The 104,283-nt window shown below is 37.2% G+C and overlaps 1 protein-coding gene and 2 pseudogenes across 6 annotated transcripts; 1 reads left to right on the forward strand and 2 right to left on the reverse strand.

The window, feature by feature from the left end:
- Nucleotides 1–876: 876 nt before the first annotated feature.
- On the reverse strand, nt 877–2,339 carry LOC150059996 (26S proteasome regulatory subunit 4 pseudogene; annotated as a pseudogene).
- Nucleotides 2,340–5,045: 2,706 nt separating this feature from the next.
- Nucleotides 5,046–70,639, reverse strand: Fam135a (family with sequence similarity 135 member A). Of its 6 annotated transcripts, none has more exons than XM_090338489.1 (23): nt 70,476–70,639; nt 68,746–68,834; nt 58,653–58,742; nt 56,856–56,958; nt 51,032–51,111; nt 44,694–44,833; nt 44,521–44,591; nt 41,774–41,947; nt 40,236–40,362; nt 39,431–39,584; nt 35,143–35,223; nt 33,543–33,592; nt 28,020–28,175; nt 24,771–24,844; nt 22,756–22,910; nt 20,191–21,949; nt 18,431–18,591; nt 16,981–17,072; nt 16,058–16,155; nt 15,140–15,291; nt 12,844–12,954; nt 9,930–10,043; nt 5,046–6,461 (listed from the first exon to the last, which is right to left on the reverse strand). In XM_090338489.1, the coding sequence occupies exons 4-23, from the start codon at nt 56,930–56,932 to the stop codon at nt 6,256–6,258; spliced, it is 4,032 nt and encodes a 1,343-aa protein (XP_090194615.1). In that variant the 5' UTR covers nt 56,933–56,958; nt 58,653–58,742; nt 68,746–68,834; nt 70,476–70,639; the 3' UTR covers nt 5,046–6,255. The 6 variants fall into 6 exon arrangements, with proteins under 6 accessions (XP_090194615.1, XP_090194612.1, XP_090194616.1 ...); XM_090338486.1 differs by having other exon boundaries at nt 20,191–22,537; XM_090338490.1 differs by lacking the exon at nt 35,143–35,223.
- On the forward strand, nt 59,577–59,965 carry LOC150059998 (histone H3-like; annotated as a pseudogene).
- Nucleotides 70,640–104,283: the final 33,644 nt, after the last annotated feature.

Here is a 104,283-nt window from a genome sequence, read left to right on the forward strand (position 1 = left end):
AAACAGGTACCCAAACCAAAACATGTACCCTAACACTAGCATGTACTCTAAACTTTACATGTAGCCTTGTATACATGCAAACATACCTACACATACACTAACATGTGCTCTAACCCTAAGACAAACTCTAACAATATCCTAACACATACTCTAACCCCAGTACTAAGACAAACCTTAACAAATACCCTAACACATACTGTAACCCCAACACATGTCTTAACCACTACCACATACTATAAACCTAGCATGCATCCTAGTAAGTGCCTCAATGTACCAAAACATACCAGGAGTGGCTAAACCCTAACCCATACCCTCACACATGTCCTAAGCCTAACATGTAACTTAACCTTACCACATATCCTGACTCTTTATATACATCCTAACATGTACCCCAACTACTAACACATATATTGACAAGTGCATTAGCATGTTCTCTAAGCCTTACATGCACTCTAACATGACCCGAAATGTACCCCAATGCATATACCCTAACACGTGCCCTAATCTTAACCCAAACTCTACCCTGTGTACCTTAACCCTAACACATTTTCTAACACATATTCTAACTCTTAACACATACCTGAATCCTAACACATATCTTAACAGATACTTTAATAAGTAATCTAATATATAAGGTAACAAAGTCACATATGCTCTAAACCATACAGGTACCCTTACATGTACCTTAACATGTACCCTAAACTTACCCTAACATGCACTCTATGACACATATATATCCTAACTCTAATACACACTCTAACCACTAATACACATGGTAACAAGTAGCCTAACACATAGTCTAAACCATACAGGTAATTGTAACCCACTTGAGAGCCAGGAGAACTCCCATCACTTTGCTGAAGGCAGCTGTGGTTACTAGAGATAGAGCCCCTCAGGCATGCCTTCTTGTTTCTTATAAAGAACCTTTTCATTCGTTACTTTCATTCTGCATTCTCTCAAGACCATCAAATCAGCTTCTGTACAGATTGCCTTGATGTCGGTCCCAAAGAGGTCATCCTTTGCCATGATTCAAGTCACCTAGAGTCACATCATTGGCCAGCATCATCCTGCTTGTGTGAATCTGGAAGATGCACTTCTTTGTTTTCTCATCCAGCAGGGAGAACTTGATCTTCCTGCCAATGTGGCTTGGTCTCATCAGTGCTGGATCCAAAGTTTCTATCCGGTTAGTGGCCATGATAACTTTCACGTCCCCCCTTGAATCAAAGCTATCCAACTGTTTCAACAGCTCTAACACAGTTTGCTGAATTTCCCTCTCACCTCTAGAGTTTGAATCGTACCTTTTGGTCCCAATGGCATCAATTTCATCAATAAACACAATGAATGGTGCGTGTTCTTCTGCAACTTGAAACAATTCCTGTACAAGTTTGGGCACATCGCCTAGATACTTTTGAATAAGTTCTGAGCCCACCACTCTCAAGAAAGTGGCCGATGTTTGATTTACTACTGCTTAGCCAACAGAGTTTTACCTGGGTCAGGTGGCCCATAGAGAATACCCTTAGGGGGTTTTATACCCATCTCTTCATAATATTTAGGATGGGTGAGAGGCAACCCCACAGATTCCTTAATTTCCTAGATTTGGTTGTCTAAGCTGCCAATATCTGCATGAGTCTTTTCCACCTTCATCACTGTGACCAGGGTGTCCATGTCATCCATCAGCACCCCATCCCCGCATGCACCTTGTGGTTGAGCAGGACTGAGCAGCCTGGTTCCAGCAGATCCTTGTCCAGGAAAGAAAAGGATGCTGACATAGTGCTCAGAGCCCACAGATGCAGACACCATGGCACGATTGTCATCAGTGATCTCTTCTAAGGTGCAACTGACAACAGGATCCCCCACATGTCATCCACCTCAATCTTTTCTCCTCTTGCTTTTCTTCTAATGTTTTCATTTGTTCCTGATTTCTAATAAATTCTTCCTCCATGAGAAGATAGTCCTTCTCTAACTTCAGTAATTTCAAGTGGCACTGAGTGTGAGGTGTCACCAGTGGCAGTTTGCTGGTAGCATCTGGTCCCTTGGTTTTCTTCTTTTTTCCTACTCTAATTGGTACAGGTGATTCATATTGAATTTTCTTGTCCCTGTCTTTTTCTTACTACCCTTGGGGCCATGACCACTGCTCTAACTTGGTTGCTGTAGGTGCTGTCACCAGTCCTTTATTTTTTGTGCACAGAGAAGCACGTCTTCGGGATATAATAACTTTTTTTTTTTCTAAATTGGAACTGGCTTCATTTCCTCTCATTTCCCTAGGTAAAGTTGGAAAACGGTATAGTGATGGCTTGAATAACAGATTTGTAGGTGGTTAAACTCAGGCTATTTAGACAATACTTCTCACAATATGATACATTAAAGCACGAGGTTCAGTTTTATAATCCATGAACACCATTATAACTACATGTGGGCAAGATAACTGATTCCTCAGATTCTTGGCTTAGCCACTAAGAAAAACTGATAAGCAGAAGTGTTGGTCAAACACACAAGGCAAAGATGCATTGGTGGGAAGTCCAGTGCAGGAGTGGATTACTAGCATACATTAAGGAAGCTTAAGGCATAGAATACATCGCTACTTACTCACCAGCCTCTGACTTTCTATTTTTAACAAGTAGCTTACATGATTCTCACCAAGGAATCTTGCTGCATGTGTGCTTACATAGTTACAGAGGTGATGTTGAGGTCTCAATTTTGTTCTTAAGAAACTCATTCTCACCAAGGAATCTTGACTCATGCGTGCTTACATAGTTGTTTTTTTTTTTTAATATTGTACAGAGGTGATGTTGAGGTCTCAGTTTCATTCATAAGGAAATCATTACAAGGGGGAGTGACTCCCTGGTGGAGTACCTCCCTAAAAAGGTCAAATCCTTATAATGTCAAAAACAAATAAACTGCAGAATCAGAGGAGATAATACTGACATCCTGGATCTCAGAGGTATCAGCAGAGGAGAAGTGTTTTAAATGCATGCACATGGGCAGAATACTATATGCAGATGTCTATCAGATATTTTATGTTTTTAGCAATATGGTAGATTGAGCCCAACTCCGCACACATGCTAGATAAGTACTCAACCTCCAAACAGCTACTAACTCCTCACCCTCACCTTTTAAAATGAACTTTGATTCAGGTTCTTAGTGGTCTAGACTGACCTCAAATTTGTGATGTTTCTGCTTCAGCCTCTCAAGAGTTGGGATTACAGATATGTACCACCATATCCAACTAATGTTTTTATGTCTTGTATTAGGTGCTATTACTAAACCAATTTTGTATGTCTTCTGAATCTTGGGGCCACCTGGAAGTTCAAGAAGGTTCTGGTTGTCTCCGATGTCTGATCCTTTGAGTACAGACAACGGTCAGCTGGAATTACCATCACATTCTGAATCTGGAGGTCGTGATGAAAATAAATATTTGAAATTCAGTTATTAGGAGTAAGGATGCCAGTAGCAGCATAAAGCACACAGCTTACCTTATGGTCAGAACTAGTTTAGTATTTTTTTTTTGCCAGTCCTGGGCCTCGAACTCAGGGCCTGAGCACTGTCCTTGGGCATTCTCAAGGCTAGAACTCTACCACTTGAGCCACAGCACCAGTTCTAGCTTTTTTTCCTGTATGTATATGGTACTGAGGAATTGAACTCGGATCTTCGTGCATGCTAGGCAAGCACTCTACCACTAAGCCAAACTCCCAGCCCTAGTTTAGTATTTTTGTTAACTAGTTTTCTTTGGCTTTTGTTTTTTTGGCCAGTCCTGGGCTTGAACTCAGGGCCTGAGCACTGTCCTTGGACTTTCTCAAGGCTAGAGCTCTACTACTTGAGCTTCAGCACCACTTCTAGCTTTTTTTTTTCTATGTATATGATAATGACGAATCGAACCTGGGTCTTCGTGCATGCTAGGCAAGCACTCTACCACTAGGCCAAACTCCCAGCCCCCGGCTTTTGTTTTATAAACCTGCCAATCAGGTTAACTCCACCAATTTTGGAAGCAACCTGCTATTCTTCACATAAATCCATTTTTTCCCCCTCCTGTTTCTAACCCAGAACTGGTATTTGCCACACTACAATGAATTTTACTCTCTAAGAGTCATTAGAGATAGCATGTCAGATACTTATTCTCCCTCTTCTTCAGCATGTCACCTGGTCTCCCACAATCTTAAATTAGAGGTCGGTAGTGTATGATGGTGTCCCAGAAAAATTAGAAATTAAAACTTAGATTTGCATACTATGATCACTGGCACGTTTTTTAAAACTTGTATCAGAACACCCAATGACTAACAAGATCCCATGAGCAGTTTACCTTTAAATTTTGTTTATATTGTTATCAATGACTGGAAGTTATTTAAACTTAGAGGGTCCAGGATGTTTCCAACTGAAAACCAAGTTATATGAAGATGAAAAATGTGTGCCAAAAATACTTGACAGTTTGCACATAAACTTCTGTTTTCTAATTATAATTCCTTTGGTACATAGTCAATCTGTGAAATTGTTGAGTATGTCTTAAAAATTAATCAAAACAATCAGCAAATTTATTTTAACTACTTGTTAATAAATATACATCTTGGCCCACAGAATAAATTTGGTATATCTAGTTATAAATAAAAACACATACAATTGGGGCCGGAAGTTTGGCCTAGTGGTAGAGTGCTTGCCTAGCATGCACGAAGACCTGGGTTCGATTCCTCGGTACCACATACATAGAAAAAAGCCAGAAATGGTGCTGAGGTTCAAGTGGTAGAGCTCTAACCTTGAGAAAGTCCAAGGACAGTGCTCAGGCTCTGAGCTCAAGCCCACGACTGGCAAAAAAATAAAACAAACAAAAAAAAAAACCACATACAATCATCCATTGCTTAACGATGGGGACGTATTCTGAAATGAGACTTCAGTGCTGTGTGAACATCACTGTATTTACACAAACCTAGATGGTACAGTCTACTACACAGGGATGCTAAATGTTTATGCATCTACTGCTGACTGAAACAGCATTATAGAGTGCATGACTATACCACTAACATTATAAGAATAAGTAAAGGAGTACACATTTTAGCTATTCTGCCAGACATACATTTGTTCATTTATTTACACCAGAAGCTGAAAATAAACATGCATCAGTTATATAATGCATACTTACAAAAACCTCCTGTCCATTACAACTGATGAATACAAACAGACCTTCCATTCACCCTTAGTGCATCTCAAGAAAAACAGGGAAGAAAAATTAGTGAATTTAATGTTATTCAGCACCTTTAGTAAAGTCAAAATTTAACATCTCCATATATCAAAAACATATGCATCTGTATCACTGTGTCACCCAACAAGTAAAGTTAGTTTTTTCCACTTTAACATGAAGTATTTTATTTACATTGCTCTTCAGATCAACAAATTTTAACAATAGTTAAAAAGTATCTAAATTCATAAAAGTATTACATAAATTTCAACATTTAATTATTATGTACATACAAGAAAGTCTATGAAAAAGTTAAAGAAATGGAGTCAAAAAGTTCAGGCAACATTACCAAATTTAGCAAAATTCCAACCAAATCAAGACAGAGGGAATTTGAGAATTTTTATATGCTGCTCATGTGAACACAAAAATTCCAGTAATAAAAGTCAATATGAGAAAGGATGTTTAAACCAACAGTAGAAAATATATTTTCATAGGCATGATACATGTGTAATAGCAATAGTAATGGTTTCATAAAAACAGTAACAACATTGTCATATATGAGCTACCTGGTTGAGCAGAGGATAAAGGGATGTTTTAGGAGTAAAGAAGTTGATTTCAAAAATATATTTTAGCAGCCATAATTGTATTTCCAGTTAAAACACAGTAAAATGTTAAAAGAAAACTTTATGGTTAGCTAAATAATACTCCAAAACTAGAAAATTAAAAATCACATGCTTTTCTAGCAATAACAGCCTTTAGTAAGATGTTGTCTGATATAAGAATCATGAAAGCCAATACTAATCAGATAGCCATGTGGGCTTAAAGTTCCACTGAAATACTTGGGTAGCAAAATATATGAAAAACTAATAAAAAAGTAAAAAGATAAAACTAAAAAAATATTGCACAGCCACATTACCTAGAAAATAAAGTTGATGTTTAGAAAGCTCTATGTATGGATGATATAAATTATCTTCCATATAAAAATGTATAAATATTTCTTAGAACTTATTAACATCTACATTTAACTATAATACATCATTTAAATTACTGTTGGATGAGGTAATTGTCAAGTCATTAACAAAGCTTTTATCCTACTGGAAATATTTGAGGGCAGCAACCAGAAAGAATTTCTCTAAAAATATTTCTGAATCAAGAACAGCTATATGAGCAGCTCTCCCAATGAGTGAATCAGCTGTATTGGGCAATGCATTGATTACATTGTATCGAACCAAATTGCAGCCTTTGCTTTGTAGAACTGGGCGAAGCAAGTTGTGGATCATTTCTGAATAGATTTGTCCTAGAGAGAACACAGAAAAAATATTACCATGAGTAACTGGAAAAAAAGAATCTATCAACTCTTCAGTAGTTCACAAAATTTAGTTACATTATTTCCACATAAATTAGAAAGATGCCTTTTGAAATTTAGGTTTTATTTCTCTTTAAGCTATCATTTTTTATTAGTTTGTAGGAATTATAATTATAGCTCCCAGACAAATAAAAGTAACAACTTTATTATACACTTGTCAATGTGTGTATTAAATAAAATATGTTTCCTAATGGTTAAATTATTTATAATTCATTAAATCATTATGAAAATAGCTAACCATAGTAAAATGTTTTGACAAAGTAAAATAATTGACTTATAGTCTTCAGCAAGTACTTTCATGCTTCTTTGACAGTTAATATTCAAAACTGTGTTAAGAAAGAACAGCAACTTCAAATAGTGAGAAGAACAGCACAAACTTGGCTCAGAGAACAACAGAATTCCTGTTTTTGGTTTGAACGTGTAATGGCTGTAATCCTAGCTACTCAGGAGGCTGAGATCTGAGTTTGAAGCCAGCACAGCAGAAACATCCATGACACTCTTTATCTTCAAAAGGCCAGAAGTAGAAGTGCTCAAGTAAGTAAAGCCATGGCCTTGAGCAAAAATCAAAACACAACAAAAATGCAAAAAAGAACAGTTAATCTAGAGCATGGCCGAATTCATGCCTGGTTAGTAATACAAAAATTGACAAAAAAAAAATCAAAGTTGTACTGTGTACTTCTAGCTTCTGGTATGAGAGATAACGATTAAATCTATATTTATACACATTATTATACAAGCTGACTAAGAGGCAACCATTGCTTATAGATCTTTTTCTTTTTTGGGCGAGTAGGGGGGATAGTGAGTGGTGCCACTACTGGGGCTTGAACTAGGGGACTCTTGCTCTCGGTTTGAGTATTTTGTTCAAGGCTGGCACTCTACCATTTGGATTTTTTGCTGAATGACTGCAGATAAAAGTCTCATGAACTTTTCTGCCCAGGTTACCTTTGACCCTCACTAGGATTATAGGCATCCAGGAAAACTAGTGGTGACTAACATATGATAACCAATATTTGCATGGAATCATTTTCAGAGAGGAAAATTTCCTTTAGTTGTTGGTGGAGGTGGTCATGGGGCTTGAACTCAGTGCCTGTATGCTGTCCCTGAGCTTTTTTACTCAAAGCTAGTGTTCTATCACTTTCAGTCATAGCTCCACTTCCAGTTTTCTGGTGCTTAACTGGAGATAAGAGTAGCATGGACTTTCCTGCCCTGGCTAGCCTCAAACCATGGTCCTCAGATCTCTCAGGCTCCTGAGGATTATAGGCATGAGCCACTGATCACTGGCCAGAGAGGTAGATTTCTTAGTGTAGCAACACGGGATGTAGTCCCAAGGAATGATGGGGGGACGGGGCAGGGGGCAGGGAGGAGTTCAATCACTCAAACAGCAGAGATGTTTTAGAGAAAAATTCATCTTTTTTTTTTAGTTCTCACTCTAAGTCATACCATGCACCATGCTAGCTTTAAACATGTTTGTACAGGAAGAAACCCATATTTTCCTCAATAGATGCCCTTGCATGCACTAATAGAACAGAGCCTCACTGTTAGAGAACATTTATCAGCCAGGTGCCAGTAGCTCAGGCACCTGAGCATGTCACCTTCCAGCTTCAAAGGGCTGTTGATAGAAATAACTTTTGTTATTAACCAGTACTTGTCATCTTTGTCTCTAAATGACACCCAGCAGAACAGGAGGCACAACTGAAGAGGAAAACAGGGCAGATCCTACCTACTCACGAGTCTGAGACCCGAGGTTCACAGTTCAAAGCCATCCCAGGCAGAAAAATTCCTGAGATTTTTATCTCCAATTAATTACCAAAAAACCAGAAGTGGAGCTGCAGCTCAAGTGGAAAGGTACTAGCTTTGGGCATAAAAGCTCAGGCCCTCAATTCAAGCCCCAGGACTAGCACAAAATAGAAATAAGAAAAATGACATTTATCTAGTTTCAAAACTCACAGGATTGTTTAAATTTTAAGACTGTTACATGTACAAAAAATAAATCTACTTTGAATTTTTCCCTTCACTAGAACAGAAGTTAAAAGGTTATTCTGATATTACCACTGTACAATAAATATGTGCTAAATAAAGGAGTACTTACTATGTGCGAGGGACCACCCTGGGCATTGCCAATACTAGTAGGTATAAAGACTCTGTAACTTAGAGTGTGTGTGTGTGGGGGGGGATATTGAAAAATGTTGTATGCAAATATGAAAATATCATAAGGAAATCCTATATAAAAATCTTGTAAAAAAAAAGTTGAAGAAGGGACAAGGGTTTGGTCTAGTGGTAGAGTGCTTGCCTAGCATGCATGAAGACCCAGATTTGATCTCTTGGTACCACATACATAGAAAAAAAGGCTGGAAGTGGTAGAGCTCTAGCCTTGAGAAAATCCAAGGACAGTGCTCAGGCCCTGACCTCAAGCCCAGGACTGGCAAAAAAAAAAAAAGTTTAAGAAAGGGGACTTATTGGGGGGAGGGGCATAAAAAGACGATGATCAAAGTATATTTCATGCATGTATAAAAGCAGTACAATGAACCCCTATCTAAATCTAAATATCTAAATATCAACGATAAGCTGGGCACTGGTGGCTCACGCCTGTAATCCTAGCTACTCAGGCAGCTGAGATCAGAGGATCACGGTTCAGAGCCAGACTGGGGAGGAAACTCAATGATTCTTATCTTCAATAAACTATTCAGAAATAGCCTTTAGTAGTGCTGTGGCTCAAGTGGTAGAGCACTAGCCTTAAACAAAAGGAGCCCAAGGACAGAGCCCAGGCACAGAGTTCAAGCCCCAGGACCAACAAAAATAAAACCAACTATAAAAACGTAATATAAAAACTGTGAATATAAGAAACTGTGAATTGTCACAATTTTGAAAAAGAAAAAGATCCTGAATTAAAAATCAACCATATTCCAGAAAAGGAAGTTGAAGGTGTGACATCAGCATCCTGCTCTAAGTGTACATATAACTAACAATGATTCCAGGTTAATATTTTGTATCTCTAGGGTTACTTATACAATGGAAAAATAGGACCCATGTCACCTTCTAGCTTCAAAGAGCTGTGATGTAAATATCTTTTGTTATTAACCAGTACTTATCATCTTTGCCTCTAAATGACACCCAGGAGAACAGGAGGCATGACTGAAGAGGAAAACAGGGAAGATTGGTTTTGAGCCAGAAAAATGGAGGATTCATTTGTCACTAGAGGAAAGTATTACTTCAAGATAAAGAGCTTTGATGATAGGAAAGAAAGAACTGAAGCTGAGACAAAGAGTTCTTAATTATAGTAGACAGAAAAGGAAGGGAAAGGAAGGAGAAAGGAGAAAAAAAGAGAGTAACTATAAAAATTGGGGAACAGCTCATTCATAGGAAACAACTCCTTGAAGTAATTTCCATTCATTCCATTACCTGACTGCTTGTCCTTCAAAGCTGTTTTACACATTTCAATGCGGGCAGAATGATAAGGAACATAGCGATCCTGTAGGGATCCAACCAGCACAACATTTTTGAAATAATGAAGTCCTAAGAAAAGGAATAATGTAATGATTAGTTGGATTTAAACCTATCATCACATAAGGTAACCCAAAATTAAATTTATTTCATAGGAACTATGACATTTTTTGTTGTTGCTGTTGTTGATCTTGGAGCCTGAACTCTGGGCTTGGGTATTGTCCCTGATGCTTTTGAGCTACTTTCAGTTTTGGGTGCTTAATCAGAGATCAGGGGCTTTCCTGCCTAGGCTAGTTTTGAACCATGATCCTCAGATCTCAACCACCTGTGAAGCTAGGAATGCAGGTGTAAGCCACCAGTGCCCACCTAATATGAAATTTTTGACTCTTCTTCAAATTATTATATATTTTCTACAAAAAGCCATTAAGGACTGAGACGTAGTAGGAAGCTAGTTATGTCTATGTAACTGGAAAATAGGGTCAGGTGTGGGACGATGAAGGAAAATAAGGAGTGACAATGACCAAGAAGAACTGTACCCACAGCCTGACTCACAGAAATATAACAACTTTGTATAAGTTCTTTAATAATAGCCAATTTCTTCCATTCTATTTTTTTGGCTCCCTTGTCAAAGATTAGGTGGTCATAGGTCTGTGGTTTAATATCTGGGTCCTCAGTTCTATTCCATTGTTCTTCAGGCCTGTTCTTGTGCCAGTACCAAGCTGTTATGATAATTATAGCTCTGTAATAGAGTCTAAAGTTTGGTATTGAAATTCCTCCTGTGCTGTTCTTTCTGCTAAGAAGTATTTTTGCTATACGGGGTCTTTTATTATTCCATATGAAATTTTGGATTGCCTCTTCTATTTCTTTAAAGAATGACATTGGGATATTGATGGGTAGCTCAACGGTTTCCCTCATTTGTCATAATCAGTAGAAATCTTGGGCTCTACTAGCAGAGATTTGCAATAGAGCAAAACCTTGATACATAAGGCCATATAGTATATGAAACTAATTGAAAGGACCTCTAGGATATAGAAACAAAAGCCATATAATGAATGACTGTTGTCCTTAAGGTACTATGTTATCTCTCAGCTCTTTTTCTGTCCCTTGGTTATCTCATATTGTTATAGTATCTCACTTTGTTATCTGATATAATTGTATTTGGTTATTTGAAATTGGATAGGGAAGCGGGGAAAACAAGATGGGGGGGTGGGGGGAGGGTAATGGGGACCAAGACATGTGAAAGGGTATCAATGTATGTGAATTAATACACCTTCTATCTGGCAAATATCATGTAACCCTTTTATTAATTACAATAAAAAATATAAAAATAATAACAAATTTCCTGATGTACTAAGCTTTACTGGGAATTATATGATGATATCCTTACTTTCCAAAGGGTAAGAATACCCTTTTTAATAGTTAAGGATACTTTCAAAGAAACAAAAGTACACTTTTCCTTAAAAAAAAGTTCAATGCCTAGTCATTTAAAGTCATACTATTTTGTTTTCAGTGATGATTGACTAGTACTATTTATATTTTCTGCAAATTTGAGAATGAAAACACATACTTCTCCAGTGATGATAATAAGTGATTTTTGTGATACAGCCACAAATTTTGTCAGGTCTTAAAAAACAAACAAACAACAAAAACTAAAACTAAACTAGGAAAATTTACAACTTTGAACCAGTCAGTGCATTGGTATGAATACCATACTAAGAAATAATTTTTCTTTTGTCTGTAATATTTTACAACATGAAAGAACTTTTATTTGTGAATTCTAACCCCTTTGTTCAACTATTTAATAATAACATTACTTTTAAAAGGGAAGAAAGGTTGGGTGCCAGTGGCTCACACTTGTAATCTTAGCAATTCAGGAGACTGAGATCTGAGGATCACAGTTCAAAGCCAGCCAAAGGCAGAAAAGTCCCTGTAAAATTCTTATCTCCAAGAAACCACTCAAAAACTGGAAGTGGCATTGTGGCTCAAGTGGTAGGATGCCAGCCTTGAACATAAACAGGTTCAGGGACAGAGCCCAAGCCCTGAGTTCAAGCCCTACAACCACCACTACCACCAACAAAAGTGAACAAGGTTGAACTGAAGGTGCAGTAAAAGGAAGAGAAATATTCACCCACTACTACTAAGAAAGCTGAAAGCTCTAGGGTTAGTCACTTAGTAGATATATAGAGATGGTTAGGAGAGGTGTCTAAAACAACTTCTAAGGTAAAATAATTTAAGAAACAATTTTCAGAAGTGCTTGAAAGCCCTGAAAAGTGAAGACAGGAAAATGTGTGGAAGTTGACCCACTAAGAGGGCCTAGGTATTGGGGTGGGGAACAGCTAGGTTTGGAAACATAGAAGAGTCATGAAACCAGACATTAATAAAACAGGCAATGATTTCAAATACAAACACTTCTAGAATACTTACAATCCATACCTTATACAATATAAAAACACAGAGAAAAAAGTGAAATACTTTATCAAGACGTTTAGTCCTAGAGTCTGTGATATCATTACTAAAAAGTAGAGGAGAATACTCTTTAACCACCAGAAAGAAATGCCAATAATTTGCTATGGGCTTTTTTTTTTATGTTGGTCAATCATGGGGCTTGAACTCGGGGCCTGGGCACTGTCCCTGTGCTCTTCAGCTCAAGGTTACTGCCCTACCATTTGAGCTAAGCACCACTTCTGGTTTTCTAGTGGTTAATCGGAGATCAGAGTCTCAAGGGTCTTTAGTGCCCGGGCTGGCTTTGAACCTCTATCCTCAGATCTCAGCCTCCTCTGTTGCTAGGATACAGGTATAAGCCACTGCTCCCTGTTGCTTAGTTTAAATTTTTTTCATGTGCATATTTTCCAAACTATTATTATATACTTACCTGCTTTATTACTGAGCTTATATAAAAAAGTTTGGCGAGGGTCAGAATGATCTCGACATGTCAGTTGCAAAAGAGAACCTGATTTTTTCCATTTTTGCATAAACCAGAGACCTAGAAGGTTGTTTATAATACATTAGTACAAATGGAAATATGTAGTAGTATGAGTTGTTAAATTTAATACGTATTTACCTCCATAAACTGACATCACGCAAATCGATAAAAAATGTATTTGTAGACTAGCTGCACCCCCTGATGACAAATATTAACCTATGTGCACAAGCACAAATTGTTTCTGATATCAACTGTAAAATATGTGCGCACACATATAGGTTAACCATAGGTGAATACTAGTTGAGGAAAGGCTTCCTATTTCTATTTCACAAGCAGTGAAATAAGTAATAAACATATAAAGGAAAATTTGGGGAAGCCAGAACTTTAGATATTAGGTTAAATTATAAAGAAGTAAAAGGGAGAGAAAACTTTGTAACACAGTTGTAGATTCACATGCCTAGGTACTGGGTTTCAGTCTATAGAGTTCCAGTTGACATATAGGATCAGCTCTTGGAATGTTTTCTAGTAACAGTTGGTATATAATTTCATATGCAATTGAACTTCTTTATATTATGGACTCTTATTCCATTGAATCAAATTTCAGTCATTCAAGACTAGAATATTCTCTTCCATGAACATTGTTGTAGAGTTCCATACAGGGGTAGGAAAAGGTTATTTAGCATAGAAAGAAATTCAAAGTATCACATCCTATTTATGTTGGGTTCTACTTCACGTGAATTAAGGATTTTACTTTACTTGTGTTCTCTCTTAGTGGCACTGGAGTTTGGATTCAGAGTCTTATGTAGTGTGATGCTGCTGAACTAGGCCTCTAACACGGTTTTGTTATCTTGAGGACAGGGCCTTGCTTCCTACTTGGATGCAAGCCAGAGCTACGGTCTGCTTACTTCTATGCCTCCAGTCACTGGGATCACAGGCACATGCCACCATGTCTAGCTTGCCTCCACAGTGATGTAGTCTCACAGACTTTTCTGTCCTATTTGGCCTGGCAGTAAAATCCTTCCAATCTCAGCTCCAATGTGGCTTGGGATGACAGGCATGCAGGCATGTACCACCATGATTTGGATTAAGAAGATCTCACAGATTTTTCTGCCTGGGTGGACAACAAATTTTAATCTTCCTATCTTCAGCTTACCAAGTGACTGAGATTACAGGCATGAGCCATTAGTGCCAACATGCCTTTTTTTTTTCTTTTTGAAAGGTCTAGCTATGTAACAAAAAATGGTGCTATACTTGAGATTTTCCTGCTTGTATCTTCTGTGCTAGGATAACAGATATGTATTACACCTGCTTTCATTTTACTCTGGCTGATATGCATATAAGATAGTAGCTTTTAATGAAAGAAAGTAAAAAAGAATATAGAAATAAAAATTTTGGAAATTAATTAAAAGTGAAAATGATATTTGATGTATTCTCAATGGTAATCAACCAACTAAAAAGTATTAATCATTTTTTAAAATCGAAATGGAAACCCAAGCCAATCAAATACCAGGTATTTCTCAATGAATGAAATATGGTCAATATGAATTTCTCAATTCATATTAACCAATGTTACTATGTTAACTTTCATTTTAATTTCTTTAGAAAATTTGAGTTAATCTTTTTTCTTGCTTTTTGCCAGACTTGGGGCTTGAACTCAAGACTTGGAAGCTGTTCTAGATTGGAAGCTGTTCTAGAGCGTCTTTGTGATTAAGGCTAGTGCTCTACTACTTGAGCCACAGCACTACTTCTGGTTTTTTTGGAGTAGTTTAGTGAAGAAATGAGTCTCATGCACTTTCTTGACTGGGCTGGCTTTGAACTGTGATCCTCATATCTCAGCTTGAGTAGTAGGAATTACTGGCATGAGCCACTGGTGTCCAGTTTGGATTAACTTCTGATTTTATCCTTTGCCACCAAACCAAAACCAAAGTAAACATTCTATGTAAAGTATTTAAAAACTTTAAATGTATTATTTATCTATTCAACTAGCAAAATGATCAAAAGGAACAAATTACTTTTGTGGTTGTTGAAAGAAATCATTATCTCAATGAGACTATTCAATATCTGAAATGACTTTTATGAACTTATTTCATGTACGCAGCAAGACAGACAACTGGCTATATCTTCTGTTTCACAAAATTTCAAGTATGAAACAAATTTAGTGTTTAATAAACATCAAAAAATACTCAATTTGTATAGAATTTTCTGCCTAGACCACTTTTCTTTAAAAACAAATAAAACTTTTTACCTGTATTAACTAGAGCACTGCTGTTGTAGAGTGTACCAAGGTGAGGTCCAGAAAGAGAGAGAAAAGTATGAAGTTTGCTGAGGTAATATTTAAATCTTGGCCTTGTAAGCACTGAACGAATTATTAAATTGCCCAATGAATGTCCAATAAAGCTTTAAGAGAAAAAAAGACATTTCTCCCTCAATATTCATTTTTTTAAAAAAAATCAAAGCTGATACACTATATATAAAAGATTCTACCATATATAAATTCTATTATATCTTAAATGTATATAGAAAATATCAGGAAATGTTCACCTATAATTAGTAACTATATAGGAATGCATTCTAAATATAGTAGTATAATCATTAGATTATATGTCTCTTAAAAGAACACACATTAAAAAGTCCTTTAAGAAAAACAACAAAATTGAACTAAAACAGGCAACTTAGGAAAACGGCAAACCTATCTGTACTATTGTCTAGACTACATCTTGAATGAAGATAATCTGATAAGAATAATATTTTTAAAATGTAATCGACTTAATTTTTATATCAATGGAATACAGTGTGATCATTCAAAATGTATATAATGGGTAATGAGCAAATTATGGTAATTAGTATTTCCATGTCCTCAAAAACCACTTCTGTCTGCTGGGAATTTCTGGACTCTTCTGGCTATTTTATACAAAAAACTGGACATCTTTTGAGTAGCAGAAGGCAACATATACACAACCACTAAACTACTTTCTGTCTCCAAAGACTTGCTTATTCTGAACATTTCATATGTATGAAATTATAAAATATAACCATTTCAAAGGTTTTGCTTTTTTCTTTAATCAGAGTTTTAGTTTCTTATATGTAAGATCAGGACAATAAGAAATTCATAGAAATGTAACATTCATGAAATTCACAGAAAAACTACAATTATATAAATTACCTTATTTTTGAGACTGTTAGACTATATATCTGAATATATTGTACTATTTCATCCAAAAGGCGATCAGTCATGCTATCAAAATCAGCAAAAGTATCATTCTAAATGAAATAAAAACAGACACATTACAAAATAACATATTACACGTTAACAGGGATATTACATATTAAAATATGTAGTCACATTGTGAAGATAAGCTTGAGTTTTTGTTGCTGTCATTTTGTTTTCTTTGAGAAAGAGACTCTCTCTCTCTCCCTCTCCCTCTTCCCCCCCCACCCGCCCCCACCCCGCTCTGTAGTCCAGAGTAACCTGGAACTCATTATTCTCAAGCCTTCACCTCCGAAGTTTTAATAATTAATTTAGGTAAAACCCAACATTTTTTTTAAAGAATAGTCACTGTGACAGTCATATTAAAATGAGTAAATAGTTCAATATCCTTAACACCTGATTAATAATTTGTTTGGTGAACTACTAGTAGTAGAACATAAAGCAATTTCTTTTTTTTCTTTTTTTTTTTTGCCAGTCCTGGCCTTGAGCTTTCTCAAGGCTAGTGTTCTACCACTTGAGACACAGCACCACTTTTGACTTTTTCTGTGTCTGTGGTACTAAAGAATTGAACCTAGGGCTTTATGTACACCAGGCAGGCACTCTACCACTAAGCCACACTCTTGGCACTGTAACTAATATTCGATGTGAATTTTGTCTTATTAATAAACATTGTGCCTTGTTTTATTAAATTTTGTTAAAATAGAGCTATATATTTGGAAAAATAACAGTATTTTGTTCTTAATGAATAAGAATTTACTCTTTAAAAAGTCTGAAAAGAAAAGTGTTTCTACTTCCAATGAAGCATGTTCCTACCTAATATTGAGGGTGAAACAGATACAAAAATGCTTACTTCCACCAAAAAGATGGTCACACTGTACCTGATTTCTCTCAGACATTAGAAAATCAATTCTTCCTCCAGGCAGTCCAAGTTCAATGTAAGTTTTTACCAGTCGGAGATCTGCACTGTTACCTATGGGGGGGGGGAGGGAATGATGTTTAAAGACTTAACAATGAGATTTCTCAAGTCATTTACTGAATTAGATAGGGGAATGACTATTTGGTTTCTCTTTTCCAGATAGGGCCAACATTGCACTCTCAGAAGAAAGAAGCTATTAAATGAACTATACAACTTTAAGGGAGGGAGAGTGGGGAAACTAGGAGAAAACAAGGGGAGAGGTGACATTGTTCAGAAAGAAACATCCTCATTACCCGACTTATGTAACTGTAACCCCTTTGCATACCACCTTTAAAAAAAAGGGGCTATAAAAGATGGATTGTAGCTTCTCTACACCCCTTCTAAGATTAAAAGGGACCAAAGTTATATAAGGGATGATGAGGCGAGGCTGAAAAGAGAACATGCTACTTTCTTTTTTTGCCAGTCCTGGGGCTTGAACTCAGGGCCTGCACACTTTCCTTGGACACTTTTTGCTCAAGGCTAGTATTCTGCCACCTGAGCCACAGCAACACTTCCAGATTTTTCTGTATATGTGGTTCTGAAAAATCGAACCCAGGGCTTCTTGCATGCTACCACTAGGCCACGTGGCCCAGACATGCTACTCTTAAACAAACATCAAAAGGAACAGATTCAAAAGTTATAACTAGGAAGTAAATAGAATAAGCTGACACCCTCCTCTCCCTCCCACCTTGCCCCTCTTTCAAGATTAAGAGAAGAAATAGGAGGGGCCACCTAAGTGTGCGTTCTCCAATGACACCAGGAATTTTCCAAGCATTCCTTTCCAAGCATTTCAATGTGAATGTATAATTCTTAGTGATATTCTGGCCCATCTGGTTTAAGAATCAAGCCCTCAAAGAACTAGGAGACAACTGAGGAAGACAAAACAACTGTTATGAGGTGATAAATGACAAGATTAAGAAAGAAGACAAAAATAAAAATTGAGGGGCCGGGAGTCTGGACTAGTGGTAGAGTGTTTGCAGAGCACACACGAAGACCTGGGTTTGGTTCCTCGGTACCACACACACATAGAAAAAAAGCCAGAAGTGGTGCTGAGGCTCAAGTGGTAGAGCTCTAGCCTTGAGTAAGTCCAAGGACAGTGCTCAGGCCCTGAGCTCAAGCTCAGGACTGGCAAAAAAATAAAATAAAATTAAATTTTAAGAAATTGAATCAAAATTATTGGCAAATGAACATCAGTTTCAAGGTAAATTTACTTTAAAATAAAATCTAGTGTGCCTAATAAAATGAAGCATTTTTCTGCTTCAGAGTATATTTAAAATCCAATTAATTTAAGCAATTGAATATACTTTAAAGTCGAATACTGAAGAAAAACAGACACTGAGTTGCTACAGGTTAAACCACTAGATGTGACGTACCATCTAAACCGTGTACACAGACAATGAGATGTACTCCATCTTCAGAACCACCCTCTTCTTCCATGCTAAAATAAGGTGCTGAGGATGCCAGCAGTGGGACATCACTGTACATGAACCCAGGGAGTTTAAGTTGCTTCAATTCTTCTTTTGCCTGAAGGAAGCTGAAAAAGTATTACAAAAGATATTTTAACAAAAGATCATCATTTTTTTTAGCTTTACAACCAAAGAAACCATCACCTAAAAATTAATAGACTTGTCACGGCCGGGAGTTCGGCCTAGTGGTATAGTGCTTGCCTAGCATGCACAAAGACCCGGGTTCGATTTCTTGGTATCACATACCTAGAAAAGCCAGAAATGGTGCTTTGGCTCAAGTGGTAGAGTGCTAGCCTTGAGGAAAAAGCCCAAGGACAGTACTCAGGTCCTGAGTTTAAGACCAGGGACTGGCAAAAAAAAAAAAAAAATGTATAGACTTGTAGAAGAGGAAATTCAGCAATTGTGTTTGTGTTTGGGTATGTGTGCACATGAGTGTGTGCCTATGCGTGTGCGTGTGTGTGATGAGGGATTATAGTCAGGGACTCAAGCAGAATGTTAGGCAAGTGCTCCAAAGGCCCATTTTGTTTTTTGTTTTTTTTTTTTTGGATAGGCCCTGCTAACTTTAGGTATCAAAACTTGTAATCCTCCTGTCTCTACCTACTAAATAGCAATATTTAGTTGTAACAATCATAAAAATATATGGGCTTCTGGGCACTCCTTAATAATATTCAGACTACTGAATTTTGATGACTCAGAGACACTGAGTGATATCCAGTTAGCATATCATAATTTTTCAAATTGCCAATTATTACTGCAATGATCTCATTTACTTTAGGTTCTAGAGATTTTATATGTAAATCAGAATGATCTATGAACTTTATTTATCTCCAGTGCACAGGCCCAGCCTTCTCTATGCAGACTTTGTAATTTGGTCTGAGGGGGAAGCAATAAGACACACTATGAATCAGTGTACAAAAGTCAATCTGCATTGTTCCCAATTTTTTCCAGATCTTTCACGGGTTCATGTGATATCAGTTCTGGAAATGACTGACAATGAGGTAATTAGGGTCCAGTAGATCTAAGAAGTTTCTACCTACTTAGTACTTGTGTAATGTTGTCTCTATTTCCCAGCCATAATCATCACACGCAACTTCTGTCTCCAAGTTAATGGGAGAGAAGATTCAGAAGAAAACAGGGTCTTAGCTCCAATAATTATGTTGCTTTAACATAAAATGACCAGTGGAAATTTGTATCAGGAATGTCTAGCCTACAGGAAAAGGTGATTTAGAAACTATGGGAATGTCCATATTGTGTCCAGTTATCCATTTGTGATCATCAAAGGAAAACTTGACATACAGAAAACACAAGTTATGGTGCTATATAAATATTTAATATTTTAATAGAATATTCTTTTTTTTTTGAGGGGGGTCATGAGGACTGACCTCGGCCTGGGAGCTGTCCTTGTGCTCTTCAGCTCAAGGCTACCGCCTTACCCCTGGGCCTGAGAGTTGTCTCTGAGCTCTTCAGCTGAAGGCTACGGCCCTACCCTTGAGCCAAGCCCCACTTCCCATTTTCTAGAGGTTAATTAGAGATGACAGTTTCAAGTACTTTTGTGCCCCATCTGGCTTTGAACCTTGATCCTTAGATCTAGGCCTCCTGAGTAGCTAGGATTACAGGTGTGAGCTATCATGCCTGGCTTTAATATTCTATTGAACTGCATTACTTACGCTTGTATTTGAGGTTTCGGTGAATTTTCATACCAAGAAATTGAAGATGTGAAGTTGTAAGGAATGCTGTGTGGCTGCTTTGTAATGGCATCAAATTTACTTTTAGAAGAATATTTAAGACTACAAGGAGACTCCCGTGGTGCAGATGGAAAAGACAAACACCCAGAAGTACAAACAGTAGGCAAATTTATCCCATCCCTTGGATAATCGCTGTTCACTTTTTCAGATTTTCTAAGTCCTTCTTCTGCTTCAGCAGCTCTGTCTGTATGGTGAGCATTTCCTCTCCCATCCAAAGTTGGATAAGGTGTTTCTTCATAATACCCATTTTGAATCATTTCTTGATTCTGTTCTTCCTCTTCATCCTCTTTGCCCTGTTCCTGCTGAAAATTACTATTTCCTTTTTCACAAGTATTCTTCTGAGAACTATCAGAATTGTAGAAGCTAACAGCACATGCATCAGAAATACATCTACTACTTTGACAGCCAAAATAATTTTCTACAAGCCCTTGTTTTACTACATCAGCACTGGCTGAAAAAGGCTCACTTATACTCATATGAGTTTCACTTTCAACAGGTGGGACGTCTGAATAAATTTTTTTGAGATCTAATAGATTGTTACTTTTTCTTTCCACAGTTCTACCATCACTAACTTCTCCACTAGTAGAAATGGAACCTGAAACAACACAAGCAGTGCCCATCGAAATCAGCTTTGAACTTAATGTAATTCTTGTTCCTGCAGAGTTATCAGGACTCTGGGAGTCTTTATAAATAGTGTCCAAGTTAGGTTTGGAGTTGCAACTACTTTTCATACTACTGGAACTATCTATATCTGAAAAAACAAGTTGTAAAGGGTCTTTAATGCTTGGATTTGAGGAATGTACTGTTGAGGTTTCACTGTCCAAATTACCTGAAAATACAAGACATTGCTGTTGCAAAATAATACTTGACTTGTTAGTATCACCACATTTTGGTAAATCAACTGTTCCTAGACTTAGTACAGTTTTGCTATCTGCTAGATGGCATTCAGGTACAACAGATTTCTTAGAATTTTCATCAGGTGACAGTTCATCATCAGAGGGTAGAGAATTTATAGATGTCAACGATGACTGTATCTCACTTAAAGCACTCATACTCTCAGTGCAATGACTTTCTAATGAAACTTTTACATTATAATCAGGTTTTACCAAAAGCTGAGGAAATAATCTGTCATTGAAAGGACCTTGCCCTTGCACAGTTTCGAAGCCTATATCAGGATTTGGATGGGTAGCAAAAGAACTTGGTTCACTTTCAACACCTGAATCTGAAAATCTAGAAGAGGCATATGTGGCATTCATATCTGGCAACTTAATTGTATCTCCACTTATTACAACATGATATTCTTTTGTAGAAGAAGCAGATGGATTACTTCTTAATTTAGCTAGTGGTTCTCCAACAAAATGGTTCCTTGCTTCCTGCAAAGCTTCCCTTTCAACTGTTACTTCTATATATTTGGATTTACCATTAGATTCTAATGACTCAAAGTTGGGTAGTAAATTATCCACTAATAATTCATCTTGTTGAAGCTCTGTCCATGGTCCTATTTTAACAGTTATTTTCTCCCCACTGAAAGGATCTTTATTACTGGACTTCACTTCAAGAGTTCTAACTTCTGAAGGTGAGGCACTTTGATGAACATGGCAATCATCTGATGAACTTCCCGATGCCAGGTTTTGTTCCATGGGTGTAGTTTCACTAGCATCCTGGCAGATGTCAAGTTTACCTGAAATGGACAAATTTGCACAAAGATTTAGGCTGCCAGAGTTCAAAGGACTGAACTGGTCTGCTTGCACATTTTCAGTATCTGGAGACTTTTGTTCGGTTCTCTCTGTGTTAGGTGGCAAATAACTAGCTTCCTCTTGGCTTGTCTGTCTGGCGTAGGTCTTTGGGTCAAAATTATATCCACATATTGTGGGATCCAGACCTTCCTTCTGACTATGTGAACAGTTGCCTTCATAGCATTTAGTTAGATCATTTGATGGTGTACTTTTCAAACATTTGTAGCCTACCAAAACCACAGAATCCTTACAGTTCTGTTTTGTTAATTTTTTTGTGTTTTCTGGTTTTATGGTTTTAATGAGCTTAGTGACCTTAACCTTGGATTTATTTGATTCTTCATTCTTTGCTTTTAGAGATTTTGTTAGCTGTTTTTCACCTTCTTTATACCAAACACTGGAGGCACCAGCAGTTCTGACCTTCAACTCTGGGCTAGAAAGTCCTGCTACAGAGCTTTCTTCAGTTTCATGTTTATCCATTTTACTGGACTCTGATCTCTGAAGATTCTGGATTCCCATCCAGGGTGCATCTAAGTCTTTTATCCAAAGAAAGAAAGATTCATGTTTACAACAAGTATGAGAACTCATATGATTAAAACTAGTTTGTCTAACTATAACTTTCTACTATCCTCAAAAATATATAAATCTGGAGGGAAAAAATAGTTTCATTGTAGGGAATGGCTTTATGTATATTTGAAAGAATATACTGAAAATTATATATGTGGCTTATATATTTTAGTTAGGTTATACTTACCTTCAAGAACTGAATCTAAATACCTATCTTCAAAGATTATAGGTAATGAATTGAGATCTCCATCTAATTCACTACATTCAATGGGCAGGGGTGGAAGAGAACTGCAGAAGGAAGTGGTTTTGATAGCGGTGCACATCTGTAGATGACTCTGAGCACTGAAAGATATTTCTTAAGTCAGACTGTAATAAAAAAAAAAAAGTATACCCAACTCCACTTTACAATCTACCCTGTTCTTTTCCCACACCATTCCTATTCATTTCCTTAAAATATAACCCCAATGGCCGGGAGTGTAGCCTAGTGGTAGAGTGCTTGTCTAGCATACACAAAGAACTGGGTTGGGTTTGATTCCTGGGTAACACACACATAGAAAAGGCCAAAGTGGTATGGTGGCTCAAGTGGTTGAGCTCTAGGCTTAAGAATGCCCAAGGACAATGCTTAGGAACTGAGTTCAAGCCCTGGGACTGCAAAAAAAAATAAAATACACACACACACACACACACACACACACACACACACACACACCCTTAGGAAACAGCTTCTTGGACAGTGATAAGACCGGGTTAAATGAAAATTATTGTTTGTTGACAATAATCTCATTTACCAATTATTACCAAATTATTTCTACTGTATTTTTCTATGATTTCATTTGTTATTTCAAGGTATCTATGATTATTGACTAAGCTTCACAATTTGCTGTGAATAGTACATAGAACAGTACCAGATGCTTGATGCCTACTGATTATTTGTTGCGAATATTAGGAAAATGTGATCTCCAAAAGTGCTTTCCCTACAAAAGGTATATGACTTTCTAACAAGAGATAAAGATCTTAAGTGATTGTTGTTCTTAATGGACTATGTTATTTCTTTTCTCCTTTGTTGCCCTTTGGTTAATCTCCTATTGTAACTATATCTGACTTTGTTACCTGGTATACTGTATATATGTTTATTTGAAATAGGAAAGGGAAGGGGGAAACACAAGATGATTGGGAGGGAGTGGGGAGAGGAAAATGGGGACAAAAACATAAGACAGGGTATCAATGTGTGAAAAGTAATGTACCTACTATCGGGTGAATGTAATTGTAACCCCTCTATACATTACCTCAATAATAAAAAATAAAATGAAAAAAAAAGATTATGGGAAATTTAAAACAAACAAAAATAAACAAAATAGAATACAAAATTTCATGGACCCATCACTCAGTCTAATGAACTAAATTTACCCTTCTCATTTATATGTATCTTAATATTTACTATCTATTCACATACTATGTCACTGTTTATGGTACTTTCAAGAGATATGGTTTGTTAGAACTGAAATATATAACTCTTAGCTATATAATTCTGACAAACAAATACACAAAACATTTCCATTCACTCAAAAGTTTCCTATTATCTTGTCTTTCTCAATTTCCTAATACAAGTCACTTGGAAAAAGACTACTGTTTTGATTTTTTTCACCTTAGTTTTGCTTGTTCCATATCTTCTTATATACAAAATCATACAGCATTCATTCTTTTATGTCTACCTTCTTTTATTTAGTATAATGTCCTCAAAATATTCCTTAAAGTCAAAGAAAATCAGATACTAAGGATGAAAGATAAAAGGGCATTTTTCCTGGACATTGTAACTGTAAATCAGTCACATAACAGAAGGAAATGTCAGTCAGGCTATCTACGGAAATCTGTAATAAAAACGATGCATGTAAGAGATTATGGCCTGTGAAAATAAAGACAGAACAAAATGGCTAAACGGAAAGCTGGGAAACGGATTGAATGAGACAGTTGAGGTTATAGTAAATCTGATAAAAAGGAGACAGGGAAAAATACATTGGGTTATTTATGTAAAGGATGGGGCTTTCATGAAGTAATTCATAAGATTAAATCCAAATAATTAATGAACAGGTTTCTAAATTTCTTTTATTTTTAAATACTATACATTCAGTCTCTAATAAATTTTAGTGTACAACTTATGCAAAAAGAAGTAAGTCATCTTAATTTTGGGTTTATGCTACTCACTGAAGTTCCTGGAATGCAATCGCAGCTTCTCTAGGATGTTCAAAGCAAAAGAAAGCCTCAGAAAATCTGCGAACCTAAAAATTCCCAAAATGGCATATTAATAACACTCAACAACAACACCATCAATCTGGCTTATAATAGTAGGGAGGAGATAGATGAGACCCTTCCCCCCACCCCCCAGGTCTGTGGCTTGGATCTTGGAAGGATTACCACTTGGCTTCTGGGTGGTTAAATGGAGGTAGGAGACTCACAAACTTTCCTGTTGGGCTGGCTTCGAACCATAATCTTAACATCTTAGCCTCTTAAGTAGCTATGATTACAAGCATCCAGTGACAAAAAAATATTTACAAAAGAATATTCATAGCATCTTCACTCAGGATAAACAAATAAGGAAAAACAAATCATTAAGGGACAAATAAATTCTGAAATAATATACAATAGAATACAAGTTAGAAATAAAAACAAATGATTGATATATAAAAGAGCTTGAATTAACTTCAAAAAAACAGAGTGCCGGGTGCTAACAGCTTATGCCTGTAATCCTAGCTACTCTGGAGGCTGAGATTTGAGGATTCTAGTTCAAAGCCAGAAAGCGTACTAAAGTCTGTGAGACTCTTATCTCCAGTTAACAACCAGAAAACAGGATGTGGTGCTGGAGCTCATGTGGTAGAGCAGTAGAGCCTTGAGCTGAAGAGCTCAGGGACAGCACCCAGGCCCAGAGTTCACGCTCCACTGCTGACAAAACAAAACAAACAAAAAGCCAAAAAGTAAAAAAATAAAAATTCTTATTTAGGTTTTAAAAATAGATAAGAGTAAGTTAGAAATCAGTATAGTGACTAATTATGGAGTGAGGAAATGGTTCAAGGTCATTTTCAAAACTAATATAAAGTTCCTACATAGTGGTGGGTTATCAAAATGGTATCAGTGGCATTTAGACTTCTGTAGACTTTTAGATTTAATAAATACAGTTTATGTCCTAAATCTGAGTACCAATATATATGGGCCAGGAGTTTGGCCTAGTGGTAGAGTGCTTGCTTAGCATGTATGAATACCTGGGTTTGATTCCTTGGTACCACATACATAGAAAAAGCCAGAAATGGTGCTGTGGCTCAAGTGGTAGGTTTCTAGCCTTGAGAAAACCCAAGGAGAGTGCTCAGGCCCTAAGTTCAAGCCCAGGACTGGCAAAAAAAAAGAAAAAGAAAAAAATATATAAAGTCTAATATATATATATATCAGGTATGAGAATGTACAGTAAAAAATATACAAAGTAAATTCAGGTTTAAAAGATTATTTTCTTTCTCCCATTGCAAGGCAAATTACATAAGTAGTAGTTTTAAGCACAATAATAAATAAAGGCTAAGTTATACCCTTTACAAATTTAATCATAAAAATAACTGCTGAGGGCCAGGAGGGTAGCCTATGTTAGAGTGCTTGCCTAGCATGCACAAAACCCTAGGTTTGATTCCTGTGGCTCAAATGGTAGAACACTAGCCTTAAGAAAGGACAGTACCCAGGCCCTGAGTTCAAGTCCCATGACTGGCAAAAAATAACAAATAAAAAAAGAACTGCTGAATGCATTTGTACCTTTACTGGATCCTTTTTTGGGAGGGAGGGGGGTATACATTTCAGTGCTTGCCTGCTATTCTATGCATGACAGGACACTATCAAGAAAGTGATAAGAAAGGCAGACCCCAATAACTAATGCCTGAGTTTCTAGCTACTCAAGAGGCTGAGATCTGAAGATAGTGGTTTGAGCCAGCTCAAGGCAGGAAAGACTGTAAGAATGTTATCCGCAATTAACCATTAAAAAGCCAGAAGTGAAGCTGTGCCTTAAGTGGTAGAGCACAAATTGGACCAAAAAGCCAAGGAACAGAAACCAGGTCCTGAGTTTAAGCCCCATTACCATCACATAAAATAAGTAAGTTAATAAGTTAAACAGTTAAAACAATCTACAGAAGGAAAATTATGTGTAAGTCATACAAATAATAAGAGCTTAATTTTCAGAATATATAAAGAAGTTCTAAAACTCAATGACTAAAAAATGAAGAATAGAATTAATGTGAGAAAACTTCAATATATTTATAGAAGGACTTGAATGTATTACATAAACTTCTCCAAAGAAGAGATACAAATGTCCACTAAGCACTTAGAGGATATTCAAAGTCATTAATTATTGGTGGAAATGCAAACCAAAAACCATAATTTAATACAAACTCTCACTTGTTAGGTTGACCATTTAAAAAATGAAGAAAATAACAAGTTTTGACCAGGATGTGGAGAAACTAGAATACCTTTTTCCATTGTTTTGGGAAAACAAAATGGCACCCAAGCTACGGAAAATAATTTTGAGGTTCCTCACAAAATTAAGCAATTAAGCAGTTAAATGACCTAGTAATTATATTCCTAGGTGGATAACCCAAATAAATGAACAAAGTATGTAAGCAAATAGTTTCAGATAAAGTTCAATAGTACCACTTTAAAACATGGAAACAACCCATATATTATTTTGTGAAGGCTCCCTTCTCTAAGAAAAGTCCTTTTTCTACAAAATGTTAGGCTGAGGGTACAAAAAGGTAGAGCAACTGTCTAGATGTGCAAAACCCTGAGTTCAAGCCCTAGTACCGCAAAACAAAAAACAATAGCAAAAACAAAAACCCAATATCCCAGACATGTTATAATTAACAATAAATTCATTACAATACTTCAAAGAATATCTTTGGAAGCACTAGAAATAAAAATTAGTAAAATTATCAGGGAGATATAAAACTACAGTGAAAACATGTTCACTCTAAGACACACAAGTAAGAGACAGAACAAACAATTCTCACCATTCTATTGCATTTCTCCATCACTTTTAATTACCTTAATAATACAAAGGGGTTTTGTTGGGTTATTTCCATATGTGAAAATAATGTACTTTAACCAAATTCACCCAGCATTGATCTTCTCTTACAGGCTATCTTTTCTAAGATGTTTATATTGGGACTACAATTCCTATTGTGAGCTCTAGGGGTTATCCTGTATCACTGACTTTCATATATTATGCACCTTTATAAGTGGCATGTTTCACTAACGAGGATTGTGACTAAGATGCACTATCTAGAGCTATCTTAACTTCAGAATTCAAACAGGAATAATGATATGTATTTATTCTAATTAACCAACATAGTAAAGAAAAATCAAGTTTACTATTTCTAAGAAAAATTTAAGGATAAATAATACTTATTAAAATGCATTTCTGTAGCTTACCCTCAAGGTATGATGTTCTTGTGCTAATAATATTCTTAGCTCTTCATGTAGTGTTATAACTTCTAGAAATTGTCCCCATAAAGCCATCAGAAGTGAGCACAGTTGTGCAAGATTCATATTTATAAGTTCTGCAAGTTCATCAGGATTTTCTAGTTTCTGAAATGACAAGAAAAAGAACTTCAGTGCTTTCCAAGACTTTCTGCAACATATCAAATACCTTACTGAGAATATTAACTTAAAGACAAGTCAACTATTCAAAAGACAAATACATGTATATATACATGATTTTCTATTTAACAATGACAATTTTCCAAATTTTACTTATTTATTGGGTAGTGCTGGAGTTTGAACTCAAGGCCTTGAGCATGCTAGGAAAGTGCTTTACCACTTGAGTCACACCCCAGATCTCATATATATAGTTGGTCAAGGGGCTTGAACTCTGGGCCTGGGCCTGGGCGCACTGTCCCTGAGCTCTTTAGCTCAAGGCTACTGCTCTACCCTTGAGCCACAGCCCCACTTCCTGTTTTCTAGTGGTTGATTGGAGATGAGTCTCGTGGACTTTAGTGCCCAGGCTGGCTCTGAACTACGATCCTCTGATCTCAGTCTCCTGAGTAGCTAGGATTACAGGCAAGAGCCACCAGGCCTGGCTATTTTTGTTATTTTATTTGAATAGGCTTTTACATTTATGCTTAGGCTGGCCTGGACCTTGATCTTATTTAGTTCCTGAATAAGCTAGGCTGATAGATGTTTACCACCTTGCTAAGATTTTTATTGGTCTTGTGAACTTTTTCCCCAGCCTAATTTTAACTATGATTCATCAGATTTCTGCCTCATGATAGGCTAATATTATAGATATAATGCACTATAATTCTCTAGAAGATTATCAATTGTTAAAACATGCCAAGATATTGGTAAAATTTTCCTCTCCAATAAAGTAAGTGAAGTATTTCAGACATCTTAAACTCCTCCTCAGAAAGGAAAAACTTTTGGAAATGCTTTCTTCCCCTCATTTCTATGTTATCAGGTTCACATCAATAGTGGACAATCCTTTTACAAAGTAATCAAGCACTTCTTTTTCTTTCTAAAGGGCATACATTTTACAAAGATTAATTTGAGAATCTCATAGATAAGAAAAGCTGGTAAAGAAAGCCATTTGTAACACTATTATGAGGGGTTAAATTATCCAAATTATTATGAGGGGTTACTTATGTTTGTATATATTGCCACTCCTGGAGCTTGAACTCAGTGCCTAGGCACTGTCCTTGAGCTTTCTCAAGTGGTAGGCTAGGGCTCTACCACTTGAGCCACAGCACCACTTCTGGATTTTTCTGTGTATGTGGTACCAAGGAATCAAACTCAGGGCTTCATGCATCCTAGGCAAGCACTCTACTACTAGGCCACACTCCTGGCCTCAGGGCTGGCCAAAAAAAATAAGTGCTAGAGACAGGTTCTGGTGTATGTCCTAGCCACTCAGGATATCGAGATCTGAGTATAGCATTTTGAAATCAGCCTGGACAGGAAAGTCTGTGAAACACTTTAAGCAACTAGCAAAAAAAAAAAGCTGGAATTGGAGCTGTGGCTCAACTGGTAGAATGGTAATTTTAAATAAAAAAAAAAGCTCATGGACAGCACCTAGACCTTGAATTCAAGCCCTGATAAAGGTACAAAATCAAAACAAGAATGGTGAGTATACTTTTCAAATCGATGTTTAATAGCTCTTTAGATATATTAGCTGTCAAAAATTTACCCAAGATGCTGATGGGAAATTTTATGACCATTCAGATACTGAAATTTAAATGTATACCTAAAACTTTTTTTTTTGTGGTCAGTTGTGGGGATTGAACTTTGGGCCTGGGCACTGTCCCTGATCTCTTTAGCTCAAGGCTACTGCTCTATCCCTGGGCCTGGGCATTGTCCCTGAGCTTTTCAGCTCAAGGCTACTACCCTACCCCTGGTGCCGCAGCACCACTTCCAGTTTTCTAGTAGTTAATTGGAGATGAGACTCATGGACTTAAGTGCCCAGGATGGCTTTGAACACAGCCTCCTGAATAGCTGGGATTATAGGTGTGAGTCACCGAGCCCTGTTAAAACTTTTTAAGCAAAAGATGCATATGGATTACCTAAGAAAATTAAATACACATGAAGAGCAAAATTCTATTTCACATTCTACCTTGTATTTTTCTGTTGTATGTCAGATACTAGGGAAATATATTCTTATTCTTTAAAATATTTCATATATTCACATAAGCATGAACAAATAAATGGCTTTTTAGATTTCTTTTATAATATAAAAATAACACCTTCTGCATTATTTTTTCAATTAATATTTTAAAGAGCTTTCAGAATAAAAGTAGCACTTGACATCAAAGATCAATAAATATCTAAGGATCTTGGATGTCGTTCAATGGTAGTTTGACTAGCATATAGGAAGCCACAGGCTCAGTCCACATCATGTCAAACAACCTGGGTTAAGTAATTTAAATCAATGTGGAGTGAACACCAACTTCTTTTGCTATAGAAGTTATAATAATGCCATCCTTTATACTCATTTTTGTGCATGTATGAATACTAGTATATTAAAATACTATTAAATTAAAATTTATGTGAGACAATGGAATTCTATGCTGCTGTCAGAAAAAACGACATCGCCCCATTTGTAAAGAAATGGAAAGACTTCGAAAAAATATTAAGTGAAGTAAGCCAGATTCAAAAGAACATAGGCTCAATGGTTTCCCTCATTTGTCATTAGCAGTAGAAACCTTAGGCTCTCCTAGCAAAGATTTACAATAGAGCAAAACCTAGATACATAAGGCTATATAGTGTGACACTAAATGAAAGGACCTCCAGGATATAGAAACAAAAGCCATATAATGAGTGATTGTTGTCCTTAAGGTACTATGTTAGCTCTCATCTTTTTCGCTATCCCTTGGTTATCTCATATTGCTACAGTATTTTACCTTGTTATCTAATATGTTTATGTGGTTATTTGAAATCGGATAGGGAAGGGGAGAAAACAAGATGAGAAGCGGGGGTAAGGGGAGGGAAATGGGGACCAAGACATGAGCAAGGGTATCAATATTAGTGAAGTAATGCGCCTTCTATCTGCTGAATATAATGTAACCCTTCTAGTAATTACAATAAAAATATATGAAAAAATATTTATGTGAGATAAAAGTGAGCATTTAATAAATGATTTTAAACCAGATTGATGAATTGACCTAAATAACAATGTAGTAACTTCTGTCACCTCCACTGCATGGATACTTGATTTCCCTCTGTCCTGCAAGAGAAATTTTCAAATACCATAGACAAAAAAACAGCCAACCAGGGCCGGGAGTTTGGCCTAGTGGTAGAGTGCTTGCCTACCATGCACGAAGACCCAGGTTCGATTCCTTAGTACCCCACATACATAGCAAAAAGCCAGAAGTGGTGCTGAGGCTCAAGTGGTAGAGTGCTAGCCTTGAGAAAGTCCAAGGACAGTGCTCAAGCCCTGAGCTCAAGCCCAGGACTGGCAAAACAAAACAAACAAACAAACAAAACAGCCAACCAATTCCCATTCAATAATCCTTTATGTAAATCTGCATTTTCCTGTTTTACTAAAGTAGTGATTAATTCCTATTCATACACTGCCACTTGGAAGCCTTTTTCACAAATGTCATTCTGAAACTGATACGTGGAAATTTCTTACACAATTTGAGCATCAATCATTTACCTGTTTTAAACATTACAAATGTTCTTCTACAATCTGTTTCTTTCTTTCAGCTTTATAATGTATTTCTTCGAAGGAAATTTCAAATCAGCATCTTAGTTCACTTTTTCTTTTACTATGCTTCCTAAGGAGTCATTTTATATTCCTATTTTGGACTGCTTATATTCCAATTTTTTTCTCTTCATATATTTTTTATTGTAATTAATAGAAGGGTTACATTATATTCACCAAATAGAAAGTACATTACTTTACAAATATTGATACCCTTTTTCATGTCATGGTCCCCATTTCCCTCCCTCCCTCCCACCGCTCATCTTAACTTCCCCCCTTCCCTATCCTATTTCAAATAACCAATTAAGCATATATAAAATATATCAGATAACAAGGTGAAATATTGTAACATATATTCCAATTTTTTTTAATTTTACTAAGTAGTTGTACAAAGCGATTACAATTCCATGTCAGGTTATGAGTACCATGCATCCCGATCAATGTCATCTCTTCTGTCATTCTCCTCCCATTTTCTTCCTCCCATCACTATCCTTAAGTAATATAGTTCAATTTTTATGGACTGTACATTGAATTGTAATGACTGCATTTGCTCATCCTTCCTCCCTTGTTCCATTTTTTAAAAATCTTTGCTCCATTTAGAATTGCTTCTGTAGTTTGGCATAAGGAGCAATGTTTACCACACTACTTAAAATCCAACTCTTAATATTTTATTCTATACTTATTTTTTTAAATACTGAGTGAAACACTAGATTTTATTCATATGAACTACACCTATCTTAATGTTATTTTTAAATGACTGCTAATCTTTTGGTTACCTATATCAAGAACACTGGACTTAAATCATTTGTATATTCTGCATATATACAGTTTTTAAGGAGAAGGCAAATATCTGCTTTAAAGAAATATAGTGTCTTCTAAATTTACAGCAAAAAATACACCAAACTAAATACGTTTTTTTCATTCATGCCTCTGATTTATTCCATTCAGGCAGCTGACAAAAGTCAAATGCTCAACTTAAAAAAGTAAAAAATTTTTGGTTTCTTGGTAAAAGGAAGAGAAGAAAGGGAGAGGTAAGGAAAGAAGGAAGAAGGTAACGAAAAAAGATCTGTTCAATTTGATTGTAAGAATAAACTAGGAACATGTAACCTGAGACACAGATTGATTAGTTGAATTAAAATGGTGCTTTTTACAGACAAGTTTAAGCTGTTTTACAAATGTTTCCAGAAATTATTTTATTAAAAGAAAATGTACATTTCTGTCAGTTAATTGTCATAACTAGCTCACTTATATGCAGAATATACTTTTACAATAGATAAATTAACATTATGGTGAAGTAAAATATATGTATATGTGTATACATATATATATATATATATATATATATTTGTTGGTGGTGGTGGTGGTATTGGTGGTGGTCATGGGGCTTGAACTCTGCGCCTGGGCTCTTTCCTTGAGCTCTTCAGCTCAAGGCTACTGCCCTACTTTTGAGTCACAGCCCACTTCTGGTTTTCTAGTGTTCAACTGGAGATAAGAGTCTCATGGACTTTAGTGCCTGGCTGGATTTGCACAGTGATCCTCACATGTCAGCCTTCTGAGCAGCTAAGATTACAAGCATGAGCCACCATGCGTGGCTTGAAGTCAAATATATTTTGATCAGCTAGTTGTGGTCTATTCCCTCCATGATCAACCATTTTATCTTTACAATTTCAGATAAATGTAAGTTTTCTTAAGCAAAATACTTAGAATGAGAAGCAGAAATTACTCAAATAGCTTAAAAATGTGAATTTTAAAAGTCCAAGTACCTTAACTTCTTCACATAGTTCAGTAAGTCGAGCTTCTACATCCATTTCCTCTGAAAGGAGTAAAGAGGAAATATTTCAGAGTTAGACCTGAAAATTAGCTTTGAACTTATATACATAAATTCTTTTTAGAAAACTCACAAAATCTAAATTTGCTATGCTATTTTCAAAAGTTCAAAGTAACATTTCTCCATTAATTAAATACATATTAATGAGATAAGACAATTGTGAAATTATTACACTCTGATAATTTAATGGTGTGCTTCAGTTCTCCTAAGAAGTCAATACTGACACTAAAATATTAACTCTATATAAGGTAACTTGAAAAATTGCCTTAACAAGACAAAACATATAAGCAGCTTTCACTATAATTAATATTTTGCAATATCATATTTAACATACTTGGGTTCTCTGCTTTTTATAAAATTTATTCCTAAAAAGTTAAATTAATTTTTATAACTAAACCTTTTTATTTTTGGCAGTTCTGAGGCTCAAACTTAAGTGTCTCAAGCTCTTGTTCAGGTTTCTTATTCATTGTTGGTGCTCTACCACTTGAGATACCCCAGTCTGGCTTTTTCCCTAGTTAATCAGAGATAGAATCTTACTGTCTTTTATTCTCTAAGTTTGTTTGCCTTGAAGAATGATCCTCTTGATCTCAGCCTAATAAATAGCTATATTACAGGCATAATCCACCGGTACCCAGCATAACTAAACCATCTTCAATACATACTGATTTATATGGCATATGCTATATCATCTAAAAAGAAGTAAATAATTTAAACAATAAAACCAAATACTAAAGAGACTTATTTCTGCAATGAATGAAAGTTTTAAGTTTTAAATCATGGTTCATAATCAGCAAACCTATGTAAATATAATTACTGTAAGCAAATTCAAGGCAATATTACTCAGCCAGCCAATCCCACCAATACACATATTTTTGAAATGGTGGTCTTTGGAGAAACTTAAAAAAACACAGAAAATGCTAAAGCAATCTTTTTTTTTTTTTTTTTGCCAGTCCTAGGCTTGAACTCATGGTCTGAGTCCTGTTCTTGGGCTTTTCCCTCAAGGCTAGCACTCTGCCACTTGAACTATATCACCACTTCTGGTTTTTCTATGTATGTGTTACTGAGGAACAGAATCTGAGTCTTTGTGCATGCTAGGCAGGCACTCTACTACTAGGCCAAACTCCTGGCCCCTAAAGAAATCTTTTTAATGACCATTTCCAGTTTGAAGAAAAAAATTCACTATTACAAATCAATTAAGAAATTAACCTGGGCTGGGAACATGCCCTAGGTTCGATTCCCCAGTACCACATACATAGAAAAAGCCCGATGTAGCACTGTGGCTCAAGTGGCAGTGTGCTAACCTTGAGCAAAAAGTATCCAAGGACAGTGCCCAGGCCCTGAGTTCAAGCCCCAGGATTATCAAAAAAAAAGGAAATTAACCTAAAATGACCTATAAGCCAAAATAATTTTACAATGTAAGTTTTAGGGGGAAAAGTGGTAAGGATACTTTAATAAATACATTTGTGAAATCTGACACTAAACAAATTTAATACTAATTAAAAGGGATTATTTAATTAGCCTATTTGTAAACATACCTACTGTACAGGTGTCTTTCTGGGTTCTTGACTGTTTTCTTCTGAGAAGGCGTTCATATAGGACCTGCATGTTGGCCTTGGCTAGTTGTAAGGATTGCACACAGCACTAGGTTACTATACTCTTCTGACAACAAAATTTACTAGAATTTCCAATTTGTTAATAATAGACTTAGTATTGATCGAATAGAGCAGTTAGTGAATTAGCTTATTTATCAGAATTACAAATGATGTACATTCATGTTTTTCTTTTTCTCCTTCCTTATCTTATAAAACTAGAGATTTAACCCAGGGCTTTTCACATGCTAGGCCAGTGTTCTACCACTAGAGGTGTTCCTCTAGCCCTTATGCTTTATTTTCATAGACTTAGATTTTCAGGGCTGGCAAAAACCTAAGAGCTCAGCAACGGCAGTTCTCTGCTTTTATAAATATAGAGGTTATGGCTTGCCAAAATCTAGATTCGAGAAGTCTTGACTCTCATTTTCAGTTGAGCTCAATGCCTCAAGCCAATATTTAACTATACATCATCAAAAAAAATGTACATCATTTATCTACAAAAAGAGAAAAAGGCAAAAAGCAGAAATGAATTAAAGATTTTAATTTAAAAAGAGGGAAAAGAATTTAGCTAAAAAATTTAAAGGATGGTATAGTACAAGAATTTTAATTTTTAATAGGACATATAATCTATTATCTAATCAAGAACTACGTTAGATTTCATTAGTAAATTGTGAAGAATATAATAATGTTTAAGAAACAATGAATCATTTTATTTTAAAAAGTTAATATTTTCAAATATTCTTCTAGGGATGGCATTCAAAAATATAGTAAAATTCATAACACAGAAAAAAATTATAAATAGTATAGAATAAGAGAATAGTTATTATAAATGAGTCATATTTTTTAAAAAATTCTTATGAAACTGTCCAGCTATGCCTTGATGGCTAAAGTTTTTTAAGAAATAGAAACTTTTTCATGTAATAAAAAGTGTACTATGCTATTCCAACTATTCATCCATTTATTCAAATATATTTTAAATAAATCTATGTTTATGGCACCAACAATCTTAAGTCTATGATTCTATAATTGGCTTATGTAAAACAGGAACCTGGGCTTGCTCTACAATTTTATTTTCTGATGAAATATTTTAAGTAATCTGTAGTATGATTTGTATTCATTTGGAAATTGATCTCTGAAATCATGTAAGGCCATTTTTATAATGTTTGTATTATATGTGTAAGTCCAAAGTTTTACAAATGAAAGTCATCCTCATCTGAGAAAAAAAAATAAAAGAATAATCATGCTGATATTAGATGAAATAGTAAAAAAAAAAGTGCTAAAATTTTCTAACTACTTGACATAAGGCTTTGACTTTGAAAAGAGAGACACTTTTGTTTAATTACTCATTATAAATTTTATGAGTAATTCTTATATAACAGCTTTTTTTGATCTCAGGGCTTAGTATTTATCTCAGGGCTTCACATTGGTTTAGCTTGCTTACTTCAACTGGCTTTTTACCACATGAGCCACATCCAGCCCTGATATTTGTTGGTTATTTTATTTATTTATTTTTGGCCAGTCCTAGGGCTTGAACTCAGGGCCTGAGCACTGTCTTTGGGCTTTTCCCTCAAGGCTAGGATTCTGCCACTTGAGCCACAGCACCATTTCTGGCTTTTTTCTATGTATATGGTACCAAGGAATCAAACCTGGGTCTGCGTGCATGCTAGGCAAGCACTCTACCACTAGGCCAAACTCCTGGCCCTTGTTAGTTATTTTAGAGATGGAGTTTCATGGGCTTTGCTGCCTGAGCTGACCCTGAACCACCATCCTTTAGACCTTAGCTTCATGTGAGGCTAGTATTACAGGAATGAGACACGGGCACTCAGAAATTTCCTGAATTTGGGGAAATATTTTTTCCTAGGTTAAATGTGGGTTATACGATTTTCACTTACAACTATAACAGGTAAATCTACTTGAATATGTTATGAAGATGGATATCTTCTTTACACAGGTATTTATTATCCTATCTCATATATTAAAACCACAGGAAGGCTTTTTTTACTGGATAAATTTTTACTCCTCACCCCCAAGCTGATTTGGTTTCTTATTATTGTTGATATAAGAGGAGAGGGATGAGAAGGCAAAGTTCTTTAAAGACAGAGGCAAAGAGCCAGGCATGGTGGCTCACACCTATAATCCTACCTACACAGGAGGATGAGAGCTGAGAATTGTGGTTCAAAACAAGCCTGGGCACTAATATTCATGAGACTCTTATCTCCAATTAACCACTAGAAAAACAGAAGTGGCACTGTGGCTCTAGGGGTAGGGTGGTAGTCTTGAGCTGACGATCTCAGCCCCTGAGGTCAAGCCCCATGACTGACCAAAAAAAAAAGGATAAAGGCATAATCTTTCCCCAGTATCCAGCACAGTACCTGCCTTAAGCAGGTGCTGATAAAAAGCCTAGGGAATGATGCAGTTCTTACATTTTTGACTCACCTTCCCCTGAGAAAGTAAGATACTCTGTGCTTAGATATAAAGTGAGCAAGTAACAGAATGTGTTCTAATGTACATGCTGATGCAGCAGACAGGGCCTTCTTGATTTCTACTATGGCATTCCATAATGAAACTATTTTTTCTTAAGATATCATCACTTGTGGTTTTTAAGTTTTACTTCACTGCCCTTCATAAGTGGTACTTTTCTGAAATATGATATTGTCCTTCTTTAATACTGTGGCCTGGTAATAGTAAACCCAACCAAAGTTTGTAATGTAATTTTACAAAAATTGTTTTTGAGTTCAAAATTACCAAATTAAAACTGAAATGTTATTTAGCCACTGAGGATAAGTGATAGTCTAAATTAGCTCTATAAATGATTCTTTTCTACACAAAACAATATTGCAAATAATTTACATCTAAGGTAACAATTTCCAAAAACATTATTCTGAGGGGACTAAATGGAGGGATTCTATACACAACGTAGAATACATGGCCATAAAAAAATCCAAACAAAACTCATGTTCCTATTGGTTGTATGTTTATTATGAACTTTAAGATTAATGCATCAAATAAACAGTTAATTACACTGACTAGTCAGGTGAAGAAAGTATGAGCTGGACTGGTTACATAATGAAATTAATCAAATTCACTAGAGTAGCCCCTGATAGGTAGGCAGTGAGGGTCAATATTATGCAACATCCAAAATTTTATCATAGCTGAATTGAAGTGGGGTGCAAATCTTTACAAATGCTTTGGTGGCTTTAAAACCAAACATAACACTTATAACTTAGTACGTTTCAAACCCAAGAACCACTTTCAATAAGTTATTATTTTACATAATACTGATACTGATACAATATTGGGATTCTTGAGATGAATATGCAAAGAATAACACTGAATTTAAATTTTAAAAGTTTTTTGAGTCAGGATCTCACTAAGTACCCCCAACTGACCTGGAACTCAAAATCATCCTGTTTCAGTCTCCCAAGTGTTAGAATTTAGGAACAAGCCACTACTCTCAGCCACTTTTAAGTAAAACTGCACAAGCAATTCCTGACTTACCTAAATATGTAAGGATAGAAGGAACTTATACTGAAAAGATAATTAAATATCCTTTTTTAAAGCTGCCATTAGCATATAAAAGATTATAAAACTACCTACTGTACAAAGTTTGGATCAAACAATTGCTATTTCCAATAATTACTCCTCTGTGAAATGTAATATGTAAAAGCATTTGCAAGCTACAAATAGTCACAAAATCAAGACAATATGATTCTTATTACATGCAATAACATATATGTAGATATTTCATTGTGGATTAAATCTGAAGTTTGATTTTTTTAAAAAAAAGATTTAATTTTGAAAATGTTAAAACACTGAGTAATGTTATTATTCCCTAATGTGGTATCAATGTATGGAAAAATGTTTCAGGTAATTATAATTTATTTTGACTGCTAATTATATATAATTTTGACTGCTAAATATTTGGAAGTATGTATCTGACATTTTTCCTATTCCATAAGTAACTATATTTATAGAAACATAGTATTTTCACATGTCCTTTTTTTTAAATGTAATCTAAAGACTGATTTCAAATTGGCCACCAAGATGTTACATCTCAACATTATAACAAATAATGCTAAATTTCAAAAAATGATTTTCAAGAGCTCACAAAAAGATGGAATGAAGAGAAAAAAATGAAGCATATATAAAGAGCAAAGTTTTAGTAGAGATAAACTGCAACAGAATAGTGGAAAGGACTTGAATTGCAATGTGGGTTTGGCCAATTTTCACATACCCAGTTCTAGTTTCTGACAAGAGGGAATCTCTTCTGTTACCGTAATGAAGTAGCTGTGCAATCCCTTGAAGGCCAGTAGTAAAGCAGAACAAAGCGTATAATGAAAATGATAAGCATGGTGTAGGAAAGAGTCTGCAATGAGGAAGTTACATCCCTAAAGAAGGAACAGAATGTCAAGTGTTAAAAACAATACTCTAGAAATATTATATTTGAAACTCAAAAAATATTAAGAAACATAAACTATATATTTGCCAATTTCTAAAACACGGAAAGTTCAGAAATATTCTGCAAAGTTGTTCATATGCATAATTTAAACATGCAGTAGAATGACAGTGACAGTAGAAATTTCAGCTACAATAGTTTTATAAACAAACAGATTTAATTATTTTTTGGTAACATGCAATGTATACTACATTTGAACTGAAGGACACTTTGCTTCTATATTTTACAGTACAAACTCCATTTTCTTTTATAGTAATAGCTACATTTATATGATTTTAAGTTGGAACTAGACTCTGGTCGTTTTTTTAAAGACTCCTTTGGAAACATTTCTACTTATTCTGTTAAGGGAACAAAAGATTATAAATAAAAGATTTTTATTCATTAAATTTGATAAGATTTAATGTTCACAATGGGCAACTAAAAATAATTATGGTCGTATTTAATTAGGTATGTAAGTTGCTAAACTCAAATAATTGATGAACGAAATATCATAACCACAGATAAAATAGTTTAAAATATTTCTCTGAAGTAAAATGGGTAAAAAATAAGACAAAAAGAAGACATAAATGTATCTCATTCTTACATCTGGTGACAACTGTCTAGTGTAGTTAATACCAAAAACCACACTTTCCAGAGTGGGAATCATCGAATCTTTGTTTTGTACTGGCGCATTTCTGTTTAACCAAGTAGTCTTCACAGGGCGAGGGAAGCTGAAGGAAAAGAAGTACATTATTATTGTCTCAATAGTTTATTTCAGGGTAAGATACTTACAAAAAAAATATGACAAAAATGTTTTGTAAGAGTGTGAGTCCTGTAGTAATTCTTCATATTTCTATTAATTTTTTCAGTTACTTAAAAAGACAAACAAATTAGGAATTTTTCTTGAAACTAGAAAAAAGAGATTCAGAAAGCTATAGTAATAAACTTTTAGCATTAAAACCTAATATGTAATTCACATTGTAATTACATTTCTAAAGTTAAATTTATAAAGTTCATACATTAACTTTATATAAAAAGTACACTCTCCAATTTATAAATGCTGTAGAAACTGAGTATAACTTCCCAAGACATAAGATAAAAGACAATGATGGCAAAAAAAATCAGTTATAGATCTTATTATAGAATAAGGAAGGCAAAGCAAGGATAGTCTTATTCCTGGCTCTGCATTCTAAAAGAACTTAGGTCAAAATGACCTAAACAAAAGAACAAGGAGCAACATAGTAGAAAATGTTCTCAATGAGCATTTTTAAAACAATATAATGAAAGGCCAGAGGCAATATAATGTAATATATAGTATAATATAAACAATATAATGAGTAGTCAGAGGATATTACTTGTGGTTACATGTTAACTTGCATCAAGGCTCTATAAATTCTCTGAGCAATTCTGCAAATTGGAGCTACTGACCTACTGAAGCTCTCTAATAAATCACCTTACCATCCTATCCTTTAAGTATCATTCCTATACTAATTGTAAGGGGCAAGGTAGTATTAAATCAGTTTGAGTGTTTTCATATAATTTACTTATGTGAAGTGTTCATCTACTGTCCATACTATCATACTATAAGGATGATGCTTTACTGTGTGAAAAGGCTTGACTTACGTTCTCACACTGATTAAAATCAAACTGTCTCCCCGTGGGAGGGGAAGAAAAAAATATCCCAATGCATTTATATGATTTAGAATACTATACATTTTTAAAACTACAACAGTACATGACATATAGGCATGTACAGTCTTAATAAAAATCTATTCAATTGGTTAGTTTCTTAGAAAGCAATTATGACATGGAGTTAAGGAGGTAAGTGAGCCTATCTAGAAAAGGTACAGATGAACCAATACTCCATGTCTATTCTAGACTATATTGCTTTTACTTGGTCAACCCATTTGAAATGACAAAGACTGCTTTATACTTTTGTAATAGAAAAAAAGCTACTGATCAAATGGTTCCATGCTCTTGTATTTCAGTACTATATTACATTTATATAACTTTTGTAAAAAATGAGAGCATCATGTAACAATTATGAATTTGTAAATTATTAGTAAGCAATTTTCAACCACCTTTATCAAAATATGTGTTCCCCAGAAAAATGAAAGGCATTCAATTACTGCTTCAATTTACCTTATTAGTGGCTGGTGTAGTGCAACCAGTGATGCATGAACTGTAACGGATACCACAGAAAGGTGGAAATAATCAAACATAACATTCACATGATGATGAAGGCCTCTATAGAGGCTAAAGTGCAGCTTCAAAGTTCGGTTACTTATTAGTTGTAAAGCATTCAGATCATCTGCCCTGTTAAAAAAAACAAATTTGCATGAAAGTATGAAATACTGAGCAAAGACTAAGGTTTCACAGATTACTTACAACTGACAAAAACACATTAGACTAATTTTCATAAATAGGAGAGTAAGTTTGTGTGTGTGTGTGTGTGTGTGTGTGTGTGTGTGTGTGTGTGTGTGAGAGAGAGAGAGAGAGAGAGAGAGAGTGTGTATATTCCAGCCCTAGAGTTTGAATTCAGTGCCCAAACTGTCCCTCAGCTTTTTTACTTTAAGGCTTCAGCTTTACCACTGAGCCACAGCTCCAGCTTTTTGGTGGTTAATTGGACACAGAAAGCTCACAGCTAAAAGTAAATTTTAATACATAAAGCACACTGTTCAAGCCAGGCACAGTAGCTCATGCCTGTAACCCTAGCTACTCAAGAGGCTGAGATCTGAGGATCACGGTTCAAAGCCAGCCTGGGCAATACAAAGCCGAGAAACTCTTATCTCCAATTAATCACTAGGAAAAAAAAAAACGGGAAGTGGGGCTGTGGCTCAAGGATAGGGAGGTAGCCTTCAGCTGAAGAGCTCAGGGACAGTGCCCAGGCCAGAGTTCAAGCCCTGTGACCCCCAAAAAAGTAAAAATTAAAAAATCAATAAAGCACACTGTTTATTACAAGACTGCAATATAACAGAAGTCAAATCCTCCTGCAATAAATCCCCAAAGAAAAGCAAATTATTTTTACTGCATTAAATTCTGTGAAAATAAATTTTTGCTTATTCATTAAAATGAAAGGCATTTTATTATATTTAGCTTGTCATCAACATGTACACATACAAAAAATTGAAACAATCTCATGAAAATTTTTTCCAAATATACCTTAAGATCCTAAGGAGTTACACATTCCTTCCAACAAACCCCATTTAAAGAAATATAATTGGCTTTAAAACAATTGTAATGAACAAGTACTAAACAGTAGTTAACTATAGAAAACATTTTTAATCATTCAGGATAGTAAACTGAGATTTGAGGTCAAAGTCTCACATCTACAGACTTCAAACCATATTTAAACTATGTTATCTTGTATTCTGGCTTGTTTGTTTTTGTGCCAGTCCTGGGGCTTGAACTCAGGTCCTGGGCACTGTCCCTGAGCTTCTTTTGCTCAAGGCTAGCACTCTACCACTTGAGCCACAGCGCCACTTGGTTTTTGTTTTTCTAGGCAAGATCTCAGTTCCTTCTCCAGGTGCACATCTGGATGGAGTTCCACCTATTTTAGGCTTCTCATTCATGCTGGCATGACAGGTGTGCCCACCTTCCTTTCGTTGTGATAGAGTCCTTAGACTTTTCTGCATGGGCTGACTTTCGAACTTTGATCTTTCCAATCTCAGCTTCCCATTTAGATAGGATGGTAGGCACATACTAGGCTATGCGTTGAGAAGATGTCTTGCAAACTTTTCTGTCTGGATTTGCTTCAAATTATAATTCTTTCATTCTTAGCCTCTCAAGTATAACTTACATACAAAATTTAAGAAGCATTTCTGAAACTCCCATATAAAATGGGAGGAAGGATTTGCTAAATGGATCACTGGTTCTTGTTTTGAGTGAGATCAGAGCAATTTGTACCTAAAATGATATGTGCTCAAATGTTCTGGTAAATTCAGAGTACCAAGCTCTAAATACTTGATAAGGACTCTAGAAATTAATGAATTACACCCAACTTCAAGTTGTCCGATTTTGCTCCCTGGAGCTTCCATGAAATCTTCATTGGCACAAAAAAAAAAATCTGGTTTAATTAGACTCTTTCACAAAACACAAATATTTCAAAATAGATAAAAAGCAGATAGGCTACATTCCAAAAACAAAATGGAAATCTAACCAATCTTAAGAACTAAAAAATGTATTCCCTCATTTGTAATAATTAGTACACATGTAGGACTCTCCTAACAGAGGATTACAATATTGCAAAACCTAGATACATAAGGTCATATAGGATGAGACTAAATGAAAGGATATCTAGGATATGGAAACAAGAGCTTTATCTTGTGTGATTGTTGTTCTTAGTGCACTATAGTTATTTCTCTTCTCTTTTGTTGCCTTTTGGTCAATCTCATATTGTTAATGTATCTGACTTTGTTACCTTGTATATTGTACATACATTTATTTGAAATAGGAAAGGGAAGGGGGGAAAACAAGATAATTGGGAGGGGGTGGGGGAGAGGAATGGGTAAAAAAACATGAGAAGGAGTATCAATGTATGAGAAGTAATGCACCTACTATCTGGCGAATGTAACTGTAACTCCTCCATACATTACCCTGACAATAAAAAGTTAAAAAATTTTTAAAAAGAAAAGAAAAAAGACTGTATCAACTCAACACAGTGTTTAGTGTCATGAAAATAGGACAATGTGGTGGTAATTAGACCTAAATAGTAATGGTGACTTAAAAGTCAATGACTAAGAGTCAAGAATGAATAGTGTCGGCAAAACACACATATTCTCTCCCACTCACAGTTCTGTTGATAAACCAATTGCCTGCACAATAAATGCCCATAGTTAGTAATCAAAAAAAACTAAAAAATTTAAAGATTATTTTAATAGCCTACTTACGAATAATCTCCATCTGTGAAGTGTAGATCCAAAGATAATAGAAAATTAATTTCCTCAAGGGTTTCTTCAATCTAAAGAAGAAATTATAGTATGAGATTTTTAATAATTATAAGAAGTTAGATATGCCTTGAAGCTTTACAAAAATATGAATGAATATACAATGAGAGATTTACCTTTCTTTCATCCAACAACATTTTAACTTTGAAGATCATTACATCATTTAAAATCACCTCTTCATTTTTGTATAGAATTTGAAATGTTTTACTGCAAATCAAAGAATCATGAACTGAAGCTGGAAAGGCTAAAGACATACCTAAAACAGATAAGATACATACTTTGCATGTAAAAGACAGAATACAATAATTACTAAATATTTTTATGTAAAGAAATAATTTATTATATTCTACTCTGCTTCCATTACTGTTTTATATTGATTATAACATTTCTGAATATTTAATTCTTATGATGAAAACTGAACAAATAAGTTTTAAGTTTTTTATTTTTTTCATATATTTTTTATTGTAATTAATAGAAGGGTTACATGATATTTGCCAGATAGAAGGTGCATTAATTCACATACATTGATTCCCTTCCACCTGTCTTGGTCCCCATTTCCCTCCCCCCCTCAACCTCCACCCCTCATCTTATTTTTCCCCCTTCCCTATCCAATTTCAAATAACCAAATACAAATATATCTGATATATCAGGTAACAAAGTGAGATACTGTAACAATATGAGATAACCAAGGGACAACAAAAGAGATGAGAGATAACATTAAAACTTTTTTTAACCTGAAAGGTGAAAGAGGAAATCTGGTGGTAGATATTTAAAGCAATTGATTTGTATGTCACAGAAAAAAAGTAAATAAAACTGCAACAGTAAGTACAGCGTTCTCCTGAGTTTGTGAAGCTGCTGCAGTGAATTGTTAACCATAAATAATGAGATCCCATAAATCTGAGGCCTGCTCATCATAAATAAGAGTAGTTTACAAACCTTCAAACTCAAGGTTGAATATGATACAAGGCCAATCTTATCAAGGACATTTTCCTTTACCTGTGAAGTATGCTTGGCTTCTGTGTCATTCATACCAGGCTACTCAATCTGCTTTCACATTATGGAACACAGTATTATGGAATATAATAGGATATTATATGCTAATAGAATATGAGACAAAGAGTCCAAAGGAGACAAGAAAAACTGCCATGTGGGACTGGGGTAAGGAAGTGGGGGCAATAGCAACCTAGTGTGTTCTGCTGCTGTCTGAGTAAAATGGAGTGAATATTCTTGATAAATGACCTCTTGAGAAGGGGAGAGGAAGGTGTTACTATGAGGAAGTGAAGTCTATACTATACAGAACACCTGTAAGGAAAAAGAACTTATGGCAGGAGTCTGGCACATAAAAGTGATTAAAGAGAAAATATGCCAGGCACAAGTAACTGAAAGCTGTAATCCTAGCTACTCTGGAAGCTGAGAGCTGAATACTGAAATTTGAAGCCAGTATAGACAAGAAAATCAGTGAGACTCTTATTTCCAATTAACCACCAGAAAACTGGAATTGGAGCTGTAACAAGTTGTAGAGTACCGGCTTTGAATGTAAAAACTATAGGATAATACCCAGTCCTGGAGAAAAAGCAGTAGAAATAATTCTCAGAATGATACAGAAAGGTGATCAAATTAATGAATTAAAAAGGTTTCTGATATGCTTAAGGAAAGGTGTTAGTCATAGATGTTTATCTATGCAAAACATAGGGCAAACTCATAAGCAATGACCTGTACACGGTGTGCATACTCCATTCATGGACCAGGTAGCCTTATTAAATGTCTGAATGATAGCATCTAGGGTTATACACAGCCTGTCCCAGGATACATGGCAAAAGAATGACACCCACAAAGCTAATGAACGAACTCCAAGGTACTCAGTATTGGCTAGAACATGTTAACAAATCAACCCTACTGTAGCTAGGTGGTCTTAAATATGACCCTGAAAATAAGCCATAAAAATTTCATCTGGAGATGCTTAAGTCAGAGCTTGGTTCTTGGTTCTTCATGGACTCCAACCTTCCAATTTCAGCCTCATGGGCTATTTCCCACCTCTCCTACTAGTCTCCCTCCCCACAGCAATGTACTCCCTTTGGTGAGTGCACAACTTCTAGGGTTCTAGTCTCACCACTGTTATTGCATATGTCTACTTGATGTGTGAGTGGCTACTACTTGTTGGAATGTTATTTTGAATTGTTTGAGTCATTTTTTTCTTGGCCATTACTGGGACTTGAACTCAGGGCCTGGCACTGTCACTGGGCTTCTTTTGCTCAAGGCTAGCACTCTACCACTTAAGCCACAGTTCCACTTCTGGCTTTTTCTATTTATGTGGAACTGAGGAATTGAACCCAGTGCTAGGCAAGCACTCCACCACATGCCTTCACCATAGCCATCACCTAATGATTTGAAACCAAGAGTGAGAAAGTTTCAGTTGTAGCCACCATGAAGCTCAAGTGGCAGAACACTTATCTAGCAAAATCAAGGTCCCAAGTCAAACAATAACAAAAAAACCATACCAAAACAAGAAAAAGTTACAGATGTAATACTTTTCCAATCTCTAAAATATGATAGCTATTCATCCAAGAGTTAATAATGAAAGGACAAAGCAAAAATCACACCTAACATTAAGGAGGAAATATTAGAGTATGACACATATAAGACTGAATAGTAACCAAATCAGAAAATAAAGCATTGTTTTTCTTGTTACATTTCTTTCTTTCTTTCTTTTTTTGCCAGTCCTGTGCTTGAGCTCAGGGCTTGGGCACTGTCCTTGGACTTTCTCAAGGCTAGAGCTCTACCACTTGAGCCTCAGCAACATTTCCGACTTTTTTCTATGTATATGGTACCAAGGAATCGAACCCGGGTCTTTGTGTATGCTAGGCAAGCACTTTAACCACTAGGCCAAACTCCCGGCCCTTCTTTCTGACTTTTAATCAATCTCATTTGCTAAGAATTTACAATCTATCTGTTTTTGCCTATGTTCACTTCCCCAGTTCTCTTTTTGGAATTCTAATCTTCCTTTTCCCCTTTGATTAGACTTCTCTGGGCTAAATGACCTCACTACTAAACATTTTTAAAGTGATGTTATTTCATTAAAAATTAAACTGAACCAAAATATAAACATTTACACTAGGCCAGATTCTTAATTAACTCTTGAAAAAAACCTCCCAGATGCATAGAGCCCCTTTTCACTTTCACAACAGGAATTTAAAACTTGGGAGCCCATTTATTGCCTATACCAATGTATCTCATTTTAAAGTTGAAACGAATAGGATTTTTATACCCAAAACTCTCTTCATGCTAACAGCTGGAAAGCAGGGGGAATGGAATGAAGATATGATCTTTACATGGATCTGTGAGTGGCTATCTGTGTTCTGTAGAAAGCATTTCTACGCAGTGTGCTAAGCTTAGAGTAGAGGTACTCACCACTGTTCTAGACAGTGCTATCGGTGGGCCTTTAAACAAACTTTACTTCATGAGTACATTTGCTATCACCTTTGTTGTTATATTACAAGTTTCATTCCAGAAAACAAGTTTGCCTTGCTTTGGTTGAAAAATACTTCTGCTCAGTACCCACAAGATAAAACTGACATATTGTTAAAAGAATACTTTTTTGTACATTATATTCATTCTTGAATAAAGTGAGTTCAATATTGGCTTGTAGATATTAAAAGAAAGTATTGATTTTGATTCAGTAAATATTTTCTCTCTCAAAAAAAAAACACTCTCAGGTCATCGTATGAGGAAAACCTCAGCTATCAAGAATTAATGTAGGTGATTTTGTATCTCTCCAAACTTTTTAACAAAGAAGTAGCTGATACTATCCCTTAAAAGTACTTATTTTTGTTGTTGTTGTTATTGTTGTTTTGGTTGGTCACAGGGCTTGAACTCTGGGCCTGGGTGCTGTCCCTGAGCTCTTCAGCTTAAGGCAAATGCTCTACCACCTTGAGCCACAGCACCATTTCCAGTTTTCTGGTGGTTAATTGGAGATAAGAGTCTCAGGCACTTTCCTTCCCCACTTGCTTTGAACCACATCTTCAGATCTCAGTCTCCTGAGTAGCTAGGATTGCCCCAGAGCCCAGCTATTTAACATTTTGAACTTATATCAAACACCCTGTCACCTTGGAACATATCTCACAACTCAAGACTGAGTTGCTTTGTTTTGTTGTTTAAACTGAGAACTCAAATTACAAAACCCAGGAAAAGATTTAGTCTACTGGATTTAAGAATGTTGACAGAGAAGTACCAAGTCCATTTTGCAACATCAGATGCTTAACTTAAGGCTTATTCTGACAATAACTATATACATTAAAATACACACCAGGCCAAAGAGAAGACTGTTTTTTTTTCCTTTTTAAGAGAACAAATTATTCTTTACACTCAGAAGCAACAAGCTTTCCTGAGCATTCTGATAATCTTTTAAATAAATATTTTTAGATAAATTCTTGACTATGTATAATTTCTTAAAATGTAACATAAGCTAGCAGTGTTTACCATCCATAGTATGCTTTTTGAAAGGAAATCCTAGCCAATTCAAATTCTCAGCAAATTTCTTTAAAAGTGACTACTCAATCATGCTTGGTAGAGCTTGGTAGAGCTAGCTCAATATAGCTACACACATACACACACGTGTAATAATAAGATTATCCTGGGAAAATTATCCAACTCTGAACATAAAAATCTTTTATAATATATACAACACATATAATGTCCCTGTGTATATTCAGAGAGTAATTCTATGTATTATTTCAGTACACTATCATTTTAACTGCAAATTATCACATAACCCCACTCTGCCACAGATAAAGCCCAGAACTTCAGGAATACTAGGCAAGGGTTCCACATTGAACTACATGCCTAGCACAGGATTTTCTGTACTACCAAGTTGGTAATCAAGGTTCCTGATTTTCAAATTTCAGTTTTGGGTCAGGGATGCAAAACCTGCATGCTATAGTGGGAACACTGAAAAATGATTAATTATTTCAAGGACACCAGTTTTAGCATAAGTCTTTGATCCTGGTATGTATCCAAAGAATGTACAATATAGCTACTATATAGTATATTTTATTTGTATGTTCCCACGTTGTCTTCTTATTCCTTGTTTTCTAATTAGAATATCCAAGAAAAAAAATTGCTCTCAAAATGATGCTCTCAAAATGAATTATTGCTAGTATGGAGGCACACATCTGAAATCCTAGCACTCAGGAGGCTGAGGGCAAGGAAGTCTGAGAGTTCAAAGCCTGGGCTAAAAAGAAAGAGATTGGTCTCAAAATAAAAAAAAAGATGGAGAAAAAAAAGCATACTTAAAAAACCTTATAATGAAATACTTTTAAATTGTAGATCATTATAATCCTAGCTACTCAGGAGACTGACATCTGAGGATCAAGATTCAAAGACAGCCCAGGCACTAAAGTCCATGAGATTCTTATCTCCAATTAACCACTAGAAAATCTGAAGTGGCACTGTGGCTCAAGGGGTAGGGCAGTAGCCTTGAGCTCAAGAGCTCAGAGACAATTCCTAGGTCCAGGGATAGGGCAGTAGCCTTGAGCTCAAGAGTTCAGGGACAGTGCCCAGGGACAGAGTTCAAACCCCATGACCAAGACACACACAAGCATGCCCCCACACGTGTGTGTGTGTGTGTGTGTGTGTGTGTGTGTGTGTGTGTGTGTGTGTATGAGAGACTTCTGAGGCTTGAACTCAGGGCCTAGGTCCTGTTCCTCAGATTTTTCTCAAGTCTGGGGCTTTACCACTTGGGCCACAGCTCTATACTTACAGCTTTTTAGTGATTAATTGGAGACATTACTGCACAGGCTGGTTTTGATCTATGATCCTCAGATACCAAAGCCTAGCTACTGAGTACTTTTTAAAATTCCAACTTTATCATGACAGTTATCTTTTGCTACTTATGTCTATCAACTTGCTGACATGACTGCTGCCACTATCTCTGTTGCTTCCGCAGAACTTCTCTTGTTCTTACAAGAAACACAACCAAGACTATTTTATTGAAAGTTCAAGTCTATTTCTTACAAGAGATGACTTCTTTTTCTTTTTCTGGCAGTACTAGAATTTGAATTCAAGGCTTTGTACTTGCAAAACACTCTACCACTTGTACCACAAACTTAGCCCTTTTGTGCTTTAGTTATGTTTCAGATATGATCTCAAGATTTTGATCTGCGGAAAGAATTAGATGCTGATCCTCTGCCAATGCTTCTTTATACCTGGGATCATAGGAACATATCACTATGCTTGGCTTATTAGTTGAGAGAGAATCTTACTAACTTTTTGACAAGGGTGGCCTCTAGCCAAGATCCTTCTGAATAACTGCGATTACAAGTGTGAGCTACTACAACTAACATATAAAATATAATAATGATACTGTTTTAAATCATATTCGTAATAGAAAAAAATTATGAAAACATATTGTTATGTTACATCAGAATTTTTTTAAGTTGAAAAATATTCTTTGGCTCACCTGTCACATGTAATAAACTGGCTTCGACTCTGTGGGGAATCCTTGGTGGAATTCTCATAGATGCACGAATCTGATAAAAACTAAAGCAAAAAATAATGAAGTAATTTCAAAACATATTTAAAAGTAGATTGTGCTCAGACTTTTACATATCATATGTGTTAAATTAAGAAAGTTGACCTATTCATATCAGTCAACCTAATATTTACTCTCAGTGGAAAAAAACCTATCATCAGACCTACGTGTCTATTAGTATGACAGAAGGCCAGCAAGCACAAAGGAAAGTGAAGAAAATAAGGTATTATATGAAGGGGAGTTAAAAGCATGGAATTAGAAAGGCATACAAGAGTTTTATTTAACTTGGTCTGTTAACTTTTTTCTTTTACAGGATAATAAAATTGACCTAAAACATAATGTGGATAAAAGGTACAATGTTTCCATTAGAAAGAGTAAGCCTAAATAATGCATTTCTCTGTGGTCCACAGTTAATGTAATGAATTTCCTACTTGACTATTGTAGTCACAAAATAATAAATCTGTGAGGTGTTAATTAGCTTGATTAAATCATACCACAACTTATATGTACAATGAAACATTACAATATAGACTAAAATTATGCAATTATTTATAGTAATTATTATTAAACTTTTCACATCAAAATAAGGTCACCTGTGTTGAAAAACTATTTGAAACTATTTGCTTTTTATTTTAGGGAAACCTATGTTTTTTATTTTTGATCAAGGAGGAAAATGTATGTATGTAGGTATATATGTATGTACGTACATATTTTGCCAGTCCTGGGTCTTGAGTTCTAGACTTGGAAAATGTCCCTTGGCTCCTTTTGCTCAAAGTTAGCTCTCTAACCACTTCTGGCTTTTTCTGTGATTAGAATTCTGTAGATAAGAATATCATGGACTTATGGGCCGGGAGTTGGCCTTGTGATAGAGTGCTGGCCTAGCATGCACAAAGACACGGGTTCGATTCCTCAGAACCACATACATAGAAAAAAAAAAGCCAGAAGTGGTGCTGAAGCTCAAGTGGTAGAGCTCTAGCCTTGAGAAAGTCCAAGGGCAGTGCCCAAGCCCTGAGCTCAAGCCCAGGACTGGCAAAAAAAAAAAAATCATGGAAATTCATGCCCAGTCTGGTTTGGAATTATAATACTCAGTTCTTGCCCTACTGAGTAGCTAGGATTACAGGTGTGAGCCACTAGCACCCGGCTAGGTAATTCTATTTAAATAATGTGTATTAAGAATCACTAAGCTGGGGCTAGGCAGTGGTTGCTCATATATGTAACTCTTGCTAAGATCTGAGAATTGAAGTTTGAAGCCAGCCAGCCAGGAAATTCCATGGGACTCTTATCTCAACCACCAAAAAACCTGGAAGTACAGCTGAAGCTCAAAGTGACAGCACTAGTCTTGAGCACAAAAAGCTCAAGACGGGGAAAAAAAAGGAAGAGGGGTGTGAATCACCAAGATGGGCTCTAGTAGCTCATGCTTGTAATCCTAGCTACTGGAGGCCATTTGAAGATTTGAGAATAACAGTTGCTTCTTCCTTGCTGAGTGATAGACATTGTTTCCAGCAGGGCCCCCTCCCCGCCACCAAGTATTGAGAGAAAAAAAAAAGCTGTGTGCACATGTCACTAAAGTAATTACAATTTACCTTTAAAATAAACACATACAAAAGCCTGCTTTTGGAAGGGGTGGTAAATGAGACATTCAGAGCCATAGGAGTTATTATGATTTAGCATTTAGATGGCACATTACAATTGCAAAATGTGTCATGGTATGTATCTCTTTGGTGGTTTGTAATATTCTGCTCTCAAAGCCAATTCAAAAATCTGTTGGAATGTGAGGATTTTTCATACCACCATTGGGACAGAGTTTATAGAAATTCTATATCCCATTTAGTAATGCTCTGAGAAGTATAGCACATAGGATATGATTTTGGAAACAGCAAAACCTGCAGATACAGACTACTGATGCCTTTAAAATTTGTGCAATGTCCTTTAGCTTTGTGGGCCTCAATTTTCTCTGTCTCCTGAGACAATTTTTTAAACAAATATTAAAGACTATACAGCAATTTTTTTAAAAAAGCAATTTTTTTAAAAAAAGCAATTGAACTAATCTCCAAAGTAACAACCATCCCATTAAAAAATGGGCCAAAGACTTAAAAAGAGTCTTCTCTGAAGAAGAAACAAAAATGGCCTATAGACACATGAAGAAATGCTCAACATCTCTGGTCATAAAAGAAATGCAAATCAAAACAATGCTAAGATTCCACCTCACTCCAGTTAGAATGGCCAGGATCAGGAAAACTAAAAACAACAGATGCTGGAGGGGATGTGGCCAGGAGGGATCACTACTACACTGTTGGTGGGAGTGCAAACCACTATGGAAAGTAGTGTGGCAGTGCCTCAAAAGGCTAAACATAGAACTCCCCTATGACCCAGCAATTCCACTACTTGGCATTTACCCAACTACCCAGAAACAAGGACATACTAAACCCACTAGCACAACAATGTTCATTGCAGCACTATTCACCATAGCAAAGATATGGAACCAACCTAGATGTCCCTCAGTCGGTGAGTGGATCAACAAGTTGTGGTATTTGTACACAATGGAATTCTATGCTGCTGTCAGAAATAATGACATCGCCCCATTTGTTAGGAAATGGAAAGACTTAGAAAAAATCATATTAAGTGAAGTAAGCCAGACTCAAAGGAACTTAGGCTCAATAGTTTCCCTCATTCATCATAATCAGTAGAAACCTTGGGCTCTACTAGCAGAGATTTGCAATAGAGCAAAACCTTGATACATAAGGCCATATAGTATGAAGCTAATTGAATGGACCTCTAGGATATTGAAACAAAAGCCATATAACGAATGATTGTTGTCCTTAATGTACTATGTTATCGCTCATCTCTTTTGCTGTCCCTTGGTTATCTCACATTGTTACAGTATCTCACTTTGTTATCTGATATATTGGATATATTTGTATTTGGTTACTTGAAATTGGATAGGGAAGGGGGGGAAACCAAGATGGGGAAGTGGGGGGGAGGGTAATGGGGACCAAGACATGTGAAAGGGTATCAATGTATGTGAATTAATGCACCTTCTATCTGGCAAATATCATGTAACCCTTTTATTAATTACAATAAAAATATTTTTTAAAAAAGCAACTGAATTCAAGGAGAGAGGTTAAAAGCAATTGAATTCAAAGAGAGAGCAAGGAGAATCAACAAAAGCAAAAATTTCCAAATTTAAGCAACTGAATTCAAAGAGAAAGCAAGGAGAATCAACAAAAACAAAATTTCTCTTTGAAAATGAGAAAGGAAGCCATGCTTCTGCCGTGAGTCATAAGGTGGAGGATTTGACACACATTCTTCCCCTTCAGAGAGAAAAAAAACTATGAAAGGGGTGACACTGATCAAGATACATTGTGCTCATACACTGACATGCTGCACTGAAGCCTCCTTTACAACTACTTAAAGATAATTTTTTAAACATTATTTATTTTTTGGCCATTTCTGGGGCTTGAACTCAGGGCCTGGATATTGTCCCTGAGCTTCTCTTGCTCGAGCTAGCACTCTTCCACTTGAGCCACAGTGCCACTTCTGGCTTTTTCTGTTGATGTGGTACTGAGGAATTGAACCCAGGGTTTCATGCATGCTAGGCAAGCACTCTATCATTAAACCACATTCAAAGTCCCTAAAAATAAAAAATTTAAAGCAATGATTTCATTGGGTGCTGATGGCCTCACGTATAATCCTAGCTATTCAGGAGACTGGGATGTGAGGATCGAAGCCAACCTGGGCAGACAAATTCTAGAGAATCTTATTTCCAATTAATCATCAAAAAGCCTGAAGTGAAGCATGGCTCAAGTGATAGAGTATCAGTTTTAAGTGATGATAAAGGTAAGGGACAACACTCAAGCCATGAGTTCAAGACACAATATCACTACAAGAAAAAAAAAACTGTAGTGTTGTTCTCCATGGTCAACCTAACTTATAACTTGTCCTGGCCAACACACCATAGGAAAGGTGATAGAACAACACTTTCAACTGGAGGTGCTAGATGTCTCCTTGCATAGTTTCCTTCTCTCTTTGGACTGCTGCACCTTCTATGAGAACAAGCCACAGAAGTGTGTTTGTTGTAAGACTGTAATGTAATGGCTGCATTATTATTGGCAATAAGTAACAAAAACAAAAACTGATACATAGAACTGATGTGTACCACACAAAATTAACTTAAAATTAAATAGTAAAATTCTTTTAAAAAGGAAAAATGAGGGCTGGGAGTTTGGCCTAGTGGTAAGAGTGCTTGCCTAGCATGCATGAATACCCAGGTTTGGTTCCTCGGTACCACATACACAGAAAAAGCTGGAAGTGGTGCCGAGTCTCAAGTGTTAGAGCTCTAGCCTTGAGAAAGTCCAAGGACAGTGCTCAGGTCCTGAGCTTAAGCCCAAGACTAGCAAAAATAATAATAATAATAATAATAATAATAATAAATACATTTAAAAAAGGAAAAATGATCAAGAAACTTTAGCATACTGGGAAAATGATAAGTCATATGAAAGGTGTGGTGAAGTATGCTATCTTCAATAACCTGGAAACGTTATGCAATGAACTCCTAAGAAATTACAGGACCCAAGAAAGCTAATTTGTAGGTGAAAACTGAAAATTCCAAGTAGATGTTCCTAGCTAAGTAAAATAAGGTCTAAAGGAAAAGCTAGTTATTTTACATACAGAATGTGGAAAAAAGACAGAGAGAGACCCAGGACTTGAAGGCTGCAAACAAGACAGTTCTTGCTTCCCATCTCCTATAAGTAAGCATGTCTCAAAAACAATTAGGGTATGTGTTTTTACAGTGTAGAACGGACAATATCAGGCAAAAGAACCCAAAAAGTTTTGTAAATGGATTGTAATATCCCATAAGCTACCAGTCAGGCTTTATAACCTTCTTAGCTAACTAACACCCAACAGAGGAAGAAATAGCATTCCAATAACATAGCTATTTTTATTTTTTCAAAATGGATGTTCCCTTTTTTTTAATGAGTATGCCAAAATCACTCCTATAAAACAGGAAATCTTTCTTATTCTACTCCTGTTATTCATAATCCCTCCATCACCAATTGAAGTCACTCCCAAACCCCCTAAACTGCTCCCTATTGTTTCTACTTCTTCTATGCAACCATCAGTCTAATAAAAACTCAATCTTCACCATCTTAAATCAGTGCTGGTTATAACAATAGTGATCATTTTTTCCTCCTTAAAAACTACTGATAGCTATCAAAGTTAGTAGTGCCATCTCTTTCTAGACATCAGAAAAAAATTTTAGAGCACTTCAACAGCAAAGCCTTGTCTTTATTACTCTCTTTTGCCTTTCTCCTAGAAAGTATCCTATTTCTTAAATGTTCTTCACTATAACAGTCATTACTACTTATAATTTTGTTCTACTAATCTCTACATTCATGAGGCTATATACTGAAAGGATCTATGCCTATCTAGTCTTATCCACACTTGGCACTAATCTGCATGAGGACTTATTGAACATACTAACCCACAACTATCTCTCTTGCTCTAATTCTACAGCCCTTTCTATAAATACTTATTGAAGCTTCATTATGCATGCTTTGTACCTCTATTTAGTTATTTTGTGTGTATAATTTACTTCCCCTATTAAGCTCAAAGTCCTCAAAGAGCAAATATGAGAACGTACATGTTTTTACCACAGTAATCTCAATCCTCAGTACAAAGTTTATAAGCAAACGAAAGTATATAATTAAATTAAAATGATATTGATATGCCATTTTCACACTAAAATACTTACCCTCTCTGGAATAAATCCACATTATAGAACTTGTTCAGCTCCACAGAGAATTCTACCATTGCTTGAACTTCACTCATTTTCAATTTATACTCAGAAGACAAATCTGGTATTTAAAAAAAAGCACCTTAGTTTAAAAAGCAGGAAAAATGAAAAGCACAACAAAAATGCCAACTTATCAAAATTTAATTTTTAAACATATTTTAGAATATGACATATAGGCAGGAGTAAACTAGTTCAATGTATCTCATTTAGTCTAACCTAACCATCAGGACATTGATATTTATTTACCAAATAAGCACTACTCTCTATAATGTGAATTTTTTTCCTGTTACAATGCTTCTTTAGAATTAATTTCCCTTGATGACACTTAATGTGATTCTAAGTAATACAACAAACTGCTAAAACAATCTCTTGATTTTATCTTTTATAAATGAAATAGTATCTTAAAGAAAAACTAAAATATCAAAATTTTCTCTTCTAGTCTATATCACTAGTAGCTCTACAGTCAAAATGAAAATTTGCATTCTTTAAATTCATGAATGCTTTCTTTTCCTCTGTTAAGCAAATAAAGAATTCTTAAAAGACATGATAGGCTGCTTAATTGGAAGTAAGAATCTTAGAAACTGGTCGCTGGTGGCTCACGCCTATAAGCCAAGTTATACAGGAGGCTGAGATAAGGATAGCAGTTTGAAGCAGCTTGAGCAGGGAAGTCTAATCAACCACCAGAAAACTGGAAATGGTGCTGTGGCTCAGAGTGGTGGTGAACTAGCCTTGTGTGAAAAAGCTCAAGGACAGTGCCTAGGCTCTGAATTCAAGCCCCATGACTGAATGAAAAAAAGACAATTTCAGGACTTTCATGTCCAGGCTAGCTTCAAGCAAACCATGATCCTCGGATCACAGTCTCATGAGTAGCTACAATTATAGATGTGAGCCACTGGCATCTGACACATGACTAGTCACTTCTAATTTTTTAGAAAAGCTTAAAGTATTCATTTTCAAGGAGATTAACAAAAAAAAAGTAAAACAGTTACAATTCTACCTGCTGAAATATACATTCACATGTACAATAGAATAGTTTTTATAAAGGTAAGATTGATCACATGTACATTTCATAGCCTAGCTTACTTCACTTAATTTTCTGATGAGTATTTAGATCAATAAATGTAATTTTGTGATATTATTTTTAATTATGACTATTACATTGTGAGCATGTTATAGTTTAAATAATATCTGTTGTTAGGTATTTCTGTGGTATCATCTTTTGATTATTCCAGAAAATAATATAACCATTACCTTATCAATAGCATATATTTAGAAAAATAATTTAGAGTAAAAGAAATTGGCAGACAATTCTCCACTACTCTCTGGCATTTCTGAAGGTCTTACAAGCAGTGACACTTTGTTCCAGATATGTTTACAAGGACATTTTTTTTAACCCATTTGTCTCATTTTAGAACAAAGGGCAGACTGTGTTCTGTTCTATACAATAAAGTGTCCCTCCAACTGAAAAGCCACGTAGGCTTACTATCGACTATAAAGGTTCAGATTCCCTTAGTTCGGGTATTTTGTAATATAGCCTACTCATATGTGGAAATAATCTGATTCTCTAGCTCCTGTTGTGACTAAACCATTTCTGTCTTTATTCATGAGTCATGACACTGTAAGAGACTAACTTGTTAACTTGCAAGTAGGGTAAAATTTATACCCCTCATGGTTTTTAAAATAGTTCTGCCCTAAAATTTAGCAAATATTCCAATCTATGATAAACTAAGTACAAAAGAAATGTCATATCCTTACCTCTGCTGATCGAAACTTCATTGAAACATAATTGTATACCAAATCTTGTTCTTCCAATTACTAATTCTTGTTAGAAATATATTGTTCCCCCTATAAGAAAGAAATACCAATATCTCAAAACAGTAGGTACTTTTGTTTTAAAGCTACTTTAGGTAATCTTATGTTCAATTATTCACTGTTCTCAATTTAAACAAAAGATGTATGTTATCCACAAAGCTTAGAAATTACAATTTCATTAGTAGTGATATTAACTATTGTATATTTTATTAAAGATACACTAAATATAATTTAAAATACAACAGTAGGCATTACCTTCTTAATTCATTGGTTCGAAACAATCTTAATGAATACTTCTAACAATGTAAGTTTTAAATATTTTAAGAATAAAGTTTCCCTAACTATGCTATAGTTTTGTCACATTTAAAAATACTTCTCAAGTAAAATTGTTTGTCTTTGGTGTAATTATGTTAGGTAAATGTTCAAATTGAAAACCACATTCACGCATTACAGTTTTATTTCCCCCCAAAAGTGATTTTACCAACTTCTAAAGTTATTTCACATTAAATAATCACATCAATAATACAACATTCAATGCAGATCCAAAGAATACTATCTATCTATCTATCCATCTATTTATCTAATTATCTATCTAATGATATTCCCCATTTCATAGAAGTTAACGTTTAATCTCTGACAGTTCATATATATTTTCTTAGATGATAGCTTTATATCTATTATGCTGACTCTCATCTTAAGTCGACATCACAGCTGATCATAGCTCCATACCCTACCTTACTCAGACATAAAGTATTTATTTTAAAATTTTTATTCAAGAGTGTTCGCAGCAGCCACCACGCCACCGCTGCTCTCCAACGCCGAGCTCCAGCCCAAGGAGAAGGGTGGTGAGGAAGGCCCCTCTATGCCATGGCTCGTACCAAGCAGACCGCTCGCAAGTCCACCGGAGGGAAAGAGCCCAGGACACAGCTGGCTACGAAGGCCGCTGGCAAGAGCACGCCCTCCACCTTAGGGGTGAAGAAGCCGCATCATTACAGGCCTGGTACTGTGGCGCTTCGTGAAATTAGTCGCTATGAGAAGTCCACGGAGCTTCTAATCTGCAAGCTCCCTTTCCAGAGTCTTGTGCGAGAAACTTCAAAACAGACCTGCGCTTCCAGCTACTGGTGCAGGAGGCGAGTGAGGCCTATCTTGTTGGCTTTTTTGAAGATACCAACCTGTGCACTATCCATGCCAAACGTGTAACAATTATGCCAAAAGATATCCATCTAGCATGCCGCATTTGTGGGGAACGCGCTTAGGACCCACTAAGATGGGAAGCACTTCATTCTCAAAGTCCCCCCCCTTTTCTTGTTATCAGTAGTTCTGAATGTTAGGGTTTTTTGGTTTTTGTTTTTTTCTTTCCTCCCATGGGGTCAAGAGGTACCTAAGTAGATGATTGCCAGTGGTAAAATAGGGGACAGAAATCAGGTATTGGCAGTTTTTCCATTTTCATTTGTGTGTGAAATTTTAATATAACCGTGGGGATACAAAGCATTAATGAAAGTTAACATGTTTCAATGAACAAGTTTCAGCAGTTCAACTTTATAACAATTATAAATAAACCTGTTAAATTTTTCTGGACAATGCCAGCATTTGGATTTTTTTAAATAAGTAATTTCTTATTGATGACAAAAAAAATTATTCAAGAAAGTGGTGCTGTGGATGAAGGGGGTAGGGCCACAGCATTGAGCTGAAGAGCTCAGGGACAGTGCCCAGGACCAGAGTTAAAGCCCCACCACCAAACAAACAAAAAAAATTATTCAAAAACTGACTGAACACCTACTATAGGATAGGAATTGTAATAGTTTCTAGTTACAGATCAGTTCAATTCCTGCCAAACCCCTGGTGACCCATACCTGTAAATCCCAGTTACTTAGGAGGCTAAGATCTGAGAACTTCAATTAAAAATCATCCTAAATAAGAAAATCCATGAGATGCTTATCTTCAATTAACCACAATCCTAAAATAGAGGCCAGCAGCTTGGTAATCATGTATTAGCAAGAGGAGAATGTACCAATGGAAGACCATGACAATTTCCACAGTTGTGTTGGTAGTTCTTCATTGTGTTTATTTTGGCAAGAACTGGCTAGTTTGTAAGAAAAGATGATAGGAAACAAGCAGAAATGTAAGGTCTTGTAGTCAACTATTCCAATTCCCAACACCAGGATTTGTATCTTTATCAAAGACTAGTCATGTGGTCAAGGAAGGGTAAGGATACTGCCATCCTGATTAGGTACCTGCAGTTTCACACAAATTCAAGATAGTGGCTACTTAAAGGATTATTGAAATTAATTAAATTTAAATATAAGGCTATTAAAATGTGTTGGATTCAGAGAGAAATAAAGCAGGTATATTAACTACATGCAGAGAACTTAGTAAAGTCTCTGGCACATATAGCTGAATGGAGACAAACATATAAAACCCCTATTACATTTCTGACAGATTTTTACTTGGGAAATGTGGCCATAGAGGTGAATCTAATATAAGGAAGACACAGAGACAGTAAAGACAAAGATCATTTACGGCATTCTTACCAGAGAGCAGAACTAAGGACATTCTTCATTGCAGGGCCTGGAATTCTCCCTACTCCTGTCCTGTACTACAAACCACAAATTACTTATTCTTCATTTTTGATTCATTACAAAATGCTGAATATATGTACAAGGGATGGAGATGGCACACATAACTGGGTTTTGTTCACAGGCCACTGTACTTGCAGAGTTGACAAAAAGTAATGTATCTCTCTCTCAGTGAACTTGGTTTAGTGTGTAACAGGTAGATAACACCTTGGCTATGCTTCTTTTTGTTGTTCTTGGGCTAGTCCTGGGGCTTGAACTTAGGGCCTGAGCACTGTTCCTTAGTTTCTGTGTTTAAGATCACTTGAGCCACAACTTCACTTCACTTCTGTCCTTTTGTGTTTAATTGGAGGTAAGACTCTTTTCTGCCCAGGGGCTTCAAATGGTGATCCTCAGATCTCAGCCTCCAGAATAGCTAAGATTACAGGCATGAGCCACTGCACTGGTGCATGGCACCTTAGTTGTTTCTTTGGGGAAGGAAAATAGGAATATTTACCACAGTATACACATGGATATTTAGATGCTTGAAATGGCAGGTATGGTTCCTTATATTTCCATCATCCTCCTCTCCAGCAAAACTGCCATACATCCTGAGAATACATTTCTCAAAGCTAAGTGAGATAACCCACAGAATGGGGCCAGGTGATTCTACATACAGACTATAAACAGACATAAATAATACCTGCAATATCTGACATATTCATTTTAAAGAAAAGTCTGCCTCTTAACTTCATTCTACTTTTGTTTTTTATGGGTTAGAATATCTTTGAGACAGTGACTTAAATTTGATCACAGAATTGGACAAAGCCCTGAAGAATGGTAAAAGGAAGGAAAGACACTAGGTTTCTAAAATGTCCTATGCAATTAAGACTGCTCAGATTTTCATGTTACTTACCTCTCTGATGATACAATAAATACAGCTAAGCTCCACTGTAATTTTTAGATCTTTTGTAACTTTTCTGACCTCATCTCCCACCATTCTCAACATTCCAAACATACTTGCTAAAACTTTCTTGCTGAACTTTCAGATATATTCTTGCCTCAGGCTCTTTGTCCTGAATATTCTCTCCAGATATTCACATGATTCACTCTTTTGCTTCATGTTAAAGATGTCCTTCCCTCCTTCCTTGCTTCCTTCCTTGCTTCCTTCCTTCCTGCCTTCCTTCCTTTCTTCCTGGCTATCTGGGATAGTCTCATTATGTAGTACAGTCCTTCTGCCTTATCCTCCGGTGTGTTTGGATTACAACTGGGCTCCACCAAGATTGGACTTATTATCTCTTTGCTGTACCTCTTTTGCTAAAATGTAACTTCTGAAGGCAGGGAATTCTAGCGATTCTTTTCACTAAAAAATCCCTACTGTCAGAAAGATGGCCGGGACTTGACATTTAATACACTAACATTAAGAATTCCATAAACTATTAGAATTTTTCTAAGATACCACTTATGAGAAAAGTATCTCCTATGGGCCAATTTACCTTTAAACTTCTTTTGAAATGTCCCTTATTGGCAACAGGCAAATCATTTCTTGTTAAAGATAACATATTCCTTTTGTCCTTCAGCATTAGGTAAAAAATCCTTTTTTTCCAGCTGAAGACTAGCTAATGTAGTAAGCTTGCATTTAGAAGCCATATTATATAAAAATATACACACTTTAAAATGCTGACATTCAAACAGTAAATAAGCTCAATTTATGGCAAACATATGAGCACTGATACCAAATGAAAGAACAGATTCAACCACATGAAGGTCTCACACTATACCTGAACATAGCTTGAATATGCTAGCTGGTGGAAACTGAGAACGACATCTGGGAACTGGAAACAAAAGAGGGAAGAATATCTAACACATATGTACTCAACTACATTAAATAGGAATAAGATGGGAACAGAGCTCTGTTTAGGAGGTTAACTCAGTGAAACTAATCTAAGTTTTGGGTCAGTTTTCTTTTGCTGCTCTAAAGTAATAAGCAGAAAGTCTCAAACAGAAGCTACTCTCAAAATCTTCAAAATCCTATTCTCTAATACATAACAAGATTCTTACAAAACGCATGGCCAAGGAGAGTAAGAAGACTCTTGGTGGTAGACACTTAGTTTCTACCTTTCCTAAATCTTGATGAGGTTCAGCCAAAGAACAATAAACCTAAGACACAAGTTAGTGATACTGGAATTTGCTTTTCATTACCTCAGCTTGATATTAGACATGAATTCTGATCATCTAAATTGGGAAGTCTGATTGTTGGAGCCATAGTCTTGTTTCTTCATTTGCATTCAATTCCTGTTTTAGCTGTTTAAATCCAAGACACTCTACCCATATTTGTAAGTTCTCTCCTACAAGGCCTAAACATACCCAGTCACTGGATTACATCTTGCTCCAAGCCACCTGCCATTTACCTTAGGAGATCACCACCATTCAGTTGGCTTTTAACTCACACCACCCTTGTAATAACATAATTTCATCAGCAATATTTGTCACACAAAGTGATGCATGAAAAAGCTGGGCTTATTATAATCATATGGTAAAGAGAAATGGTGGGACAAAGGGTGAACTAATTGAGCAGTAATACTCCCTAGACACTATATTGGAAATGAGGAATCAGGAGGGAAAATACTGGAAGAAAATGAGGGAGGGGGTTCACACTGTTCAAAAAGAAATTTATTCAATACTTGACATATAACTAATATCTCTATATATCATCTTTATAATAAAGATGAAAATAAAAAAGAGCAAACATAAAGAAAAAATCACTTGTCATGGCTCATGCCTGTAATACTAGCTACCCAGGATGCTGTGATGTGAGGATCATGGCTCAAAGCCAACCCAGGCACGAAATTCTGTGAAAGGCTCAAAGCCAACCCAGGCAGGAAAGTCTGCGAGACTCTTACCTCCAATAAACTACTCAGAAAAAGCTAAAAGTGGCACTGTGACTCAAGTGGTAAAGCACTAACCTTGAGCAAAAGGAGCTCAGAGACAGTGCCCAGGACCAGAGTTCAAGCATTAGAACCAACAAAAAAAGAAAAATCACTTATCTACAAGCTTTGATCATCACTCCTCACCCACCAAAATGAACTCCAGATATGTCATTTCACCAGCCACATCCTACATTGCAGAACTTACAGAAATTTTAAAAGCAGAGTACTAAATTCTTCTCCTTTGGAGAGAAAACACTGCCATTTTCCAAACTTAAGATAATGAACATGTCTTCATAGACAAATACATTTTATAAAGCTATGTGTCTATTGGTGATATTAAATGTAGTTCATGTAGTAAATAAAATAAAAACCAAATAAAGGTTCATAAAGCTCATCAGTGTATCAGCTTTTAAAGAAACAGATTTATATTACTGTGTTTAATTCTCCTAAAAATCTGAAAAGCTCCTTATTACTCTAAACAGCAGAAATTTTATATAACTTATTTAAGATCGGATAGTAAGGAAATAATGAAAACGAACAAAGTTTAAATGCATCAAATTCCGTAGCCTAGACTTCTACCTGCAAAATTCTAAAAAACACAACTGAATTGCTGTATGAAACAGACTTAATGATCACCAAAACATGAAATAAATGTAGCCACCAAAAGAAAAACTGAAATCATAATGCAACACATGAAAGAAATTATACTTAACTATATTTAACTTCTCAAACAATTAAAATTACTTCCTAATCATGGAATCCTCAAAATTCTCACACCTTAGAGCCACACAAACAAAAGCATTTTTAAAGGCTGCTTGTATTCCAATATCTTTACAATTTGTATAGAAAGATGTTTACTAAAAGAGAAATTAATTAATACTGATTTTAGAACTGGCTTTCACATTAAAAAAGCATTCTCAAGAGAATGTTTTTAAATATAAAAAATCATAAACATAGCATTAAAGCAACTTGTGGAAAAGCAAGGTTTAAATATAATTTAGAAGGGACCATAATTTCTGAGAATATTTCTATGGTTCACTTTCTACATGAGAACAAAGTAAGGAAACAGAATTTTAATTGCTCATTATGAGACACTTGAAAGCTGCTTCTGGAATGATTTAGATAAAGGAAAATAGGACTGTATTTATTGAAGGCTTTTGGGGGGGTACTGAGAATTCAATTAAATATAATCCCATTCAAGAAACTATTTACTGGAAATTACTGCATGGCTTGCAAATATTCTCATTTATATAGGTCAGAAGACCTTGGGAGGAATTAAAACTAAAATCAAATAAAATTCAATTAACATCTGTTTAGATGCAGGAGAAAATAAAGGAAAAGACAGACTGAATACTGCAATTATCTACTGAAATAGTATTTTTTTTTTGCCAGTTCTGAAGTTTGAACTCAGGGCCTGAGCACTGTCCTTGGGCTTCTTTCTCAAGGCTAGCACTCTGCCACTTGAGCCACAGCACCATTTCTGGCTTTTTCTATGTATGTGGTACCGAGGAATCGAACCCGGGCCCTCATGTATGCTAGGCAAGCCCACTAGGCCAACTCCCAGCCCCTGAAATAGTATTTTTATAATTTTTTTTTCCAGTTGTAGGGCTTGAACTCTGGCCTGGGTGCTGTCTGTGAGCTCTTCAGCTCAAGGCTAGCACTCTACCACTTGAGCCATAGTGCTATTTGAAATAAATTTTTTTAATAATTTTACTCATGACTAAAATCGACTTGAAGGTTCTTTTGAACTCTCCTCCTTACAAAAAGGAGACATTTTACAAGCATTTAATTTTATATCATGCACTGACAAAATGACTATTAAAGGGGCTAAAAATAGTCTCCATTTTAACCTTATCCTCACTGGATGAAAGATTAAAAATGCTAATTTATGGCTTAAATCAGAGTAAGGATTAGTATTAACTTAAAAATCAAGGGTTCTGAATCCCCAAATTAAAGTGACGGTAAACACTATATTGGTTTTCATGGTTTAAAGCTGTGATTTATGTGTCAGTATGCCCTGACTCTGTTGCTTAAACATTTATAAACAGCACTATTTTCAAAATGAGCCTATAGACTGACATTTGAAGACATCAAAGAATGGGTGTCACAGTTAATACTGCTCAAATCACATGAAGAATGCACTTGGATCCTAGAAGGTATCTTCAAGGTGACTAAAAGGAATGTTCTTGCATTAAATTAACAACTACAGCAAGCACACATTTCATAAAACTTAGAAGTGTTTGAGCCTACTATTATCAGACTTCTATACTGACAACTTTTTTAGGAATACTATTTTGTGAGTTGGCATCAGTGGCTTACACATGTAATTCCAGCTACGCAAAAGGCTGAGATCTGAAGACTGTGGTCCAAAGCCAGACAGAGCAGGAAAGTCTGTGAGATTCTTATCTCCAATTAACTACCAATGGTTCAAGGGGTCAAGCATTAGCCCTGAGCAAAACAGTTCAGGGAAAGTGACCAGGCCCGCAGTAGGACCAACATAAAACAAACAAAAAATAACTATTGAGGGCTGGGAGTTTGGCCTAGTGGTAGAATGCTTGCCTAGCATGCTTGAGGACCCCGGTTTGATTCAGAGCCTGGGGGCTGTCCCAAGCTCTTTTGCTCACAGCTAATGCTCTACTACTTTAAGCCATAGTGGCACTTCAGGTTTTCTTGTGGTTAACTAGAGATGAGACTCTCATGGACTTTCCTGCCTGGGATGGCTTCATACCTCAATACTCAGATCTCAGCCTCCTGAGGCTAGAGCCACCAGAGCCCAGACATTTAAGTACCCTTTTTTTTGGGGGGGGGGGGACAGTCCTGGGGCTTGAACTCAGGGCCTGAGCACTGTCCTTGGGCTTTCTCAAAGCCAGAGCTCTACTACTTGAGCCACAACACCACTTTGTCTTTTTCTATGTATGTGGTACTGAGGAAGTGAACCCAGGTCTTCGTAGATGCTAGGCAAGCACTGTATCACTAAGCCAAACTCCTGGCCCCTTTTTAAGTTCTTATTCAGTAAAGTTACTCAAGGAAGAAGTATATTTTAATGGTATAATACCTGACATTTTTATAGTTCTGTCAGAAGAGGTTAATTTTTTCTCTTAAATGCAACATATTGCTGGGTGCTGGTGGCTCATGCATGTAATCCTAGCTACTTAGGAGGCTGAGATCTGAGGATTGCAGTTCAAAGACAGCCTGGATACAAAAGTCTGTGAAACTTTTATCTCCAATTAGTGCCAGAAAACCAGAAGTGGCGCTGTGGCTAAAGAGGTAGAGTGATAGATAGTCTTGGGTTGAACAGCTCAGAGACAATGCCCAGGCTGAGTTCAAGTCCCACAACCAAAAAGAAAAGAAAAAATCATCATAGCTAAGTATGTACATATTAAAAACTGTCATTCTTTTCAAATGTTTAAGCCCACTATGGAGTTGCTTTACTATATTCCTTATTAAAAACCCGTAACGAAAAACTGCTTTTGTAACCTCTCTGAAAAACTACTGGTTCCCCTGAAAATATTTTCTACGTCACTACTTTTGCTTTTCAGTCCTACTCATTTTTAAATATTCTTCTGGAAAAAGTGAAATACAAACAAGATAAAACAAATCTACTAAACAAAAACTCATACTCACTTCAAATCTATATGCCCACATCTCCATTTATTTAAACATACACACACATCACAATTCATTTTTAAGTAGCTTCCTTCATATCTAGAATCAGAACAAAGGAAATGCTTGCGCCATCTGATCTCTAAATAATCTCCCTGGTAACTCTCTAATACAGTGAATAAAGATGGCAACCAAAGACATAAGTCTATAAGCAAGTCTCAGTACCAACTCTTTGGCAAACACACTGAATGTTCCAGTGTCTGTTTCATTGCCTGTGAACTTTCACTACTCTATTCACTTGCATTCTACTAGATTTTTCACAGTAATTAGAGATTGACAAAAAATCAAAAGTTTCAGTGTGATTTTAAAGAACTTAAGCAATTATATAGTCTTATAGTCTAAAATTAAAGAGACAAAATTAAGTATTTACATAGTAATTTCTGTGGTGACTCTATGTTTTAATGAGTAGGACCTACTTTTGAGAGATTACTGGGTGGCAACCTTTATTACTACATTGTCTCAGGTAAAGATAGTGAGATAACAGAGGTTAAGTGACTTATACAAACTCATGTCATGAGTTATAGAGCTTAACATTGAATCCTGTGTCTGCTGTATACCATAAGTCAAAGAGCATAAAATCAATTCAATATAACAATGAGAATCTACAGACACTAACTATGAATATTTCCTTTAAAAGGTCAGCCTTTAAATGAGAGGAAGATTCTTTCAGAAATAGCAGTTATATTTATATACACTTGAAAAATCATTTTAAAAAAATCTCACAAGCTAAGGAGTTTCTTACTCTTTACCATACACAGTCATTGCTGGTCCTAAAGAAAGTGTGGTAAAATAACAAGTATCCTTCTTTTACCTCTACATGTCATTAAACAAGAAACTACACTTCTTGTCTTGCTATTTCCATCCATAGACTCAGAAAATTTTAATTCCTACCTGACAAAGATAATACGAGGAAGAATTTACTGTTTGTGAGCTGTTTTGAGATTCCAAAATGAAATACATAATCCAGCTGATCTTGAACCCTAGAAAAAAGACAATCTTCACTGAAAACAATTGCTTCACCAGATGCTTCCAAAATATGTTCTGTTAATTATAAAAAAGGTTTTTATTCTAATCCAACTTGACTGCAATAAATAATTGGACATTTTTCCAAATCTGTCTAGAAAGTTCCTTTGCCCATTTCAAAAATTTAATGCTTCTGCCTTTATGCATTTCTTCAATAATCACACTAAGTTATTAAATTGGCAAAAATTGTATGCATTTATTACAGAGAGCAGGGGCATTGAAGAAATGATGCGATTAATTGCAACATTAATGTATAAAACAAAGTAGCAGACTATTATACAAAGTTGGCTAAATTTAAACTTCGTTCTTGGAAAATGAAATTTACTGGAGAATATTAGGATATCCAATTTTAAGCACATCTTTGTAGATCAACCTTTAACAAATATTAACCCTTTATAGTTTCATGAGATTTGTCTGCAGCTGCTTCTTCTGCAGTGACTAGTGAACAAAATTATTAAAACTCAAAGCGTCAGTCACTAAGTGTAACAGTCAATATAGTCAGTATTTACTTCTATTAAGTTACAGCTGGTGAGGAAAAGCAAAGAGATTTTATTAAGTTGGAAGTTTCAAGAACTGAGTGGACACCTTAGAGAGCAGCTTACAACTTTTTTGAGATTTACTGCGAAGTAAAAATGTACAGACAAGTGAAGAGGGTCTATCTACACAAACCAGTTTAAATAGGAAAAAAAAATTGGAAACTGGAAATGGATCCAAAATGGAAAAGAACCCAGGGCAGAACCACTGGACAGAAAGCAAGGAGGCCTGGGAGGAATAAACGCCAGCGCAAAGCAATGCTCAAAAACAAGTAACCACCACAGAAACTGGCAAAAGAGAACGTGGACAAGCATCCAAAGAGGAAAATGAGTAATAGGTTACCCCAGGAAGCCCTGTGGGCCCCCGGGGCCGGACTCCGGCCCGCAGTCAGATGCCACAGGAAGGACGCGGTTTCTAGTCCAGGGACCCCGGGGCCGGGAAGGCGCGAGATGAAGAGAAAGACTCGCCAAGGGGGTGAAGACAGAGGGGGCCCCAGGGCCGTGGGGGGGGGCACCGGGGACGAGAGGACACCGGGGCCGCGGGGGGCACTGGGGAGGCAAGGGGGGCAACGCCGGACCCTGCGTGGGGGACGCCGGGGACTTGGAGGGCACTGGGGCCGTGGGGGACACACCAGAACCTGGGGACAGGACACCGGAGAGGTGAGGGCGGACACCAGGACCGTGAGGGGACGACACCGGGGCCCTGAGCTGGGACACCGGGAACGAGGGGGTACGCCCACCGGGGAGCCGGGCTGCGGCGGCCCGTGGCCCCGCGCCTCCGGGAGAACGTCCCGCACCGCTGTCCCTACCGACCTTCAGCGAGCAGGGACCGGGCGGGGTCCGGCAGCTCCGGCCCGGAACGCCACGGGAGGCCGAGCGACAGGAGGCCGAGGCCGCTTCCGGTCCGGCCAGGACAGGGGTGAGGGCCGGGGGGCGGAGGCGCTGCGGCGGCCATGGGGGGCTTCACGGACCGCTGTACAGGCTCGGGCCTGTCCCTGCGTCAGGCCGAGGGGCTAGGAATCGGTCCCTGCCCGTCTCAGAACCATCCCGTTCGGACCCACTCACATCGCCATCGCAGACACTGCGACCACCGCAGCCTCCCTGTCGCCGCCGCGGGTCAGTCACCGCCGCTCGGCCTCAGGCCCAGAGCCGCCGGAGAGCATGCGCAGTGGCGGCCTTCTCCCCTGAGTCCTCCGCTGGGAGGCAGCGGGCGCTACCTGAGCTCCACAGGTCCCCGGCGCGCGGCCCCGCCCCCGGCCAGTACCCTCCGCCCCCACCTCCTTCCTCCCCCTCCCTCTCTGAGGACAGGCCCCGCCCCCCGGCTTCTGCCCTCCGCTGCCCCTCCCCCCGCCTCGCCCCTCCCTCTCTGAGGACAGGCCCCGCCCACTCCGACTTCGCGCCCCGCCCCTCCGTGCGGCCGGAGCCGTCTCTGCTTCGGCTTCTATGTCCACTGAGATTTCCAGATTTGTTTGCCCCGTTTGGATCTCGTTTCCTCCCGCGAGAATGAGGGGTTTGCGTCACTGAAGTGCGTCGGCTGCCGCGCCGAGGCTGCGGGATTTGAGCTTGGAACTGGGCAGGTGCGGCCGAAAAGGGTGTGGTGGTGTGGAACGCGTCCTGCTCCTCCCTGCGGTGACGGTGACGACAGCCGCGTCCCGGACGGAGCGGCGGCGAGGGGTCCCCGCTCTTCCCCTCTCCCGGCCCTCCTGGTTCCCGGGTAGGAGAGCCGAGACCGCCCCGCTGTGGGGACCGCGGAGTCTGCGCGTGCCCTGGTGCCCTCGGGAGCCCGCGGCGGCTGTGAGCGATGCGGGTCTGGAAGCTTGGAGGTGACCCAAAGAGCGAGGAGGCCCAGCCTCCTTAACAGGCGGCCGCCCAGGAGGCCCAGCCTCCAAGAACGGGCGTGGGAATAGCGGTTGGTGATCGCAGCCTCGTGCTGGATCTGCACGGCTTCGTGGGTGAAGCTGCGTGAGCAGCCACAGCCGCCTGGGAAGACCAGTTCGCCTAGGTTTTGGGTGACCAAATTGGTGGGTGGATACTGGTGATGGTTACACCACGTGAGCCGACTGACTACTGAGTTGTGGACTTTAAATGGTGAACATTTTGTATAAAATTTATATTTTACTACAATAAAAAAGGACTTGGAAAAAGGTTCTGTGCCCTCACTTGGGAATGCACTTGCCCAGGCCGTTTGAGCAAGTTTGGAATACAATTGAACCTGTATTTCTCATCTTTGGATGAACTTTTAGCATAATTGGCATCGCCTCAGTTATAGTAACTAGTCTGTTAGCGTTACATTTTATGTTCCTTCTGGAGTATTCTCTTGTCTTCCTGTAAAGCATAGATTTAACCATTTTCATTTGTCAAGATGAGTGGCCACAATACTAAAGAACAGTTTTTCCCCCTAAAGAGGTTACGTTTCTTTAACAAAAGATACGAGATTGAGAAAAGCCAAGTTTCATTATACAACTTACTCCATGAATATATACACCAGCTACTAAGAACTGACAAATATGTTATTTCATAAGGTAATGTAATATTATTTAAGGACTTTTTCCTGTGATCTTTTTAGAACTCTGATATAAACTGAGGTACCATAGCTAGGTTGGGTTTTTTCTCCGTCTAGATTGTGTTGATTACATCTGGTTGTTCGTTAGAGGCTGCTGGGAACAAAGACCATGATTCTAGTATTAAAGGAAAAATGGACTCTGTCAAGTGTTGTAGTGTTTAATAATATATTATGGGGGGGGAACCCTGGTAATTGAGTAATTCATTAAAAGACAAAGTGATTTTCTGCCTCGATCTCTCAGAACCAGTCTGTCAGACAAGACATTTCTTACCACCACCATCTCTCTAAATCATTCCTATGAAGGTTAATTATTTAGTATCAAGTGACACAGCAGTGAAATCTCTGCTTTACATGCCTGCCTAACACTTACCATTTTTTAATGTTATTTATACTAATAGTCTCATTTTGTGATAGCAAATACATTAGGGAAACTGTCTCACTATTTGAATTTCAAGTCCTGATCTTTAAGACAAATCAACCACCTATCTTCAGCATCGTGAGATTTTGATTTAGATATCTTATTGAACCTTCTCTTTCAGTATATCCCAAAGCAGACTTACCCTTAACCTGTTCCCTCTTGACACCCACACTTCTTCTCCATCCTTGTAGTTTCTGCCTCTTTAGTCCCAATTACAAAGCCCCAAACCTCACAGCAATGTGATGCATTCCTCACCATTTAGTTCCTAGCCTTTCTATTCCTGTGCCCTGTTTTTAATATTAGTCACAGATATTTCTATATTTCCTAATGCTTCTCAACTCCATAGAAAAAGTAGCCATGGATAAAAAGAACATCTTTTCTGGTGACAAGAGAAAATAATCTTTTATTTTTCCAGTCCTAGGACTTGAACTCAGGGCCTGAGTTCAAGGCTAGAACTTGAGCCACAGCACCATTTCTGGCTTTTTTCTATGCATGTGGTACTGAGGAATGGAACCCAGGTCTTTGTGCATGCTAGGCAAGCATTCTACCACTAGGCCAAATTCCCAGCTTGAGAAAATCTTAATGTGGATAGACAAGAAGGGAAATTGTCCATTTTATATTTTCAGATTTTTTTAAAAGATTGAATGTAAGAATATAACAGCCTTGCATAAGCTATCTTCTACTTCACAGATCTTAGTAATATAACTTACTGAACCCTTATCATCTGAATGCCAGCCTTAATACTACATGTCTTATATTTACTCAACAAGATAGGCATTTTTAGCCCCTTAAAAAAAAATGAGTATTCTACAGCCAATAAGTGCTAGACAGGGTTCTAAACTTGATCTCTCTGATCAAGAAATGTGCTATTTGATTACATTGAGAAATCAGTCCTTTTAAAAAAATAAATATGTAAAAGTACTTATCTAGCATAACTTTACATCTGAATTGAAAGCTGCATAAAAATAAACCATTAACTTTAGCAAATTACTGTTACCTCTGCCTGTTTTCATATTTAGCTAAGATTATAGACCATCAAAATCAAGTGTTCTTACCTTTTTTACCTGTAGAATAATTTCAATAAGTAATGTACTTGGTCAGTAATTCATGTTTTCAGTTCTCCTTTTTGCTAGTTAATTGGTGGTAAGCCTTACAAATGTGTCTGCCTGGGCTGGCTTCAAACCACAGTCCTCAGATCTCAGCTGCCTGAGTAGTTATGATTTAATAGTCCTGAGCTGCCAGTACTCCACCTATCCCTAGATATTTTTGAAGTATAGGTCAGTTGCTAAATTTTATGTGGTACAGAAAAACTCAAGGAAAAGTTTCTTTGTTTCTAAAACAAAAAATTAACATTTGTTTTTAAAGATTATATAAGTTTTCTATTTATTTTAAAAATGCAGCCTAAGTACTGGTGGTTATTTCTGTAATGTTAGCTTCTCAGGAGGCTGGATCTGAGGATCGCAGTCACCACACTGACATTATGAAGTTGTGAGCTGTTTTGTGAACAAAAGGATATAAGGTATATTATACAACTCAACATACAGCAAGAATACAATTCAAAATTATTTGATTTTAGAAGGTTTTTTTCCCAAAAGATTATGTTTACTTTTTTACTTGATTTGTAGTATATTTCACTCTGTATCACTTTATGAATTAATGGTGTCCTGACATCCCATGCAGATGAGTCTCTTACATTTGCTCCTTTGTAAAGGAGGAAATGCCCAGTGTGTAGTGTCTCCTAGAATTCGCTCTCCCTTCCTCCCTCCCTTCTTCCTTCTTTTCCTCCTTCCTCTCCAGGTTCTCCTTGAGGCAGATGTGAGGTGAGCATAATTGGAGGGAGGGGTCTCTTGGAAATTCTGTGCTTGGTACCATCATACCACCAGCAGCTACAAGAAAAACATGCCAGTGAATCTGGTCTTTAGTGATAAGAAAAGCAAATCACAGTATTCACAATATGTCTTGTCAGATAAGGATGAGTGGATTTTTCAGTCTCCTGTTAACCATTGACTCACACTATTTCCTATTTCATATTCTCAAAGGTGAAATGGTATTGTCTAAGTCAGAACTATATAGCTTGCCTGAGTAATTTAGTGTTGTTGGCTTAGTACCCAGCTAGACTTATCTCAGGGTGAAACAAGAAGGAATACGTTTTGTGTTCAGCATGTGTGTGATTCATCACTTCATTAAAATTAACCTATATTTCTTGACCTTCCGTAACAAAACAATTCCACTAAAAAGAAGACATGGCAAGCACTAAACTACTGTGTGTGAGTACACACACACACACACACACACACACACACACACACACAATTTTGATGACTCGATTTATCCTTTCATCTGTTTGACACAATTTCCTCTGTGAAGGCAGTGTTAAGCACATGCAGACTTCAGTTGAAGCACTTACAGCAGGTTCCTTGTTGCTAAGATCTAAATACTAAGACACCTGACTCATCAAATTATTTATGAGAATAGTTACTTGGGTGGAGGCTCATCCAGTTAATAACTAAACCTAATTCTCAAATGTGTTGGCAAAGGGCATAATACAACTTAATGATGCTGTATCCACCCAGAAAGATAAAGGAAGCTTTGATAGCCTGATGGGTTGGCTGGGATGAAGAATATGACTCACTGGCACTTGAGACACTGAATGAGTGGCTTGACTTGGAAATATTTTGAAAGTTGAAGAAGTGGGCCATTCTTTTGGAGAATGCTGTACAACAAGCCTGGAGGAAATGGGGATTCAAAATAAAAAGCTTCAAAAAGAGAAAATATTGTGTAAGAAAAACATAAGGCAGAGCATTAATATTTGCATTGTGAGACGTGAGTCAGGGTTGGTGCTGGCTTACAACAACTAGTTAAACACCTTTATACAAGTGATTCACTAAATGATCTCAGGAATGTCAAGGTCTGTCCAATGCCTGGCATGTAGAGTCACATTTTTTTCTCCTCGCTTCTGTGATTTCCTCTTTGTTTAAAAGTAAGAATCTTTAATATGTTACCTTTATCGAGTACCATGTAATTCATATTTCTACAATGTTAGTGGCTCAGATATAGCTTTTCAGCTCTTGCTATGAACAATTGCCAAATATAACAAGAAATGTAACCATTAGTATTGGATTTCTGCTATGTGGTTCAGAAATTATTTGGAGAGGGCACTTTGGAACAAAGACTCTTAGCTCATTTTGATGTACTTGATTCTTGCCAAAACCAACCAACCAACCAACCAACACCTGTATATAACATTCTGTATAGTCACAATATAAAGACTATAAGTATCACTGATAATTCTACTTTGAATGTTTCACTATCACTGCTGATATTTTAAATCTTGACCTTTTTTTCTAGTGATTTTTTTATTGTAATTAATAAAAGGGTTACATGATATTTGCCAGATAGAAGGTGCATTAATTCACATACATTGATACCCTTTCACATGTCTTGGTCCCCATCACCCTCGTTTTTTCTGACAGCAGCATAGAATTCCATTGTGTACAAATACCACAACTTGTTGATCCACTCATCAACTAAGGGACATCTAGGTTGGTTCCATATTTTTGCTATGGTGAATAATGCTGCAATGAACCTTTTCATGAGAATAATTTATTAGAACATAACACATATAGCACATTGTAACAATTTATGGTTCCCAAATATTACATTAGTTCTGAGTCAGGGTGAAATGTACTCAAAAGGTAAGAGTACAAAGCAGGGCATTAATTGCTCACACCTGTAATCCTAGCCTACTCAGGAGGCTGAGATCTGAGGATGTTTTTTTTTTCCAATTTTATTGCCAGGATAATGTAAAAGGAGTTATAGTTACATTTGTTAGGTAGTAGGTGCATTATTTCTCGCACATTGATATCCCTTATCATATTTATGTCCCCATTTTCTTTCCCCCACTCCCTCCCAATCATCTTGTTTATTCCCCTTTCCTTCCCTATTCCAAATAAACAAACATATATACAATATACCAGTTAACAAAGTCAGATACAGTAACAACATAAGATTAACCATAAGGGCAAAAAAAGAGAAGAGAAATAACAGTACATTAAGAACAACAATCATACATGATAAACCTCATGTTTCCATATCATAGAGTTCATTTCATTTAGTCTCATCCTATCTGACCTGTGTGCATAAGTTTTGAGCTATTGTAATCCTCTGCTGGGAGAGTCATAGATATGTATTAATTAATACAAATGAGGGAAACCATTGAGCCTATGTTCCTTTGGGTCTGGCTTATTTCACTTATATGATTTTTTCCAAGTATTTCCATTTCCTTACAAATGGGGCAATGTCATTCTTTCTTTTTTTTTATTGTAATTAGTAAAACGGTTACATGATATTTGCCAGTTAGAAGGTGCATTAATTCACATACATTGATACCCTTTCACATGTCTTGGTACCCGTTTCCCTCCCTCCCCACACCCCCCACCCGTCTTGGTTTTCCCCCCTTCCCTATCAAATTTCAAATATCCAAATACAAAAAGTTCAATATATCAGATAACAAAGTGAGATACTATACCAATATGAGATAACCAAGGGACAGCAAAGGAGATGAGAGACAACATAGTACATTAAGGACAACAATCATTCATTATATGGCTTTTGTTTCACTATCCTGGAGGTCCTTTCAATTAGCTTCACATTATATGTCCTTATGTATCAAGAGTTTGCTCTATTGCAAATCTCTGCTAGTAGAGCCCAAGGTTTCTACTGATTATGACGAATGAGGGAAACTATTGAGCCTAAGTTCCTTTGAGTCTGGCTTACTTCACTTAATATGATTTTTTCTAAGTCTTTCCATTTCCTAACAAATGGGGCGATGTCATTATTTCTGACAGCAGCATAGAATTCCATTGTGTACAAATACCACAACTTGTTGATCCACTCACCGACTGAGGGACATCTAGGTTGGTTCCATATCTTTGCTATGGTGAATAGTGCTGCAATGAACATTGTTGTGCTAGTGGGTTTAGTATGTCCTTGTTTCTGGGTAGTTGGGTAAATGCCAAGTAGTGGAATTGCTGGGTCATAGGGGAGTTCTATGTTTAGCCTTTTGAGGCACTGCCACACTACTTTCCATAGTGGTTTGCACTCCCACCAACAGTGTAGTAGTGATCCCTCCTGGCCACATCCCCTCCAGCATCTGTTGTCATTCGTTTTCCTGATCTTGGCCATTCTAGCTGGAGTGAGGTGGAATCTTACAGTTGTTTTGATTTGCATTTCTTTTATGACCAGAGATGTTGAGCATTTCTTCATGTGTCTATAGGCCGTTTTTGTTTCTTCTTCAGAGAAGACTCTCTTTAAGTCTTTGGCCCATTTTTTAATGGGATGGTTGTTACTTTGGAGGTTAGTTTTGGAGTGATTCAATTTTTTGAGTTGTTGATATATTTTAGATATGAGGCATTTGTCCGTTGTTTGGTTTGTGAAGATCTTCTCCCACTCTGTGGGCTTCCTGATTAGTTTACTAGCTATGTCCTTTGCCATACAAAAGCTCTGCAGTTTAATGCAGTCCCACTTATCCAGCCTTTCTCTGATTTGTTGTGATTCTTGGTCTTTATTAAGAAAGTTTCGACCTGTGCCAAGGAGGCCTAGTGTATCTCCTATTCCTTCCTGTAGAGTTTTCAGTGTGTCAGCTTTTACCTCCAGGTCTTTGATCCATTTGGAGTTAATTCTAGTGCAAGGTGACAAAGAAGGATCCAGCTTTAGTTTTCTGCAGGTGCTTAACCAGTAATGTCATTCTTTCTGATGGCAGCATAGAGTGTCATGGTTTGAAGCCAGTCATGGCTTCATGTCCATAAAATCATGCTATATGTTTAGGATTTTATTAGTGTAATATGAATAAATGTATATGCAGTATACCACCATTTTTGTCAGCAACATTTATTTAATCCTGCATCCTTCATTTGATGTTTTACTGAAATATATATTTTCCTTTTCTAGAATATGCTAATATTGTCACCTAGAAAAAATTCATGAGAATTTATTTGGGCTTATATAAAATTATGGCAGGTTGCATTTTCTTAAGAATTAACCTTCCTCTTTTACACCCTTCCTTTCCACTCACCAATGAACACCCTTTGGGGCAAGTTTCATCAAAATAGATACAGCTTTGTTGTTGGGCCAGTTCAGTAAGACAGGCAGGAAGAAACTTGTATGGTGAGGCATTGCTGTGCCCACAAGATTGCCCTGGCACCCAGCAAACAAGTCGGCTGTTCCCATGCTTTGTGTCACATGTCTGAAGAAGTAAAATACTGGAACCCAGGAGCTTACAGTGTGCTTTGTGGGGAAAGGCACAAGATGCAGGATAATTGAAGGGGAGGACATGCTGCCAAAGGAGAGGAAAAGAAAGAATAGTCTGAGAATTTCAAAGACAGGAAACTTATCATGAGTGTGTATATGAGTGCAGTGCAGGCATACAGGAAGGAACTAGATTGTGAAATAACCCCAAGCACTGCTGGTTAGCCTGTCTCCCTTTGAAAGACAACATTTTTAAAATTTTTTTTAATAATTTCCTAACAGGAAGTAACACAATGGTAACTGGAGAATGGTGGTATGGAAAAAAATATCTAAGAGCTTGGAAGAAACCAGGCTAAATAATTGATTAAAATAGCATGTGAAATTCAAGTTGGGGAAAACAGAAAGGGAATTTTGCCCATCTAGTTTTATTAGCTAGGCATAAGAGTCAACCAAATGCCAACTTTTCAAATATGTCAAAGCATTTTAATAATCTAATCTTCAAATACAATGGCAACTATGTGCTCTTAGTATTATGGCATTTTATACTTCCAAAAATGGTACTAATGAATTTACAAAGTTTTGGTTGTATAGATTTCAGAAAAAAATAAAACTATTGATAGTTTTAAAACTCTGAATAATTTGTTTATTGTGGGATTAAAAAGGCCTTTGTGTATATTTTAGTCAAATTAGAGTAAGTCTATCCTATTTTAAGGTAGAGATACCATGTGTAAGACTAGCCATCAGCAAGTCACTCATTTATTTTTCATATATCTTCAAAGAACTATTTTTTTTTCTGTGTACTGGTGCTAAGACTTGAACATGGCCTGAGCACGGTCACTCAGCTTTTCCATTTAACTGGTACTCTACCACTGGAGCTGCACAGCTGCTTCAGGCTTTTTGCTAGTTAATTGACAATAAGGGTGTCACAGACTTTTCTGCTCCTGCTGTCTTTGAATCATGATTCTCTCTGGAGGAAGAATGCCTGTCTAGTCTTATTTTCAACTCAGTGTGTGTATGTGTGTGTGTGTGTGTGTGTGTGCATGTATGTGCATGTGTATACATGCCAGTCCTGGGGCTTCAACTCAGGGCCTGGGTGCTGTTGTTGAGATTTCTGGGGTCAAAGTTGGTACTCTCTATTACTTGCACACAGCTTTTTGGTGATTAGATGGATATAAAGAGTACTTTCTTACCTGTACTGGCTTCAAACTGCCATCCTTAGATTTCAGCCTCCAATACCTAGCTCAACTTAAAAAAAGACCTACTTTATTTTTTTTTAATAGACCTTTTTTGCGGAGAATGGGGGTGGTAGGAAGAACACAGGGAGTTGAAGATACACTGCTGCTGAAATCAAATTTCATCTATTTTCCAAGTTTTGTCTAGTGGGAGACCTCTTAATTATATTTGTAACTAACCCCTTTCCATAGTAGATTAGAGAATGCCCTATGATATTTTCTTGTAGACCAATTATGTAGAACTCATTTATTCTGAAGAATTGCTGTCATAAAATTTATACAGTGTACCTCACTTCTTTTTTTGTCACTGTGGGGCTTGAACTCAGAACCTGGGCATTGTCCTTGAGTCTATTTGTGCTCAAGGCTAGTTCTCTGCCACTTGAGCCACAGTGCCACTTCTGGTTTTTGAGCGGTTAATTGGAGATAAGAGTCTCCTGGACATTCCTTCCTGGGCTTCAAACTGTGATCCTTAAATCTCAGACTCCTGAATATCTAGGATTACCGGTGTGAGCCACTGGTGCCCCTCTCACCTTATTAGTCTTTTATTACTTCTTTTCATATCCTTGGTTTTTTAAAGTGCTATTTTATTGTTGAGGTAATGTATGGAGGGGTTACAGTTACATTCATCAGGTAGTGAGTGCATTACTTCTCAAACATCGATACCCCTTCCCATTCCTTTTTTTGTGGGGGTTTTTTTTTCAGAGGTACTGGAGCTGGAACCCAGGACATCACACTTGCTAGGCAGGGGCTCTACCGGTGAGCCACACCTCCATCCCTGCTCCTCACTAAATATTAGTTTTGGACGGGATCTTGCTTCCTGCTTGGGTGTAAGCATCCACCCTCCAGGTTTCCTGGGGCAGCTAGGGTGGCAGGTGTGCCCGCTGTCCATATTCCCCTGTGTTGTGATAGACTCTTCAGCCAAGTTGAACTGCAACTACAGTCTTTCCTACTGAGAAGGAGGTCCTACAAACACTTTTTCTGGGCTTGGCCTCCATCCCCCGCCTCCAAATCTCAGCTACAATTATAGATGGGAGCCACCAGTACCCATTTTCCATATCCATTTTATTCTCCATTCTCAATTTATGTACTCCAATTACATTGAGTGTGTTTTTCAAAATGTTTTTATTTTCTAAATAGGAGATTTTTGAATTGACATCTGGCTCCTGGGGGGAAAAAGATAAATAATAATTTTATCCTTTAGCAAGCTTTTGAATTCTATAATGCTTTGTGAATATTGATTGAATTTAATCAATTGTACCTTTGAAATGTGATTGCAGGACCCAGAGCATAGCCTACTGGTAGAGTGCTCGCCTAGCACGCACAAAGTCATGGGTTCAATTCCTCAGTACCACATTCACAGAAAAAAAAGGCAGAAGTGATGCTGTGGCTCAAAGGGGTAGAGCTCCAGCCTTGAGAAAGCCCAAGGACAGTGCCCAGGCTCTGATTTCAAGCCCCAGGACTTGTAAAAAAAGAAAAAAGGAAAAAGAAATGTGATTGCATATTTGCAGCTAAAACAATTTAGAAAAGATAACTTGGTGACAAACTGAACAACAATAAATTCATTTGAACAAATTCCTTGGGTGCAGTAGTTCTAAAACACCAGTTTTGGTAGTGGCCCATTGCATAACAAGTTTGAATCAAATAACGAATATTCAAATAGAGGATAAAAACACCTTGCAGAAACTATACTGTCTGTATGAAAACTCAGGCATTGCACTGATGTTTCTTTGATTTCAGCCTCACATTTTACATAATTTGCTATATAATCAGTTATTTGATCTTTTAGAATAGCCAAAAGAAAGGATATTAGAACAATATTCTTTCAACCTTGCTTTCTTTTTACATGGTAATCTGCGTATCCAAAGCTTCCTTCTTATTAGTTTCTAAAAATTCTAGGAAATAATTTACCATGTATGCTGAGCATGATTTTATTATAGAGTTAAAACCTTTTCCTACACCATGGGAACAAGAGGCAAGGCCTGGTCCTCTCTCTCATGAGGCAATGTTGTGTTTCTGGTAGCTCTTGAAATTGACTATATGTACTTATTCTCTGCTTTCTTTTTAAGACAACACAGTCATGGAAGTTCTTCATACAACATAGACTGACCTAATCATCTTGCTTCTACCTCTAGGACTTGTACTTGACTGCAGATGGCTTTGCTTATATTTTACCAATGAAAACAAAGCTCCAGCTTGAGACAGTTTTGCTTTTTCTACTATACTCTCCACACACTCACAAGTTCTTTCTCCTTCATGGAGAAAGGTCCTCCAGTGTGTTTGCATCTTCAATCCCTCATCTATGTCCCTCTTTATTTTCGAACTTCTTTGTGGCAAACCTCCCATAAACTAGAATGCCCTTCAGGTTTTTCTTCTTGTGTTCATCACACAAGAGTGGTTATCCAAGATTATATTGAAGACAGCAACATTTGCCTCCAGTCCTGACTACTCTTCTGAGCTTTCATTCCCCACAAGAAGCCTTTACCTGTCTTTTCAAACAAACCTCTTAAAATGTTTGGAATGAGTTCATTATAATTGAAACTCTGTTTTCATTATTTTATCTTCTATATTCCATTTGTCAAATACTAAAACCTACAAACAATATTTTTTCATTAGCATTGGGATTTGAACTCAGGGCTTCACACATGTTCCATAGGTGATACACCATTTGAACTACACCTTCAGTCCTTTTGATATGGTTGTTGGTTTTTTTTTTTTTGCCAATCCTGGGCTTGAGCTCAGGACCTGAGCACTGTCCTTGGACTTTCTCAAGGCTAGAGCTCTACCATTTGAGCCTTGGCACCACTTCTGGCTTTTTTCTATGTATATGGTACGGAGGAATCGAGCCTGGGTCTTCATGCATGCTAGGCAAGCACTCTACCACCAGGCCAAATTCCCAGCCAAATAGTATGGTTGTTTTTGAGATAGGGTCTCACTCTTGATCCAGACTGTCTAGAACTATAGACAGTCTATATGCTTCCTACACTAGCTGGGATGATAGACATATGTCACTACAATTTACTCTTTATTTGAAAATGGGGTTGGTGTGGCCTTTTTTTTTTCACTGAGCTGGCCTAGATAGGGAAACTCTCCTGAGTAGCTAGGATTGTTGTCATTGGCCACTACACTCAGCTTCTACAAGTTATCTTTGTCTCTTCTAACTTTCTCACCTTTAGAGAATTAACACTCTCTGAGAAATTTGTTGATAATTAATAGTGGTGACAGCAGGCAGGGCCTTTTTCTAAAGGACCAAATATAGTATTTAATCTCTAAAGTGTTATGTGGGGTGTTATTACCTCCATTTTAAAGTTAAGAGAATGGAAAGCCTGAGAAGAAAAGTTGCTTGCTTCATACAGGTAAGAGAAGGTACAGATGAGATCTAAACCTCCGTACTTCAATGACATAGAAGTCCCTTAACCATGCAGTACTGGTCCAATGTGCTAGAACCCTAAACACTTCTCTAATCCATTTCATCCTTTTCTTTTTTACTTAGTTAGGCTTGGTTCATCTGTTCCATTATTTCTTGCCTAGATGGCTTCCACAACTATTTTCAAAAACATGTTCTTAATTCTCATCCATTCTTTTCAGGGATGTTATATAAGTGATGCCTTTGTAATCTGTAGATCTGAATTTTTATTTCAGTGACATTTTATTCAATTATTTACTTTTATCCTATTACATGTATTCTTTTCTTCCAGGACAGAAATTACCAAATGTCTTTTTCCTGTCTTTTTATTTTTATTTCATTAAATGTTAATTCCTTTTATGTGTCATCAGACTATTGACAACACACACACACACACGCACACACGATATGCCCTTTTGTCAGATCTAATAAAAATTCACCTCTGTGAGTGTCATTAAAAAAAGTAATAATTCCCAAGCTCTTTTCCTCTCCTATTCTTCATTTGTCTCCTTTGTGATCTTTTGTTAGTAATTCAGGCTTCTTTTTTTCTTTTAGGGAGAGTATACCTGTCTTAAGCTTCTTCTAATCTCAGGTGAAAAAAAATTGTCCCCTCCCTAGGGACAGGTTCTAAAATTGGGGTCTTTTTTATAGTCTAGACTTCATTTTTTCAATATACAAGCTTCCCCTAGGAAAATAAGTGTTTCAGGAACATTTTTTTAAAGGAACAGATGGCAGGTTCAGAAATAAATTTTTAAAAAGTAAACATTTGAACATCTTTGAAAGAGAATTATAAGCAATTCCTTAACCTCTCCCCTTCCAGGTGGCTGAAGTGGGCAAAGTTGAGCTTGGAGGAGATAGCATTATAGAATTTTCCTGTACACCAGGCTCTCCTGGCTCATACCTGTAGTCTTAGCTACTTTGACCTGAGATCGAAGCCACTCTGGGCAGGAAAGTCCATGAGCATATCTCCAGTTAATTATCAAGAAGCCAGAAGTGTAGCTGAGGCTCAAGTGGTAAAGTGCTAGCTTTGAGTTCCAGCTGCCATACTGGTGGGGATGGGGGAAAGAATAAAGAAAAGAATTTTCCTGTTGAATAAAAAAGATACTCCCACAGCCAGTGGTCCTGAAGTCAGGACTTCTGTCCCATCTGCAGAGGGAAGATACAATGTAAAGAATTCCTAGCATGAAGAGGAGTAGAAGATGAAGGGGAAGGGCATATATTGATTGTGTGGAGGTAATATGATAAGCATCCTATTTGCTTTTAATTTAGAACTGTATGTCTGCTGTCCCTATCAAAATCTGGGCTAAGGGGCCGAGAGTTTGGCCTACTGGTAGAATTACTTGCCTAGCAAGCACGAAGACCCAGGTTCCATTCCTCGGTATCACATACATGGAAAAAAGCTGGAAGTGGTGCTGTGGCTCAAGTGGTAAAGCTCTAGCCTTGAGAAAAGTCCAAGGACAGTGCTCAGGACCTGACTTCAAGCCCCATGACTGGCAAAAAAAAAAAAAAGAAGAGAGAGGGGGGGGTAGGGAGGGAGAAAGGAAGGGAGGGAGGGAGGAAGGGAGGAAGGAAGGAAGGAAGGAAGGAAGGAAGGAAGGAAGGAAGGAAGGAAGGAAGGAAGGAAGGAAGGAAGGAAGGAAGGAAGGAAGGAAGGAAGGAATCTGGGCTAAGAGGCAGACTCCAGTATCCCACACCTGTAGTCCTAGCTACTCAAAAGTTGGGAGAGCTGGAGGATTAAGGTGCAAAGCCAGCCAGGTAGAAAGGTCCAGGAGACTTCATCTCTAATTTACTAGCAGAAAGCTAAACTAGGGGCATAATTAAATTGGTAGACCCCCCCTCTAGTCAAGCAACCAAAAAGATATGTCATGGCCACAACTTTTGAAGCTAGAGAAAATAAATTATTTAGATTCTCTTAAGTTTAGAGTACCAATGTTCTTAGCTTTTCATTTTCTGATTTTCTAGAAGCAGACTCCAGGCAAAACTTGGGACAATTAAGGTTTATTTGAGATGAATTCTTAGAAAACAGATTTTTTTTTCTGTTTGCACTGCTAAGGATTGAATCCAAGTCTTGAATCTACTAGCAAAGGACTCTGGCACTGGGCTAAATCCCTGTGTGTGTCTTTGGCAAAAGTTTCCCCCCACTCTTTGGCATGCCTTTACATTCTCTTGGTAATGCATTTTGCAAAACAGAAACTTTAAAATTTTAAGTAAGTCCAGCTTATCAATTACTTCTTTAATGTCATTGACATTATATCTCAAATATCAAACCAAGACTAAGTTTTTTTGTATCTTATATTTAGTTTTTTTGTATCTTATATTTAGGCATGTTATCTATTCAGAATCATTTATTTTAAGATTATAAGATGTTTCTATTACTCTACTGATAAGAACACAATGAAAAAAGAAAATTATAGACCAATAGCCTTGGCATAGAAAATATCCTCATCAGAAGACTTGCAAATATGAACACATTGAAAAGGTGATAGAGAATGGCCAAGATGATTTGGGGGTAAAAACAAAATGACTGGGAGGGGGAGGGTGGGAAATAGAAACAAAAACATGAAAAGGATTATGAATGTGTGAGAAGTAATACATCTACTACTTGACTAATATAGCTGTAACCCAACAGTAAAATAAAAATTTAAAAATCAGTAGCTTTTCTATTCACAAATAAAGAAATAATTGAGAAGGACATTAGGAAAACAATCCGTTAATAGCCTCAAAACAAACAAAACAAAATAACATGAATGAATAGTTATCTAAGGAGATGAAGAATTATACAGTGATAATCACAAAAATACTGAAGAAAAATGATAAAATATGGAAACAGCTACTGTATTAATAGATTAGAAGAACATTGGTGTGTAACAATGTTAATATTGTTTAAATAGCCTTACTACCAGAGGTGATCTACAAATTCAGTATAGTAATTATCAAAATACCAATGGCATTCTTCCCAGAACTAGGACAAAAATTCTTAAAATTCATTTGTAAGCATATAGAAAGACTCTGATAGCTGGGCACAGTGGCTCATGCCTGTAATCCTAGCTACTCAAGAGGCTGAGATCTGAGGATAGAGGTTCAAAGCCAGCCCGGGCACCAAAGACCGTGAGGCTCTTATCTCTGATGAATCACTAGAAAACGGGGAGTGGGGCTGTAGCTCCAGGGGAAGGGTGGTAGCCTTGAGCTGAGGAGCTCAGGGACAGTGCCCGGCAGAGTTCAAGCCCCAAGACCCGCAAAAAAAGAAGAGAGAAAGAAAGAAAGAAAGCAAAAAGAAAGGAAGGAAAGAAGGAAGGAAGGAAGGAAGGAAGGAAGGAAGGAAGGAAGGAAGGAAGGAAGGAAGGAAGGAAGGAAGGAAAGAAGGAAGAAAGAAAGAAAGAAAGAAAGAAAGAAGGAAAGAAGAAAGAAAGAAAGAAAGAAAGGAAGAAAGAAAGAAAGAAAAGAAAGGCAAGCCAAATTCTGAGTGAAAAAACAATACTAGACATATCACAATACCTGATTCCAAATTATGATAGAGCCATTTTAGCAAAATCAGCAAAGTACTAGCATAAAACATGTGGAACAGAGTAAAGTACCCAAAATAAACCAATATAGCTAGAACCATTCTAACATTTAACAAAGGCATCCAAAGCACACAGTGGAGAAAAGACTGACTCCTCAACAAATATTGCTGGGCAAACTTCACATCTACCTGTAGAAGTCTGAGATAATCCCTGAGCCACTTGTGCTGTAAAAAAAAATCCACTCACATGGGTTATAGACCTTAATGTGAGACCTCCAACTATGAAACTACTAGAGGAAAACATGGGACCCCCTTCTAGGAAACAAGAACAAGATTTGACAAGAGGAATTTTACCAAATTAAAAACGTTTGTGCAGTAAGCGACATGAGATTGAGACTACCTACAGAGTAAAAGAAAAATCTTTGTCAGCTCTTGGACAGAGGGTACATATCCAGACTATCTAAAAAGCTCAAAAAGCTTAGAATCAAAGGAACTATTGTTTCAATTAAATTATAGCAGGTGATCTGAACAGATATCTCCCAAAGGTAAAGGTACAAATGACCAATTTTAAAAGATTATATATATATGACATTTTTTATTGTATTTTATGATCAGGATAATGTATACAGGGGTTACAGTTACATAGTTATATTCATCAGGTGGTGGGTACATTATTTCTTGACACTTGATACCCCTTCTCATGTTTGTGTCCCCCCTCCCCGTCATTTTTTTCTGTTCTTGTTTTTGTTTTGTTTTGTTTTAAAGAAAAATGGTCAACATCTTTAGCTACCAGGGAAATTCAAATCAAAGACACATTGGAATTCAGTGTGGTAGCACCTCTACACAATCCTAGTACTTTGAAGGATGAGTCAGGAGAACAGCAAGTTTGAGGGCAATGACTTGGTCTAAAGCTAAAAGCACAAATAATAACAAACGAACAGCATGGATATTCCATCTCATTCTACTCAGAGTGACTATTATCAAACAAAACAAACAAAAAATTCTTGTTGGGAAGGAAAAGAAAGCCTATACACTGTTGTAACAGTGTAAATTGGTACAGCTACTGTGGAAATCATAATAGTCTTCAAAATCTAAAGATAGGCCATGCCCAGTGTACTTATGAATCTGACTATTGCATGTTTGGAGATGAAGTCTAGGAAACCTTTAGGCCTAATTGGCCTCAATCATCTGAGTCTTACCTTCTTGAGTAAAAAAGATTACAGATGTGAGCCACTGGCAGCACCTTCCTTTGAGCTGAGCAAATGAAAATCTCCAATCAAAATCAAACCCAAATGCTTTTGTATGAATATAAGAATGGGCACTCCATAGCATATGTTATATACAAGATGTTTTAAACGAATAAAGCAGAAACACATTTCTTACATGGTAAATATCACATATATACTGCTGAATGCAGAAAAGTTATTAGGGAATACATTTACTCGATTTCATTTATGAAAAGCTTAAAACACATAGAAATAGGTAACTATGTAATTATGAAATGTGTAATTATGTATTTAGTCTCCAGGCTTATCATACACATGACCAAAATTGGTTGAGAAATGGTTTCACAGTCATAAAATGACAGGCTTTACCCTTGTAAAGCTCAGAAAAATCAGTAACCTTCCCTATAGGAAATATAGGATCATTTCTATTTATGGCTGAAAACGTGTTGGAACAAGTAAATGTAACTATTTTGAAGACTAATGATTTGGAAGATAGTGCTAAACCAGTAAGTCATGGAATTAGGTTATGGTATATTTAGTAATGAATGATCCTGGCAACCTCTGATCAAAACGCTTTCCAATTAGACATCAAAAACAGCTCCAGGGTGGGCAAGGACACAGACACAGATAAGCACTTACCTAAACTCTATCTCCAGCTGCACTCTATTATGTGTGTCTATGTGGTGAGACAGTTCATGTATCTATAATAGAGATGTTTAGTTAGTGCTTGGGCTTTATCTACTAAATTTGGTTTAAGTATTTAAATATTTTTTTATGAAATACACACAGAAATTCCCAAAGCAAACACAAAGATCGGCACCATGGAAACATATCCGTGTAATCTCAAGTCAGCATTTCAAAGTCCCCGAGTGCCTTTCCTTATGACATCTGCCTCTGTACGGTTCACAGGGAACACTCTTCTGATGTGTATTTCTTCATTAATTCCTGTCTTTGCTTTATTGTTTTCCCTCTTAACTATGCATCCCCAAACAATGTAGTTTGTTCCTGTGTTAAACTTTTATGGATTGAATGGCAGTGCTTATGTAACTATGTCTGTGTCTTTTACTCAACATTATATTTTCTCAGTGTCATGTGTATAGAACAACAAACACAGATAAGTCTTACTTATATCTGCTAGCTGCCATGCTTTGTATTTTATGTGGCAGTTGGAGCTGGGTGGCATCAAGAATGTTATTTTTGGTATTTCAGTATACCTACAACTGTAGCCCCAATAGCCTTTCCACTATATAAGGAGAAGTTTAAAAAGTTATAGTGTGTCTTGAGTATGTACCATGCACTAAGATGATGTGACCCTGGTTACACAGTATTTTTATGTTCAAGGAAATGCCGTACAATATGGAGAGTTTGCCCACTTTTTTATATAAATAAAAAACTAAAATTTACAAAGAAAAAATACACTCAGGATTTAGCCCTTCTGAGATTTAGTTACCAGGGGCACAAACCTTGTTGTTATTCTGTAAAAACTATATTAGTCATTTTAAGTAAATAAATGAGTGCATTTGGTGTTTTATAGTAGTCTTTTTCTATCTTGCCAACTTTTAGTATTTTGCTTCATTGTTTAATTTTTTCCTTGGATACAGATAAGAAACTGAAACTCGGGAAGATAAAGGTAATGGCCTTAAGTCACCTCTCTACAGCTCTTCTCATAGTAGAACATAGTGACTTTCCTTTCATGGACTATTTAGAGATGTGACCCTCTTATAGGGAATCAGGAGGGATCTGGTGGTCCAGCTTGAGCGGGATGAGCAGGGATGCATTCAGCTGAATCTGTTCCACACCAGGTAGTCATAATCTAGCCAAGTTGCCTTCGGTAAGTTATATGTCCTTTCTGAAGCTCAGTTTCTTCACATGTTAGTATTTATCTTGATCAGTAATGTTAACCCTAAAGTTCACAGACCATCCCAAGTTCCTGTTTTTAATATGGATTTCTGAGCTACCTTAAAACTTCCTAGCCTGTGGAACTTGTATATTTAACATCTTCTCATGACCAAGAACCCATGGAGCACATGGTGATTAAAGTCTCTTTGGTGGCAAAATTCTGGGATAGAGTTTGAACTTTTCTAACCATAGCATCTTCCATCAGAGTTAAGTGCCTTCATGAATCAGAATTCTGTAATTTTATTAATAAAAATGAAGCCATTCAAAGTCAGTCAGGATGCTAAACACATTACTATTGCTGTGAGTGACCATAACTCAAATCTAAAGTGTTACTAATCAAGATAGCTTGGAAAGTTTTGAACAAAAGATTTCCCAGTGGAATTATATCTACATCATTTAAAAAATACTAATAATACATAGTGAGAAAAACTGCAACATAGAAGACAGACCAGAGACTGTCAACATAATCAGCAGTAGATAATAATAGAATGCCATGTAGTCTTACTAGGAAAACTAAGTAATTGTTTATACACTCAAAATTACTTTTAAAATATCAGCTCATTTAATTATACAGTGTAGCCACTCTGGAGACTATTGCTTTATTTTTGCTTTGCTATTGTGTTCCTTATGTGTTTTAAAAATTCTTTTGTGACTTATTGGGAGGTAAAAATATCCTTGTAATAAGTACCAGGAAATGAGTATATACAAGAGAGGGATGAGGGGGAAAATGGAGGAGTAAACAATGAAGGGAAGCAGGAGAGGAGAATGCAGTCAAGAATTCATCGTGTATGCCACATAACTAAGAAAAGGAAGGGAAGGGCTGAGTAGAAGGGGGTGAGAATGTTGAAGGGTGCAACAATGGTCAAGATGCACTGTATTCACAAACTGCTTTGTAACCTGGCACCTCCTTTGCACAACTACTTAAAGATAAATTAAAATTTAGAAAACACTCCAGTAATGTTTATGTTTTCCTATGGCTAGTCTTTATATTCTGAGGAAGTAGAGTTATCCGATTAATTGTTGTCATTGTTTTGGAACTTTTTTCCACTGGAATAAACAACCTTAAATTGTGTGACAGTTCCACCTTTCTGCAGTCAACAGTCTCTTCATGGGTCTTCAAATCTGTATTTGTCACATATGCTCCTCACAAAGCAGGTTTCTTAGCTGGAGCATAGCCACTGAAGGAAGGAGATTCAGAATTGAGAGGACCATATTATTATTTTTTTTTGCCTGTCCTGGGCCTAAGCTCAGGGTCTGAGCACTGTCCTTGGACTTTCTCAAGGCTAGAGCTCTACCACTTGAGCCTCAGCACCACTTCTGGCTTTTTTCTATGTATGTGGTACCGAGGAATCAAACCCGGGTCTTCGTGCATGCTAGGCAAGCACTCTACCACTAGGCCAAACTCCTGGCCCGGACCATATTATTTTTAAGAGTTCCCAGGAATCCTCCTCTAGTTTTTGGAATTGTGAGGTGGAGTCCAAAACCTGTATAACGGCAGCTGTTCACATTTTCAGTTACATGCTGAAAACTTATGAAACCTTACTTGTTCTAGTTTATAAATAAGTCATTACTATGTTAAGAAAATGGGGGACTTCACTATACAAAGAAGTATATGTTTATTGATCTCCTCTACATTGATTTAGATATTACTTGTTATATCTTAATTTGTTTTCCTTGCAGTTCTCTCATCTTCCTTCTTTCTAGAATGCCAGTAACATAAAACTGATGAAACTGCTTAGCAATTATGTTCTAGTAGACACTCACCATGGGAAAGAGAGTGGCCCTACCTTTCTTGTGTGAGACACCGCTGATGTTAGAAGCAGCCTGAGCATGTGAGTGATGAAGACTTCCCTGGGGAGTTCCACTGACGTGCTGGGCACCTGCTTGGGGCTGTGTAGACAGGATTAAAGGGAGAGCTAAGAGTTAGAGCCGGCAGATTTCCTCCCCTTTATTGAATAAGGGTCTGGAGGAGGAGAACTTCAGGACAGTGAAGGACAGTGGTCCTACATTGCCCCCATTGCATCTCCAGAGGGGTATGCTGCCACTTCAGTAACCAACTCCTCCTCTTCCCAGTAGGAGTGGGTGTTCTCTAGCATGCTTTCTTCTGATGCTTATTTTACTTCTCCTGCCACTGGGCTGATGTTCTAATTTTAGATACTGTCCCCAAACAACTAAGGTCATTGCAATGCCATCCTAACCAGGAACAACTGCCAACAGAAATAAACATTCACACTTCCTCCTCCTCCTCTTCCTTTGTCATAGATGACTTACAAGCTAAGTTGTGCTTCAACATTCCAGTATGCTTAGAATGTGGGAACAGTGAAAAGTCCTCTTTCGCTGAGACAGGAAAGAGATGGTAATAGCTTGTCTAATAAGATGTCTTGGGCCAGTCTGATCTAAAGCTGGAGGGAGAATAAGAGATAAGTAAGGGATTTTTGAGGAGTGGAATCATATAAGGTTGATAGTGTTCTGTTAGCTGGATGGAACATGGCTTAATGAGAAGAATATGTAGCAGTGTTAAGCGGAGGGACAAAGGCGAGAGAACCCAAAGAAGTCTTGACAGCAACAGAGCAACTGAAGGAAAAAGAAGGCTCAACCTTGGAAATAATTTGAATGAAATATCCATAGAACATATTTGCTACTGGAGGGAGAAAAAATAGAAAACAGAGGCAAAGTCTTTAGTCTAAGATTCACCCTTCCATCCTGCTACCTTTTCTTCTTCATTGCCCAGGTTCTTGAAAGAGTTGTATCTCCACAGTCTCAATTCTCTCCCCAAACTGATTGCACTGAAATGGTTTGGAAAAAGATTACCAATGACTGTGTTCCACCCTAGTGCACTGGAGAAAGATGGGTTGTTTATTCTACACTATTACTTCCATTTACCTTTAAAGCCTTCTACTCATTTGAATCTTTCCCCTAACTTTGATTACTTACTGGACATATTTAATGCTTTCTCATACTGTATTAACACCTGATATATTTTGAATCATCAGAATGTTGTTCTTAATGATCTTATTTCTGTATTTTCTGCACCCTCTAATGCCACTGAAAATTTTGAACTAAACATACCCCCTTATCGACAACAAATCCCAAAGTTCATGCACAATAGCTTTCCTGAGGTATCAACTTGTTATTTTTCTTCTAGACAGTTCTAACTCATGGACACTTCAAAGGCAACATGTTCAAGATTGAGCTCAACATTCTTGACTCCCTTCTAAATCCATTTCTCTGCTAAATTTACTCATATTGGTGTCACATAAGCTTTGTACTCTCCTGCTGCTCCTACAGCCGTCATTCCTCTTTTTTCAAGTTCATGGAGTTTCCCACTCTTTCCAAGCAATTCCAATGCATTTAGTCATCCTTCACTTTCTAAATACATCAAACAATAGTTCTATTTTACCTTTACAAATATATTTGATTTGGCTAGGCCTTAGAGAAACTACAGGCTTATTATGATATTTAGAAGATGCCAACTAACCTTTGTAAACATATTCCCCAAAATGATTATTGCTCAAATGTGTGGTTCATGCTCAATTTACAGCAAATGTTTATGTGAACACTACACTTTCTGTCTGGATTCTGTGGTTTTGAATACCTTTTTCATGCAATTTTTCCATAAGTTAGCATGACATGCAAACTTCCTGAGGATACAGAATGAAGAAGATGGCTTCCCTATAAATGCAACTGACCTAGTTTATTAATTTAAAAGAAATCGCTGTCAACAAACTTTATAAGTTTATGACCTAAGTTTCTTATAGGAAATCCTCCACAGGAGGCTACTTTATGATTAGTTAATTAATTCAGCATGGAATTAATACAACAGGGCTAAGTTGGCTGATCCAAATGATTGTTGTTCAAAAGGCCTGATGAAGTCCCCTGTATTTTAAGTATCTATATGCCAAGAAGACAGGCTAAAATGTGGAAAGACTGTCATCATTTTGTCTCTCTCAGGCCACTCTAAAGATCGAAAAATTAAAGCTACTGTTTCCCGTTCTAGTTTTCAGATCTGACTACATCTCTTCTGGTCCTATGTTCTTTTCTCTATAGTCGTGAAGCTCTAACATCCAAGATTTCTTTGTAATTGCAAAGTCTCTGATTGGTTCCACTGTTGGGCCTTTTAGGAGCTTCCACTAATGCCAAGTAGACCCACACACATGGCTTAGTCATCTCTCTATACCACAGTTAGCTACTCCTGTAGGCTTTTGTATTTCTAAAAAATACAGTTTCATCTGGGAGATTTGCTGCCTGTGTGTGGATGCAATTGTTTAACACATAATGTCCATAGTCACAATTACTGCTTGCCTGGAGTATGGTGTCTGAAAGACCTCCCCTTATCCACTTTCTTAGCCCTTTCTCCATGCAGCAGTCAGAGCTGTAGTTCAAAACCATATTGGATCATACCATTAACTTAGTAAACATATTCTAATGGCTTTCTATCTCACATAGGGAAAGAATTTGTCTTATGTTACTCTCTCCCATGAAAATTATACTCCAATCACATACATCTGGCTTATTAGTTGAGATGGGGTGAAGGGTCTTACTGATTTTTGCTCAGACTGATCTTTTTTTTTTTTGCCAGTCCTGGGCTTGAGTTCAGGGCCTGAGCACTGTCCTTGGATTTTCTCAAAGCTAGAGCTCTACCACTTGAGCCTCAGCACCACTTCTGGCTTTTTTCTATGTATGTGGTACCAAGGAATCGAACCCAGGTCTTCGTGCATGCTAAGCAAGCACTTTAACCACTAGGCCAAACTCCCGGCCCCCAGACTGATCTTGAACTATCATTGAATTGATCTCTGTCTCCCTCAGAGCCAAGATTATAGAAGTGAAGCACTGAACTCAGTTATCTCTTTTTGTTAGAGTTTAGCTGAGGTCCAGGTTATTGATATAAGTCTCACATAGGGCATTTAGCCCATTTGCCTTGGGGACTATGGCACCAATCCAAGATTGTTTCTTTTCATTGTGTAAATGAATATTAGAGATCCCCCACTGGTGTTGTCTAAAAGAAAGAAGGCATGTGGTCTCATCTGTAGTTATTAGTGGAAAAATCAGTTGAACTCCATATACCCTATTAGAAGTGGTTTGAGAATGTACATAAATCTACACTGGAGAAAGAAAAATATCTTTAAAATTGACACCTTTGGTTGGTTGTGCTCCACCCCCCCCCCAAAAAAAGAAAATAGAAATGTACGTAAAGTTTCGCATTTATTTCTCCTACAACAATTCAAGGATCTCCCTAGTATTAAATGTGTTTTGTCATAATGGCCTTTTATTTCAGTACCAAAATGATGTCTAAAGTTCCTCTTGTGGTTGTGTGTTTCTCCTCTTTGATAGCCACGTCCCCTGCAATCCCGCTGCATCTGAGGCAGGACTGTGAAGGTTATCAGGGCTACTTTTGGCTTTGGCAAAGTCAATTTGACCCAACCTCCCCAGACTTCAGCTCTGACATTCTCAGCCAAATGAGTAAAAGTGAAAATAACCACATTGGTATAACTTAATGACTTTGGTTACACAGTGCTTTCCTAGAAAGCACAGTGAGTCAGTGGCAGAGTACCCTACCCTTGTGTCCCAGGGCATATCACTGCTCGAGGCCAACTGGGTAAAAACTCAAATAGGTCCCCATCTCAATAAGCAAGCTAGGCATACTGATTTGTGATAGAGGTTCCAGCCACATGGGTGGTTGTAAGTAGAAGGAGCCTGATCTGAGGTTAAAAGAAAAATACAAGATCTGAGGCTGTGAATGTAGCTTAGTGGTAGAGTGCTTACCTAGCATGTATGAAGCCCTGGGTTTGATTCCTCAGTACCACATATACAGAAAAAGCCATAAGTGGCCCTGTGTCAAGTGGAAGAAGTGCTAGCCTTGAGCAAAAGAGGTTCAGGGACAGTGCCCAGGCCCTGAGTTCAAGCCCCAGGCCTGGCAAAAATAAAATGCAAGATCTCACCTGAAAAATACCTAAAGTCAAATTAAAGGCTGGAGGCATGGCTCAAGGGTGATAAAACACCTATTATCAAACATAAAGCCCTTGGTTCAGACCTCAGTAAAGAATCAAGGAAGGAAGGGAGAGAGGGAGGGGGAAAAGAAGGAAGGAAGAAAGAAAGGAACAAAGGAAAAAATGAAGAAAAAGCCAGACTGTCTGGCTAAATCATATAAAAATAATAAACCATTAACTGAAAATTACAGTAAGAAAAAGTATTCACAAATCATTTTTCACATAAGTAGACGTATCTAGAATATGTGAAGAATTGAGAGCTTAAAGTTATATTGGCAATTTAATCATAAATTACTGAAAACTTCCCATGTATGTTTCTGCACAGAACACACAAAAGGCTGTATGCAGGGGAATGGGCTCAACACCATCAGATGTTAGTAAAATACAGATTAAAGGTCCAGTAATACACTTGCACTTTAGCATCTTTTAGCAACAGATTTGTCTTAGGAGAAATATGTCATTAGCTAGTTTTGTTGTGTGAAGATCACATGGTTTACGTCCACATGCAGATGGTGTATCATGCAATTATGAGAAGTAGGAGTATACTCTAAAATAGTAAGAAGGATAGCACAGTAGCAACACAGCCAGTAATATAGGTATAAGGTATCACTATCTAGTACCATGTATTGAACATACGTGTATATACTATACTTTTGTTTCTATGTGCTGGTACAGAGGCTTGAACTCATTGCCCTGGGCTTTCACCATCAAGGTGGTACTCTACCACTTTAAACATACCTCCATTTCTGGCTTTTTGCTAGTTTTTAGCAATAAGAGTCTCATGGAATTTTCTGCCAGTGTTGGCTTTGAATTTTAAACCTCAGATCTCAGCCTCATGAGTAGCTACGGTTACAGGGTGAACCACCCACCAGTGCCAGTCCATGCATAGCCTAATACTTAAGTGTACATATATCTGTATTTATTCCAAAAGGAGACAGCTAAACAGCGTTCTTTCATTTTTTATTACAAAACCGTAATCAATTCCTTCCTAGTTTTCTCTCCTTGACTTATGTGTGTCAAATTATAAAATTCTAGTATCTTAAATTTCAAATTGGAAAACTAAATCTGACTAAAGGAAAGACATGTGATTATTCTTATTTTCTTTGATACAAAGCATTACAAGACACACTGTCCACCAGGCTGACAAGGATTTTGAGCTCAGTTTCATTGAATAGTAACCTTCAACTCAAGCATGATCTTTGAGACAGTGCCATCTCGTGGCAATATTGGAGAAAATACTGGTCCCTATGAAATTTCCAGTGTGCAAATACTGGTAGTTGGCCATGATGTGTTAAGAAACACCAGCAAATTAATGACTACTCTTTATCCTCTAACCCGCAGTGCTGAACTATGTGTTCACATAATATTGGTATGATCTTATTAGTCTTTTACACTTCAGATGCCTGAAATATAAAACCAAGTAATTCAGAAAATACCATGTAGTACTAGTTTCTAACCACTTACAATAGATACAGGCCAGGTTTTACAAAACTATTTCAATTCTTAGTGTATAAAGAAGAAAAGAAAATAATTTGTTATTTCTTATAGTAATAATTATCTATATTCATATTTTGTGTATGTGTGTACTGGTCCTGAGGCTTGAACTCAGTGTGTGGGTGCTGTCCCTTTTTTGCTCCACCACTTGAGCTATAGCTCTACTTCCAGCTTTTTGTTGGTTAATTGGGAATAATTTTTTCTTTCTCTTTTTCTTTGTCGAGCTCCCAGCCAACTGTTGATCCTTGAAGAGAACCAACCTTTTGTTCCATTGACCCTTCTTGTTTCTTCAGTCTCTGATTTCATGAGTTTCTACCTGGGGATTTACTGTTTATTTCTGTCAACCCACTTCGGATTCATCTTGTTCTCATCAATACAGTTTGAGGGGTATCATTAAGTAATTTTTCTGAAACTATTCGGAATATGTTTGCTTTGGGGTTGTTTTTGGTTTTGTTTCTTGCCAGTCATGGAGCTTGGACACAGGTCCTGGGCACTATACTTGAGAAAGCTCAAGGATAGTGCTCTACCACTTGAGCCACAGCACCATTTCTGGCTTTTTCTGTGTATGTGGTACTGAGGAATAGAACCCCGGGGCTTTGTGCATGCTAAGTGAGCACTCTACCACTATGCTTGTTCCTGGCCCCTTGTTCTGGCAGCATATTACTATAGCTTAGGTTGTCCTTGAGCTCACTATATGCCCAGGTTGACCTCAAATTCATAATTCTCCTGCCTCAGGCTCCCAGATGCTGGAGCTACAGGTATGCATGACCATGCCTAGCCGAGTTCCAATTTTTATTTTATGTATTTATTTTGTATTTATGTTTATTTCGAGTTTTTTGTTTGAGTGGGTGGGTTTTCTTCCTTTTTGACTATTATGATAAATGTGATATACAGAGGAGTTGTAGTTACATAACCAGGTAATGAGTACCTTTCTTTTGGAGGCAATGTCTTGTAGGCAGTCATCCTATAAATTTCCCTCTTAGAACTTTGCCGTATCTTAAAAGCTCTGCAGTTGTGTTCAGTTTTGCTGAATCTGCAGTTGTTCTCTGTAAGTGGGCCTTTGCCTTGGAGGAGTGTGGTGGATGTTTTTCTGTCCCTCTGCTAACCCTGGGAAGAATGGAGGCATCTGTGGATGCAACATCCCAAAGAAGAGAAGTCACTAAGGAAATCAATACCTGGAACCAGCCATGCCCTGAGGTGAGGTTTTGCCCTGCATGGATCACAGTAGTTTTATAAATAGCTGCAGGAGTGGGGCAAGCCCTGTCCCTAGTGGGCTCAAGTTTGCATAATGGAGTGCTCAAAGGACACCACCAAAGCCCTGCTCTTCAAAAGAAGTTGTGTCATTTGTAGTAAAAGGTGTGAAACTGGGAATTACCATGTTAAGAGACATGAACCAAGCTCAGAGAGACAAAGATAAAATGCCAGGCTGGGAGTTTGGCCTAGTGGTAGGGTGTTTGTCTAGCATGCACAGAGACTGGGGTTTGATTCCTCGGGAGCACATACATAGAAAGTCTGAAGTGATACTTCGGCTCAAGTGGTAGAGCTCTAGCCTTGAGAAAGCCCAAGAACAGTGTTCAGGCCCTGAGTTCAAGCCCCAGGACTAGCAAAAAAAAATTCCCTTGTTCACCTGTAGAATGTAGACATCATTACCACCATAAACATACATTGCAAAGGGGTGGGGGAAATGCTGGCAGAGAGAGTGAATGGTGTGGGACAAATGTGACCAGAAGTACCTCAACATGTGAAAAAAAACATGACATCTACTAAAATGCATTGAAAAGGAGGGCGAGAGACAGAGAGGTTAAGAGAGAATAGTGCAAAGAGTATGAATCTGATCAAAGTTTATTACGTGCTTGTATGTAAATCTCTCAATGAACCCCTTTCTACTTCATCTGGATCTGAACTTTTAACCCTGGTGCTGATAAAAACTAGAAGAGTGACTTTTGCAGAAGACATAACACAAGTGTCACCTGGAGATGCTGAGGCAATCCCGACCTAGACTCTAGCTTGGAGTGGTTTGGGGAATTCAGGCCCAGGTAAAGCAGCTTGTAGTTGTCCCAAAATCTCACTCCGATCTTCACACCATATTTTTCTTTTCAAATACCCTTCCTGTACTCAGTTTTTGCCTGTCTGTTTTGCAAATCCTGGACCTGTACTGTTCTTTGTAGGGCCTGTGGGCAAAGCCCTGTCTCCAGCCGCCACTGGCAGTTTAACTTCAAGTATTTCAGGAAAATTGCAGTTTGGAGACTGAGGGTGTGTTGTCTTTGTGGGATCCAAGAGCAGCCGTCTGGGCCCAAGGGGCCTGCTAACTTGTTTATTTTTAAGTGACTGTTCAGTGAATGTTTTAATTATAAAGGACAGTCTGAGTTTTATGGGGTTTTTTTTCTGAAAGGAAAGCTTTTTCCTTCTTGCCTTGACCTATTTAGTCTTTACCCAACAGCCATTGCTGGAAAAATAAGGACTTGTCTTGTGTGCTGATGAGAAGCCAAGAAAATGACAAGAAGAGCACACCGGGCCCATTTATAAAATAAAACCATTTAAAATCACAACCAACAGTATTCCAATTCAGACTTTCCAGGTGATAAATTTCTGTAAATGTAAAGACATATTTTTCTACATATTTAATTTTCCTCTAAACTTTTAAAGTCTAGATTTTCTTAATTTACTGGTGTGTACTTCATTTAAGGAATGTATAGAGAAGAGATTCATAGGAATGGGGGAAGGTACTAGTATATTTGAATTCACATTAAACTCCTTTGAACTGTATAAAGCAAAGGCTTATATAAGGTGTGATTGTGTTCTTAATGTATTATGTTATTTCTCATCTCTTTTGTTGTCCCTTGGTTATTTCATATTGTTACTGTATCTTACCTGGTTATCTGATATATTGTATATATGTTTATTTGTTTATTTGAAATAGGATAGGGAAGGGGGAAACCAAGATGAGGGGAGGGGTTGGGTGAGGGAAATGGGGACAAAAACATGAGAAGGGGTAGCAATGATTGTTAAGTAATGCACCTTCTATCTGGTGAATATAATGTAACCCTTCTATTAATTACAATATATATATATATAACAAAGATTGTAAATATGTTGCTGTCAGAACTGAATGTGACATGGAAGAGTTCTGTACATCTGGAAAAAATTGGAGATGGGGGTCTCTACTCTTTCTACCTAACTTCCTTGTACTACCAGGTATTGAAAGTAAGGAGAAAATAATACCACACAAATATAAGATGAATACATATTCATAAAATTTATATGTATACTTATATTTTTCTGCCAGTAATGGGATTTGAACTTAGGACCCTTAGCCTCCAGAGTCACTAGGGTTACCAGTGTGAGCTACCAGTGTGCCCAGTGGGTCCAGGTTCAAAGCCAGCCCTGGGCTGAAAGGTCCATAGGACTCTCTCCAGCAAGAAGCTGGTGGCTGTGGCTGAAGTAGTAGGGCAGCAGCCTTGAGCAAAAGAGCTAAGGGACAAGACCCAGGTCCTAAGTTCACTAGGCCAAACTCCCGGCCTGATGACTCCTTTTATTAGTTTTTCTTTAGTCCTCTTCTTACAAATTCTGAAGGAAGTCATTTTTGATCTTGCTATTTTGCATGAGTATATACCCCTTAATAACTTTACATTTGGAACTATTAAGTGATTTCAAGGAGACAAGAGGTGCAAGAGAGAACAAATTTTAAAATGTTGCCGAACACTGGTGGTTTCTTCCAATCATGCTCTGCCCATCCTGTCCTCGTGTCCCAGCACTAGAAGCTGCTCTGGAGACTGGTTACGAGATGGGGGAGATCCCTGCCCCTCCATCATCCTTGTAATTCCTGTCTGCCTTCACATCCATGCTGGTCCTCTCAGGGAGAGCAGACATAGATGTGTGAATGCAGGGTCTTTTAGTTCAGAATGGCTCTAAGTTCAGTTTTTACAAACAAGGGCTCTTTGTCCTCAGTCCTGTGCAGTTGCTATTCCAGGGGTTTCAGAGATATTTGGAGTGCAAGGAAGGTAGGCAGAAGGATGTTACTGCGGTTATGCTTTGGTGCTTCTGGAATCCCTACACATGCCTTTGTGGCTTCGTGACTAGTTGGGTGGCTGTGATCTTATAGTCCACATTGCTTAGAGAGTGGAAATAAAAGGAGTAAAAATGTTTTCAAACCACTGTCTGCTGGAAGAATCTTCTACAGTTACTTGAACATCTCTGTATACTTTTCTCTCATAAGGTTATAGAAGTTTGAATCAAAAACTCAAATTTTACTTTCAAAGGCAAAGTTATATGTTTGGTACATAACATAACATATTAGTATTTGTTAAACACATCATTTGAAATATGATGTAAAATCAATGTTAATAAATTCTTTAAAAACTAAAAAAAAATGTTTGAAATTGTAAAAGCAATTACGTAAGTGCTTTAAAGTGAGGTGCCTTTAAGAAGGGTGCAGCACTTCATGCTCTCTAAACCAGGAACAAAAAGGGACTGGAAGAACGTTTACTAAATGTTAATAGTGAATAATCCCTAAGTGGTGAAATGAATGAATGATTTTGTTTCTTTTGTCCTATTTCTACAATTTGTAATTTTATATACTGTTCATATATTACTTCTAAAGTGAACAAATCAGTTATGTCCATATACATAAACACATTATGTGTGTATATGTACAAATCAATTGTGTGTGCATAGATATAGCATAAGAGTGTATGCATAGAAGTGTGTACATGCACAAATAAATTATGTGTATAGTCATAGATGTGTGTATACATATCTGGAGAGACACATTTGTAAATGTACAAACCAGCAGTGTAGAGGCATTGATGTGCACGCATACATGAATAGATATGTGTATGTAACCTCAGTTGTGTGTACACACATGTCCAGGAATAGACACACATGTGGCTGTATCTGATGCTACTGGATGGAGGCACTGGTTACCCTGAGCGTGATGCTGGCTCTCTGGCTCTCCTGGGACTGCTGGAGAAGGAGCCTTGCCTCTGTCCCCTCTCTCACCTGGGTCTGCAGACTGGGATGCCTCTCTTGTCACTAAGTAACCATGAACTTGTCCTGCCATCGTCCTATACCTCTTCACAGAGGAGATAGGGTACTCACACCTACCCCACTGGGTAGGATTGTGATGAAAACTTATTGGAAACACAGAGTATCAGAAAGGGAAGGTGCTGCCTATCAGGGAGCTTGAAGGACACATTAAAGGCAGTGATGGCTCCTGTTTGTCATTACAAGTATTCAAAGCCTGAGATCTAAGGATCATGGTTCAAAGCCAGCCTCAGCCAGAAAGTCCATGAGATTCTTATTGTAACGTTCAATGAAGGAAACTGCCACATAGTTCAGGCAGAAAAGAGTTTATTAGAGAGCAAACTGCTGGCTGGCCCGCAGTGAGAGAAAAGGGGTGACCCCTGACAGGCTCTGAATTTAAGTAGGAAGGGGGGGCGCAGGAGGAGTTGTGGCCTGGGCAATCCAGCATGTGACCTCAGAGAAAGGGAGGTTATCTGGGTAACATAGGTGCTGGACAGAGACTTCCTGCATGGAAAGTAAAAACGGGGTGGGGGGCACATGCATACTGGCATAGAGAAAAGCTTTTCCTGGGCAGACCTAATATTATCTCCAATTAACTATCAAAAAGCTAGAAATGGAGCTATGCGTCAACTTGTAAAGTGCTAGCCTGGAGAAAAAAAAAGTGCTCCTACTCTGAGTTCCAGCCAGGACAAGGGGAAAGAGAGAGGGGGGGGGAGGGAGAGAGAGACAGAGAGACACAGAGAGACAGAGAGACACAGAGACAGAGAGACAGACAGAGACAGAGACAGACAGAGAGACAGACAGAGAGGGGGGAGGGGGGAAGGAGAGAGAGAGAGAGGAGGGAGAGAAGTAGGGAGGGGAAAGACAGCAAGCTGGGTACTGGTGGCTCAGGCTTGTTGGGCACATACAAACACGCAAACATACATCAAATTTATGAAGGCATGAGCATGAAAGATGGGGACTATTGATTGATTGATTTACCTTGGGATTTCTAGGCAAGGGGTTTTAGCGGTTGGACTTGCCTAGGGTAGTTTCTAAACACCTGGCACAGCCACACCCTTTTCATGAGATCTAAATGTACCCAGTGACTGGCACAGAATGGGACCCAGGGAGAAGGTAAAGTTGAATGAGTTAAAATAAATTAATCAAGCAAAATTTGTCTGGTGCCAGGTGCTATTTGAAGTTCTAGTTTAACCCATAAGTATATATATATATACCAAAAAAATATTTGCATCTAAGGAAATGTAGGCAAAGAAGTTAATTACATGTGCATACTCTCCTAGCTAGAGGTGTAATTTCTAGCAAAGGGAGACTTGAACTCAAGCTGTCCGGCTGTGGAGCTCACATGCTTTACAGTTGCTAGAAACTGGTGGTGTTAGCATCCAGGTGGAGGAAGTGAGGACAGAGCAGTCAGTTCATCACTGTTAGTTGTTCTTGTAGTATTTATTTTGTCTTTCTTCAATGGATTTTCATAAACAATCAGAATGCATTGTTTTCTGATTTGTGCATTTGTGCTCTTATTCTGAGAGTAACCTTAAAATGGAATCAATATAATACTTCGATTTATACATATGGAAAAGAACCCAGAATGAAGTGTCTACATAGAATCAAAGTTATCTACTTGACAAGGGGAAACCAAATTCCAGTTTAAGTCCTTAGATCAGACTTTGATTTTCAGGAATGCACTCAGAGTTTCTCACAGGTGCAACATAAAATGATGTAGGCTCAAGTTTATTTCCTGGAAGAGAGGATTTTGTAATTAAGGACCTTTCTACACTTTGTTGATGAAAGTGAACATTCAGTTCAGAACCTAAATTTGATGACTAATATAGGTTGGCAAATGACAATAGTACAAAAGATAATTTTGTATACTTCATTCAA

Source organism: Megascapheus bottae, chromosome 8 (assembly GCF_031878675.1).
Source record: "Megascapheus bottae isolate mThoBot1 chromosome 8, mThoBot2.hap1, whole genome shotgun sequence".
Classification (NCBI taxonomy): domain Eukaryota; kingdom Metazoa; phylum Chordata; class Mammalia; order Rodentia; family Geomyidae; genus Megascapheus; species Megascapheus bottae.

Bases quoted from the DNA above. Each gene is read 5' to 3' on its own strand.
- Fam135a (XM_090338486.1), bottom strand. From the start codon at position 56,932: ATGAGTGAAGTTCAAGCAATGGTAGAATTCTCTGTGGAGCTGAACAAG. The intron at 22,911-24,770 runs GTGAGTAGCATA...AATATCTTTCAG, and splicing joins ATTGCATTCCAGGAACTTCA to TGCTCAGAGTCATCTACAGA. The intron at 12,955-15,139 runs GTAAAAAGTTTT...ACAACCTTCTAG, and splicing joins CAGTGCTCTAGTTAATACAG to GTCTCTGGTTTATGCAAAAA.